Raw genomic sequence first — 144,179 nt, forward strand, 5'->3', positions numbered from 1 at the left:
TAGACCATGACAAGTTGCTTTGATCACAAAATAAAATACTAGATTGTTCATTGTTCTTCTGTTGTTTTGTGTCTCATTTTTGTAATATTTTGTCTTGTTGCTGTTGCTTTTTGTCATTTTTTGTCTGACTTTTGTCGTTTGTCTCCTGTTTTTGTTGTTTTGTGTTTCCTTTTTGTCTCCTTTGTGTATTTTGCTTTTTTTGTAATTTTGTGTTTCGCTTTATTAGTTGTTTTGTGTTGTTTTTTTCATTGTGTGTTTATTTGTCTCACTTGTGTTGTTTGTCTATTTTTTTGTCATTTTGTTTGTCATTTTTGTCATTTTTTTGTCTCATTTTTGTTTTGTTTCGTGTCATCTGTCTAATTTTTTGTCGTTTTGTTTGTTTTTGTAATATCATGTCTTGTTGTTTTTTGTCTTGTTTGTCTGACTTTTGTTGTTTATCTGATATTTTTGTCATTTTGTTTCTTGTTTTTGTCTCGCTTATGTTTCTTGTCTTATTTTTCTAATTTGTGTTTTGCTTTATTCGTTATTTTGACCATTGTTTTTGTAATTTTGTGTTTTTCTTGACTCGTTTTGTCGGTTTTTGGCGCTTTGTAACTTTTTTGTCTCTTTTTTGTTTTGTTTCGTGTTGTTTGTCTAATTTTTTGTCATTTTGTGTCTCGCTTTTGTCTGACCTTTGTCGTTTTGATCATAAAGTAAAATCCTCTATCATTCAGTTACAGATAGATGTGACTAAATGTGTTCGTTTGCAGAGACTCTGTGATCTGGAAGTTGTAATGTGGAAGTGATAAACTGAGGCATAATACTGCTGAAATTGAACTTTTTTTTATAAATAAACTCCAGGTTGTTCATGATGTTTTGTAAAAGATAATTCCTTGAATGTGAACATTTTCAGAATGTACTTTTTTTCACTAATACAAACATGTGGAGTTGTGGTTATTTATAGGTTATTATGCTGTGATTTTACTGATCATTGGAGGTCAGACTGGACTGAAAGTGGGTCTGAACTAAGAGGAGTTTGACACCCCTGGTCTACGTGATGAACCCCCTCGTCTAAACTAAGTCCCCTGACAGCACCTCTCTGGTCTTTGTTTGGGTTGTTGGCACCGACGGGTTCAGCTGTTTTGAGCCGTCTCACCTCTGCAGCCTGAAGCCCAGCGACATGCCAGGTTAGCCCCGCTGTCAGCAGCCGGCTTCACATGTTGGTGTCAGAGGGAGAGTAGCTGGATGCTGCAGCTGCCTGGAATCACAGCGAGGGCAGCATGAACTCTGGCTGCACCCGCCTCGCTCTCCTGGTTCCCTCTGAATGAATCCCATTATCAGCCGTCATAAAAACAAGCAGAAAACATCAAACCGTCCTGCAGACCGTCGCTCCTCCTCTGGAGCCAAGAATACGACCTGAACAAGCTCCACAAATCTGGATTTAGTCCACAATATCACACCTGGATCTGCTCCTCATCTTCCTCTGCAGGAAATAAATGATGCACAAAGTCTTCACTCTCCTCCACGGAGAACATCAAATTCTGCACTCACTATTTTCAGACATGTAGCAGATTAGTGCAGGAAGGTTTGGAGAAGATGAAGCGTCAAGATTCTGCAAATCTGTTATCTACAGACCACTAACCAATATTACATCTACCTGGTGGATTAAAACACCAACTGCAGGCCCAGTAAAGCAGAAAAATACCACAGTACATTTATTCTGAGATTTATGAATATAACATTCTAGTGTTAACATCATTAATTATATACTTTCTATTTTATAGCTGGAGATGACAGTGAGTCTCCACTGGACTGGCAGATTATCTGAACAATAAATTCATCAGTTCATTATTTCACTGATTGATTGTTTCAGTCATTTTTCAAGCAATAATGTAATATTTATACAGGCTATTGCCTATTAAATAGTGACAATTTGCTGATTTTTTAGAGATTTTTCTCATGTATGCTTGTAAACAAATTGCTTTATAACTCTGGATCAAGAGTTGGAAATTTTAGAATGAAATTGTCTGCAGATTAATCAATGATGCAATTATTTGGAAAATAACCACTATATTAATCAATAAGGACAGAAATCATTCATGAAACACAGAATGACCACAGAGAGAGACACAAAATAACCAAAATGAGACACAAAATGACCACAAAGTAACTGCAAAAAGACAAAAAATGAGATACAAAAAGACCAAAAAACACACAAAATGACCACAGAAAGTCATAACACAACTGAAATAAGACTAAAATGATCACAAAGTCACAAAATAACCAAAACAAAACACAAATTAATTACAAAAGGCCCAAAATAGCAAAAGGAAACATAAAATGACCACAGAAAAGTCATAAAACAACTGAAATATTACACAAAATGATCTCAGACACAAAATAACCAAAGCAACACAAAAAGTAACTACAAAAAGACACCAAATAACAAACAAAACATAAAATGACCACAAAGAGACAAATGAAAATCTAAATTAGCACAGAATAACCACAGAAAATCATAAAGCAACTGAAATTTAACATAAAATGACCACAAAAAGACACAAAATAACCCAAATTAATGCAAAAATAACCGCAGAAAATCATAAAACAACTGAAATGAAACACAAATTGACCACAAAGAGACACAAAACAACTGAAATAAAACACAAAATGACCAATGTGAAACTCAAAACAATCAAGAGACTAAAAACCCCAACAAAAACAGATGCATAATAAGACACACAAATTCCAAGAGAGATTATTTTATTTATATGCAGATTTTCGCTAATCTATTCTCACAAATTAAATATATTTTTGAATTTTTTTGAACCACCACATTTTTTCCAAACAAATCTATAAGGACAGTAATCATAAATGAGCCTGGTATTAATCAATGGAAACATACTGCCAATTAATTGAACCAATAAGCTGCAGGGAAAGAATCACATGACTCTCCGTGTTCGCTGAGAAGTAAATCAAACTACCTCCACGAATCAGGCGGGTTTTTTTTAAACTGACGTCTCCGCCCTTCTCCGGTTTGACTGTTTGTTCCGCTCCGGTGGGCCGCTGATGTTTATCCGGTAATACAGATCTCTTAAGTAGCTTTTTTACCGGTTAGTTAGCCGGTTATCTGCTAATTTTGTGCGTCTTTATGTCGGTTTTAGGGAGGAATTAAAGACGTTTGGAACATCCGGCCACCGCCATTACAGCCGTTGATTGATTCACCTGCTGGATTTCAATCAGGACGGTTTATGTTTTTTTCTGGAATTTATCTGCTTTCAGACGATTCGGAAATCACTTCAACAAGGTAAGAACTCACTGATGTAGCTGATGTAATGTGTCTGTGTTGATATTTTGGCTTTTATCCGTGTTTGGTTTGAGTTTTTTTGTCTTTTAAAGCTAGCTAAGAGAGGCTACTTGTGTTAGCCTGTGCTAGCTAACGGCTGCTACCTCTGCTGCAGCTACAATCCTTTACATTTATATTAATTCCATTTTGGCTGAGCTATTTTCTTCTGTTTCAATCACTAATATTATTTTTAACTACTGCTTTGCTGTTGAAATGTTGTTAGTATTGTGTGCATGTGGGTATTTTTTGAACATCCGGATTACTCGGTTCCTCACAGTAGTGAAACAAACCACTGAAGCTGGCCAAAAATGAAGGAAATATAACGTTTTTATGCTATTAAATTTGTCATCGTTGTGCCTCAAACTTGTTAACCTATATGCTAATGGTTACAGCAGTCACTGGAGCCCTAGTTTTATGTGGACTGCATTTGGTTTTATGCTGCCTTATTCCTTTGACCTAACATTTTATCTACATACTTGTACTATATTCACATATTATGTTTTAATATTACTCCTGTGTCACCAGTTATTGTGCCACATTCTATTATTATAATCCACACAGGCCTTACACTTAACATTCTGTTATCTGTAATATTTTAACCAGCTTTTGGACTTGTCAAATGCCAATTCGGATTGTTGTAAAATATTAAAATTTCAATTATATTCAGTTGCAAGTAGATGAAATTTGCCCGTACATGGGATTTTGTTTTCACTGTTGACAGACATTTATGATGTTTTTTTTAGTGCTTTGCTGTTGATATATTGTGCGTATTGTGGGGTGTGGTTGTTGTTGAAAGTACTTAGATCTTTTGCTCAAAGAAAGTTGGGAATATTGCACAGTTAAAATACTGAAGTATGACCTCCAACTGTACATGCAGATGGATGAAGCCTCCATGAAACCTCATTTCGTTGAAAACAAAACCACGTGTACAGGATGTTAAACTGTCAGCAGGTCAAACTCTGTCTTCTGACAGATGCATTTGACATATTTGATGTCTCAGATTTGTTTCTGTCTCTGTGGTTGTCTGGAATGTCTTCTAATTACATTGACATGCTGGATAATGGTTCCAGGAAACGTTATCAGTGCAAAGTGGATGTTGCAGGTTTAGATGTGTGTTAGTTCAGGTTCTTTGCTGATGCCTAGAAAGAGTTTGATATTTTTTGCTTGTTTTCCAGTCATATTAAACCATTATATGTGAATATATGCAGATAAAATGCTCCGTTTTGCTGCCCAGGAGAGTGGCATTTAGACGAGACACATGTGATTAGATTAACAAAAAGCAAAACTCAAAGACGTGCCCCCTATCATGGATGCACAATGATGTTTTAAATTATTATACTGGTATTGCTGGTTGGGGTGGAGCAAATTTATCAATTTTTTAAACATTTTTATTTTTTTTGCTGCAACTATCATCTTCTCAAAAGTAACACCATCATTAAAGAGCGTGTTTTATTAAACCAACAGTCCAAATATCTGAATCATTGACAATTAAAACTACTAAAGTAATCACAATTTAAGATTGTGAATTTTTACATTTGGTTTATTTTTGAGAGAAAAATCACCAGCATTACTGATTTATCAATCAAATCTTTAAGCATTAATCAAATATTTATGTGTATATTTATAGCGATGTATATTTCTGAGCACTTTGATTTGTAGACAAAAATTTACTTCTGTAAAATAACTAGACCTGTCTGATTAATGTAGTGGCGTACAAATATAAAGTGGTATGAGAATAAAAAGTCAAGCAAAGTAGAAGAAGCTCAAAATATTCCTGTCTTGATTAATGTCCGTAGTTATTTTCCACCACTGTTTTTGATTGTGTGTCAACTTTACTATTGCTTTAAAGCTCATTCATGTTCTTCTGTTCCTGTTGCTTTTAGCCTCACAAATGAACTCAGTCTTCTTTTTCTTACACAACATAAGTTTCCTCATTCACGTTTGTGTACTAGAGTTCCTTTGGATCACAGCAGTGACTCTTTCTGTTGCATAAACTGGGAAATTTAGAGGTTAGTCCACATATTGTGAACAAAGTGTACAAGTTTGTCATCAAAAGTGTTCTTATTACAACATTTTGCAGACATCTTCCCTTGCAGAGCGGTTTCCCGAATGACAGAAAAAATTTGAATTTATTTGAAAAGCTGTTCTGTTTAGATTCTTAAGTGGTGTAAGAAATGTTTCCATATAGGTATTGGACAAATTTGGTTTTTAGGATTGTAAAGAAATGTTTGTCATTGTGGAGTATTTAATGTAATTATTTGAAATGTACATAAGAGATTTTGATCTGCTATTTAAAGATATAGCTGAATAATGGCATCCTGCAGAGAACAAAGTCACGCTCTGTCTGTATGTGTTGTAGTTCAAGTTCCTCTGGATTATAATGGTTGTGGATGTGTGTGCATGTGAGTCCCTCCTGTTGAAACCCTCTCTACATTCATTAAAAGACTAATAGTGACCCTCACACCACAATGTTAATGTCAAAGTGCCCCAATATTCAGAACAAAATATTTTATTTATGACATTGACCAGTTTCTGTGCACTTGTTTTTAGTGTGTTTCTACTGTTTCGCTGCTCTGCTGTATCTTTCACCGTGTGTCTCTTCTGCTGTGTCATGATGAAACACACAGGTTGAGTGAAGATAATGTTAAATGACTTAACAGCTTGTTACAGCCATCCAGTGTATTTTACATTATTTATTGTGCCTGTCATGCACATAACATTTCTGGTTGTAAATGAAACATGAAGGGAGGAAGGGTTGTGGCCTGTTGTTTTGGTCTGACGTGCTGATGCTAATGTGAAAGCAGCATTTTTTAAGCCATATTCAGACAACTTTCAAAACCCTCCATCTATGTCTGTCTATATGTAATGGTACAAAGTCTTTGTATCATTCTTTTATTAATGCCAACCAGTCTGTTTATAGTTTGAGTCAAAGGAGCCTTCTTAGGCTTAATGTCTCCAGGTTATGCAGTGTTGTTGCATGTCACAAAGTATGTTGCTTTAAGTCATGCAATATGGTTTGTGTCATGCAATATGTTCCTTTTTGTTTGTGTAATATGCTCTACTTTGTCTAGTCTGGTTCAAGTCATGCAATATGTTGTATAACTCTGATGAGTGTACATTTAAGTGCTCTCATTCAAATGTCATTTGTAAAAGTGAACACAAGTATGTGGTTGGCTGTTGCATGTCTATGTGCTCTGTATGTGACGTGTGTGTTGAATACAGCAAAACTAGTGCAAGGAACATTTCCAAAGGAGACAATGATCTATATTGACTCTTAAGATGAACAACACTAGCTATAGATGAGATTTGCTCAGTGATAACGTGTCTTTTAATGCAGATTTCAAACTGCAACACTTTAAAGGAATGTTTATATGAATGGATGCATGGAGTTTAGGGATTTTTAGCAACCAGCCTGCATTTGTTTATCTTTCTGTTAAAAAAATATTGCCTCCAGGAATGTTGGAAGATACAAAAAATAAACTCTGCTCTGTGTAATAAATTGCTCCTAAAATGTCTTTTTCTTAAAAATGACAATGTTGGCCCTAATTCACACGACAAATCTACAACTCCATCCTCACTGAAAAATCCAAAATCTGAGTACAGGAGGTCCTTGACTTACGTCAGATTTCCGTTCCTATGGATTGACGTAAGTCGATTTTCGCCATAAGTCAGAACTCTGGCGAAAATGTAAACAAAGCCATTACATGAATCATGATGTCGATCAGTTCTTTGGAAAAGTCATGAATACCAACGACTTTCATGCATGTATGAATCATTTTATGAGAAGATAACAGACTATTGTAGCGGACTGATAATGTTGATGATGTTAAGGTTTCAATTTTTATTTTTCAGTTTGAGTGAACATGCCATGTTTAGTTAGCTCACCTCTGATTGGCTGAGAGTCAGCAGTAATGTGTGTGTGTTGCTCCGTGCCGGTGTGTGCGAGTGTGTGTCACGTAAAAGAGAGCTGAAAACAGCGGCTAATTCTGGAGCTAAGCTATCGAGTTTTTTGTAGTTATTCTGGCGTTGGCAACAGCCCACAGTAGCCTGTGTTAAGGTTCAGTAAACGACCAGAGAACCAAATAAAGTCTCATTCATTCATCACAGAGGGACACTACAACCTGTTGCACTGTTTTTACAACTTGACCAATGTTCATGGGTGTTTCGCCCTGCTCCAAGTGTTTTATTATATGTAATTTCACTTCCATGGAGACAGCTTTCCTTTTCTTCGAAGCATTGCCATCAGAAGAGTCTGACTTACGCTTGGGAGCCATAATAAAGGACAAAAAGTTAGTGAATGTAGCACAATCCAAGGTGGCGTACAGCCCGAGAATGTAAATAAAGCCGTCTTATAGCGCCACATGACGACGTATTCGTCATCTAGTTCCACGTAACCAGTTCCGACGAAATGATGAAGCGCCGTAGGTCGAGGACGTCGTAAACTGAGGACCCTGGTGTACAGTTATTTTTTAATTTCAAATGACTGGAAGCAAGGCGTTTCCTACTCGCAGCTTTTTAGTGTCAAACTCTATAAAACTAGCATAATACAGCTTACTGTTCATGTTATTTGGTTTAAAAGACTCAACGTAAACATGTTGTGAGGGGAATTTACTATATTTGAGCTCTGGTTGTTGTATAAATAGATGGTAAATATCAAATATGCACAAACTTTCTGTCACATAATAAATTCCTCCTCATGTGTTGGGTATCAGTGCTGTGTCTGAATATCACGGATGCTCTTTAATACGGTATAAGAGGTAAACAGCCTCCATCAGCGCTGACCTTCACACAGACCAGCGAGTGTGACCAACCTGATACCGTCCATTCCAAGGTCGTACCGGTTCAGGGCTGCCGCCGGAGGAACTGAGGATTAACTCCACCGTCCAGCAATTCGACACGATGCGGCCGAGCTATGTTTTGACTGAGAAACTCTACCCGGTAACAACATGGCATCTCCTTTCCCAGCGCCACAATGCAGAGGTCAGGCTGAGCGACCCGTCGAAGCTCCGTCGCTGCTTGAAGTGGGTCAGCGGCCCCAATAAACTGCTTCGGCTGTAAACTGTAAACAACTTATAGAGCGGTCGCGTGCTAACAGAGCATAAACAGGAGTCCCTTAAAGGCTTCATATAGAAACATGACCGTTAAGGGACCCCCTCCGACATACGGGAAGACCTAAACAGTGTTTATGTTTAGACTATGAGTTTAATTCTGGCAAAATTTAAACTCAAATCAAAGAGTAACAAAGAATAGCTGCTCATGTTAGGATATTTTTTAACTGTTACCCTCTAGGGTCAGTTGGGTGCAACAAAAAAATGCTGTTATTGGTTAGGTAAAGTAATTTATTGTTTAGTGACAAAATTAACACAGAAGACCAGCAAGACAACCAAGAAAACAGGGCTGGTGGATGTCGCTAAATCAAAGAACCAAAATAAAACCAAACGATGACTCACAGAGTTATGAAAAATAACGAAACAAAACTCCGTAGCCAAACTTAAACACAATAGCTCTACTCTATAATATAAAACATAGTCACAAATTCAGAGATTACATGTTCATGCTCAACAGAAAATAAATAACGCAACAGATTCCATCAATCTTTGTGAGTTATGAGAACTTCTAATGATTTTATGTACAACTAACAACATATATTTTGTTAGAAGAATTAGCTTTTCCTTTTCAATCAAGTTTTTTTTCAATTATTTAATAATTAGTAGCATAAACACAAGTTTTTAAGCTAATCAATCTTACAGATTGAGTTGTTCCAAGTGGTATTTCTATATTATTTACAGGGAATTAAGTTTTGTGTGCTTAATTACCACAATTATAAACACAAGTTAATAAGTTAGCAAATTAAAAACATTAAGTTTCTCCAGTGTTAAGTAAGTAGGGGAGGAGACTTGAAAACTTGACCTGAAGGTGAAGAAAAATGCAATTAAGCCAATTTCATGAAGTTACTTCAACTAAAATTTAGTTTTAAATCAGCTAATGCATAACGTATGAGTTTAAATGACTCACAGTAGTAAGTTGATTGAATTTTTATCTTGCAGCTCTGCATTTATTTTGTCTCATTACGAGGTTTGGTAGCTGCTCTGAAGTTTTTACTTCTGTCAAAGTAAAGAACTGGAAGTAATGTAAAGAAAAAAACATGAACAAAAAGGATAATCATTTGATAATTGAATGAATATTTATGGTTTAATTTCTCTTCTATGTCAGTAAACTAAATATATTTGTGATTTTTTTTGGCACTTTATAAACCAAACAACTAATTGATTAATACAGAAAATAATCAACGAGTTAATTAAAAGTGAAAATTAATTATTAGTTCCAGCAAATGAATAAACTACAGTGAGGTGTGACATCAAGTTTTAGTTTTTGCTACATGTGGATAATTGTTGATTGTAGTTTCTGGAAGCTCCTCTCCTGCCTTTAAGATCTCCATGCAGATTATTTACTGGGTGTTTTGTAAAGCGTGAGCTACGTGCTTGCTTACGAGTGTTGACATGTTCCATAAATGTTGACAAGTGAGAAGTGGGCTAACGGATAATGTTGCCTGTTTTCACTGTGGGACCTCCATGACTGTGTAACCGAGAGAAAACTGCTCCATAAGTCAGCTTCAGTACATCATAAATAGAGTTGTGCAGAAGGTTGAAGGGTAAACAGCTGTCAGGGGTGTTTGTAAATTTGTGTGTATATAATAGAAATTGGTAGTTTTAAATATCAATGCAGCTTATTTCAATCATGACTTCAATTACTGGCAATTAAATCTGTAAAAACATAAATATGACTTTTAGCTGCTTCATGCATCTGTAAAAGTAATTCATTGGACCTGTTTCCCTCCACATAAATAAATGCAAAATTCAGATTTATGGATTTTAAGTTACAAACATCAGTTTCACTTTACTGCTAACATCCATTTCGAGAATTTTAACCTAACGGTGACGAACCCAAAGATGTTCAGTTTAATGTCACAGAGGAGAAAAGAAACCAGAAAATATTCAAAATGAAGAAATTGTAATCACAGAATTTCCACTTATTTTGTTAAAATGTATTTATTTATTTAATAATCAGTGATGAAAATAGTTGATTATTTCAACAGGCGACACCGTTAAAAGAACTTTGCAACACTTTTTTTTAAAAACTATTTTTAACAATAGTAATCAGTTTGATCATTTTATCTGTGCTAATGTAAATATCTTCTATGTTGTTTTTCTTTTTCAGCTAACACAGATGAAACTAAAAGCTTCAGATATTCAGTTTACTGTCATAAAGGAGGAAAGAAACCATAAAACCATGTAATCAGAGAAGCAGGTCTTTGTTATTTCTTGAAGAAGATGATTCAAATGGATAAATCGACTATCTGTTAATTTAATGTAACAGTTGACAGCTAATCGTTAAATGGTTCCAGCTCTGTAACGGTGTCTCTCAGTGAATGTAGGCGGCTGTTGTTGTTGTCGTCTCTTTTTCCTCTGCTACTATGTTAAGTCTCGCTGCAGAACAAATTTCCTCCACTGGGACAATAAGAACAACCTTGAACCTTGGAGCTCGGCTAAATAACATTAACACCTGTCGCCTGTAATGGTAGTGATGAGTAAAATAATCATAAATAGCCGTCTGTTTATTTATCTTTCACGGCTGGTTGTGTCTTGACAGTTGCAATAGGTCAGATTTTTTTCCCCTCAAACATTTATTTGAAAGAAAAAATTCAAAGGTTGCAGTGACCTACGTACATATTTTTAAAAAGTGATGTATTTTAGCTGCATTAGGGAAGCACTGACTCTCTAAACATAAATTATTTATACTGTAGCTTGGCCAATAAAATTTAAATTTAATTCCATTGTTTTTAAAAAAAAAAAAAAAAACGTAATAAAACTAAAATTTGGCAGCAAGTGTGTATGAAAAAATACATAAAAATGGTAGAATACTGAAACCTATTTTGCTGATTTAAATACAATAAAAAAACCTCAGAAATCGTACAATCAAATGTTGTAGAAGAACATATCTTTTTTTCTGTTGTCTTTTTTTTGCACTTAACATGCAAATTAAAACCTTTTTTTTTCTCTGATTGACTGGGAATTAGCTGTAATTTACCAAAAGAGGGAAAATTTGTAAAATAACAATTTTTCAATCCTGAATATGCATAATTTTTCTATCAAAAAGGAGCAAATATCTGTAATATAATTACAGTGTTTCCTCTAGGATTTTTTTCACCAGCAGCGGCAGGCTCCCTGCTCCCTGACGTGACGTCACTTTCAAGGCCGCGCTCTCGCGAGTAATTAACGTCGTATTAACCCCTCAAAGAGTAGATACTGAGCAAGGTAGTTATCTGTAGTTTACCTCAGTACTCGTGAGTACCGGACACAGTGCAAGACTGCTGTGAAGGTGGAGACAAGCGACGGTGGAGTATTTGTGACGATTTGAAAAAAAAAAAAAAAAAAAAATAATTTGAGGGAGCGGCTGCTGGGAATGAATGTAGAGGAAACCCTGAATTATTATTATTTTTTTTTAAATTTAATACAATGAACTAGTGTAATTTTACAAAGTTGTACCTGAAAGATTGAACATTTTAACCATTTTTCAGTGCCTAATGTATACAATTTTCTTTCAAATAATAAGCATCTGTAAAAAATATATTTTTTTGCTAATTTAAATACAGTAAAAAACAAGAAAAGCACTCAGAGGGCGCAGTACGACTCAAGGCTGTTCATTCCCCCATATGGCATTGTCAGAAATGCAGCATTTGTTTGGTAGTTATTGATGATCAGAAATCATGGCACCATAGAATGTGTCCATTTAATATAGATGTACCCACATACAAAATGACCTTGCGATGAGCACAGGCGTGTGTTATGCATGTGTACTTTATGTACGGATACCAAATTGCATGACCTAAATATGTAGCGGGCGGCAAGGATTGATGGGACTCAGAAACACCTCCACAATTTAATCAACTGTTCCTTGTATGATTTCTGACAAGATATGATAAGTCTGCAGCGGTGGATTTTTTTTAGCAGGATCGCAATCATGTGATCGTCAGCAGGCAGCTGACGTAGTGTTCACTTGTCATAGTAACTGTGATGCCATGACGCTATCTCGTAATGATACAGAAATCTTTAAAAAATCCGTGGATCCAGACTATAAGCTGCATCACTGCCAAAATCTAGTGACTTGGTCCTTGTGTCATTTCTGACCTTCACTGAAAATTTCATTCAAATCCGTTGATCTGTTTTTGAGTAATGTTGCTAAGAGACAGACCAACCAACGTTGATCGTCACATAGCTCTGCCAAGACTCCGCCTCCTTGGCAGAGTAAAAATAGTGAAATTTCAAGTCAAAAGTTGCAAAGGAATAAATTACCTTTTTTGATAGCGGTTTCACTTTATTTGAAGTTTTTGTCTTTCTTTGTGGGGTTAACATGTAAATTAATATTTTTTTTCTGTGATTTACTAGTTATCTGCTATTCCACAAAACAGGGAAAACCAGAAAAGTAAATAAATTTAACCATTTTCAATCCTTAATATGCATACTTTTTCTTTCAAGTAACAGCAACTATCTGAAAAATAATAGGAGTGTTTGCTATATTAAAGTAAAAATATTGTAATTGTATGGCCAACAAAGTTACTGTTGTTGATTGTGTTTTTCAGAGTTAAAATGTAAATGAACACTTTGTTTTTCTGTGACTTTATTAGTTATTATTTGCGATTTAACAAGAAACGGAAAATCTGCAAAATAAAATCCAATTTATAGCCCACAATACTATGCAAAAATCACATACTATTTTCATCAGACCAAAGAGAGGATTTTCTTCCTGCAGGTTTCAGTCTGCTGTCAAACCTTCCCGTGAGTTTTTTTTTTTTTTTTAGAGCCTGAAGAGGGAAAGTAAAGCAACAGAGATGTTGGCAGCTTCACTCGGTTTCTCTCCCTCTTGAGCTACCATTGTATCGTATGTCTGCTGCCCTTCTTTCTTTCCACTCGCTCTTCCTCCCTGTAATTGAAGACCTCACAACACAACCAGTTAAACTGAAACATCAAAGAGGGGTTGTTGCTGAATGGATAAAAAGAGACGGTGTATTTTTTCCTCACGTTTTTTCCGTCTGAAAAGCCCCGGACCGATCAGGTTCCTTGATTGTTTCCCCTTCGAGCTTAAAGAGGAAACAGAAGCGGGTTAAATTTAGATTTACTGAATATCTGCTTCTCCTGTGCATCTGTGCTGCTGTTCCTGCAAATAGAAGTGAGGAGAGATGCGTTGATCTTGATTGATGGGTTTAATCCGTCGCTTTTAACCACAATATCATGGCACGATGTTTAATTGGAAGCTTCCAAACAGCTGGAGATATTAGCTGAGGATGGGTATCATCAACAAGATTTAGCAAAGTGGGTCATTAAATGGAAAACAGGTGTAAAAAAATCAGAGAATTATAGAGAGAAATTATGTTAAAACCTCTCTGTTGTGTGGACACATGGTGCAACTAATGATTATTTTCACTATTGATTAGTCTGTTATTCTTTTTGGATTATTTTATAATTTTGTTGGTCTGTTAAAGGTGAGAAAATGATACAAATGATCTTCAAATGCCGTGTTTTGTCCAAAGATATTCAGATTTCTGTCAGAGAAGAGGAAATAAACTTTAAAGTATTCACATTTAAGAAGCCTGAAACTAACTTTTGTTGCTAAAAAATTAAATGAATTAATTATTTAATCATTGTGGTTCTGTTCTAGACATCAATGTCTGCATTTTCGTTACATGTGAATCAAATTTAAACAAATCTAACGAAATCAAATCATATGAAACATGGAAATAGATTATAAAAATCCATCTTTCAGAACTCTAAAGTGTAAAATAAGCAGCTTATAGTTGCTTCTGTCATACAATTAAATGTTATTTCTTGCACATCTTTTGTTTTTATTACATTTGGATGCATCAAGTGTCAATGCTAAACTTGGAATTTTGCACAATTTGGGCACACATTTTTAAACCTGTGCATTTAACGGTGTATGTTTTTCATGGAGTTCAAGTTATTATTAGGGCTGTTGGTCGGTATGCACTGACCAGACTGAATTTTCGTTGGTCAGATAATCTCGTTTTACTTTAATATGCAAAACAAAACAAAAAACACTCCGTAGTTCTTGTGCCAGATCACTAGTTGATACAGTTTTATTTACAGAAATCATATAATATGTGCAAGTCTGCAAATGCTTTAATTTGCTGCAAATACGACCTTATTAGAATTGATTTAGCCTAATAAAGCTGCAGGTGTAAAGTCACTCAGTTGTCCGTGGAACCAACTGTCAGAGTTGAACTTTCAAGTAAACATTTCTTTAACTTGCATGGCAGATTGTCCCTTAAAAAATGAAGTAGTTCATATTTTATTACCCTGAAACAACATTTATGAAGATTTGGCCACATTTCTTTTTTTTTTTTTTTTTGTGATAATTGCAACTTGAATATCTTTGGTTTTAAACTGTTGATTTTGGGTTCACTGTGCATGAGTACATATAGTTTAAATAGTTTTTGCGTTTCTTGCTGCTTTGAGGAAACACAAACTTTCTGTGCAAACGTATGTTATTTATATTATTGTTATTTATTTAAAATTGAGATTATCTATCAAGGTTTTACCACATTTCTTGGTATTTTAAAATTTTATAAATAAATCTTAATTTATATAACAATAACTTAAATTTAATGGTTGCATTGTGCATTAGTACATATAGTTACCAGAAGACAGATTCTGGGCGTTTTTCGTTTTTGCTGCTTTGAGGAAACAGAAGCTTTCTGTCTGAAAATATGCTATTTATGTTATTGTTATTTATTTAAAATTGAGATTGTCTATCAGGATTTTGTGATGCTTCTTAGTCTTTTATAATAGCAACTTCAATATTTTTGGTTTTAAACTGTTGATTTGTGAAAACAGACCTTTTTAAATGCAATTTATCGAATAAATTGTATTTAAATATAATGGTTGCACTGTGCATGAGTACATATAGTTACAAAGAGACGCGTTTTAGGCATTTTGAGGAAACACAAACTTTCTGTGCAATCATATGTTGTTTATTCTGTCCAATAAAATCTAAATTAAAATAGAATTTCCGCTAAATCGCCCCGTATAAGTTACAAATTTGTCTTTTGTTATTTTAGTATTGAATGGTGGACATCATTAGATCTGAGAGGGGTGGATACAGGCCTCTGACTGATACTGAAAATAATTATTATTACCAGCCTGTGGAGCTTTTCCTGACACAGTCATGACTCGGCAGCGTTTTATTTGTGGCCGGACGGCTCACGGCTTAAGCTCTTGCTCATAATCGCCGCCGTGTGATTGACGAGGCATCCTGAGTCGTTTACCGCCCGGTGACAAACCTGACCTTCCCCTAATGTCCACCAATGACAGAGCGAGAGCTGGAAAATATCTGAACCGCTCTGCAATGATGAGTCTATTATTACAGTTGTGGAAAACTGTGCAAGTAGAGATGCAAATGTTTCATTATTCCCATCTGAGAGCCTCGATGGTAATCGGTCTGTTAATAGGAGGGAAACACCAGTAACCGAAGACGGGTATCTCCGGCACGTGTTGTTTTAACGGGACTATTTTTGAGTCGACCCTTTGAGGCGACACGCAGTATTTACCTGTCACAAAACGGGGACAGCTGCCGTCAACAAACCGCACAAACACGTACGAGTGGAGGTCAGGAGGGCAGCTATGAATCGTGGGAGATAAGAGGGCCGATGGTGGGTTCATGCAGAGATGTTTCTTCAACACTGCAGAGTCGACTCTTTCTGTTGCAACGATGGTTGGTTCGGCTAAACCGAAGTTGAGCAAGAAAAACGTTCTCTGTGGGAAAATTACCACAGCAGAAGAGCTCATGTGCCCTGAAGTCAGCGCTCAGTCTGCTGCTATTTTTAATTCAGAGTAAAATTAAATTTCCTGTGAAACGCAGATATGTTGTCGTTCAAACTGATGTCACGACTTAAGGAGAAGAGTCCACATGTTTGCAGATGTGAGATGTTCATCTGCACAAGCAGCAGGGGAGGCACAATTCTTTAAATTTATAAAGTGTACCCGAATCTTAAACACAAACATTAAGCAAAGATGATAATGGGTTAGTGTTTTATAAAATAACACTTTGTTGATTAAAAAACTGAACTAACGTTAGAGGCGACAACAACTACGTAAATGAAAATGTAAATTACACAATTATAGAATCATCTGGTTTAGAATATAGCTGTGACATTAACATATGTTCATGCATTTTAAATGACAGGACAGGTCTGCTGTAGTGCAGTAGTCACTTTATATCACAAATAGAAATGGAAATGTGTTTTATCAGTGTTACATTTATAAAATCAGACAGAACATACCATTTAACAGACAGAAACTGGTAAAACAGAAAAAATTCATAATATTTCAAACTGTGATATGCCTTTTTGTCAAAAAACTGAATCAAATTTAAACTTAGTATTGTGATATTTTATTAAAATCGCTTTATCCTACATTCTACATCACATTTAAATATTCACTAACAATAAAATGTTTGCTGTAAAAATCAAACAATCCTGCATTTGTGTGTGTAACTGTGAAGCATTTAGACTCATTTAACATTAATATGACAAAAAATTAGGGACTTTATGGCAAACAAATACAACAAATTAAGAATGTAAGCAGTAAAATATCTATGTATGTAGAGCCACTGTCCTTTTTTCAGTATTGGTACCAGTGAAAATGCAGAGCATGTTGATTTGCAGGTTCTTCACTTTTTGCATAATAAGTAATTGAAAAAATTGAACTGTTGTTTTTTCTTTATGTGATAGATGGCATTATAACAGTGTCATACTGCACCAAAAGACAGAAAAGTGCTCTTTTCGTAGAGGTGAAGATTTTATTTTCCAGTGAAAACTGACAGATGCAAATAAACACCCAGAAACTGCTGGGAGTTCAGAGGGTTCACAGACTTAATGACTCCGAATGAACTATTATAGTGGACAGATAATATCAGTATAGTTATGCCAGAATGAAGTAAATTTAGTTGTACTGAATAATGACTATCTTCAGCACAGAATACAAAAATATATGCAAAAAAAGACAAAAAATAAGAACACAGTAAGATGCTTTAGGCTAATTATAATTAATTTAGTACTAGTTTTTATTGTTCATTGCAACATTTCAGGATTTCCTTTAGTTTTTCAGTGATTGTTGATAATCTGCTCAAACCCGCTGAATACAATTACTTAATAATTCACTTTAGGTACAGATTATTTTTCAGTGTCATCACAAAATTTCATGTTTCCACTATTAGAAGGCACTAAGCTCAGTTTATAACACAACAAATGCTAGCCTGAAGTTACCTGGTATCTGATCTGTGTCTTCAAGGTGATTAAATTTGTAAAAAAAATTAGTTATTCTTTGCATATTTCATCTCTGCTATTTAAAAGAAGAGATTCAAGACTTTTATTTGCCATTTGTACACATAAACAGATGGTTAAAACACATAGGAATACTTGTGTGATGTTTTCTAAGAGGTTGAGTTAAAGAACAGACAACACAACTGTCAAAAAATAGAGTTAAAAAAGACACTCTACTAGAGTGATATAAAGGACAAATACAACAAAATGAGAGAACCAAATGCTTCAATTGTCAGTCGTCCATAAATACACACACACACACACACACACACACACACACACCTATACATAAATACCCATACAGTATGTAGGGAGTATTGCACATACATTACATGATGCACATAGCTGAGGTGAGGTAGTGAGGAATTATGGCACAGAAAATATTGTTTACATTTTTATTTTTGCCATCAGTCTCACTGTGGCAGGGATAAAACTGTTGTGGAAACGTGTTTTGTGTATGATGAGAGGGCATCAAGATATGAATTTAACAGGTTATCTATCTTGTGATTATGAAGCGACGGCTTCCTGCTCTACTCTGTGACTCTCGGGTTTAAAACTCTGCAGCTAAACTTCATTGTGTCGCGCTGAGACTTTGCAGCGCTGCAGACCTTGTGCTGAAGGCTGACTCTCTGCAGCTCTGCAGGGCCTCACTGCGATAAACTGTGGAGGAGCTGACGTAGGCCGGTGTCCGGCCCGAACGGAGCGGCCGGCAGCCTGTAAACAGCTCCTCCACTGTGTCACACCGACTCCCACAGCAGCTGGTTCCGCCTATTGTTCCCGCTCCCGGAGAAAGCGTCACCGGCCGCAGGGCGACACTTCTCAAGGGTGTCCCCGGGGCGACCCAGTGCACCTCGTTCACACAATTCATCTCAATCTGTCAGGAAGATGGAGGCCGAGCGTAATGGAGAACTGAAGTTCGTGTTGACTGGTCTGAGATCTTCAAACACCTCCAGTCAGATTTACATTTTCTGAAGAGAAGCATGAAACCTGTAGCTGTCTGCTGGGCAGTGTGACCTAGTTAGAAGGCCATAAATCATGAAGCAAAGAAAAACTTGGATTTCTTTTATTATTTATTAAGCAAACGTTGAGAAGAACCTGGAGTCAGCATGTGTAACACTTTTTCAAATGTTCACAAGTGTTGCCAACACTGATTGTAGGAGCCATAAATGAGTTGTTGTTTATTATATGGTTAAGGGACATATTGATTGTTGTTTGTGTTTGTTACTCCACCATGGAGTAATGTGATGATTGGTGTACGTGAATCCGTCTGTGCACAACATTACTCAGAAACAGATCAACGGATTTGGATGACATTTTCAGGGAAGGTCAGAAATGACACAAGGACCAAGTGATTAGATTTTGGCAGTGATGCAGCTTATAGTCTGGATCCATGGATTTGTTAAAGATTTCTGTATGATTGCCAGATAGCGGCACGGTGTCACTGTAACTGTGATCCTGCTACAAATGCACCGCTGCGGACCACGAATGTTTATAAAACTGTAACTGTGAATAATTCCTACTTTTTAAAGGAATTTTTTATAGTCTGAAGACATTTTAAAGTCATTTTGGACACATTTTTTTTTTAAAGTAATTTTTTTGGCCTGTTGTTGGCTTTGTTACTGTAGATAGCTCTATAGTTGAGAGGCAGACAGGAAAGTAGTGAGAAGAATGGGTGGAAGACCTGCAGTAAAGGGCTGTGAGCTGGAATCGAACCCAGGCCAGTGCATCTGGGACTATAGCCCGTGTTCATGGGTCGCCCACTCAACCAGTTGAGATATATGGGCGCCCATTTTAGACACATTTTTAGTATTTTTTTTTTTTAACCCTTCTAAGCCATCCTAGACAATTCACTCACTTTGGACAGATTGTGAACAGTAAAAGAGGATTTTTTGAGCACATTCTGGACAAATTTGAGTAATTTCGAGTCATTTTGCACATATTTAGTTTGTTTTTTGACAATTTTTAACAACATTTTGAGAACACACTTATTTCTGAGTGATTTTGGACATGTTTTATTGTTTTTAGTAATTTTTGGAACCCTTCTAAGAAATCCCAGATGTTTAACTCATTTTGGACAGAGTGTGAATAGTAAAAGAAGATTTTTTGAGCAAGTCCTGGACAAATTTCTAATCATTTTGGACAAATGTGGAGATATGTTTAAGATTTCCGTATCATTGCGAGATAGCGGCATGGCCTCACTGTAACTATGACAACAAGTGAACGCTACGTCAGCTGCTTGCTGATGATCACATGATTGTGATCCTACTACAAATCCACTGCTGAGGACTTATCAGGACTTAACCGTCGGAAATGAAACAAGGAACAATTGATTAAATTATGGGGGTGTTTCTGAGTCCCATCAATTCCCGCCGCCCGCTACACATTTAGGGCACGTGATTTGGTATCCATACATAACGTACACATGCATAACACACGCCTGTGCTCAGCGCAAGGTCTTTTTTTATTTAAGATTTCATCCGTTGGAAATGATACAACTTTTCTTGTTTTGTCACTGCACACAAAACAGCTACATATTGTCTCAAATATGAAGCTTTGACATCTATTGTAGATTCCAGATTTAAAAGATGAGACTGAGACTCTCTTAAAAACTATATTTGAGGCTGTTGAATATCTTAATGTCCCACAGATGTTTATCTTCTAATACAGAAACATGACGCTCAGCTTGTATTCGTTTCTATCCTGCAGCATTGAAATAGACGCCCTTTATCTGAGCTTATATAACGCCGCTGGCCGACACATTGACATGCATCTATTATTTTTATGTGCTGGTATATATATTTGTGTGTCCTATCAGCGCTGGCGGTGGTGAGATTCCCTCTGTGATCCACAGCAGTCTGTGGGTGAGTTAGAAATGTGACAGGTGTGCAGAACCTCGACAGCAGCTCGAAAACACGACGTCGCCGCGAAAAAAACAAAAAATCCAAAATAAAACCGAGGCGAGCGGCAGCCTCCGACCCGCTCCGTGTTTACTGTGTGTTTTTCTTTGGTCACCAAGGGACACGGTTGCAGGAAATTTGCAGGAGGATCTGAATCCGGCCCTTCCTTCTATCTTTTTCCTGAAGTTAGGAAGTCCTCCTGTATATTTAGACCACAGCTGTCTGCAATGGAAACATCCAAGGTCCCCGAATGGAGGCCTAGAGCAGCCGAACCCAGAGATAAACTCACGCCAGAGCCAAACGAGGTCGGAGGGGCGGCGTTAGTGCAAAAACAATGATGACACTGATCAGGTTCATTACCAGTCAGGTTTTTTCTGCTTTTTCTGTTAATTATGCAGCCTGAACCCTGATAACAGAAAAACTGCAGCCAGAGACTGACTGGTAATGAACCTGATTAGTGTCAAACGTGTTAGTAAACACATAAAACATGTTTATAAAAACATTATAATGTTTGATCATAAAGAGAGAACTTAAATCAACAAAATATGGTTATTTTACGGATATTTTCCACTATTAAACTGTTATTTTACATATTTTTTTCTAATTTGCAGATTATATTTTGTAAAATTACAGAAAAATAGCATGTTGACTGTAAAAAATGTAATTTTTTTTTAGAATTAAATCAGCTGGAAATGCTATTTTAAAAATATTTGCCTTTATTTAAAAGACAACTCTGTCTGTATAATGAGCACTAAAAAATGGTCAATAATTTTGTTATTAATCGTAATTAATATTATTATAAGTTATTGTCAATAACTGATATTTTACTGATTTACCTCAATTTTTTTGTAATAAATAACATCCGGTAAAATCACATCAAAATAGTGCATTGTTCTTTTACAATGTTTGTTTTTCTGCATTTAAATCAGCTGAAAATATTACTATTTTACAGATATTTACGATAGATTTCACTGTTTTTAGTGACTGTTTCGAGTTAACTTAAATTAGTCAAATGTAGTTATTTTATGGACATTTTCCGTTATTCGAAAGTTATGTATAGTAAGGACTGAAAATAGTAAATAATTTTTTTAAACTGTTATTTTACTGATTTTTTTTAAACTTACAGACCTTTGTAAAAATCTGTTTTAAAAAATCTGTTTTTTTTGCACATAAATCAGCTGTAAATGTTATTTAAGAAATATTTGCCATTATTTGAAAGACAACTCATGTATAAGAGCACTAGAAAATGGGCAATCATTTTATTATTAATCATCTTATTATTATTAATTACTTGTTAATAACTGATATTTTACTGATGTCTGTCCATTTTTTTTAGTTACAGATAATATCTGGTAAAGTCAAATCAAAATGGTGCATTGTTCTTTTACAATTAGTTTTTCTGCATTTAAATCAGCTGAAAAATGACTATTTTACCGATATTTCCAGGAGATTTCACAGTTTTTAGTGACTAAATTGAAGAACTTCTTGGCTGAACTGCAGTCTGTGTTTGATATAAGGGGAAAAAAAAACCTTATATATATTTTTTGTACAGTCAACATACTATTTTTCTGTAATTTTACAGGATATAATCTGTAAGTTAAAAAAAAGAATCTTTAAAATAAGTTTAAAATTTTTTAAACCATTTTCAGTCCTTACTGTACATAAATGTTTTGAATAACAAAAGATATCTGTAAAATAAATATATTTTGCTAATTTAAGTTCACTCAAAATAGTGTAATTTTATGATCAAACATTGTAAAAAAATTATTAAATTGTCAATTACGTGTTTTTGATGGGTTTTTTTATTGTTTAATAAAACATGTTTGACACAATGATGACACAAATTAGGATAATAACCAGCAGTTTTTTGCTGCTTTTTCTCTTAATTATCTGTTAATACTCACTCAGGTGGTGCAGCTTTGCATTCTTTTTTGGCAATTTGACCTCCGTTTCCTCACGCATAAGTGTCTTTGAGAAATAAAACTACAATAGTAAGTTATGATCAATCTGCGTACAGTAAAGGCAACATTTTCTGTAATCTTCTTGTAAAATGACTAATACATGCATGAAAGTTGTTAATTTTCATGACTTTTCTGAAGAACTGGTCAATATCGTGATACACGTAACGGCTTTGTTTACACTTTCGCCGGAGTTCCGACTTCCGGCGAAAATCGACTTACATCGATCCATAGGAGCGATATTTTGATGTAAATCAAGGACCCCCTGTAATCCATATTGTACCTGTGTTCCCTGCAGATGTGCAGCACCTGATGATTAAAGGAGGTTTCTCATGAACAGAGCTCCAGTTTGGACCAGCAGGATCCAGACTTCATCCCATAAAGGAGGAACAGGAGGAACTGTGGACCAGTCAAGACAGAGAGCAGTTAATGGGCAAGAAGAGACTATCAGCAGGTTTTAATTCACATCATTCCTATAAAAAGTGACAACAATGAAGATAAAATCTCAGTCCTCACGGCTTCATCAGAGCCAAATTAAAGAAAACAGAGAGGAAACGAACAGCTCAGCCAAACAGATGACAACAGACACTGATGGAGACGACTGTGGAGGACCAGAACCAGCCAGGAACCCAGATTCAAAGACTCATTTTCAACCAAATACTGATGGAAAGTCTTCAGACTCTTCAGAAACTGAAGACAGTGAAGATGAAGAGGAGGAGCAGGATGAGTGGCAGGAACCATTGTCAGATTCTGGACCTGAAACTGAAGACAGTGATGATGATTGGAAGGAGACCAGAGCAGCTAAGTCAGGTGGAAATAATAATGTGAGTTGTAACACCAAGAAAAAATCTTTTAGCTGCTCTGAGTGTGATAAACAGTTTACCAACAAGCAGTCTCTTTCTAAACACAAGGCATGTCATTCAGGGAAAAGCTCTTCCAACTGTTCAGCTGATGAGAAATGTTTTAGAGTGGAGCAAAGTGGGAACTCAAAGAAAAAGGGACGGGAAGTAAATGGCTGTAAAGAATGTGGTAAAACATTTGCATGTAGTTCTCATTTTAAGGTGCACCTGGCAGCTCATAGAGGAGAGAAACTATTTGGCTGCGATATTTGTGGTGCCAGATTTAGTCAGCATCCAACTCTGAAGAGACACATGATAGACCACACAGGAGAAAGACCGTTTGGCTGTGACGTTTGTGGTAAAAGGTTTTGCCAAAAAGCAACCCTAAAGACACACATGACTGTTCACACAGGAGAGAAACCATTCGGTTGTGATACATGCGGTAGAAAATTTAGACGTAAGCCTGATCTTACTGCACACATGAGAGGCCACACCGGCGAGAAACCATTTGGTTGTGGTGATTGTGGTGCCAGATTTTCTCGACAGGGATCTCTGAACAGACACATGACAATCCACTCAGGAGCAAAGCCATTCCGTTGTGCTGATTGTGGTAGAAGATTTAACGAAAGTACACATCTTATGCGCCACAAGAGAGTTCACACCAGAAATAAGAAAATAGAGAGACCGTTTGTTTGTGGTGAATGCGGTAAAATATTTAGTCAAAAGTGGAATCTTAAAAGACACATGAGAGTTCACACAGGAGAGAATCTATTTCAATGTGATGATTGTGGGAAAAAATTTCCATGGCGGAACAATCTACAGCGTCACATGAAGACAAAGCACAAAATAGAAACCGCATAGTTGCAGGGCTTGTAGTGAACGATTAATTATTGTATATTGGTAAGAACCACAGCTCTAACAATGCTTCAAAGCAGCAAACATTTAAACAAAGCTCACTGTAGTGACTCTACAACCTGCTCTACTCTACATCGTCCCCGCTGTTTAATTTACCTGCAGTAGACTGGACCCAACATGAACCCTGCTGCTGTCTTTGAATAAAATGGTTACATCAGTGTACTTACAGTACCCCTGCTTGTGCTTATGTGTAGTTTAATGATGTAGTTTTGGTTGTGGACGATGAGTAACTGCTGTGACCGGAGCTAATGGGGATCCTAATGAATAAGAAATACATTTTTGTTAGTGGTTATGTTGTTTGAAAACCTATGAGCTGTTCACATAGCACTGTTTGTTGTTGAGAATGTAAGTGCAACCTAAAAAAAATAATCAGTTCTGTTAAACCAAGCAAAGGATCAGTTTTATTAAACATGCTGCACTGTTAATTAGAAACTCTCCATAATGATTACAGTCACAAAGGTAGCGTATCATTAGCCCAGATTTTGGAGTTCTGAATGATAGAGTTTGGGACCGACCACTTTTATGGAACATTACATAGAGCAGCAAGCATCTGTTAAAGCAGCAAATCTCTAACTAAAGAGGTGGTAGAGTGTGCGGTTGCATTTGGTTCTTGAAGGTGTTGTATTATTGTTCTTTGGGACTTAACAGACTGGAAAATAAATAACTTTTGGGTCATTCCAGAATTGGAGGACGTTTGGGCTTCACATTTTTTGAAAAATAAACCTTCTCTTTTACAATTTTCTGCTCCATATTCATCAATAGTAGATAATAAACTATCAAAGACTGGATTGGCTCAGTTTACACATCAGTGGTACCATTTTTATGTTTTATTAGTGGTTTGCTAACCCTACTCTAATCACAGTAACAGGGTTGCTAACCCATGCTAATGTTAGCTTTTTCTCAGCAGTAGAAGCTAGATATTTAGCTAGCTGTTACTGCTGACCAAGAGGACAAACTGACTGATGGAAAACAGTCAAAAGAATGAGTCTGATCCTGATAATATGAGGTAGAGTGAGACATTCAATCAAAGCTGACAATGTTATGAAAATATGAAAAATAGAAGCGAGGACATAGCTTTGCTCTACCCATTCTTTAGGAAAACTGTTTGATGATGTAAACGATGAAAACAAGACACAAAACGCCAAAAACAACATAAAACGACAAAACAAGATGCAAAACAACAAAAACAAGACACAAAAAGACAAAAACAAGACAAAATGACAAAAACAGGACATAAAACGACAAAAACAAGACAAAATGACAAAAACAAGACAAACGACAAAAATGAGACATAAAACGACAAAAACAAGATACGAAAAGACAAAAACGACACAAAATGACAAAAACGAGACAAAACGACAAAAACAATACATAAAACGACAAGACAAAATGACAAAAACAAGACACAAAATGACAAAAACAAGATACCGAATGACAAAAACAAGACAAACGACAAAAATGAGACACAAAACGACAAAAATAAGACATAAAATGACCAAAACTAGACAAGACAACAACAAGACAAAACAAAAACAAGACACAAAATAACAAACGTCATCAACAGGGGTGTTGGACACACATTGCATGCATAATAATTATTTAAAATATGTTGATTAATAAAATGTTATTTTAGATTTTTCCTGTTTAAAAAAAAGTAAATATATATATATATATAAAAATATGTAAATTATTGCTTTCTATTCTATAATTTTCCTGTTTTCTGTAATTTCACAAAAATCAACAGTTAAAAATTGCTAAAAAAAAACCCCAAAAAAACAGTTCATTTCCTACAGCGTGTTTTCCGAGATTCCCCCTGAGAAATAAGAAGTGGAAAGAGAAACCAGTGGGGAGTAATCATTAACGGTTACTGTTTTAATCGCTGACAGATACTCTTGACTGTCAGCTCCCTCCCTGGGATTTCCCACAGTTCATTGTGGTTCCTCGCCACTCTGACCTCGGTATCGTGCACGTTCCCCGCAGCCAGCTGTCATTTTCCTCGTGTGAAACAGCTGTGCGAGGGGAAAAAGGGTGTGAGGGACGGGAGACAATGCCGTCGGTCCGTTTTTAGCCTTGGCCGACCCGTTTCCAGTGTCGTCCGCGGATTCCAGAGGAGCGCTCGGACCGCAGGAAGGGCAGGACAACTGGGCCGCAACCCGACCCCCCATCAAAGAGCCGTGGAAATAAAGATTTCATCCTCTGGTAATAGAGGTGTTTTCACGCCGAGGTCAGTGAGGCCGCCGCCCCCGTCTTCCTGTAATTGTCCCAGTCATGCTCCTGTTTTCATGACTGGGCAGAAATCAGCAGCATCAGGGTTTGATTTACAGCAGGTGATGGAGGGAGAATTAGTCCTGCACGTGCCACAGTTAGGTTATTATTCAGTCAGTCAGTTCTTCTGCATGCTTTAAAAACAAAACTTAGAAATCACAGAAAAAGACGATGGAAATTCGGCAGTGAAAGAGCCAAAATTATACGCAAAAAACCCAGAAAATAACTGCAAATATCTGTAAAATACTGCCATTTTTAGCCAATTCAAACAAACTACAAATATTGATAAGAAAATATGTGCTGGTTTGTCATGTTTTTTCTTGTGTCAAGACGTTAAATGAATGTTTTTTCACTAGATAGTATCTCTAAGAAAATCAGCGAAATAACAGATACAAAAATATTCAATAGTTTTTAGTTCTGAATATACACAGCTTTCCTTTAACCCTCCTGTTGTCCTCATTTACGAGCACCAAAAAATATTGTTTCCTTGTCTGAAAAAAATCCAAAAATTCAGCAAAAAAATTCCCCAAATTTCTGAAAATTTGCAAAACCTTCAGGAAGAAAATTCCAATAATTCCTTCAAAGTTTCCCTTCAAAGTTTCACTTAAAAATTTTTTTCCAAATTTGGCAAAAAAAAATTCTTGTAAATATTTTCAAAAAATGAGTAAAACTCTTCCAAAAAATCCTAAAAATATCCAAAGTGATTACATACATATCAGTAAAACTTGTAATGTTTTCTTTAAGAACATTCACAAAAAAAAAATAACTAAAATTCATTGAAATTCCCTGGATTTTGGTAGATTTTTTTTGTGAATGTTCTTAAGAAACATTTTTAACATTTCTTTTTTTTCCCACCAAAAAATGTTCAAAGATTTCCCAAAAATGTTGAAAATGTGGACAATCAGAAATTTCACTGTGAAAATATATTTTTTTCCCACATTTTTAAACTTTAAAACGGGTCAATTTTGACCAACAGGACGACATGAGGGTTAAAAAGAACTGATCGATATTGTGATGAACGTAACGGCTTTGTTTACGGCGAACAACCTCCTCTATGAAGAGTCCAAAGTAATGAAGAGCTGAAGACCATCACAAAGAGGAACTAAACCCCAGAAGAGACATGAAGAAAGACTGTTGGCTGCTCTGAGAACTGTGACGACAAAGTCTATAAGATCGATTACTGAGAGAGAAGGAATAATTTTAACTAAAAGTCTCGTTAAAATCAATCATTAGCATCTCTGACGCAGCATCTTATCATCTCTTGTTGCTTGTTTATGTCGTCTCCAGCCAAAAAATTCGCTATAAATCAACGTGTGCTGCGTCTCTGAATAATTTGGGACTCATTGGAAGCTCCCTGAGCAGCCCGTAGACTTTTTGTTTGTACAGATCTCTTAAAACAAATCGTGTTTACGTTTGGAGCTGAAGCAAAAAGAGTTTCCTGCGAGCGTCCTCATGGGGAAATGACAGCAGCTTCATATATGATTAGAAGTGATGTGAGTCAGCTGCTAGAAGCGGCTCTGATTATGAAAGGATGTTGTTTGTTGGGGGCGTTTATCTGGTTCCTGTTGAGGCCTTTTCTCTTTTTTATCTGGGGCATTGGGAGGAAATAGCAGGTTTATATTTGTCATAAAGATCAAAAGGAGCAAACTGAGAAACATCCTGCTGAATGCAGACAAAGCCGGTCTTTGAGTCCCACGATCACAGAAAACCCGCTTCACAGACCAGATCAGCAGGTCGCAGCAGGTGAAGCGTCACCGGGTCGGAGGTCAGGTGTCCTGAAGTTCAAAAGTACCTCAGAGGAACCAGGATCTGAGCAGCGGCGGCCAAATATGACAAAACAATCTACTTAAAATGGCAGCTTTAGAGCCAGATTCAGCTTTAACAGCCAACAGAAGTCATTAATGACACCAAAAGTTATTTCTAATTCACCTTCCAGATGTTTCAGAGGACATGAAGAGAGACAGACTGTCAAAATAAACGCATTTTAAACTGTTTAGACCTGTCATTTTTAAGCTATTTTACAGTTTTTGCCCATGTTTTGGGAAAATTTGGCTAATAACTGGTACAATCAGGTAAAAAAAGGACGAAAAAACATCAAAAATCTGTATTTTCAAATATAGTAATTATTTTTTAGAATGTTTGACTGAAATTTAACTATTTTACTGTATTTCAGTGCTTTTATTTGAAAGGTATTATGTGTAATGCAGCTAAAGTATTAAAAAAAGTTAAATCAATTGCTAAACAGTTAAAATATCCAGCAAAATCATGTTGACTGTAAAGAATAAAAAAAAATGCAAAAAAATTTACACGTCCAAATCAAAAATCAGTAATTTTAATAAATAGTATTTTGTTATTTTACAATGTTTGACTGTTAAATTACATTCTTTTTACAGCACTTTAGTTTTACTTAAAAATATTGATTATTTCACTGATATTTACAATAATTTTAATGAAAAATGTGTACTAAGTATAAAAATTTATCAAACAGTTACAATATCCAGCAAAATCATGTTGACTATGAATTTTTAAATTTTTTTTAAAAAGGCAAAAACTTTAGACGTCCACATCAAAAATCTGTAATTTTAATTAATGGTAGTTTGTTCTTCTACTATGTCTGACTGTTAAAGTACTTCTCTTTTCTACTGTATTTAAAATCAGCAAAAATGTTAATTATTTTATTAATTATTGCAGTAATTGTTAAGAAAAAAATGTATTAAAGATGTATGAATGTATTAACCTCTTATTTTAAATTACAAATAATAACTAATAAAATCACAGAAAAGGGTATTAATTTACATGGTGACTGTAAAAAAAAAAAAAAAAAAAAAATCCAAATGTCCACATCAAAAATCTACTTTTTCAAAAATAATTTTTTCTTTTACAGTTTGTGAAATGTAACTATTTAACTGCATTTTAATTAGCAAAAAATTTTGTTATTCTATAGATAATTGCTGCTATTTGAAAATAATTCTGTTTTAAGCAATAAAAAATTGAAATAATTTCTTATATGTACAAAATCACAAACTGTACACGTCCACATAAAAAAAAACAGTAATTTTTTTTTCTTTAGCAGCAGATATTTTGACTAACATCAGATATTTAAACAACTAATTTATCTTACTAGTAGTAAAAATGAAAATATTGGCTAACTATCCTGTCTGTGTCCTCACCAAATTATATTAATGTGGGAGTCATATTATTATAACCCTTTAAATAGCAAACTTGTGCATCCAAACTAGTTTCTGTAATCATTTATTGAATAGTTGAAACAAGCTGATATGGTCAGATTATATGGTTTTAATAACCTTAAGACCACTTAAAGGTGAACAAAAAGTAGAAAAATGCTTGTTAAAGGGTGAATTTGATTGATTAGTTTTATTTAAGGCTAGCTGTAGTGTAGTTTTACACTGTGCAGATGTATTATTTACAAAACAAACAGCAGGGAAATAAAAAAGTCAGATTTGTCAGCATCAGGAGGAAACGTTGTTGGTGTAAAGTGAGTGTTTTCCAGTAAACACTGTTTTATTCTGCCTATTCTTCTCTACATTTCATCTTCCTTAGTGCTGCTCTGTCAGCCTTCAGCTTCTACGTGACGCTACTACGTTTAAAATGATCCACAGAAACAGAAAGTCTCTGGATCCAGTAACTCCTCTTCAGGAATTTCCTCCTTTTAGTCCTTCAGTTTGGAGCTGAGACCCACAAATCCTCTCGGTTCTCTGAATATGAGCCTCATGTGCTATTTAGTATCGACGTTGTTTTAACCTGACCGGATCACGTGTGGGTTCTGAATTGTGTATCCCAGGTTACACACTGGTCTCAGTGGAAAAGTACAACCGGTACGTGTCCCACTGCTGGTTAATTTCCATAAACACCAAGAGGAACAGTGACACATCAGTGTGGAACCATGTTGACCATACGACGCCTGAACGCTAACATGAGGCAGGAAGAGTTCAGGGAGCATCCAGGGGCTGTAAGGTGGAGCTCAACTGGCTTTCTTTTAGCTCTTGGAGGAATGTGTAGGCCTCGTGTTTCTGCAGATGGTGAGTTACTAGAACCTGTCCTGGAAGGCTAGTGTATTTGCAATTGTGCTAATTATATTTCCCATCTTTTTTCCTTTTTCTGGTCCATTCAGTCTGTAGCACCGCAATCTTCTGGTCGATGAGTGATCGGTCGATATGGTCTGATCTGACCAAATTCTCACTGGTCCAACAATCTCCACTGTTACTTTCATAAGAAAAAAAAAGCTCAACATCAGCAGCCATCCAGGATTAATCCACTATTTTAAGCTGGAAGAGGAACAGACTATCTTTGAACACCTAGCTGTTACTGCTGACCAAGAGGACAAACTGACTGATGGAAAACAGTCAAAAGAATTAGTCTGATCCTGATAATATGAGGTAGAGTGAGACATTCAATCAAGGCTGACAATGTTATGAAAATATGTTCATTATTCAATTATTCAGTCAGCCAGTGAAACTCTACTCTTTATTTTAACCCCTATCTGCAGCTACTTCAAAGCTAAAAATGGGTGAAATCAAAAGTTTATAAATGTTCCTTTGTTATTTAAAAAGAAGTCTCTAGCAAAGTATCCTTGTTAAAATCTGTTGTAAAGGTAGTATAAACAATTTAAAGACATTTCCACAGCAAAAAAATCATTTACTAGAAGAACAAGTAAAACTGTTTTCTACCTGGATTTATACCAATAAGGTGTAGTTTTAAAATCTGTGTTCAAATCCCTGTATTTTCATAGATATTAATCAATAAATGAAGTAATTTATGCCTCCACAGTTAACCATTGAAGAGTTTTCTTGCTCTGTGAAGCCTCTTTCATGAGGAATACTTCAGCAAAAGTTAATAAAATCACCAGCATCCCTCTGAGCTGGTCTTTAAGAGACATTTAACAGATGATTTGATCTGTACAGAGACACCTGGGCGGAGGTAAGAGACAAACAGCTCTATTGATGATGGACAAACAGGAGCTTCTCTTTCCTCTTCCTTATCTCAGGATGCATCTCAGGCCTCTCCCGATACCTGCCATCCTGATTAGATGTGGAAACAAAGCTCAGGCCGTCCTTCCTCCTGCTAATTGCATCATTCGGATTGATCGTCCTGAGATTAAATTAGATTCTTTTTTTAATAGATCAACATTCAGACGCCCAAAGTCGGAGGAATTTTAATGAAGCCGAAGCAGAAGAGTTGAGGTTTGTTGGTTCGGATTCTTTTGTGATCGTAAATCTGCTTCTTACTTTTGGACCGTGTAGCTGCCATCCTGCACTTTTATTCAGTTTTTCTTTACATGAACCAAAGTGTTAAAACAAATGATTGTGGATCCAGACTAATTTTCAACCTTTTTGTTGTTTCTTTCTTGTCTAAATTTTTGTCATTTTCAATCTTTGTTGTTTTTTTGGGGAATTTTTTTGTCATTTTTAATCTTTTTTCATTGTTTTTGTCTCATTTTTTTCATTTTCAATCTCATTTTGTTGTTTCAGTCTAAATTTTTGCCATTTCAGTCTCTTTTTGTTTTTTTTTTCTCATTGTTTTTGTCATTTTCAATCTCTGTTGATTTTTTTTGTCTCACTTACGCCAAATTCTGACCATCTGAATGTCGCAGCTGAAATGGAGACTCATCAGATCAGGAAACGTTTTTCCAATCTTCTATTGTCCAGTTTTGGTGAGTTTGTGTGAATTGTAGCTTCAGTTTCCTGTTCTTAGCTGACAGGAGTGGAACCCGGTGTGGTCTTCTGTTGCTGTAGAACGTCTTCTTCAAGGTTGTTGTGGTTCAGAGATGGCATTCTGCATTCCTTAGTTGTAACCAGTGGTTCTTTGAGTTACTGTTGCCTTTCTGTCATCTCCAACTAGTCTGCCCTTTCTCCTCTGACCTCTCACATCAACATTTTCTCATTTTTGGACCATTCTCTGTAAGTGCTAGAGATGGTTGTGGTGAAAATCCCAGTAGATCAGCAGTTTGTGAAACACTCAGACCAACAATCATGCCATGTTCAAAGTCACTTAAATCCCTTTTCTTCTCCCTTCTGATGCTCGGCTTGAACTTCAAGGGGTTGTCTCGACCACATCTACATGAATATATAAGTTGAGTTGCAGCCATGTGATTGGTTGATTAGATATTTGTGTTACTGAGCAGTTGAACAGGTGTACCTAATAAAGTGGCTGGTGAGTTTATAGTTGCAGCTTTTATGCTAACCTTCAACCACAACTTAGTTTAGCAAATATATACATCGAATTTCCACCATTTCTGCGTTCCTAAAAGGCTCTGAGGAGTTGTAAATTTCTAACAAAGTGTCCTGGACAGTTCAACTCTTCATTTTAAGACGAAATGTTTCAAAAACTCCTGAAAATAAATGACACACTTTCCGTTCAACTAACTAGAAATGAACAACACTCCTATATTTACATAAAGTACACAAGATGAGGTTTATGGTGCGGACAGACCGTTAATGGTTCATTAAATTCTGATCATTTCTGAATCCTTATATAACAGAGATTCAGACTGAAAAACAGAAAAGCCCAACAGAAATGATCTGGTTAAAACCTAACAACAATGTAGAAGATGTGTTTACCTGATCCACCCGCCGCCGGTTTCCATGGAGATGCGAGGACCGAGGTGGCGGCGACAGCAGGGCATCAGGTCGGTTCACATACGTGTGCACACGAACACGCACACACACACGGCACCATTAGCACCGATAAAAAGCCGGCGCCTGTCAGCATTAATCAGCCCCGGCCTGTTATTGTGAACTCTTTAGCGGAGCTGTATCTGGACGTCCAGCAGCAGCTTTTTCCCCATCATCATGTGTGCACAGACCATGTGACAGAGAACACAGCAGGTCCTGAAACCTGTCGTCTGGTTTAACTTTAAACACCAGACCTCTGTCAAACTCAGAGAAGCAATTTATTTTGTAAGATGCATACGTTTTGTTGCCTCACAATCCGTCTGTCACTTACAAATCCTAAAATCGGTGCGATAAAACTAATATTTTTCTAGAAATACTTACACGGTACAATGACTTTGCTTGTATTTTACATGTTTCAGTAAAGTTTGTGGGACATGTCATCTGCAGATTTGTTAAAAAAGAATTAAAAGATACAAAAGTAGGTGTGTTTATTGGGTTGTTGGTTTTGGATGGACAGTTTAAAAAAAACCTTTGGATGTAGTTCCCTGTATTATGCTATTTCAGAAGGTTATGAAGCTCAGGAGGTTTGTGAAGCTGTGAAACAATCTGACAAACACTTTTGTATTTACTGAATACAGGGAGTCCTCGACTTACGTCGGAGTTCCATTCCTACGGATCGACATAAGTCATTTTTCGTCATAAGTCAGAACTCCGGCAAAAATGTAAACAAAGTCACGATGTCGGTCAGTTCTTCTGAAAAGTCATGAATACCAACAACTTTCATGCATTTTACAAGAAGATAACAGAATATGTTGCACTGTTTTTACAACTTGAGCGTTTTATTCTATCTAATTTCACTTCCATGGAGACGGCTTTCCTTTTCTTCGAAGCATCAGAAGAGTCTGACTTACACTTGGGAGCCATAATGAAAGGCAACAAGTTAGTGAATGTAGCACAATCCAAGGTGGCGTACAACTAGAGAATCTAAACAAAGCTGTCTTCGTATTCATCCGCTCTGCTCGCCAAGTAGTTCCACGTAGCCAGTTCTGATGTAACAATGAAACGCTGTAGGTCCAGGACGTCATAAACTGAGGACCCCCGTATCTTATTTTATTTTACCTTCGTTTTTTTACCCTAATATTCTGCATTGTCTTACTGTTTACCCCTTTATTGATTATCCATGCAATTGTCACAACTTAATTTCCCTCCGGGGTTTAATAAAATCATCTAAGTCTAAGATTGATTAATACCACAATGTACCAAAAAAAAGCTGTTAGGAGGTGTGACTAAATCATGTCCTGGTGTCACTAAATGAGAAAATCAGTTGAAGCAGTGATCAGTAAAAAACAACAACTGGAGCCCAAAAATATGTTAAGTACAACTCAAAAAATGTCATATTTTTCCTGCTTCACACAACAGACATGACTGACATTAGTAATGTTTGATTAATTTAAATTTAAGTTGTCCAGCCAGAGGAATGTGAACTGTGAAGGAGTGATTGTAAAAGACTATGTATACTAAATATGTTTGTTAGGAGCCGCTCAGGAAGGAGGTCGGGGTGGATGGATGAATCCACAAAGCCTCACAAACTGACATTTTTCCTTCTTCTACTTATATTGATTTCTTTAAACCTGGATTTTACAGTGTGGTTACTTTCACCTGAATCACAAACTATAATTTAGTTGAAGGGCTTCATTATGTGTAGCACTAATTAAGACCTTACAGTCTTACAGAACAGGTGACCTTATTTCCCCGTATTCCTGTTTCCTACCTAATTATGGGCTATTGAGGCTTTTAGAGAGATTGGTCTTTGACGGTAAATAAATGGTGTTTGTTGGTTGCCTAGGCGCTGCCAGGACTAAATTAAGCCTCTGATTAAAGACCGAGTCAGATCCTTCAGGTCAACAACAGGCTGCACGTTGCTCGTGCACACCTAGACTGTTAAGACTATTGATTTTCTCCTACTAATGCAATGTTTTGCTAGGTAACCTTGGGTCCTGGTAAACATCTGGATGTTATTCCACCAGGGAACATGGCGGAGTTATGTGACGATCGGCGTATGTCTGTCTGTCTGTCTGTCTATTAGCAGCATTACTCAAAAACAGTCTAACGGATTTGGATGAAGTTTTCAGGGAAGGTCAGAAATGACACAAAGACCAAGTGATTAGATTTAGGCAGTGATGCGGCTCATAGTCTGGATCCACAGATTTGTCAAAGATTTCTGTATCATTGCCAGATAGCGGCACAGCGTCACTGTATCCATGACAACAAGTGAACACTACGTCAGCTGCCTGATGACGATCACATGATTGTGATCCTACTAAAAATCCACCGCTGTGGACTTATCGCAACTTATCCACCAGAAATGATACAAGGAACAATTGATTAAATTGTGGGGGTGTTTCTGAGTCCCATTAGTTCCCGCCGCCTGCTACATATTTAGGTCACGTGCTTCGGTATCTGTACATAACGTATACATGCATAACACACGCCTGTGCTCAGCTCAAAGTCATTTTTTTATTAAAGATTTCATCCGTCAGAAATGATACAACTGAGCAGCCTTGGCGGAAAGTGCTGAGCTCTCTGAGGGCTTTTCTTGTTTTGTAATGTACCGCCTACCTAAACATTGTTCCAGACCAAGAACACTTCTCTATGGTAACAGCAGTCCCCCGGCTGGTCACTGTGCTCTATCTCAAAAACTACTGAAGAACAGCTCGAGGAGCACAACCAAGAGCTCAAGGGCCTAACCCAGCCTCCAAACTCCCTAGTCCCAAACCAGTGGATCATCAATGGGATGCTTCAGAACAAGTCAAATCCACCGAGGTCAAAGGTAAACCCTGAAACCCACAGGACCCAAAACATTGGCTAGCTTCCTGATGCCTACTGGACACCTCCAGACCTCCTGTGTCTTTGCCCCAACATGCCAGAACTGTTCTGGTTGCATGAAAAACACCTACACAAAAGTAAGGCCTTTTGGTTTTAATGTTGTGGCTGATCGGTGATTGCAGTGAAAATGTGACAGCAGCAAAAAAGAAGCTCCTTGGAGTTCAAAGGGTTAAAGAATTGAAAGTAATCATCCATCCATTATCTTTACCGCTTAGTCCTCATTAGAGTCGTGGAAGGCTGGAGTCTATCCCAGCTGACTCAGGTGAAGGCAGGGGACACCTGGACAGGTCGCCAGTCTGTCACAAGGCTACATACAGAGACAAACAATCACACTCACATTCACGCCTATAGATAATTTAGAGTCACCAGTTAACTTCAGCATGTTTCTGGACTGTGGGAGGAAGCCGGAGTTCCTGGAGAACACCCACTCATGCACAGGTAGAACATGCATACTCCATGCAGAAAGATCCCAGAAAGGCCAGGAAGCAAACCGGGGATCTTCTAGCTGCAAGGTGAAAGTGCTAATGCCTGCCAAGCCTGAAAGTAATCATTTTACATTTAGTTTCACATTAGTTAACCGACTTTGTGTTGTAATTGTGCTTTAAGTTAAGCAGAAAGCAAAGCAAGGAGACGTGTGCTGCAGTATTTGGACAAAATGAAACCAAAGAATTCCTAGAAGGTCATAAAATTTAAGCCCCACAGCAAAATACGTGAGAGATCTTTTGATCTGCAGCATATTTCAGTGGAAGTCAGCTGGTTTTCAGGTATAATTGGGATGACATAATCTGGTCCGGCAGCGGGCCAGTCCTGGCACAGCTGTGCAGCCAACTCTACCAAATCCTGCAGGAATCTCAGCTGGTTCTGCCCATTTCTAACCTGTTCTTTATTTTACTTTGAAACAGGCTAAATCCCTAGATTGTGCATACAGATCTAACTATTTATTCTACTCTTGTAGAATCTAAATCTCAGAATTCATTTGGTTTTGTGTTTATAACTGCATTGATCACAGTCGTCCAGGTGTTTCTGGTGGATGAGTTCTTTGATTCTGTTGCTGTAAACCTATGTACTCGTCTGCTACCTGCTGTTTCTTTTCCTCTTGGGAGCGTTGAAGCAGAGCTGATGTTGTTGGTTGTCAGCGTCCTCCCACTCCAGGCTCAGTGTGCCCATAGCAACAGCTGGGCACAGTGAGGAGGGCCCACATCTCTGGTGTATCCTGACATGAAGAAGAAAACTCATGATGTAGTGGTGTGCAGACACAGTAAATGAAGCAAGCTACTTTTAGGACAACCGAACACAACATGTGACTCATTGTGGGCCTTTGTAGAGAAGAGTCAGAAAATCCATTTTCTCTTCACCTTATAGTTGTCCAACCAGATAGATGCAGGTTTATCTACCCAGGTTTGCATAAAGTGCTGTTAATCAGAGTTTTTATTGGACAGCAGCAAAATTCTAAGTGTCCTGGGCAATAGTAGCAATTTAGATTCTGTCTGAATGTGTCAAATAACAATTTAGCATCAACTATTGAACATGCGGAACATAATTATGACTTCCGGTAGTTAACGCCTGTCATCTACCGTCACTATATTTTACTTCACGTCATTTTCACAGGACCTAGGTCTGTAATCTGAAGTTGTACCTGCTCTTTGACCATTTGATTTTAAATGTCCTCCCATTAAAAAACCTCTCCAAGCAGTTTCATAATGACTGCAGACTCTGCAGCAAGAGAAAAATCCAGGTGATATAGTTGTAGAGCCACCAAGGCCATATATGGAGGAGGTCAGGGTGGACGGATGGGTCAGCAAAACTCTGAGACAGTTTGTTACCTGTTTTAAACCATAAGTGTAGCAGTGAACCCATTGTACTCTACCTACTCTTCATCCAATAGATTTTATGTCCTTCACTAGAAATTTTATCGCAAATCATTCATGCAAGAAGTTCAAAGTTGTGTAAACGCAGGGGTCTAGAACATCATAATGTCTAGTTTGAATTAGTGTGATATATGTTGATGTAACCTGGCAGTTTTGTTCGTGTCTGCATGTAATCAATAACTGACCTTCAAATCAAATAAATTCAGTACGGTTCAGAAACGTTTTGACAACATTTATTAATAAATAACTTTTGAAATAACTACGTCTTAAAATAAAGCGCAGAACTTGAAAAAAATTATGACTGAACAACCTGAACCAGCTTATTTACATCTTTAACTATACCTGAATTTCAAAAAATGTAAACAATTAAACACTTTTACATTTTTTTCTTGTCTTATATCACCCCCTTATACCCCTGCTGCTTAATGGGAGAACTGATTCTGAATCGTGGTGTGAACGGTGTCAGGCTCCTTCTCAAACACATTTGGAGCTCATTGGTGAGTCTGGAGCCATATTTAGTTTTGATTACAATCACAGTTGAGAAAACTGCCTCTCAGCTGTATGTTGAGCCAAACATAGTCAACATGTACAGGGCTACTTTCTTCTTGGTGTCGCTTTATTTTATTTTTTTTTCTTTTTTGTCCATCCTCCTCTCGTCTGTCCCTCACCTCTCAAATGTTTTCTGAACTGAGCTGCAATGTTTAGCGGCTGCAATGCAGAGACTTCATTGGCTGAGTAGCATCACGTGGGATGACTGAACTCGTACGTAATTGGTCTGTGTGTTCCTGAGCTGATAACCAACGCCGTAAACACTGGAAAAGCTGTGCCGGTAAATTAGAAGCTACTCGTCAAATTTAAAATCCTGGTACAATTTACTGATTACAAGTCCGGGTCCGTATAGATGGCGTCTGGGCCAGTTAGCGACCCCTGAAGTAGAGCTTTTCTCCTTATAAAAGTATAACCAGGGATTGATCAATCATCACACTGCAGCCCAAATTCACAAAGGATCGATGCAGATTTACTTCACTGCTGAGAGGAAATTTGTAGGACCTCAGCCTCATTTTCTGTCATTATGATCCACATTTTTTTCTGTTTACACCTTTCATAGGAAGCTTTTCTGATAGAAACAGTCGACAGTGAGGCCTGTAGATTATGTAGAGAAGCTGGAAAAGTGTTGAAGATGATTTGTGTTGTTGCAGATGTCTCAAAACCTAAACTGTCTCTGGGGTTCCATACTTTACAGGTTGTATTTATGTACTTTGGGTTAGGTGTACATTGTTTGGATGCTCCGTCCTGACTGTTCTGGGGTCAGTCAGTAGGTGAAAGAAAAAGGTGCTAGAAGTGAAGTTCTTGCCAAACTTCTGTCAGTGTGAGTGTGAGTCTGAAACCGTCCCGTCCTGCCCTCAGCTGTTGTTTTCTCTCCCAGATTAACCACACTGACCAGTAGATCGCCGCCTCCCCTCCCAGCGTTAATCCCCCTCTCTGTTTGTCTGTAGATATCTGCGGCTCACAGCGATGCGGCCTTATCCCCAGCTTCTTTGGCGTCCATTTAATCATTGACAATGTCTTTGTGTGTCTTGCATCCTGTTGCGATAAAATCTGCACGTTAACAAAGCCAGCGGCCCTCCAGACAAGATGAAAATGAATGGACTGAACATGGAGCTCTGCAGTTACTGTTCTCAACGCTAATTGTTGACTTTGTGTTCCCGCAGCCGGGTGAATGTACCGAACACGTCATGCACGATGCGTTATCACAGTAAAGTTTGTTTTAATTAATATTTTAAACACGGTGACACAGTTTAGTCTGAGGCCGCAGCCCAGTGGGTTTCACAATTCTAGTATTTATAGGTCAAAGTTTAACCGATAGACCGGTCATTTAAATCATAAAAAGACTGTCAAATGCCTTGTTTAGTCTGATAGCAGTCTAAAAGGCTAAAAGAAATTCAATTTATGGTGAAATAAAACTGAGAAAATTAGCAAATGTTCATATTTAAGAAAAAATAAGTTTAAAAACTGTAGAATAAATAAAGCAAATATCTGTAAAAGGATTTTTTTTCTGGTTTAATTACAGTAAAGACACATTGTATAAAAAATGAATAACTATTTGTAAAATGCTGATTTTTGATGTAGACGTTATGTAAAGTTTTCTCCTGTTTTTATGTTTACAGTTAACATGCAAATCAATACTTTTTTCTGTCATTTTTCTAGACATGATCCAGATCTAGGAAGTCAATCTGTAAAACAATACAGTAAAAAAATTATTTAACACTTTTCAAATCCTTTATATATATATTTTCTTTCAATTAACACGTGTGTAAGATAACGTATATTTTTGTCATGTAAATACAGAAAAAAGACTTTTAATTTATGGTCAAGCGCTGTAAAAGAACAAATAACTATTTGTAAAATGTGATTTGCAGTTCTAACATCTTTTTTTGGGGGGGGTAATGTGTAAATAAATAGTTTTTATCTGTGATCTTATCTACAATTTAACAAAACTGGGTTAAAAAATAGCAGTAAATTGTTCAAAAAATTACAAGTAAAACCTGTTCATGTTCATTACATCCAGTGCAGACCCCATACTGTATACATTCCTTGATAATAAACGATCCTATATGACAGTTTGTCTCTGGGATTTAACGGCACAGCAGCATCAAGTATCCTGTAAAGTCAAAGAAGGCAACTGCAAACATTCCTTGAGACACAGAACATAACAGCTTTCCAGATAAGCCGTCAGAAAAGCTCCGGGATGAAGAGACCCTGAACCTCTTTACATTTCTGTTCCCGTAATAGCGCTCTGAAGTGTGCAGAAGTGACCTTTTCTCTCAGGGATAAACCCTTAAGAACTGGGTGAGCTGAGCGTGCAGCTCTGCAAAGTCATCGTAACACAGATCCCCAACAAACGTATTTTTAGCTCAACAGAGAACCGACCATCACCGTGACGTTAACGAGACTAAGAGGAGCACATGCTGTTGTCTAAAGCCCTTCCATATAGATGCTGCGCCCTGAACTTGACCACCCAGAGGAGGAAGAGTCATGTATCAGCCATTAAACTCTGAGTAAACAGTCAGGAGATTGTGGAGGGATGCGGCAGTGATCCCACTTATTAGTCAAACCGGAATCACTTCCAGCTCGGTGTGAAGGAGCCGCTGTGAAAGTGTGAAACACAATGATGTGGGCCAGCAGGTCGGCATGTGACGGCGTGACTCCACTCCGAGTCTGGTGGAAACACTGACTGGTCGAAGCTTCTTCTGCTTAAATATGTCGGATATCAACGGAGTCACGACATGGAGTCAAAAAATATCACCGTTAACAAGCCTTAAAGCTCATTACACATCGGAAAACTAACAGGTGATTGCTGGGAAAATGGAGAGAAATCACTGATTAACTACTATTAGATTGTTGTGAGTGGGTTAGCAAGAGTCTACAGCGAGCAGCTCTGTAAGGCTGGACTTACATATACACTGATCAGGCATAACAATATGAACACCTGCCTGATATTATGCTGGCCTCCCTTATGTGGTCAAAAGTGCTCTGAGCCATTGGGTCTGGACCAGAGGAGCTCTCAGGGTATCCTATGGGGTCTGGACCAGAGGACGTCTCAGGGCGTCCTATGGGGTCTGGACCAGAGGACCTGTCAGGGCGTCCTATTGGGTCTGGACCAGAGGACCTGTCAGGGCGTCCTATTGGGTCTGGACCAGAGGACATCTCAGGGTGTCACCAGAGGACTTCTCAGTGTGTCCTATGGGATCTGGACCAGAGGACCTCTCAGGGCGTCCCATTGGGTCTGGACCAGAGGAGCTCTCAGGGTATCCTATGGGGTCTGGACCAGAGGATGTCTCAGGGCGTCCTATTGGGTCTGGACCAGAGGACATCTCAGGGTGTCACCAGAGGACTTCTCAGGGTGTCCTATGGGATCTGGACCAGAGGACCTCTCAGGGCGTCCTATTAGGTCTGGACCAGAGGAGCTCTCAGGGTATCCTATGGGGTCTGGACCAGAGGACATCTCAGGGCGTCCTATGGGGTCTGGACCAGATGACCTGTCAGGGCATCCTATTTGGTCTGGACCAGAGGACCTCTCAGGGTGTCACCAGAGGACCTCTCAGGCTGTCCTACGGGGTCTGGACCAGAGGACCTCTCAGGCTGTCCTACGGGGTCTGGACCAGAGGATCTCTCAGGGTGTCCTAAGGGGTCTGGAACTGGGATGTTGGATCCTTTGGGTACTCTGGGTTGTGGAGTGGGGCCTCTGGGAATCAAACTTGTTTCACTGCTTCCTGTTGATGCTTGATCACAATGGGGTCTAGGAAATTTGGAGGTCAACAACTTGGGCGATTGTCACGTTACTCAAGATGTTCCTGACTGTTGTAGGATGTGGTGGTGTGCATTTAGGTGACATTTAGGATTTCCATTTGCATGAGGGAGTGTGCTTATTCTGGGACAACGTTTATTTGGGTGTCTGAGTCTCATCAACAAGGATGCCATAATCCAAGCTTATCCAGCAGAACACCACACAGGACCAATATGATCAATGTTATTCACTTCACCTGTCAGTGGTCATAATGTTGTTCTGATCAGTTTATATACGTAGAAACAGATAGGTTCCTAAATTGACTCCCAGCTGGACCTTTTTAGGATCTTCACCGTTCTTTTCCGCACATTTCACATCCTTCTCTGGTAGATCAGGGCTCCAAAATGTCCACATTTGCAACCTTTTTTTGAGAGTGTGTGAGTTAAAATTTCAACTGATGGCATAGTGTGAGGTCCTGATGATCATTAAGCTGTATTGGTGTTGCTCTAACCCGCACAGACAGCTACTGTGTTAACCTCAATATCCGATCTTCTCAGGAAATATGGAGCTGCTCATAGAAAATAGTTGTCGCCTTGTGTAGCTCTGGGACTTTGTAGCTTTGCATGTTCTGAAAATGCGGTTCAGATTTCATCTTTAACTCATGTTTGTTGAATTTGTCAGATGATTCGTGGTTATAGGTCAGGATTTTAGCTGTGCAGGTCGTCTCAGTGAGCTGGTTTCTGTCACTGTTTCATACCCATTTAGTCGTCCAGCGAAAATGTAAACAAAGCCATTACGTGATCATGATATCGATCAGTTTACATATTTGTACTGTGCAACTGTCATCAGAAGACTCTGACTTACGCTTGGGAGTCATCATGAAGGACAAAAAGTTAGTGAATGTAATACAATCCAAGGTGGCGTACAACCAGAGAATGTGAACAAAGCCATCTTATAGCGCCACGTGACGACGTATTCCTCCACTCCGCTCGCCAACTAGTTCAAACGTAACGACGAAATGCTGTAGGTCGAGGATGTCGTAACCCGGGGACCCCCAGTATATCAATTAAAAATATTGTTCTGGATGTTCGTTTCACCAAATTGATTCTGTTAACTGATCACAGCAGCTGTATAGTTTTATTACAAAGGTTGGTTTTATTTTTGTGCCTCTGGCCATCGTTTTTATGAACACTAACTGTGTTGTACCCAATAGATTTGTTGCTGAAATCTCTCTAACATGGTTCCAACTGCATGACTTGAGCATAGACGTTGAGCCAGATTATTACTCTGCCAAGGAACGGTGGAGTTATGTGGCGATCGGCGTATGTTTATCCGTCTGCCTGTCTGTCTGTTGGCAGCATTAATCCAAAACGGATTTGGATGAAATTTTCAGGGAAGGTCAGAAATGACTCATTAGATTTTGGCAGTGATGCAGCTTATAGTCTGGATCCACGGATTTATTAAAGATTTCTGTGTCATTGCGAGATAGCGGCACAACGTCACTGTAACTGTGACAACAAGTGAACAGTATGTCAGCTCCCTGCTGATGATCACATTATTGTGATCCTACTACAAATCCACCACTGAGGACTTATCAGGACTTATCCGTCAGAAATGATAGAAGGAACAACTGATAAAATTGTGGGGGTGTTTCCGGGTCTCATCAATTCCCGCCGCCCGCTACATATTTAAGTCACGTGATTCGGTATCTATACATAACGTACACATGTATAGCACATGCCTGTGCTCAGCACAAGGTCATTTTGTTTGTGGGTACATCTATATTAAATGGACACATTCTATGTTCTATGTAACTAAAAAATAAACAAATGGTGCATTTCTGACAATGCCATTTGGGGGAATGAACAGCCTTGGTGGAGTACTGATCTCTGTGTGCTTTTCTAGTCTTCATCTTCATCTAAAGCTGCGTTGTAGCTGCTAATCTTTGTATCTTTGCACAGAGAACCATTTGTTTTCCCACAGTCGATAGTCAGAGAAGCTGCTCCCCAGTCAGAGATCTCAGCAATTACTTAACAGAGTCGACGTCTGCAGCTACAGAAATAAACCAGCCTCGTTTGATTGTCCAACCCTGAAAGAAAAGCAGCACTAAGCTCCGCTCATGTCTAGCAGGTTGTTGCTGTCAGTGCTGCTGTAGAGTTTGACGTCACGGGTCCAACTCCGATCAACGGCTACGTTCCTGTGGCCGCCTCGGTTACGATGAGCTTCGGCCGTGCCAAGGCCTCCACCGGCTTCAGCAGATCTGCAGCCATCAAACATTACACAATGTGATTTAGCAGCACAGCAGCTGCCACACAGGATACACAGCGAGTTTAAATTTAGGACAATGAACAGTCTTTTACACACAAACCCTGAACAGTACATGACCTTAGATCGACTTCATGTAGGAGTCATTTGTACACCCCTGCTGAGTACTTTAACTTCAGTCAATGGGAGGACGGGTTCTTTGAGAGGTTTTATCCTCGAATATATCTGGATGATCAAACATTTTGTGTTTGTGAAGTTTATTTCATTTTCTTTTGCCCAAACCAGTGACCAGTGATCCTATCTACGCAATTTATGGTCAACATCAAACCTCAGTAATGTTACTTAGCAACCTTAGATATAAAGAAGTACCAGATTCCAGCTATACATCTCTGCAGCAGCTTATACTCAGTAGAAACAGCAGAAAATGTTTCCTTTAGATGTTCTAAAGAAAATAATACCACAACCAAACAGCAGATATGAGAGGTTATGTAACAATATTTCATTGATGGTCAGGTTGATGCTTCACAGGAAGTCGTTCCTCTCTTCGCCCTATAAAAACCAGCTTAGCGCCACTGTTACGACTGCATATTCATTTTTGATTGTCAGTAGATTTGAAACCAGATAAGATAGATCGATCATTCTTTTTGCATATAAAATGTGGCTGAGTTCTACTAATATTTCACACATTCACCAGGTCTCAGAGCGCTTTTTAGTTGCAGTGATGGGTTTTTAAAAATACACAGAGCACAGAACAAAAATCTTTTTGAACAAGACCACAGGATATTTTAAATTTTTTTTTTCCAAATTTGAGATACAGCTATGCAATTTCTGTATTTTGAAATGCATGTGAAAAAACTAAAAAGATTTTGTTTTTTTAAAAGTTTTTTTGCACTTTCAAGCAATTTACTGTCGTAGTTAAGACACAAGTCAATACATATAATTAAAACTTGGGATATAAAGCAAATAAAAAAAATTGCAGTACACCATGTAAAAATGTAAGAATATATCCTGGTAGACTTGCACAATGGTAGGTCTTAAAGGGTTAAGTTAAAAAATGAATGAAAGAGATGAATTGCAGGTTCTTGACTAAGTTAAGCTAAATAGCAGGAAATATCTTCCTTTATTTTCCTGCTGCTTTTATTTAGATTTTCAGTTGTGCAAAGCTGTAAAGTTGGTTTATCAGAATGTAGAACTGTTAGTGCAACTTGTCATTTGTTTATACTTCAGGCGTAAATCTTAATCTTTTGCGCTACAAGTGGTTTCTGGGTATTTCATTTTTACTCACTGTGAGTTCATTTTTCCCTGCATTATAAAGTCCTGCCCCACTATAGAAACAGAACAACCATGACTAGAAGGAGAGAAAACTAAGAAATGCTTTCTGTGCCGTACAACACAGTTAAACTGTCATAGAAACAACTAACCAAGTTCTTTGATTTTTTTATTCTACGGGAACTTTAAAAAACTCAGAATCAACAGGTGTCCACATGCCTACAGGTGTCACCACGACTGGAAAGAAATGGCGCTCTACAAATACTATAGATTTACGGGTTTTTTTTAACAAATTTTACAGTTTCTACAAACTTAGCATTGTTCAGGTTTGCATCATCTTGGACATTTTTTTTTTTCACTCTTTTAGACCAGCTTAAGTCACTTTGGACCAATTGTGAGTCACTTTTAATGAATATTTCCATGTTTCTGAGCCATGCTGCATTTTTTTATTGATCCAGTGAGTAAAACCATTTCGGACAATTTTGAGTCATTTTTGACTTTTTTTTTCCAAAGGTCATTTCAACCATTTTCTCAGTCATTGTTGGATATGTTTCTCAGTTTCCGTCAATTTGGACAAATTTTGAGCCTTTTTGAACAAATTTTGAGTTGTTTTGTGCCATTTTTGGGGCATTCAGACAAGTATAGGACATTTAGATGAATTTTGGGTCATTTTGGACAGTTTCTTTTCAGTGAGTCAGAAAAGTTTAAGTCACTTTGGACACATTTTGAAGACAATTTTCTCAATTATTTTGGAGAAGTTCCGAGGCTTCCATCATATTGGACATTTTTTTTCAGGCTTTTAGACAAGCTTAAGTAACTTGGGACCAAATTTGAATCATTTTGAATGAATATGTCTGTTTTTTCTCTACTCTGCTCATCATCAGTAGAAAGATGTTTCACCATGCTGAATGTATCTCCAACAACTTGCTCCTCTGTTCACTGTTTCTGAGCCATGCTGCATTTATTTTTTTGATCCGGGATGTTTGATTTTGCTCTCAGTGTCTCCATTTTGTCTTGTTTTGTGTCTCTTTGGGACAATTTTGTCTCCCTTTTGTCATTTAACGTCTTGTTTGTGTCTCATTTTTTGCTTTGTTTTTGTTTTTTCGTGTCTTGTTGTCATTTTATGTCTCTTTGTGGTTGTTGTGTCTCCACATAATACAGATATTTAACTATCTCCATGTTTCCATCCTCTCCAGACTTTTCTCTCTACTCTGCTCATCATCAGTAGAAAGATGTTTCACCATGCTGAATGTATCTCCAACAACTTCCTCCTCTGTTCACTGTTTCTGAGCCATGCTGCATTTATTTTGTTGGTCCAGTAGGTTTCTTTTTCATCACTCTCTGGGAAAACACAACAAGCTCTGTTATTTTTGCCATTTATTTTTTAAAATGAGACATTTAGAATGAAGTGATTTTGATGAAATGTCAAACTTGTAAGCATAGATTTGGTTAACGATTGTTTGTAATAATATATTTTTTATTAACAAGTGTTAAAAAAAAAAAACAAAAAAACTACATTTAATTGGCAAAATGCTGAAAATAGGATCTGATAACTGGTTGATCTCCACTTCAGATGTTTCTTTTTTTTTGTAACTTCAAAACTGCCAAAATATGCAGTTTATAGTGATGAGTAACAAAGAAAAGCAGCAAATCTTCATCTCTGGACACTGAAACCTGCAACTTTTTGGCACCTTTTCAGTGTTTTCACTTGAATAATGCTGATTATAAAATTAGTTGATGGACTCATTGCTTTATTTCTTACATTAAACAATCCTTCCAATAATTGTAAACCAGCCTGGACAATATTATTTTAATGATTTCAGTTGTTCTTCCTAATTAAGACTCTCCAGTAACTCCATCTCTGCATGTGATCCTGACGTCACACTCGTGCTGCAGATGTTCTGCAGCTGCAGACCAGAGAAGATTAGATTAGTCCCGACTGCTGCCTGTCTGTGTCATGCTCTATAAAAAGAACAAGTGAGGCCAGATTGAATTAACAAAACAATTTGGCCTCGTAATGATGATGGTGATGATGATGAGGACGCTTCCTGATTGGTTGGGTGTGTTTGTGTGTTTCAGAGGGACGGAGCTCAGATCTGCTTCATAGCACAAGGTGTTTTAACCCGTCCAGAGCTTTGTCACCCCGTTGTGATCCACCACAAAAGACTGAATGACTGCGGCGTTACGCAGCTACATCACATCACTCACATTCTTTGGCCTTTTTGCCAACCTGACATTCTCGTGGGCGTTTGATAGGCAGATAATAGGAGGATCACAATTGGAATTTGTTGAACAAACTGTGGCGCTTTGACTCGGAAACCTTTATTGTGGCTCCATACCGCTGCACTCTTCACTCAGGTGAAACAGGAGGGCTGATGCTCCTCTAACACGGTTATTATTACTGACATGATGTGGTGCTAAACTGTTTTTAAAGTTCACAAAACACCTTAAAAACAGAAAATGTGTAAAAAGTTGTCATTCTACTGCAAGTTTTCTCCTTAATCACTGAACTGTGGTCCGTTTAGTTTGGCTTGTTGGATGAGAATTTACAAAAAAAAAAGGCTCTTTCTTGTAATGTATTGTTAACTGATTAAAAATAGAAAATATAAAGGAAGTGATTTCAGAAGTATTCTCAAGTTTCAGCAGCTCAGATGGGCGAGACTGTCCAGCAACAACTTTTAGCCGTTCTTCACCAGTCAAACATTACTTTATTTCATTTCTACTAGTCAATAACTGAGAAGTTTTTCATGATTTACTTAAAAATTGTATTATCTGCGGTCCTTGTTGGTAGGTCAGCTTCATATTTTCCCAGCATCATTCAGACAATGTGTCTGGTAAACATAAACCATATCGCCTTTCTGAACTTAACAACAGTCCAAACAGTCCAGAACTGGATTCTGTGCAGCATCATCACCAAAATCAACTGTAAAGTTATCCAAAATTGTTGAAAAAATGTTCAAAATGGCTCAAAATTTGGCCAAAATGATAGTGAGAGTAAAACAAAGCAACCTGGATCAATAAAATAAATGCAGCATGGCGCATAAACAATGAACAGAGGAGCAATTTGTTGAAGATACATTCAGCATGGTGAAACATCTTGGCTCATATCTTCAAAATTAGTCCAAAATGGCTCCCCCAAAATTTAAAAATTTTCCAAAGTGACTTAAACTTGTTGAAATAATTAAAAGAACTGTCCAAAATAACTCCGAATTTGTTAAACATGACTGAAACTTGGAAACTTGTTCAAATTTATTGAGAAAATTGGTCAAAAACGGTTGTTGAAGATACATTCAGTGTGGTGAAACATCCACAGCTGATGAGCAGAGCAGAGGAAACAGAGGAAACATGGAAATATTCATTCCAAGTGAGTCCAAATCTGTCTAAAATGAGTCAAATTTGGTCCAAAGTGACTGAAGCTTGTCTAAAAGAGTGAAAAAAATGTCCAAGATGACTGAAACCTAGAAACTTCTCCAAAATAATTGAGAAAATTGTCTTCAAATGTGTCCAAAGTGACTTGAATTTTTCTGACTCACTGAAAAATAATGTCCAAAATGACCCCAAATTCCTCCAAATGTCTGAAACTTGTCTTCATGTCCAAAAATGGTCCATAATAACTCAAAATTTGTCCAAAGAAGCTCAAATCTGACTGAGAAAAATGGTCAAAAAAAACTTTCAAAAGTGTCCAAAATGATTTGAAATTTGTCCAAAATGATTTAAAATTGCCCTAAATGAGCAGAGTTTGTAGAGATTGTAAAAATGTAAATAGTCCACTGTGTGGAGTCACCATTTTTCCAGTTTTGGTGACACCTGTGTGCATCATTTAGAGAAGGAACTTTTTATTTATTTGCACAGCATGTTTATAATGTTTTCTTCCCTAAATCAGTGGGGACTTTATGGTGCTCTCCTTCACCAAGTTTTTACTTAAATTTATCTATTAACAAATTGTTCATGTGCCAAGTTAAGCTCTCTCTCTGTCTACTTCCAGGTGGACTTCTCCTCAGGTTGCAGCAGATCTCCAAGAGAGCAGAACAAAGAAATCCATCAAAAACTGCTGTACAAGGTCATGGATTTGGCGCAGGTCTGTTGGTGTCATTTCAGTAGAAAATGAACAGTTTAATGATTTAATATGCTGCAAATCCTATTTTTATGTTGATTTAGAATTCATTTAGGCTAATAATGCTGCAGATGGAATTAACTCTATTGATTCGCTACCATTTCAGTCAACCAAGGTTTTCTGTCACCCAGATTTTTGCTCATAGGTGATAAATACAGTTAACTCCTGTGTGAAGATCCAGTGTTTCGTTCACCTGTCCATCCACCCCGACCTCCTCCCTACATGGTCTTCCTCTCTAACTACATCACTTACATCTTTCCTTTTGCTTCGCTCATAATTTCAATCCCTAGAGTCTGAAACTGCTCACATCAACAACCTGTGGTGAAGTTTATTACAGTAAAACATTTAAACACAACATACTTTTCCCTTGTCTGACTGCATGTTGTCTTCTGGGACTGATCACAAATCTCATCTGACCGGCAGCTCTGAGACGTTCCTCATCTTCTCCTCGTCTGTCAGCACGTGTGAACACGTTAATCTCTCTGCACTACGCCGAGCTAAATACGACGACAACCCCATCCATCAAACAGTAAAGTCCTGCTGCTGGGCTCAGGTTGCTGCTAACGTTACCTTCCTAAAACAGCGCCAACAGCCCCGCTAACCTCCCTCCTGTTACCCCCTAAAACACCACCAACAGCCCCGCTAACCTCCCTCCTGTTACCCCCTAAAACACCACCAACAGCCCCGCTAACCTCCCTCCTGTTACCCCCTAAAACACCACCAACAGCCCCACTAACCTCCCTCCTGTTACCCCCTAAAACACCAACAGCCCCGCTAACCTCCCTCCTGTTACCCCCTAAAACACTGCCAACAGCCCCGCTAACCTCCCTCCTGTTACCCCCTAAAACACCACCAACAGCCCCACTAACCTCCCTCCTGTTACCCCCTAAAACACCACCAACAGCCCCATTAACCTCCCTCCTGTTACCCCCTAAAACACCACCAACAGCCCCATTAACCTCCCTCCTGTTACCCCCTAAAACACCACCAACAGCCCCATTAACCTCCCTCCTGTTACCCCCTAAAACACCACCAACAGCCCCGCTAACCTCCCTCCTGTTACCCCCTAAAACACCACCAACAGCCCCACTAACCTCCCTCCTGTTACCCCCTAAAACACCACCAACAGCCCCACTAACCTCCCTCCTGTTACCCCCTAAAACACCACCAACAGCCCCATTAACCTCCCTCCTGTTACCCCCTAAAACACCACCAACAGCCCCGCTAACCTCCCTCCTGTTACCCCCTAAAACACCACCAACAGCCCCACTAACCTCCCTCCTGTTACCCCCTAAAACACCACCAACAGCCCCACTAACCTCCCTCCTGTTACCCCCTAAAACACCACCAACAGCCCCACTAACCTCCCTCCTGTTACCCCCTAAAACACCACCAACATATATATATATACATATATATATGTATATGTATATATATGTATATATATATATATATATATATATATATATATATATATATATATATATATATATATACACATATATATATACAAATATATATATACAAATATACATATATATGTATATTTGTATATATATGTGTGTATATATATATATATATGTCTCTCTGTGTGTTTGTGTGTGTGTATATATATGTATATGTGTATATATGTGTATATATATATATATATATACACATATACATATATATACATCTTGCGTCCGTCTGTCAACTGTCATCATACTGTCAATGCTGCTCATATTGTATATATTTTAAAACATTCATACTGTTTCTAGTTTGTCGTTTTGTGTTTCCTTTTTGTCTTGCTTGTGGTGTTTGTCATTTTTTGTCACTTTGTAACTTTTTTGTGTAATTTTGTCTCTTTTCTGTTTTGTTTTGTGTCGTTTGTCTAATTTTTTGTCATTTTATTTCTTGCTTTTGTCATTTTGTCTCATTTTTGCTATATTTTTTCTTATTTTTGATGTTTTTGTCCCATTTTTGCTATATTTTTTCTTGTTTTTGTTATTTTTTTGTCTTTTTTTTGTCTGACTTTTGTCGTTTGTCTCATGTTTTTGTTGTTTTGCCTTTCCTTTTTGTCTCGCTTGTGTGTTTTGTCTTATTTTGTCATTGTGTGTTTTGCATTATTCGTTGATTTGTGTCTCATTTTTGTCATTTTGTGTTTTTTTGTCTTGCTTGTGTTTGTCTATTTTTTTGTAGTTTTGTTAATTTTTGTGTAATCTTTTGTCTTATTTCTGTCCATTTTTTGTTGTTTTGTACCTTTTGTCTCTTTTTTTAGTTTTTTTTCGTGTTATCTCATTTTTTGTCATTTTGTTTCTCGCTTTTGTCGTTTTTTTGTCTCATTTTTGTAACAAATGAGTTTGACGCCTCTGATTTAAGCGGAGCTGCTGAAGGAATATTCGATGCAGCTGCAGAGGAAGTACCAGTTTTCCTGCCACAGTCTTACCTGTGTTGTGTGAGATTCTCTGGCTTCTGAGCAGATGGAGGAAATGGAGGCACGTCTTTTGGGGATATGATTCATCGGTGAGATCTAACTTTACCTTCAAAGACGTCCGTAAATGAGGTAGAAGAGAATCGGGAAGGCTCATGAATTATTGAAGAGCAACATATTGTTTACTAGCCATCTGTTTAACCTGTTTGGAAGCAGAAATCTGCTCCTCAAATCGCTGTCTGCTCAGGTTTTACTTAATAAATCAGGACACAGGAGGACCGTGGTGTTGTGTTGTTGGTGGAGGGATCCTCAGGGAGCTTCCTTTGACATTGGCTGTGACCTGTTTGTTGACGCCATTGACAAGAGCCGTAACAAAGCACCGACCTGTCAACCCCGCCGCTCCGGATTTTGCAAAGTAATGCCACCAATGCAGCTGGACCTCGACGGAACGCCAGTAACCCAGAAACAGGGCGGGGGCCTCCTGACGAAAATTTCAGCAATGAGGAGAAAAGTTCAGAGGATGCCGAGCATGTTACAATTCAGGGGAAAACGATTACGAGTCGGATGACGGCAGACAGTTCGGTTTCTGACGGGGACCGTGGTTGGCGTCCATTCAAAGACTGCAGCTGGCAGGTCTTCAAAGTGAAGCTCCGGTGAAGGGCAGCGAAGCGTTTTCTGGACGGTCAGCTCCTCGGAAAATTCCACGGAGTGTCCGCAGGCTGGGAATTACCGTTATCTGCTGCATTATTGTTATTATCAGCCCTCTGAGCCTCTTTTGTTGTTATTGTCACATTTTTCCCCAGTATGGGCTCATTTTTCACTGGAATAGAAAGTCCTGAATCTCTATGGAAACAGAACAACCATGAAGAAGGCAAGAGAACTCAGAACATGACACATTTATAGTGGCATAAATCAGAAAAATGCAAAATAAGTTGAATTTCTTGAGCTATTTATTTGACAAAAACTGTAACAAACCTGAAAGCAACATGTAGAAAAAAATTCTCAAGTGCCAACAGGTGTTATCAATACTGGAAAACATGGAGACGTAACATACGATAGATATTTTACTAAATACGTTTTTACTGTATATCCACACTGCCTGCAGTTCAACCAAAAACTGTCCCAGCTTGTGAGTGGTGCCGAGGAGCTTTTTTCAGGGCTCATACAAATCATAAAGTAACACTTTTTTTTTTAAATTCAGAAATGCAAAAGATGTTTTTTTTAAAAAAAAAAAAAAAAACATATACTGGGGGGTCATGACTTACGTCGGAATTCCGTTGCTACAGCACGACGTAACAAGATTTTCACCCCAAGTTGGAACTCATATATGTACATATGTAGCGTAAAACTAGCGAATGTAAACAAAGCCGTCTTCCTGATGATGTATTCGTCCGCTCTGCTTGCCAACTAGTTCAAAATTAGTTTTAACATTGCAAACGCCGTATGTACCAAATGATGCAACAAGACTTTCTTAATAAATTTATGGGTGATGGCGACGTAACCATGAAACGCCGTAAGTTGAGGACGTTGTAAACCAAGGACCTCCTGTAATTGTTAATTTTGTTGTTTCTTTGTAATTAATGCATTTCATAAGTTCAAAATATTGAGTTTTCAATGACACGTAACAAAGAAAAGCAGCAAATCCTCATCTTTGGACACTGAGATCTGGAGACTTGGGTTAAGTTTTTCCAAATTTGTAAATGAAACATGTAGAATGAAGTGGTTTTGATGAAACGTCTGGTTTTCAGATGTATTTGGTCGACTTATAATGGATCTGCACATCACAGCTGTCTAGTTTAAGGACTGGTGAAAAGTTGGAACTCAGCTACAGAAACGTAATCTGTCCCATTTATTCCATCAGTTATGACTCTGGCTGATGTTTGAACTCGTTGTTCTGCTGCAGATTTCATTTTCAGACTGATCAGTTTCCTTTCTGGCGATTAATAAGAATCAAAAGTTCCTCAAACTTTAGCACAAAGTGATTCATAAACGTTAGTTAATTCCACGGTGAACTCTGGGATGTTGTCGTCTCGGAGCGTTTCTTAGAAAGAGGAACATTTTTTTCTCATGCTTGTATCACTTTGACTTTCCTTAACTGCACAGAAAAAAAAAGCAGCAGAACTGGACGTCAGCTCGACTCAGTGGAAAATTCTGGGGTTTGTCGTAAAGGAAGATTGACACTAAAGTCAACTTGTGGAGTCGGCTTTGAACATGATGCTGCTGCTTAGTGTGTGTGTGTGTTTCTGTGTGTGGTTCTGTGTGTGTTTGTGTGTGTGTGTGTTTGTGTGTGTGTGTGTGTGTGTGTTTGTGTGTATGTGTGTGTGTTTCTGTGTTTCTGTGTGTGTGTGTGTTTCTGTGTGTGTGTTTCTGTGTTTCTGTGTGTGTGTGTGTGTGTGTGTGTGTGTGTGTGTGTGTGTTTCTCTGTGTGTGTGTGTTTGTGTGTGTGTGTGTGTGTGTGTTTCTGTGTGTGTGTGTGTGTGTGTGTTTCTGTGTGTGTGTGTGTGTGTGTGTGTGTGTGTGTGTGTGTTTCTGTGTGTGTTTGTGTGTGTGTTTCTGTGTGTGTGTGTGTTTCTGTGTGTGTGTGTGTGTGTGTTTGTGTGTGTGTTTCTGTGTGTGTGTTTCTATGTGTTTCTGTGTGTGTGTGTGTGTGTGTGTGTTTCTATGTGTTTCTGTGTGTGTGTGTGTGTTTCTGTGTGTGTGTGTGTTTCTGTGTGTGTGTGTGTGTGTGTGTGTTTGTGTGTGTGTTTCTGTGTGTGTGTTTCTATGTGTTTCTGTGTGTGTGTGTGTGTGTGTGTGTGTGTTTCTATGTGTTTCTGTGTGTGTGTGTGTGTGTGTTTCTGTGTGTGTGTGTTTCTGTGTGTGTGTGTGTGTGTGTTTCTATGTGTTTCTGTGTGTGTGTGTGTGTGTGTGTGTGTGAGAGAGAGAGAGAGATTCGTTCATCTGACGTAAAGCAGTTACAGTATCTGATTCATCTCGATCATGTTGAAAAGAGGGTAAGAGACAGAAGATGACTCACATTTCTTGCTTATTATAATCAGGATCTGTGTTTCATTTTTCCTCCCAGACATAATTTCAAATCACATCTCAGGCTTTGATCCACGACGCCGTATAGAAGCTCGGAAAAATACAGGAGAAATCCACCTGATTTGTTGATTTTTTTTTTTTTTTGGTAAACAAAAGCCTTTTTTTTCTGGCGGCATTCGGTCCCTGCAGGGTGGGAAAGTAAGGAGGGACTTTCCGGTCACACCATTTAATTTAGCATTTATTTATTGGATTATTAATTTAAAGTTGTGACCAGGAAAGGCACATTGAAGCTCAGTTCCTGTGCCAGAGGAAGAGTAGCGCTGCTGCAGCTCTTTCTGCCGAAGGTGGACGTCTGCTTCTATTGTGCTGCTCCATCGCTGCCTGTTTATGAAAACAATAACTCTGTATATCAGGGGAGTAAACATCCAAAGGTAAATGTTAGGCCAACTTCCATTATTTCTGTGTAAACGCCTGAGATATCAAGTATCCAAACAGTTTACTTTTTATCACTATTTATTTGTGTTTTATACGTCGCGCTGCACAGCTCGTTGAGCTCTCAGAGCGACGGCCGCGATCTGGAAACAACAACAACGCCGGAGTAGAAAGCTTGGACCCGCAACACAAACACAATCCCGGCTCCTGAACTATAACCGGAACCCCTGGCTTTCATCGAGGCTTCTGGGAACCCGGCGTTCAAACGGACCCAGCTCTCGCCCAGACCTGTGATCCTCGCTGTGTTTTGTCTTGAGCCGAGGCAGAGTCTTCCTGCTTCACACGGACCCCCGCCTGGCCGGACCAGACTGTCCACGGAGTGAAGCTTCGCCGCGGCAACCGACGGATTAAGACGACTCTGCTCGGTTGTGACCCATTTGGACCAAGTGGAAATTCTGACTTCCCGTTGCACAACTTACTGCTCATGACGGCATGTTCGGTGCCAGCTTGAAAAATCACTTTCCTCCCGCGTACGCAACTCTTTCCATAACAAAGGCAGCGAGAGTTGAAACAGTGGTGACGGAGCTCAGATATGATCAGCTGGAGGCTGGAAACAAACGTTCAGGCTCAGAAACAGGAGTTAAACAGTCTGCTTCAGGCTTTTTAAAATGGAATGATGTTCAATCAACCAACCAGTTAGTCCTTAATTAACCCCTTGATGCCTGAATTTATTTACAATTAAATGAAAAACTTTTTTGTGTGTGTTTTTGCTTTCCAGCTGACGCTAAAATAAGTGGAGATTGTTAATTTATCTATTCCACATAGAACATAGATACATAAATATATAATAATAATAACAGATACATAATAATTAGGTCCCACTCCGACCGGTCCTAAGAGAAACCAGTGCTTGCTAAAGGTTCCGAGGTACGTATTGAATATGCACAAACCAGCATTGGGGGAATAGATATGCTATCTAAATACTCACGTCATTTATATTTAGCTGTGTCGTCAACAGCAGCATTCTCAAAAATAAGAACAACTGAGGCTGTAAATCAGTTGAATTTAAATGCCGAAAGTGCACCAAATGTGGGAAATGACTGGACAATTCTTGGACGGACTGTCCTGACAACCACTACATGATTTGTTTTTTACAGTTATGCTACTGTAGCTGAGAATGAGAAAGATAAATGTGTTAGTTTTCAGACATCTTGCAGATAATATAGTTGAGGATTCCTCCGTTGTGGTAATACACCAGCTCCCTGTCGGTGTTGAATCTGTAACTATGACAACATGTGAACACTACGTCAGCTGCCTGTTAACGATCACGTGATTGTAATCCTACTACAAATCCACCGCTGAGGACTTATCGAGACTTATCCGTCGGAAATAATACGAGGAACGATTGATTAAATTGTGGGGTTGTTTCTGAGTCCCATCAGTGCTTTTCTTGTATGTTATATATTTTCATGTTACAGTCGTCCCTTCACTTTTTGTGATCTCACTGTATTGCAGATTTTTAGATTGTCTGTATTTAAATTTGTATCGTGGATTTTTCGCTATACCGCAGGATTTTGTCGTGTATAGATATTTTTATATGTTTATTATTTTAAGTATTTTTGTGGTAAAATAAGCAGTTTCTACCCTAACAAACTGAAAACAACATCAAAAAAATTTTTTAAAAATGATAATTAAAACATATTAAAAGAATATTTAATGGAACTAAAATACGTAGAACGCTGGGCTCTGATTGGCTCAGTAATCATAGCATCAGTCTCCTCAGACTCCCGTCTATAGCAGCATTCAGCATCTGGCCTTCTCCGTTTCACATCGACATCTGATTGCTGACTATAGTGTTGCTATGCGGTGTTGTGTTTTTGTGACATTTTTTTTTAAAAAAATTTAATTTATTTCAAGCCCTACGATGTTGATCAAACGTTCTGCTCCTTCTAAGGCTGCTGGCACCAAATCCAAGCGCCAGAGGAAGATACTTGTCATCACAGAAAATTAGAAAATTACATCGGTCTACCAGTGTAGAAAGTGTTTCAGAGCACAGGAAGTGTTTATAAGAGTGGGAGGAGGGTTTATAAAGCCTTAAAATATATATAAATAATGACATAAATATAAGATCACCACTTCGCAGATTTTTGTCCATCCCACGATAGACGAGGGACCGCTGTATTCCATTTTATTTTACCTTCACTTTATTCCATAATAATCTCTTCTTGTTTACTCCTTTATTGAATATCCATGCTCCTATAACAACTTAATTTCCCTCTAGGGATTAATAAAGTCATCGAAGTCTCATCTTTGCTTGTTATGCATTTTATATTTTTAATTTTTTGTATGTAAAAACTTACAAAGCAATAATCCTCAGTCTGCAAAGTGGGAGTTTTTCTGTCACTATTCATCTTCAGAATCGGTTTCTGGTTCCAACACATGACTAAATTACTTAATTTTACAACTTGGCAGCAGAGTAATTTTGCAGCGTTTGAGCAGGTTTGTAGGTGAGCTGGTGTGCCAGAGCTGCAGTGAGTGTTACCCCTAAACCATTTCTAGGGCAGGAAATGATTATTTTTATGGATAAATGTTCAACTTTGATACTCAAAGATGAGTTTTTATGGGTTTAATTGATGACTAGAGATGGATTGATCTGTTAAAAGTCCAGAGTCATCGGGTTCTGTTGGCAGAAATGGAAAATAACAGTCCTAATTATGTGTTTACTAGTGTTTAATTGCCTTAAAATAAGACTTTTCATTAGTTTAGAATGAGCTTTTTATATCCAAACAGGGAGTGGCACCTGTTTTATGAAGTCAGTGAATCCAGAAAACCAAACACCGGCCGAAGAAGGTTTGTTTTTAGCCTTTTAGATGATGCTGCTAAGTCCTAGTATCACATTGCTCCTTTAGATTTTGACCGATGCAAGAAAAAAATTAGAAATGACAGTTATAGAATTCACTGAGGTGGCAGTTAGGAAGAGCAGAACTGGGATGCTAAATGTTGACATCAGCATTGCTAAAGCGTTTACAATGAAAATGAACTTCTCTTTAAAATAAGTCCAGCTGATTTCTGCTGAAGCTCTTAGTAAAATATGCTGATGTTTAGCAGACATAGTGCCTACCAGCTTATTTCAATTTGTCTTGTTAGCATGCTAATATCACGGACATACGGATACAAAATCACATGACCTAAACCTAAATATGTAGTGGGTGGTGGGAATTGATGGGACTCAGAAACACCCCCACAATTTAATCAGTTGTTGCTTGTACCATTTCTGACGGATAAGTCCTGATAAGTCCGCAGTGGTGGATTTGTAGTAGGATCACAATCATAGCGTTCACTTGTTGTCATAGTTACAGTGATGCTGTGCCGCTATCTTGCAATGATACAGAAATCTTGAACAAATCCATCGATCCAGACTATAAGCTGCATCACTGCCAATTTCATCCAAATCCATTAGTCCTTTATTGAGTAATGTTGCTAACAGAGCGACAGTCAAACAGACTAACGTACGCCGATTGTCACATAACTCTGCTGTTCCTTGGCAGAGTAAAAAACAAAAAAGACGACACTAAGAAACAAGCAGTCCAATGGATAGTGCAATAATGTAGTAAAATACTGCCTGGCTGCTGTTCTAGTAGATGGATATTAACAGATGTGAAAGCAGTGAACTATTTTATAATTGGTGCAAAATAAGACATAGTGATAAAACAGTCCAGTCTGATTGTTTTCATCCATAAGATGAATAGTAGAACCAGCAGATGTGTTTGCTGTAAAAAGACAAAGTCAACATCTTACCAAGAAAAACATTCTTCTCTCGGCCAGCAAAAACTTCATTCAGACCAGATAACATTAAAATCGAATGTTTTCTCGTTATCGCCTGATCTGATCTCACTGGATGGATTCATACCTGAGAAATGACCAGATGTTATGTAAGAGGAATGGTGGAGGACAGGATGAGGGATGAGGAGAAGGTGTTAATCCGTCCAGCGCAGAATGAGGCGGCTGGTTAACATCAGAGCTCTCTGCTGCTTAGACAGTGATCCTCCAACACTCTGACCGATGGTGGGAAACAACTACGTAGTGTTTAATATACAAGTAACGGAGCTTCACTTCTGGAGGAAAACTTTTTGTTCCATTTGTTTGATGAGTTTATGTCATAAAGCTTGAAGCAAATGTTCAATCTCCAAAAAGTTGCCCTGTAAGCTTCAAAACTCAGATCTGAAAGAGATGTTTGTTTAAAAAAATGTTTACATCAGCAGGAAAAAGGAAGCATCATCAGATTTTCAACTTTCTTCTGAAAATGAACCAAATCTAAGCTTACAATTGCAATATTTCATCAACAACTGATTCTCTCTGAGTGACTCCTGGATCAATAAAATAAATGCAGCATGGCTCAAAAGCATTCACAGATGATATTCCACCAAAAGAAATGTTGTTAAAACTATTTATGTAAGGGTCTGAACTCCAAAACCTACCAATAAGTTTGAAATGCATGTTTTCATTTTTTTTAAATGTTAAAATTATACCATTTGTCAGGGACGAAGCATGTGATTTTCAACTTTCAGCTTGTTGAACCAATCAGGTCAATAAAATTACCCAAATCCCAGTCTAATCTACAGATCTTGTTTTTAAAAAATCCACCCAAATGTAAAGCATTTGCACCAGATCCTGTTTAAAAAAAAAAAAAAAAAATTTTATATATATATCTGAGAATTTAAGTTTTCGGGTTGCACTGCAGGCAGTGTTTCCACAGAGCAACTGAGTGGAAAATCCTTCCTACTGGATCAATAAAATAAATGCAGCATGGCTCAGAAACAATGAACAGAGCAGCAAGTTGTTGGAGATACATTCAGCATGGTGAAACATCTTTCTACAGATGATGAGCAGAGTAGAGAGGAAAAGTCCATAGAGGCTGGAAACATGGAAATATTTGAATATATCATGTAATATGTGGAGACAAAATGACCAAAACGAGCAAAAAAACAAGGTGGAAAATGATGGGATATAAAACGAAACAACATACAAATGACAAGAAAGAGACACAAAGTGACTAAAATGAGACATGACATGACAGAAATAAGAAACAACCACAAACATGGCGCAAAATGAGCAAAATAAAACACACAAGTTGTTGGAAGTACATGAGTAAATATACCAAGTTATTGCACGAACTTCTTCCTTGTTAATGAGCTTGTGTTGTTTCTAGTGAAAGATGCTGTAAAAAATGTATGTAAAACTTTATTAATCTCAACAGGAAACACTCTGTTCCCCCTATTTTTTTTGTGTGCTGTTTCACTCTTATTAGCAATACCACGCTATAAAAATACTCCATTACATGTAAAAGTCCTGATTTTACTTTGGCAGAAGTACAAAATGTAGTGAAAGTTCTCATTAGGTGGGTCCTCTTAAAGGTTTATAATATATTATTGGAATGTTATTTACATACAATCAGCATTTTTAGGGTGAAGTGCAGCTAATTCAGGTATAAATCTTTAAAAATGCATTGAATTATAGTTGATTGTATGCTTTGTATGTAAAAACTTCATCTTTAAAGTAACTTTAAGGTGTCAAGTTGTGTACAATGACAGTAAAGTATCTGAAAATTGCACAATAAATGAGTAAATATACCAAGTGATGGTACATGTTAGTGAGCTTGTGTTGATTCCAGTGCAAAATACTGTAAGAAATATATGTAAAACTTTATTCATCTCAACAGGGAACACTCTGTTGCCTCTATTTTTTTGTGCTGTTTCCCTCATATTACTCAATTAAGGCCTCAAAATTAGCAATATAACGCTATAAAAAATAATCCGTTCCATGTAAAGATTTTATTTTCTAGGGTAACTATAGTTGTCAAATAAATATAGATGAGTCTAGTACTATAAAATGGCAGTTAAATATCTCAAAGTTGTGCAAAAAGTGCTGTACCTGAGCAAATATAACAAGTTATTATGTTTTTTCCATTATTGGTTAGCTTGTGTTGTTTCCAGTGCAACATATTGTAAGAAAATATATGTAAAACTTTATTTATCCCAAAGATAAATAGTCTAAAACTTTGTTCTTTGTTTTTGCATTAAAAAGTGAGATTTATAAAAATTAAATCATGTGTTAAAACTAAATGCAAATTCATGACAAGCAACTCGTCCTGGTTCTGATTGTCCACTGACATTTTATTGAAAAAGAACAATATAATATCATGTACAATAATAATAATAATAATATTAATACAAAAATCTGTACATTCCGTGGTTTTGCAGTACATTTGGAAGACTGATACAAAATTTACTGCAACAGGGAGGGAGGGAGGTATTTACAGGAGTAGGATCTATGGAGCCGAGCGGCTTTACGTCTGCAGGTTTTTAAAACAAAAAGATACAGAATATATTGATGCAAACCGTTGTGCCTTCGTATGCCGGGGTTACAGTACATTTGGCTTTTTGAATTCTTACATTCTCAGGTAAAAAACAAAAGCAGAGGATGAAAACTCAGAGCAAAAGGAGCGTGGCTTTACTTTGATATACGTTTAAAACCTTTAAAACCAGCGTCCGAAATCTTTTTGGTTCAAGCTAGTCATCAAACGCCACAGAAGTCGTGATTTCTGTTTGATTTCTTTACACTTTTGAGCGTCCAGATTAAGGCTTGATGAAGTGGCTCGAGATAAAAATGATTAAAAAAAAAAAACAAAACAAAAAGAAGAAGATAAACTGTACACATGCTCTTGAAAAACAAACCTTATTAAAACGTTCTACTTCTCTGTACCAAATCTAATCAGGTGTTGTTTTTAAGGAACACATAACTATGATAATAATACTCTTTGGCATTTTTTATCAACCGTAAAGAAAACAAAAAAAAGGAAAAGAAGGAGCAACATCATAGCAGCACTTTTAAGAACATTAAGATCGCCTGTTTTGGATGTCATCAGCGTTATTTTCACAAATCGTTCCGTTAGATATATTTGAATCAGCAGGGAGTTTCTAGTCGCCTCGTGTAGGGATGATGAAACCTTAAAGAGGAACAAAGTCGAGATTTTCTGCAGACTTTCAGTTTGAGTCGCATCTCAGACCACAACTATAGTTTCATTTTCTCACTTGAATCTCATTATGACACTCACATTTTCAGTTGCTGTTTGGTAGGACTGCACATAACCATCATTTTCTCAATTAACTGATTGTTTGGTCCAACTAATGGCCCAAGCTAGCCAATGTCTTGTCCACAACCCAAAGATATTCAGTTTACTGTCACTGAGTTGGAGCAAAACCAGAAAAAATATTCACATTTAACAAGCTGGAACCAAAGATAAAACCACACAAACCCACTATCGATGATAAAATAGTTGCCGATTTAATGAATAGTTGAAGATGTAGAACGTCCCATATGTAAAGGAACGATGTGTGACGATAACGTCCGAATCAGGCGCTCAGATTCTCATCTCACCCCGGTCTCGGTTTAAATGAGTGATTTCTGTCAGTTTGATGTCATTAGTACTACCCTGCTCCGACCCCTCGACCTGAGCAGGCATGTTTCCATCAGTCTGACCAGCTTCGACTAGAGGATAAAGCTCAGGGAATCAGTGCTGTCAAGGCAAAGTAATGTTTCTCTATCGGTTATTGCATGACGTCTGCGATGAGACCAGCTCATGAACAAATACTCTACTTGTACCTTCTTTGTTCCAGACACCTGCGTTTTTTACTCTTTGGTTCTACATGAAAAACTAAAGCGTCTTTATTTAAAGGCTTTTCCACTATTTACTAGCAGCACTATAAAAGCATCTTGTTCCAGCTGGACAGAGCAACTGAGACATGCCTGCAGTTTTCAAGTCAGCAACAACCTCCTTCCTCTTTGCAGTCGTCAGACACTGAGCACACATTCATGGGGACTTCATGGAGAATTCAATCTGCAAATATGCATGTGGTTCATAGTGCTGTGTTTTGTCATACTGTATGTAGTCAAAGTTCAAGCAGACTCTTACATACAAAGTTTTAAACCTCGCCGCTTCCCACAGCAGTACCGTTCGGCTTGTCCTCTGCCCGAGGCCCAGCTCGGCTCGCTGAGCCTCTCAGAACAGAGAGGCGATTCTTAGGAAATCTCTCACGTGAGGTCTGAGGTCTCAACAGTCATATTTCTGACTCTCGTCTCAGCGGCCGAGGCTCCAGCGGCACCGTGGCCTGGCTGTGTTCGGTCTCTGAGATGTTGTCCGTCTGGGTGCCGTCGGGCCCAACGCTGCCCCCGTTCCCCTCGTCCGTGTCCTCCTTGTTCTCCAGCGCCATCTCGTTTTCGTAGCAGAAGGAGTTGGAGTTGGAGAGGATGTATTTTTTCTCTGCGAGGTCTCTGGCGCTGCACAGAGGAGTGCTGGGAACCTCGTATGTCTTATGGAAGCGGGAGTAGTCCACCTTGTAGTAGTTCTTCTCCTCGAAGAGCACCGGCTCGAACCGGTGGCCCCAGAGGATCTCGCTGGCGACGTAGGAGCTGCGGCACTGCGTGGTCATGGCCGTCGCCTCCACCATGCCCTCCAGGATCACCACGATTTCAAACTCTGAGCTCTCCAGGTCCTGCTTGCTCATGTTGTAGAAGGGACTGTCCACGTCGATCTCGTGGACGATGGTGATCGGGGAGACGAGGAAGATACGGTCGACTCCGCTGTCGAAGCCGACGTCGATGTCCATCTGGTCGAGGGGGATGTACTCCCCCTCCGGCGTCGTTCTGGATTTCAGCAGCTGAGCTCGTACATGAGCCTCCACCAGGTGGCTCTTCCTTAAGTTACCAACTCGCCACATCAGGCACAGCTTGTTGTCCCTCATGGCCACTGTGGCGTTGTGGCTGAAAAGCAGAGTTTCATTCCTCTTCTTGGGCTTCGCCATTTTCGCCATGACGGCACCAATGATGAAGGCATCAATGATGCAGCCGACGATGCTTTGGAAAACCACCATGAAGACGGCGACGGGGCACTCGTCTGTCACGTATCTGTAGCCGTAACCGATAGTAGTTTGAGTCTCAATGGAGAAGAGGAAGGCAGCGGTGAAGCTGCTGACATTGGAGACGCACTTCTGGGCGTTGTTCTCTAAATCCCCGTGAAAGATGGCGACCAGCCAGAAGACGCAGCCAAAGAACAGCCACGACAGCAAGAAGGCGAGGCAGAAGATGATGAACATCCACCTCCAGCGGATGTCCACACAGGTGGTGAAGATGTCAGCCAGGTACCGCTGACCTCTCTCGCTCACGTTGATGAACTGCACGTTGCAGTGACCGTCCTTCTTTACGAATCTGCTCGGCGGCTGGTGCCTTGTGTGCACTTTGCCCTTGCCGTTGCCGTAGCCGTTGGGTACTGCCATAGTGGCAAGCTTCATGCCGTCCTCCTCTGATGACACAATGCTGTAGCGGCTGGCTCGCACGCTTCCCATCACCTCAGTCTGGGAGGGCTGTGCTGCTTCTGCTGCGGAAAACAGTCCGAGTTTCTGGAAGAAGCGTTGGAGAAACAGTTTTGAAACGCTTTCGGGGACCAACTCAGAGAGGAATCGGTGACAAAGTGAGGCGGGCCGAGTGGACGCCTCTTCAGACGAGTGCAACGAGAGGAGGTGAAGCTTTCACTCCTCTTTCATCAGGCGGCTGGACCTCATCAACGTCATCTGCTGCAGGAAAACAGAAACAGAACAAGTCTGTTAGAGAAAGCAGCTTCCACATAAATCACACAATAACTGAGCTGAATCAAAAACTTCCCCACTGTTCAGTCAGCTGTGCGTGCAGCCTGAGAAAAACCATCCGAACTTTCTACCAGAATCAGAGCAGCTTGTCTCCCTCTGCCAACTATATTTCATCCAGTTATGACAAACAACAACAGTGATATTTAACCATCTAACATTTCAGCTCTCACTGAGAGAGGCCACGCAGTAATTGCTCTCAGGTCCCGTTATTGGACGTTTTCAAAGTCGGCTTGTTTTCTTTGGCTGCACTGCAGTGACCCGATCGTTTCTAGCTGGATTGTGGGTTACAGCGTTTCTATGGGATCTCATGGACCGCTGGTTTTGCACCACTGATGGATTATGTAAACAGTTGACACTGAGAAAGCTTAGAGTAGACACACAGGTCAGTTTCTTCGCTGTAAAATCCACAGAAAGTTACAATTTCAACTGGAGCTGCTGCAATTCATTTAATTAGTAAAATCAGCTGTCAAGTTAAACTTTGATAATCAGTTTAAGCAACTTCTTAAGGGAAAAAGTCTAAATTTCTCTGATTGCAGCCTCTGAAATGTGACAATTTTCTGTTTTTTTCCTGTTCTGCGACGGTAAACTGAATATCTTTGAACAAAATGAGACATTTGACCAATCATATAATCCAGAAAACAATGACACTGAAAATAACCTCAAGCTGCAGCACTGATTTAAACATGCAGGATTTGTTGTTGTTCCTCAGCGGTGCGTCATTAATGCACAGCTTCATGTTTTTGCTTTTCTAAATCAAGAAATGCAAAAGATGTTTTAAACGTACGACTACTGGTACATTATCTACCCGATCACAAGCACTTTTAGGAGTTTTATCGGCCGTCTGCGTGCACAACTGCAGTTTTTCTGTGAACTTTCCTCTTTGCAGAGCTGCAGAAGGTAAACATGACATCATGTCAGCTCAGCATTTGTGTACCGGCTCTGTTATCCTACAGAATCTTTAGGGGAAAGTGTGAGCATCGCGCTCGGATCTGCAGAAGAGATGCACAGCTTGTTGACTCTCACAGAGCCCTCCGGGACTCGTGCTCGCTGCTGCAATAACGGCCGCCCCGCGAGGATTCACAGCTCCAACACCTCTCATTAGGCTCGGCTGTCCTGGCAACAAAATGTACAGTGACCTGCCACAGCGTTGTGTTCTTTTCTCTTTGGATGGATTTCTATTTGTGGCACGAGAGTTAAAGATGAGGAGGAGGCCAGGAGGGAAAAGCAAGAATGACCACTCAGTGTCACCTTAGATCCAGCAGATGCAGCCACAGCTGACTCATAATGTAGTTTCACACCTACACAAAGTAAAAGCGGCTGATGCAACCCGTCTGCAGGGTTTTATGTACTTGGAGGGGAAAAGTTCAGCCAGTATCACATGCACTGCTGGTCCTGAGTACAAAGGAAGCTGCACTGTTAATTAATCTTTATTCAGATGATGGCTGGAATGTAAATATATATAAATATGATCTATAAACACTGCAGCAGGCTTTTTTACAGTTTGTTAAGATTCATTTTTAGCTGCCAAATCTGAACTTTTTTCTTTCATAATGAGCAGAAAAAAGATGGAATAACCTCCTAAATAGCCACATACCACATTAATAATGATAGAAAATTGTCTTTCTGTGATTCGTACCTCTGTTCCTGCGCCTGTACAGTGTTTTAAAGAGTGTAACTGAAGCCTGTCTGACTGTACAGAGGCGCACAGAGCTGCCCGAAGAATGCACCAAATGCCAGCGACAAATGTTAACAGGTGCGGGCTGGAAAAAACGGCTTCTGATGCAATCATACACACGCATACACACCCGGACACCGACACACGCACGCTCAGCTCACAGCTCGCACTCGTCAGGAGTCACAACTTGTTGTGAAATGCAGAAAAATCTGAAGCGAGACCGGACTGAGTGGAACTTTTTTGGCGGTTCGCGGGACACAAGTCGTGCGTAAAAAATCAGGAAGTTTGCGCGTCATGGAGCATAAAAACCTGGCCAGGAGAGTTTAATAAGAGCAGCTGTTGGACTTAAAACACTTCATATGAGGGCAGAGTTCAGCAAAAGAGCAGAAAAGTGATGTTTCTCTACCTGTTGCTCATCTGTGCGCCGGTCTGGAGTCAGCTCTCTGAAATATAATCCAGGCGTCTCTCGGTGTTTCGGCCTCCGTTTATCCTTCAGGCTCGCTGCCGTGCGCTCCTTGTTTATTTTGGCTTGAACAAGATGAAGTGAGAAACTCCCCTCATGTCTCTGGAGGACCGGTCCCGGTAATGTGCTTCGCTGTGAGTCCCCCCGCAACGTTTTAAACAGCATGCACCGGCGCGGCCCCTCCTCCGCTCCCCGCCCGGCCAATGAGACCGAGGCGGCCGGCGCGCACACACTGCGGAACAGGCGCAATTAGGCGGCTTTTTTGGGTCTGATTTTGCAAGTTGGAGATGCGAACATGGAAGCAATGGAGAGAAATGTGACACTAATTGGTTGAGGACACGTTTAGGCTCAATGAGGGGTTAAAAACCAGAGAGAAAAGGCGAAAAAAACGAAAAATGAGACAGAATTAATGCCAGAAAAAGCATCGCCTTCTTATCTGGACAGTATTACAACCTTATAATATATTTATAGCAAACACCAAGCCGAAAAAAATGCATGAAAGTTGGTGCAGCTCTGCAAAAAAAAAAAAAAAAAAAAGTTTTCACCAAAAGGGAACAAACATGCAGCTACTTTTAACACTGGTGGCAACGTAAATCTCAACCAGAAGTTAATAAAACGGACAAGAGATGAGTTAAAAACTGAAATACGAACCAAACAAATATCAGAAAATCATCTGTTGAAATTAATACATAAATCCAGATGATATTACTACCATGTAGTATGTTTATAAGAAGCACACAACTGAAAGAAATCCAGAAAAACTTGGTCCAGCTCTGCAGAAAAGTTCAATACCAGAAGATTTTTACCATAAAACAACACATAAAATGCAACTTTCAACTCTGGTAACACGATAAATGTCAATGATTGTTTATAAAAATGACAGAAAGAGAGTTTAATGCTTGAAATATGAGTCAAAATTATTATCAGAGAAGCATACATTTAGGCTTTTGCCTCATTTTACTGCTTCCTCTAGACAATATTACTGCTGTGTAGAAGCATATGCTTTAAAAAAAAATGTGTAAAATTAGGTCCAGCTCTCCAAAACAGTTCAAATTACCAGTATTTTTAACGATCAGAGGTTAGTAAAATGTGAACCCAAGTTTAGGTTAATACTTGAATCTAAACCCCTTTACTACCATGTAATGTACGTAAAATAAACTGGCCAGTGAAATAAATGTAAGAAAGTTGCAATAAAGTGTAATAAACCACAAAGTTTTTCTTTAGATCTCAATCAGAGGTCAATAAAATGAGAGGAGAGGAGTTAAAACTGGAATATGAACCCCAAATAATATAATTATCGCAAACATACGGTTGAAAGGAAGGCAAAAAATGTACAGAAAAGTTAAATTAATCACAAAATAGGAGACAAACCACAACTTTAAACACCGTTGACACCTTCAATCTCCACCAGAGGTCAATAAAATAAGAATAGAGAGGTTTAAAACTGGAATATGAACCAAAATAACCACCAGAAAAGCGTCTAGCGGGGTTAAAACTTAAATAGAGACGTCTTTGCTACCACATAATATACTTATTGCAAACCTATGATTGAAAGGAAGCACAAAATGTGCCAAAAAAGTTCAATTAACTACAAAGTAGGAGACAAAATCCAACTTTAAACACTGTTGACGCCTTCAATCTCCATCAAACATTAAAAAAATGAGAACAGAGCAGTTTAAAACTGGAATATTAACCAAAATAACCACCAGAGAAGCATTAATTTGGAGTAAAACTTAAATCTTGACCTGTTTACAACTGTATAACATACTTATTGCATACATATGATTGAAAGGAATGCAATAAATATGCAAAAAATCTTATTAACCACAAAGTAGGAGACAAACTACAACTTTAAACAGCATTGACACCTTCAGTCTCAATCAGAGGTCAAAAAAATGAGAGTTGAGCAGTTTAAAACTGAAATATAACCACCAGAGAAGCATCAGTTTGGATTGAAACTTAAATCTAGACATCTTTACGACCACATAATATGCTTATTTCATGTATTCGGTTGACAAGACTGCAAAAAAGTTAAATTAACCACAAATTTAGAGACAAGCTACAACTTTAAACACTGTTGACACCTTTAGTCTCAATCAGAGGTCAATATGAACCAAAATAACCACCAGAGAAGCATCAGTTTGGGTTAAAACTTAAATCTACGCATCTTTACGACCACATAATATACTCATTGCATACATACGGTTGAAAGGAGTGCAAAAAAAAGTTAAATTTACCCCAAATTTGGAGACAAATTCCAACTTTAAACACCATTGACACCTTCAGTCTCAATCAGAGGTCATTAAAATGAGAGTAGAGCAGTTAAAAACTGAAATATAACCACCAGAAAAGCATCTAATTGGGTTAAAGCTTGAATCTAGACGTCTTTGCTACCACATTATATACTTATTGCATACATATGGTTGAAAGGAATGCAAAAAATGTGCAAAAAAAGTTCAATTAACCACAAAGTAGGAGACAAACTCCAACTTTAAACACCACTGACACCTTCAATCTCCATCAGAGGTCAATAAAAGAGTAGATGAGTTAAAACTAAAATATGAACCAAAATAACCACCAGAGAAGCATCTAATTGGGTTAAAGCTTAAATCTAGACGTCTTTAAGTTAAATTAACCACAAAATAGGAGACGAACTACAACTTTAAACACCATTGACACCTTCAATCTTTCAATCAAGGGTCAATAAAATGAGATTAGAGCAGTTTAAAACTGAAATATGAACCAAAATAACTGCCAGACAAGCATCAATTTGGGTTAAAACTTAAATCTCGATATATTTAGGACCTTATAGTATACTTATTGCATACATGTGGTTCAAAGGAATGCAAAAACTGTGCAAAAAAAGTTAAATTAACCACAATGTAGGAGCAACACTACAGCTTCAAACATCATTGACACCTTTAATCTCAATCAGAGGTCGATATGAACCAAAATAACAACCAGAGAACCATCAATTTGGATTAAAACTTAAATCTAGATGTCTTAAATACTGCATAATCTACTTATTGCAAACATATGGTTGAAAGGAATGCAAAAAAGTTAAATACAAATTTGGACACAAACTACACTTTAAATGCTGTTGACACCTTCAATCTCAATCAGAGATTAATATGAGCCAAAATAACCACCAGAGAAGTGTCTAATTAAATCTAGGCATCTTTACGACCACATAATATACATATTTCATACATACGGTTCAAAGGAAAGCAACAAACTGTGCCGAAAAAGTTAAATGAACTACAAATTAGGAGACAAAGTACACCTTTAAACCTTCGACCGCTCAATCAGAGGTCAGTATGAACCAAAATAACCACCAGAGAAGCATCAATTTTGATTAATATTTACATTTAGACAACATTCCTGCTGTGTAATATACTTCTAAGAAATGCACAGAAGAAAAGAAATGCATCAGAGGTGCAAGTTTTAGTCCAAAGGCAACAAATAATCAGCCACTTTGGACCCAGATTAGAAGAGAATCCAGTGAAACCATTACAGTGCTGCAGAATTCTTCCTGGATCTTCCCACCTGCTCCCTCATCCTGGTCTCGGTGATATTCGTTGTTCTCATAGATCTTATTTTTTAATGTGGGTATGGAAAATGTGTTCTGTCGGAAAGAATGACTCACTCAATAAAGGCCTACATGCCTGTATTATGATATGACTGTCTTTCTCCACTCAGCTATCGAGTTGCTTGGGATGTTTAGACTATGCATCTGTTGCTCTATAATTTTAGGTCAGGCTGCAGCCGTGTTGTCCTGCAGCCGTCGACTAAATCACTCTTCCTGCTCGCTAATTCAACGTGAACCCGCGGCCGCATGTTTTTCCCTTTGAACCGCTGCTTTTTCCCCCCGTGAGGCTTATTTTTAGCGCGGGTTATTTATAGCGCCACGTATATTTAGCCCGGACCACCTGTGGCAGTGAACTGTTGCATGTTGTGTGTGTCTGTTTGCTTTCCATGCCCAATTTCCATCAATAACGAGAGCAACGCATGCAGCGGCTCAGTGCTGCCACCGGACCACAAGGTGGAGAGCTGGAGGCTGGAAATAAGCGGAGACTCATACACAGACACACAACGACGACAACTACACACCGCAGAGCAGAGCAGGAACTCAGTCTGACCTGCAGCAGCATCTAGAGGACTCAGAGGAAACATGGAAACACAACAACAAGCTGGATTTTACACGTTTAGAGCAGCAGTGGCTCCGTTACGAAGCAGATAGATGAAAGAATGAAGCAGGAGGAGCCGGGATTTGTAGTTCCTTCTGTTTCAGACCACAGGTTTTGTTTGTGTTGGTATCACAGCAGCTTTCTGCTGCATAAAATCAGGTGTTTATTGCATCATTTAACTCCAGTCGTGTGCAGGTTGTTGTAATAAGGAGCTATGAAGAATGTAAATATTTATTAGAGTATAAAGTGCTGCTACTGAAAATTATACAAGAGACTAGTGAAGGGAGAAAACTGTTAAAACTGTGAGTTAATATCTTTATTTTCCCGCTCTGTGATACTGAATGCAGCTTATTCCTGACACATTAGAGCTCTGAAACTTCAAACTTTACTTTAGGGCTGCAGCTATTGATTATTTTAGTAATCCAGTATTCTATATTATTCTGGCGATTAATCGAGTAATCAGATTACAGCAGCAAAAGAGGAAGAGAGCGTTGTGCAACAGAAATAACTATACTATAGAAATACTATAATATACAGTATAGTACAGGGGTATAGCACATATATAATATAGTACAATTGTATTATACATATATAGTATGGAAGATAGAACACAAATAAGAAAACTGATCAGTTTATTAGTATTTATTATAGAGATTATTCAATCAGTAGCTCTAGTTGGACTTTGATTTGGCCACAAATTAAAGTGATTTCCTTCACTATGAGACAGTGTCAGACCTACACGCACTTCAATACAACATCATGTTTGAATATATGAAGTTTAACAGTTTTATTGTGCTGCTGTGTGTTATCAATAATCAGCTGCATTAATTGGTAAAATAAATAGATAAATATATGTTTTTGTTCCTCATTGTTCTCCATTCAAACAACCTGTTGACTGAAGCAGCTAAACACCAGTTCTTGAACTAATCATGTGTGACATATAGTTTAATCTGAAACTGTAGCCAAATCTAAGTGTAAAATTGTGATATTTCTGAAATGAAATTGTTTAAAAATTCACCAAAAATGAAAAAAAAATTGCCCCAGATTATATGAAACCAAGAAAAACACTCAGAGCGCGCAGTACTCCTCCAAGGCTGCTCAGTCGTTGTATCATTTCCGACGGGTGAAATCTTGAACAAATTTGTGGCAGAAATCATGGCAACATAGAATGTGGCAGTTTAATATAGCTGTACCTACAAACAAAATGACCTTGTACTGAGCACAAGCACGTGTTATGCATGTGTACATTATACAATACAATACAATACAATAACCTTATTTATCCCTGAAGGGAAATTCAATCATCTGGGGTCTTATCTGTTTACTTTAGAATTAAATAGTCCAATTGCTGATGGTATGAAAGATTTTGTAAATCTTTCTGTCCTGTAGTGCAGGGATAAGAGCCGACTGCCACCGACGTATCGTTGCTCACTGAGGCAGATATGAAGTGGATGATCCATGTTTCTCATAATGGCCTCCATCTTGCTCAGTACACATCTCATATATGTATGGATACCAAATCATGTGACCTAAATATGTAGCAGGTGGCGGGAATTGATGGGACTCAGAAACGACCCCACAATTTAATCGATTGTTCCGTGTATCATTTCCGACAGATAAGTCCTGGTAAGTCCTCAGCAGTGGATTTGTAGTAGGATCACAATCATATGACCGTCAGTAGGCAGCTGACATAGTGTTCACTTGTTGTCATGGTTACAGTGATGCCGTGCCGCTATCTCGCAATGATATGGAAATCTTTAATAAATCTGTGTATCCAGACTATAAGTCGCATCACTGACATAATCTAATCACTTGGTCCTTGTGTCATTTCTGACCTTGCCTGAAAATTTTATCCAAATCCGTTAGTCTGTTTTTGAGTAATGTTGCAAACAGACCGACAGACAGACGGATGCCGATCATCACATAATTCTGCAATGTTCCTTGGCGTAGTAAATATATGAAATATGAAATATGAATATGAAATCAAAAATAGCTAATCAAATTTAACTTGTACAATGACATCAGAGCAAAACCATATAACAGAGACCCATTTGGCAGACATCCTGAACAATGGCCGCCAAGGTCGATGCTAGCAGTTTTTCCTGAGAAGGTGACCTGCAAGAAGCACTCGTGCCAAATTTCATGTTGTATCACAATCTGCACCATGGTTTCTGAGCACAACGACACAACAGAGACCCCGTAATACCTCAAAAACGTTCATCATGTCTTCTTGTTGATACAGTAGTTTTGAGTTCTTTTGTTCAGACATAAGGTGCATAGATAGACATTGATTACTTTCACAATTTCGGCAAAAGCTCTCGCCTTCTTAAGAAGCGTCGCACTGACAGCGTGTGACGTGTCAACCGGCAGATTTTGACAGCCGGCATATGCGACACGCCCAGTAGAGCCGCCAGATTCGCCGGGCCAACCACGCCCACGCTGTAATGGCATGTCATGGTGAGCCCAATGGACCCGACCACCCCACCAGGCATGCCGCATCCCCCACCATGGAGGCCATGGAGATCCGGAGGCGTGCGAAGAGGGTCATGAACAGGGATGAGGGGGGCTTCATGCTCTCCCACACCTGGGACACCCTACTCCAGAAGAGAATCTGGTGGCTCTACAGGGCGTGCCACATATGCCGGCTGTCAAAATCTGCCGGTTGACACGTCATACGCTGTCAGTGCGACGCTTCTGAAGAAGGCGATAGCTTTTGTCAAAACTGTCAAGGTAATCAATATCTATCTATTCACTTTATGTCTGAACAAAGGAACTCAAAACTACAACAAAGACCCATCTGATGGCCATCTTGAAAAGTGGCCACCATATTGAATGTTTTTCATGGCTAGCACTTTTTCTGAATAGCTGACCAATGAGGAACACTCACGGCAGATTTCTTGCTTATATCACAAAGTGCACGACTCAACCCCAAACTCACATTTACCTGCTCCACTATCTGAACCCCCAAAACCCCAACAATAGGTTTTAAAACCACGTTATTTTTTTTTAAATCACCAGAATTAAATCACTTATCACAGCCTGCAAAATCAGAAAGAATCATCCCATTTTCAACTTTTTTCAACAGTTCTTGAACTAATCATGTGTGGTGTGTAGTTTGATCTGAAAACCTAGCCAAATCTAAGTGTAAAATTGTGGTATTTCTGAAATTAAATAGTTTAAAAATTCCCCCCAAATTAAAAAGTTTGCCCCAGATTATGTAATAATAACCTAAAATTCTAAACTCTTCAACTGAGAAGACACGAGTGACTCAGCTGTGACCAACAGTCATGTGACAAATATTCAGGGAATTTTTGGGTTTGTTTACACAGAACACTTAGAAGAAAAATAGGAAAACAAATCAAAAATGTAGTGAAACATCTGTACCATGTAGAAGCATCTTTTTTTCAAGTATTGGTAACACCCATTTTAATTCTTTTTCCTGCACAGAGGACATTTCTGAGTTATTTCTCCTCCTAGCCATGGCTGTGTTGCTGTTAATGCTGCGAGTATAAATCCATGTTAGAGGTAAACACTGACAGATCTGCTGCCCTGATTTCTGTGAAGGTATTTGTTGACATTTGTTCCATTACCAGCAGCTGGGTGGACTTCAGTGAACAAGTCGCTCCATCGTGTAGATCCGTTACGAGGCCTGAAGTCTGTTCTGGTGACTAAAGAGGAAGCTGTGGTTGTAGAAATCCTGCTGTAGCTTCTGTGGTTTGGAGTTTAGTTTCTGCTCATACTTCCAGGCGTTGTTTTCTTTCCTGCAGTTACTGCATAGGACAAACAGCTATTATTACCTCTATATAACACCTTTAAACCATCATATATTGAACACACACAGTACATGTGCAATTCATTCACCAAATATGATGTGTTGTGATGTAATAATGTGATTTTTAAAGCCACGATGTCTATTTTTTTTGCATGTTTTTGCACTATTTAGATTTTCTCTAATATCATTTCAATTTATTGTTACATCTCGTTTGAAAATTCACCAACAACAGAAAAGGTTGCACGAGATTGTGTAAAAATAACCCCAAAAATTCTGAGAAGTCACGAGTGACTCAGCTGTGACCAACAGTCATGTGACAAATATTCAGGGAATTTTTGGGTTTGGTTACACAGAACAGAGTGGAGACAAGTATAATAAGTCTGGGTTTATAAACCACAGTGTGAAGCCTGAACTGCTTAGTACACAGAGATCAATGGGCTGCATAAACAACTACAGGAAATTTAATAATACCAGTCGTGTCATTATTTAACAGCCATAAACACGCTATTTTGCTTTTGCTTTAAAATGAGCCACATGATTTCTATCATTGGTGTCTCAATGAAATCTAAAAAATGTTCTGAGCATTCAGCATGCATCAAGAAATGTTAGCTAATAACTTAAACCAATGAGCAAAGTTTATTTGTGCAAATATGAAAAATATCAAAGAAACAAATGCATTGTCCAAAAAAAAGTAAAATTAAAAATGGATTCTGCTGATTCAAAATGACCCAAAAAAATGAATTAACTTTGACAAATTATAAAATAAAAACTTTCAGATGTGATCATACTGTAAAATAGGAATATAATATTATATTAGGTGGACAGATTAGCGAGAAGAAGGCTACGTTTTGCGAGCATGTTAAGATTATTGTGTCTACTTTGCCATAAAATAATCAACATAATTTAAGCTGCAAGCAGCGTTGAACGGGTCCTCGCGTCCTTGCTGGCCAGCGAATCCCAGCACGTCCACCAGGTGGCGCTGTGACTGAGAGTGTATTTTGGTTTATGGATGTGATGAAGGCCAGAGTCTGAGAACACATGTAAAGTTTCAGGCTGATTGGAGCATGTACAAGTTATTTAGACAGTACTTCCTGTATCATGACAAAATGTCGAAATTCCTCCAGCCACCATTTCCACGGCCTCAGACTTTTTGTTTTGATAACTTTTGATCACCCATAACTGGTGTACACCCTTTCTTGAGCTCTGTCGGGGTTACCCCGTTTCAGTCTATAGCGCTTGAAAATGTTCAAAAATGACCCAAATCATCCAAAATATGACACATACTTCAAAATGGCCGACTTCCTGTTGTGTTTTGGGTGTTGGTTGCCATAGACTTTTTGGCTCACACCTATGCAATTCCCCTGAAATATAAAATTTTTTGCCGATCATGATGTGTGTGTAAACTATTTTTAGGCCTTCAAACGTCCAAATGAAAAGTCCGCCAAAGAAAGAATAATAATAGTGAAGAAAAAAAACATGGGTTTCAATAGGGTCCTAAGCATCATTCAGTGCTCGGACCCTAATTAAAGCTGCAAGCAACGTTGAACGGGTCCTCGCATCCTTGCTGGTCAGCATTTCCAAGCATGTCCACCAGATAGCGCTGGTTTGAGGCAGATTGGAGCATGTCCAGGCGAGTTACAAGGCATTTTCTGTGTCATGGCGAATTGTTAAAATTTCTCTGGCCGCCATTTCCACGCCCTCAGACTTTTGACAACTTTTAATCACCCATGCCTGGTGTACATCCTGGCCAAATTTGAGCTCTGTCGGAGTTACCCTGTTTGAGTTTATAGCTTTTGAAAATGTGCAAAAATTGGTCCAAAATCGTCCAAAATATGACACATAATTCAAACTGGCCGACTTCCTGTTGACTTTTCGGGTATTGGTTGCCATGGACTTTTTTGTGCGTCTTGATGGGTTACATCTGTGTACCAAATTTCATAGCTGTAGGTGACACGTAGTGGCTGTAGTTCCTGTTTGAAATTTTCTCTGTGCCGCTTTTGAGCCATTTTGGCTCAAACCTATGCAGTTCCCCTAAAATATCAAATTTTTGCCGGTCCTGATGTATATGCCAATTTTCATGCGTTTTTGAGTATTTTTAGGCCTTCTAAATTAGGATTTTAAATGTGCAATGCTAATAAGATTTTTACAGCTCTGATTATTAAAGTAATTTCTATTGTTTCCTCCCTTTGTACTGTTGGACATCATACAGTTTGGATTGCTCTTGATTTGGCTTTTTATTTAAAAAATCTTGAAAACATTGAACATCGTAAAGGTTGAAGATGGTTTAAACCTTTTGTTTGTGCTGCTGTAGCATTTATTTTATCTAATAAACAGGTTTTACACAGTTAAATACAGACTTATTGGTGTTGTTTGTTGAGAAGATCAGTTGAATTAAATAAAAATTAGACCGTCATTGTTGTAATCTCGTGCCTGAGTAACGTCATGATCTGCGGATTGATCTATTTTGGACAGATGACAGAAAGAATACGTGCTTTAATAGAATTAAACAGCAAATCAAAGCAGCGTCTGGTTGCTTTTGTCTGTCTGGTTACTGGGCATCAAAGGTCAGAGCTCTTCTCGGACAGAAAACATGATCATCTGAGACGTGAAGATACAAACCACACATTTAAACATCACTTTATTTAAATCCTTGACACTGATAGTCACTTAAAAGCAGTACTTTATTTCATATTTTAAAAAAAAAACTGTTGGTCTCTATGTGCCACCAGATCCTCAAAATGTAAAATCTTTCACAAAGAAATCAAACATACCTCCTCCAGAATCTGTCATTTGTGTGTGAGATGTTGTGTTAAACTGGTTTTTGAAACAAGAGAGTCCACCACCACAAACATAAAGACAAAAAATTCCATGTGTGTCTTATAAACTACGCCGAATTGACTCATAATATGGGACGTTTATTTACTATCAGCAGTGGCTAGACGTTAAACTTTACATAAAAATCCGACCCATGGAGTCAAAGTAATGTAGCAGAAAAGATAAAATATTTAGTCCACCAATTGTTTTGCAGTGTGTCACATATTGCAGATACACTTGTTAAAGGAACTCTAGATGTTTAAATCTCTCTTTTTACAGACTTTTCGTTTTTCTTGACTTAAAACTTGAAATAAAAACGTGATTATTTTGACCCAAACAACCTCACATCTTCTTTCAGTGTATTAACATTAACAACCACACAAACATAGGATTGCAAATTGAAAAACGATGCACAGAGCTGCTGTAATTTTTCCTAGAGTGACATCTGCCAAACCCATACCAGTCAACGGTAGTTACCGATCAGTTACGTGTTGTGTTCATTGCACAAACCTACACCTCACTGCTGTTTCGTGGTTGAATGTTGATGGACAGACGAGGCATTGTCAGTTTTATTTTGCATTTAACAGCTGAAGGTTCTGACTCTGAACAAACTGAAGACTCTGGTTCTGCTGTAAAATAATTAATTTTGTCCGCATCAGGTTCATCTTCATCTGCAGAGTTGTTGTCATCGTATATATATTTATAAATCTATGTATATTTATATATGTATAGATCCTATACCCTTCAGCACAGTAGACTGTGTCGTGATTTTTAGGTGTAAATTAAAAACCTTCATGCAAAAAACCCCCCAAAAATTCTGTAATGTTTTGTTTTGAAACCCACAACTTCAGTAACTTTAACAGGAACAACTGAGTTCTTCTTTCTAGCCTGCAAAGGTTGAGTCTTAGGAGCCCAAAAAGACATTTTGGTCGAGTATCAAATCACAGTAACAATCTCGAAACTTTCATCACTCTTTCAGTAAATGACATTCAGTTCTTGATGTTTCTCTTTAGCAAAGATCTCTGAAGGATCTCTGAAGAACCTCAAATCTCACAGCTCTGCTTTTACATTTCTGCCCTTGAGAGGTCATTCGGTAAAGTCAAAGCATCTCGACTGTCTGCTTGAGATGTTGAAACAGTTGGCCTGAGGCGGCCGTCGCTCACATGTTCCACCATCACCGTTGGAGGCTTCAGGAGGTTTTCCTCATGGTGTTGCTGCTGTGTGTGTGGAGAAGGCCGCGGGGAACATCTGGGTGAAAGTCGAGGCGAGTGTCGAGGCGATGGCCGCAGCTGCTTCTTGAGCTCGTACTCCTCAGCGCTGACCTCAGGAACCAGAACCTTGGCAGTGTGATGAAACATGGTGTAATCTACTCGGTAGTTCCTCCTGGTGACCCGGATCATCTCCTGGAACAGCTGACCCCACAGGATCTCAGCTGGAGTGTACGAGGTTCTGGTCTGGTGCAGCATTCCGGTTTGGTCGTCCGTGTAGGTGAACGACACCACCAGCTCGAAGTCGGCTTTCCTCAGATCCACCAGACTCATCTTGTACAGCGGGCTGCTGGGCTCTATCCGGTGGAAGATGGTGGTCGGCGTGACCAGGACCAAGTCCCTCTGCTGGATGACCAGGTCCTCATAGGTTACGTCGACCTTCCCGGTGGCGTGCATTGTAGAGCAGACTATCTGAGCGCGAGCCGACCCCTCCACCAGATGGTTCCGGCGGAAATCCCCGACCCTCCAGGAGAGGCAAAGGTAACCATTGTGAAGGTTGATGACGGCACAGTTGCTGAAGCCCACCGTCTGTGCCCTCTTTCTTGCCGAAGCCATTTTAGCGACAACGATTCCAATGACGAAGGTGTCGATGAAACAGCTGATGACGTCCTGTATGGTGACGATGATGATGGCGATCATGCAGTTCTCCGACATTCCTCTGAAACCGTAGCCGATCGTGGTTTGAGTTTCGAGCGAGAAGAGGAAAGCCGCCGTGAAGCTGCGCACCTCATAGACACAAGGATCGTTGGTGTGATCTCTGACATCTCCGTTAGCGAGAGCGATGACCCAGAAGAGGACACCGAAGAAGAGCCAGGACAGGATGTAGGACAAGGCAAAGATCAGGAACATCACCCTCCACCGGATCTCCACCAGGGTGGTGAAGATGTCGGTCACAAACAGAAGCCATTCCTCGGGGACGTGGCGGAAAACAACGTTACAGTTGCCTTCTTTACGGACGTAGCGGTGTTTCTTTGGCTGAGGCCCGTTTTCAGTCTTCACACTGAGTTCATCAGCGGGACTCACGGACGTATACTGTTTATGCATCTTCCAGAGTCTGTGGGGAACATTGGAAAAGATGTTTTATTCAACTGAGTGACAGTAAATATCAAATAGCTCACATTTTTAGTGTTCATGTGCAAGCTACTGTGTAGAATATCTTACGAGTATCTTTAGATTTTTGAAGTCTCTTTTCACTTGTTGATTAAACCCCTAAAAACTCACCTGTATGAATCAAATTTATAGTGGTGTAATTGTTACCAGGGATGTTCCGATCAAGGATTTAGTTTTTCTCCCAATCTGGTGATATCCTTTAATTTTTACTATTTGGTAATTCCCAAACCATTTCCCTTGATAATACACACTTGAAGTATTGTAGATTAGCTGCAGTACCTGGTTGCGCCACCAAGTACTGAGGTCTTACTGTGTAATATTACAGGCAGAGGAAATGGGCAAGCAGAGAGCATTGTGGGGGGTTTACTAGTAAAGAGGCACCAAGACAAAGACTTTTGTGGGGCCTAATGACCTTAAGTCAGTGCTCATGTTTGAATTCTAACTTGACTTAAATACAGTAACGTTCTTACATGTTGAAACAGCAATATTAGCATTGGATAAAAGTCTATTGTGCTCAATTTATATTATAAATTATTCAATTATTGACTGATAATTCTGTACTTTAAACGTTTCAATGGAGAATTAAATTACTTATTAGGAGCCTGAAAGTATACAGGTCTTTTCCTGACTTGTAGCTACGTTTTTTATTTTGCAACTTAAACATTTTTGTTTGGACGTGTGTATATTCGAGACTACCTGGAAATATTTCATGAAATGACATGGGAAGAACTTGGGACCTAAAAATAAAGGCAAGTCTTCTTCAGTTAAAGGCCTATTGCTTTTCGTACTTGAGGTAAATAAAGCCTTCAATCCTTTTTTGAGGTAATTGGGTACTTATCATATTCAGCATCCAGATTTTTTGTTTCTTGTTTCTGTATAATTAACTATGTGTAATCTGCAGTCAGAGTCCCAACTTGTCGCCTCTCCAACATTTGTCCGTTTGAACTAAGCGTTTGTTGTTTTGACCCCAAACTCTGCCTGAGCTCAGATCATTAGACTTAATGCAGGTCATCGCAGCAGACCAAACAGCTACTAAACCTGTCTGATCTCTGACCCAGATCAGGATGTCAGTGATCCACAAATGTGACACAGAAATCCAGATTTTTGTCCCGAATTTAACTCTGCACCTGAAGCACTAATTTTGCCAGTTGTTTTTGAAATGTTGAAGCTAAAATGACGCCTAAGATCTCCGAAGTGTTGCAGCATTACAGTGCATTACAGTACATCTATTGACTATTGTTACAGCTGTTTTATTGATTCTACAACTGATGGAATGATTGTGTTTCCACAGTTGTTGACTCTCTGAACCCTTAAACATGCTATCAGCTTTTAAAGGCATGCTAATTTTAAAAAGAAAAATGCCAATATGACACTATTTATCAGAGATACAAACTGTAAGGACAGAACAAGTTAACAATCTGTGAACTGTGACATTCTGTTCCTTTTGGAAATTTTACCAAATATAAGGTTGAAATCAAGATATTCCATCAAAAAACACTTTATTCTCTTTTTCTCGTTTAAAAATTTGTAAAAAATAAAAAATAAATCCTGCCTTCCTCTGCAGGACTAAGAGACAGAACTGACTCAGCTGTGACCAGCAATTATACACTAAAAATAGACAAATATGGAAGCAAATTAGAAAAATTGAGAAGAAAATATAACAAAGTAAATACAGTGTACAGAGGGGCCTTTTTTGGAAGATACATTCAGCATGGTGAAATGTCTTTCTAGAGCTGATTGAGTTTGTAGAAGCTGCAAAAATGTAAATATAAAAATCAGTGGTGGGACGCGATTAAAAAAATTAATCTACTTAGAGGCTTTGTAATTATTAATTGCGATTAATCACATTTTTGCCAAAAAGCAATATTTGACACAATAAGTTTTTCAGTTCAAATAAGAATCAATCAATAGACATATACGTGAACTTAAACAACAAAAATGTTTGTTTCATTTCTATTTATCTACATTTTTCATCTGTCTACTACATTCACAGATTACTGCAAACTCAAAGTGTAATTATAGCGATTATACTCAACATTTGAAGACTTTGTAAACTCAAGCACTTTTAGTGTCTTGAAAAGTGGTCTACTATGGGATGGCTACACTGTTAGCTGGTACCAGGACTGTCGTAGCTAATGTGTCCACAGGATCGTCAGTTTCTAGCGTCCTATTCATTGTCTATGTGAAACGCACCACATTTCATGCTGGTTGTGTCCCCGGAGCTCATTTCCATAAAGTAGACTTCTCTTCTACTTTATGCAAATTCGGTGCGGGCAGCAGAGGTCCGACGCATCGTAAAGCTATTTATTAAACGTCTAAACTAGCTGTCGTTGGACTAAAACAAGGACAGATTCAGCAGCTTCTTTCTCGCCTCAAATGCTTTCAGAAATGCTTTTTGCTGAAGTGTTCGTGTAATAAAAGAGAACTTTTGCAGCCCAGCGGCCATGTTGGTCTGATGTTTCTACTGGACTGAAGTTAAAGCGCCGTCATGTGACCAGCCAGCGGCCCACTATAGTGCTTCCTGTGTATCTTCTTCATGGCTGATAAACAGGCTTTAGGTGCATTACCGCCACCTACTGGGCTGGAGTGTTCATCAGTGTTACCAGCATGCCAGAAATTAGGGAACTGAGAAAGGTGCGATTAAATGTGTTATTTTTTTAAAGCGTTATTTTATCTGTGATTAATTAATTGAAATTAACGCGTTCAAGTCCCAGCCCTAATGAAAATATTAATAACATGTTGAGCTGAATTTTTTTTTCCAGTGTTGGTAACACCTTTGGACAATTAGAAAAATGTTAATGCTGATTCCAATTTTTTTTAAATATCAGTAAAATATTCTAAATGTATAATTTATTGCATTATAACCATGTTAAACTGCAGAAAAGACATTTCTGAGTTCTCTCTGCTTCTAGTCATTGTTGTTGTGTTGCCATAGAGGTGCAGGACTTTATACTGCAATGAAAAATGAACCAACAGTGAGGAAAAATGTAACTGAAGACAAAAAAAAAGAACACCCACAAACTGCAAAAAGTTCAGACAGTTCAAAGAAATTTGTGAATAAACACGCAACAAAATTTGTACAAATCTTGATTTTTGTGCAAATGCGTGTTTTGTAAACAACAAACAGTTGAAATATGTTGTGACGCTGCACCTTCTGCATTCAGAAAATCCTTCAAGGGCTTTTCCTGTTGCTCCGACGCAGAAAAACATCCATTTACCTAAACCAGCTGTGCCCATTTTCCAGCTTTCTTCTTTCCAGCTGCTGTTGTTTGAGGAAACAATTAAAGGATGGAGTCTTCCATGTTTCAGAAACTGGAAATCTCTGACCTCCTACTCCTGTAACATCTAATATAAATACATAATGAACGGCATTCTGCTAAAAACAAGAACAACCTCTTTGTTCTTTATAGTGCCGCTCACATGTTTTCTTTCATATTTCGTGTCCTGTTTTCATCAGATTGTTCTGGAGGTCTATTTTTAAGATCTGGGAATGTTTACCATGTATGATTCTCCTTTTCCTGCCTCCTTTGTACTGTGTCAATACCTTTAATCTTAATGGGGCAGTTGCCTGGAGATGCAAACCCAACGCAACAGTCCTCGCTGGGGCAGTTGGGTTTCTTTCCTCACACAATAAATCACTGATGCTTCAACTGATGCATTTACTGCATCTTCAGATTCTGTTTAGGCAGCAACTGCAGAGAAATAAACTCATTAAACTTTGATTTTCTACGTTTTTTTTATCAGCATAAGTAAAAACAAACTCTTTTAGGTAGCACCAGAATGTCAAATTATGTTGTTCTCTGCTTTATGGATTAGCAGCTAATTTTCTACACACATTCATAGTCCTCAGAGGATAAACCCTACATCTATTTTGATAATCCCCTGACTTTATGTGATGATCACCGTTGGTTTGTTCATCTGTCTGTTAGTAACATTACTCAAAAATGGACTTGTAGCTGGGAATCTAGACCAGCAGTCTCCAGCCTTTTTTGCGCCATGGACCGGTTTCAAGCAAGACAATTTTCTGTGGACTGGTCATCGCACACATAACAAATAATACATATATATTTTTAGTATTATTTATGTGACAATCAGCATTGGTTTGTCTGTCTGTCTGTCTGTTAGCAACATAACTCATAAATGGACAAACAGATTGGGATGAAATTTTCAGGGAAGGTCAGAAATGACACAAGAACCCAGATGCCCAAGATGCTTCAAAAATGATTCAAAATGTGTCCAAAATGACTTGAAAATTATCCAGAATTACAGAAAATTTTCCATAAATGATCTAAAACAATGAATATTTTTTAGAATGACATGAAAATAGTATAAAATGACTGGAAAATGATCCAAAGTCAGTCAAAATTTCTCTCCAGTGATTAAAAATGATCCAGTATGACTGAAAATTTGCAGAATGCCACTAAATTTGTCCAAGATGTTTTAAAACTCATCCAAAATGACTCAAAATGTGTCCAAAATGACTTAAAAATGATCCAGAATAAAGAAAATCTGTCCAGAATCACACAAAAGTTCTCAGAAATGACAAAAATCTTCCCACATTGACCAAAACTTATTTTAAAATGTACAAAAATTGCTCAAAAATTGTCCAAAATTACTTAAATCTACTCAGAATGAACGGAAAATAATTAAAAATGACTGAAAACTCGCAGAATAACATGAGAAGCTTAGAAGCAGAGTGGTCTAACTCACAAAAAATCCTAAGTTTTATATCATTTCTGTAATATTTTGTGGTCTAACCCTCAACTCAAATATAGCGTTACAGTGGAGCTTCAGTGTTAGACCATTCTTGAAAACACAAAACTTTGAACCCATTTTTCTCACTCTGCTTCCAAACCCTTCATTTCGAGCTACAAGTCACATTTTCATTGTCAATTATTCTGGTAATTTTCTTCCTTCATTGATTGATATGAGTTGAATAAAAACAGCAGCAACAGTTCAGGTAAACTTCAGTTCTGTTTTAAAAGTTTCAGGGCATGTCATGCCACAGTCAGATGTCTTTTGCCCCAGAAACATCGAACGCTCTGTAAACACACAATAATATTTCCATGCAGAAGCCTGATGTTGTCCAACAGCGATGGCCCAAGACCTTTTTTTCTGGGTGGAGGTCAGAAAACTGTCAGAGATCCAGTGAAGGAAGCGCCACGGGACCGAGCTGGTCTGAGTCAGCAGGGGAAAAATGAATGTGGAAACTGGAATGGTGTCATGGTGCGATCACGGGCAGAGGAAGGATCAATCACAGCCAAACCACTGAGTGCATCCTCTACGCCCAAAACAAATGGGGTTTGAATCACCGCTATCTGACTGAGGGAACTGGGCTCCAGTCTCAGACTCCACTTTCTCCTGGCCACAGCCAGTCCCACCACTGCCAGAGCATGGAGCTCACTCCATGAGGTCATAGGAATAGCGTCCTGTTAGCTTCCCATAATCCCCTCCTAAGTGCTCTGATATGTAGGAAGGCAGGAAAACGCAGCGTCCTGCTTTAAAACCAGCAGTTAGAGCTGCATTCATACTGAAGCTATCAAACCTGCAGCTGTCGTTGTTTTTAATGCGGATATCTGAAAAAACCCAGTGTGGTTCTGTCCACGTATGCTAACAAGGTGCAGTCCTTTAACTTATTTCTGCTTTCTATATCAAAAAACTGCAATGATTGAGAGAGGAATGATAAAATAAGGTGCTGCTGGTACATTCATTGAAGTTTGGCTACACCTGTGGATGTTGGATTAATAATCCACTGGATGGTTTCAATGGTTCTGTTTTTTAGGAAACTGGTGAACTTTCCATTATTATTCAAGATGGGATGCAAACTGAAAACAGTTGTCTACTTAATTTACAATTTAAAGTTCAATTGGCGCTTTAAAAGCATGAGTTAATGTAACTTGAAAAGGCAATTGTTAGTTAAATTAAGCTAATAATTTACAATTTTTGTATGCAGTGATAATAAAGCTATTCTATTCTATGTTCTGCTGACGTTCTGCTTCTCTATTAAAATACAGCTTTGATTTAAAAAAAAAAAAAAAAACCTGCAAATATTACTCGATTTACAGTAAAAGCACTGGCAGCCACTTTCATTGTCGATGGCTTATTTTGTTAATATTTAGCCCAACCAGATCTTAGCGACTACTGGATTAACTACAGTAAAGTTTTTACAGGCATTACAGTACATCTGTTGACTACAGTTACAGCTGTTTTATTGATTCTACAACTGATTGAGTGATTGTGTTTCCATAGTTGTTGACTCTCTGAACCCTTAAACATGCCGGCAACTTTAACCCCTTAATGCCTGTTGTCGCAAATACGCATCATACCACTTTCATTCAGACCGCCGCCAAGATAGCGTATCCATTCCCCCAATGCCGGTTTGTGCATATTCAATACGCACCTTGGAACCTTTAGCAAGGACTGGTTTCTGGTAGGACCGATCAGAGTGGGACCTAATTATTATTTATCTGTTTTTATTATTATATATCTGTTCTATGTGTAATAGATAAATTAACAATCTCCACTTATTTTAGCATCAGCTGGAAAGCAAAAACACAGAAAAAATGTTTTTTATTTAATTGTAAATAAATTCAGGTGTCAAGGGGTTAAAAGGCATATTCTTTTTTAAAAAATCTCCAAAATGACACCATTCATCAGAGATAGAAACTGTAAAAACGGAACAACTTCACGATCTGCTAACTGTGACGTTCTGGAAAATTTACCAAATACAAGGTTAAAATCAAGATATTCCATCAAAAAACACTTTATTCTCTACGTCTCATTTAAAAATTCCTAAAAAAAAAAAAATCCTGCCTTCCTCAGCAGGACTAAGAGGAAGAATTGACTCAGCTGAACAAAAAATAGGCAAATATGGACGCAAATTAGTAAGATTGAGAAGAAAATAAAACGAAATAAATACAGTGTTCATGGGAGCCATTTCTGGAAGATACATTCAGCATGGTGAAACATCTTTCTACAGCTGATTGAGTTTGTAGAAGCAACAAAAATGTAAATATAAATAAATTAATAACATGTTGAGCTGCCATTTATTTGCCATTTATATTGTCTGTTATTTGAGTGATTCTGACTCAAACAGCATTTTTAATCTAAAAACTGAGCTGCGGTTTCCACCACAGTCGCTCTACTTCTTATAGCGTTCCCTTCTGTAACATAAGAGATTCCTGCGTTCCTGGTAAAGCTGAACAATCATCAATCTGAGCTCAGTCTCCTGCACAGTAAATCACTGTGCAAATGCAGTCGTTTGCATTTGAGTGCAGTGAACCCTCCTGGTTCCCGGTGAGCTGCTGACCCACCAGGTCGAGCTGTTTTCTCCACATCCACTCATGACCTGAAACGAGCCGCTCTGTGTACAAAACAAGACATCACTCAGATGGAGCAACCAAAACACCCCCCGACCTTTGGCACCAAGTTCCCACTGCACTCAGAGCTCCGACACTCTATATTTCTGAGGTTTTTCTTGATGTTTTCCGCAGCCACGCTTCCTCACCGCGTCCTTTTGTCTTGTGGAGTCGGACAATAGAAGTCGAGGGATGAACTCTGGAAACAACTTAGGCAATTGGCTGGTTTCCTCCGCCGCTCGGGGCACTTACAACTCCATTACATGCTCACTTACTGCAAATGACAGAGTGCCACCCATCTGTGGTTCACTGGAACAGAACCGTGGACACGAGTGGCTGGTCTCAGCTCGGCCCGGGGCTTTCTGCCGCCTCTAATGACCTTCACAACCTCCACGCTGCACAACGTTTCCGTCTCAGCCGGTCACTTTGACGCACCGCTTCAGATCACGTTTTATACTAAATCTGGTGACATTGATCTGCGTTGGAGGTTTCCCAAAAAAGTTTTTAAATGAGACGTCGCTGGTGACACATCTGAACTCCAAGCAGTTTCCAGACGTTTTTAGCTCCTGTAACATTTTCTGCACTGTGGGTTCATTTTTCAATATAAAGTCCTGCACCTCTATGGAAACAGAACAACATGAAGAAGTCCTGAAGCGTCACAACATATTTCAACTGTTTTTGTTTAAAACACAAACATTTGCACAAAAATCAAGACTTGTACAAATTTTGGTGCTCGTTTAGTCACAAATTTCCTTGAACCCTCTGAACCCCACATGGTTTCTGGGTGCTTTTTTTTTTGTCTTCAGTTACATTTTTCCTCACTGTAGGTTCATTTTTCACTGCAATATAAAGTCCTGCACCTCTATGGAAACAGAAGAACCATGAAGAAGGAAAAAGAAGTGCAGTTTTACATAGTTAGAATGCCATGAATCATGAAAAACACTAAATGCAAGTGGAATTTTTTTGATAATTTATTGTGCAAAAATTGAAAAAAGAACTGGTGCAACATTTTTCCAAGTGCCCACAGATACAAAAAATGTGACTTCACATACTGTACATATTCTGCTATTTACATTTTTCATTAGTTTTACATACTTGTTTCCCCTTTGCTTGTGTAAACACTGCCTGCAGTTCAGTCAAAAATATTTTTGTCGCACAACTGTTGGTCACAGCTGAGTCACTAATGGCTAAAGTTTTTATTTTCTACACAATCTACCAGGTGTCCCTGAAGTCTGGAAATCTCATTAACTATCTTTTTTTTTTGCCTTCATAGATTAAATATAGCTATCATATTAAATATACACTATTTTTCAAAAGTTTGGGATCACTTAGAAATGTCCTTATTTTTAAAAAGAAAAGCAGTTTTCTTCAATGAAGATAATATTAAATGAATGATAAATCCAGTCTAGACATTATTAATGTGGTAAATGACTATTCTGGCTGGAAACAGCTGATTTTTAATGGAATATCTACATAGAGGTACAGAGGAACATTTCCAGCAACCATCACTCCTGTGTTCTAATGCTACATTATGTTAGCTAATGGTGTTGAAAGGCTCATTGATGATTAGAAAACCCTTGTGCAGTTATGTTAGCACATGAATAAAAGTGTGAGTTTTCATGGAAAACATGAAATTGTCTGGGTGACCTCAAAGTTTGGAACAGTAGTGTATTCTTGTTTCCGCTTTGCTCTGTGTAAACACTGCCTGCAGTTCAGTCGAAAACGTTTTAGTCGCATGAGTGTTGGCCACAGCTGAATCACTAATGGCAAAAGCGGAGTTTTTGGATGGCTGTTTAAATGTAGTTTAAAGGCCGGGAGGCTTCATAATGTGTTTTTACATGATTCTGTTTTGGCTGCTCCACACGGTTAATGTTTTATCTAAACTTTAAACTAGCAGCTGAACCGGAGCACGTGCTGGGATTTGTTTTGCATCATCAGAAAGAGATTAACTTTGCTTTTGTAGATGCAGAATTTAACCTCTTCACTGCAGATTTTCATCAAGTATCAAAAAACATCTTTGTCTGTGTTTGATTTTAGAGTCTGGTCACACATATGAAAGGAGTCATTTCTTTATATATTCTACATATTATTGCTCATATAACTGTTTAATGCTGGTTTTCGTGACTCCAACTGCAGGATCTTTCTTCAGAGCCATCATGACCTTTACAATCTTGCACGATTCACTGTTTAAAAGATCAATAGACGCTTATTTATGAAACACAGTCGGTTCTGTTGTGTCAGCAGTGAAGTCGCCTCACACCCACATCTTCTGCACTTCTTATGAATCAAACCTAATTAGCTGTACTTAAAGAAATAACCTTCAAATTCCATTTTAAATACATGCAACCTGAAGTAAAACTAACACTTTCTCAGACCTGGTCGGGTTTCATAGTGAAAAATGATCTTTACTTATCGACCAAGATCTTGCGTTGTGTTTTGTTTTTTAACCGTTCAGGCGTTCATTGTGTTTCTGCTGTTAATACTGGAGCTCAGATTACCGATTGTTCTGCTGCAGATTATCTTCACCTCCTTCTGAGGATTATATATACATATGCACTATTTTAAGCAGCCCAAAAGGTTTAGAATTATTTTCTTTTATCACATTTTAAAACCTTAATTAACATTTTCCAGATCTTTTATTCTGCTCAGTGTCTAAATACAGAAGCTCCTCTGTGTTTTCATGTTTCATATCCTGTCTCAGGTCATTCCCAGGATTGACATTGAACTCTGACACTGCATTAAACTGATCTGTAGAAGTGGAATCAAACAGCAGATTTCTGAGCTCCTACCTTGTTTCTGTCCAGGTGAAGCGGCTGCAGGTCTGTGGTCGGTCACCTGCTGGAGTGAAGCAGCCCACTCCTCCCTGCTGAAACTAAACATTAACACCTCCCTTCAGCATCACATGGTGTCGCACCAACAGGTGAGCGTTTGGAAATCTGACTGTGCAGCTTAAATCTGGATAATATGTGCAGGCGTTGCTTGGGTTTCAGTACTTTGTGACACCTTTGTCTTAAGTTTTTGCTTATATTTACCTTAATGCTGATTAATTATGTGTCTGACAGTGAAATAAGAAGCAAAGCCTCATAAACAAACCTCCCAAATACAGATTCAAAACCATGAATCCCAAAATAAGAGCTTAGTGAAATTCTGTTGCTGCATTTTTAATGGCATCAACCTCAAATGAGGGGGTTAGAAGAAGAGTGGTCTAACCCACAAAACATCTAAAGTGAGTTTTATTACTCCGCCAAGGAACGGTTATGGTTATGTGATGATTGGCGTTGGTTTGATTGTGATGATTGTGATCCTCCTACAAATCCACTGCTGTGGACCATGAATGTTTATAAAACTGTAACTGTGAGTAATTCCTACTTTTTAATTAAAATTTTTATAATTTTAAGACATTATAAAGTCATTTTGGACTCATTTTTAGTAATTTTTTTTAACCTTTCTAAGCCGTCCTAGACAATTAACTCATTTTGGACAGACTGTGAAAAGTAAAAGAGGATTCTGAAGTTCTGGACAAATTTGAGTAATTTCTACTCATTTTGCACACATTTAGGGTGATTTTTGACAAATTTTAACAACATTTTGAGAACACTCTTATTATGTGAGTCATTTTAGACATGTTTTTATTGTTTTTAGTAATTTTTGGAACCCTCCAAGACATACTAGATGTTTAATTCATTTTGGACGGACTGTGAACCGTAAAAGAGGATTTTTTTTAAAGCAAGTTCTGGACAGATTTCTAGTAATTTTGGACAAATGTGGAGATTTGCTAAAGATTTCTGCATCATTGCGAGATAGCGGCAAGACATCACTGTAACCATGACAACAAGTGAACACTACGTCAGCTGCTTGCTGACGATCACATGATTGTAATCCTACTACAAATCCACCACTGAGGACTTATCAGGACTTATCCGTTGGAAATCATACAAGGAACAACTGATTAAATTGTAGGGGTGTTTCTGAGTCCCATCAATTCCCGCTACATATTTAGGTCTCATGATTCGGTATCAGTACATAATGTACACATGCATAACACACACCTGTGCTCAGTGCAAAGTCATTTTGTTTGTGAGTACATCTATATTAAATGGACACATTCTACGGTGCTGTGATTTCTGATCATCAATAACTAATAAACAAATGCTGCATTTCTGACATTGCCGTATGAGGGAATGAGCAGCCTTGGAGGAGTACTGTGCTCTCTGAGTGCTCTTCTCGTTCCATATGTGTTCATTCATAGTTTTAAAACCTTCAGTGAGAATCTACAATGTAAACAGTCATGAAAATAAAGAAAAACCATTAAATGAGAACGTGTGTCCAAACTTTTGAGTGCTAGCGTGTATTGCAGCTACATAAAACCACATTTTTACACAATGAGGTTTCAGTGTTTTAATTTCAAAAAGGCGAAAAGAAACAGAGCACCTTGTGTCAGATACTCCAACAAAATTCTCATCTTTGTACATCACATTAAAAAAATAAAACTATTTGGCTGTCAATAAAAATTCGATCTCCTCTTCACACCTTGATCTGTATTCACAACAGCGGATTACAAATTGTTGAACACTGTCGCTCCTTTGTGCCTGTTTTTTCATAATATATCCCTCATTCCCAGGCTGAGACTCCTTAGAGAGCTCAACTCGTACTTAATACCCGCTCTGCAACCAAAACTCTCCTCTTTGTCTGCAGCAGAAACTCGGGTTTCAAACATGAAATCTGTTGACCGTCAGCCTGTGAGGAGCTGCAGAAAAGCCTCATGGGTCTCACATATTGTGATAACATGTCTGTCTTTCTTATGCAGCTACAAACAATCTGGGACGACGGAAACGAGACGCTGCTGCTGGGTCAGTGTCACGTTTCCATCTCAGTGGTGTTAATGTTTACTGCCTGAATAGAGAAGAAGTTAGAGGAAACAGCAGCTGAGTTATGTGTCTGTAAATACAGCAAACTTGCCATTAGAGAACTCTGTCTGCAGATCCTGATTGTCAGTAAAAGCTGCAGAAGAGTGTTGCTCGTGAGGCTGAAAACACAGAATAACTATTTATAGACTGTTAAACTGCTAATCTAAAGCCATAAAGCTTTATCTAGTGAGGGAAGTATAAAAGGCCGTGTTGTTATATAAATCATAAGGTTTTGTCTAGTACACCAGATTACATTAGCCTCGGCTGTATTTTATCCCGCTATGACCGAGTGCCTCTTGTTTTTCTTTATTATTGCAAATTGTAGGGCTGTATTCAACCAAAGAAAATCTTGGTGGGCTGAAGTCGTAACTCTGCACATTAACTCTGCATGAACTAAATGTTCCAAAGTGCACTGAGTTCATTCTGTCTGCAGCCTTCTGAGCCTGAACGACTTCTAAATCAGCAGAAAAATCAGCATTTACATCATATTTAATCATTTTAACCTGCTGTTAAAATTAATATTAAACCAAATATGCTGAGTTATACTAGTTTTGATGTGTCCACACAAGCTGCTTAACTGTTAATCAGCATCAATCAATAGCTTGTCTATAATCGATAACACAAGATGGCATCATTCTGTGTCACTTTAAATGCAGTCACATGACATAAGCTACTCTGGTGGTGTGGATCCGCGGTCTCCAACCACCGGGCAGCACACAAAGAAGAAAAACGTTATAAAAATTGTCTTTCCTTCACTTCCATCTGTGCTTGTTTCCTCTTCACTCTGTCGGTTTTCATTTAACGATAAAGCTGTCAGTCTAACCCCTGCCAAAATGAATTAAGACAAGAGAACATCAACGTCTCTTGACAGCTTCTTTGAAACAATGGAAAGGCTCGATGCTAAAACAGAAGAAAAAGTAAATACATATTCAGCAGTAAAAAATTATTTTATTCATTAAGGACATTTTTTAAAAGCACTCAGAGAGATCAGTACTCCACCAAGGCTGTTCATTCCCCCATATAGCATTGTCAGAAATGCAGCATTTTTTTTTTTTAGAAATGCAGCATTTGTTTATTAATTATTGATATTGTACCCACAAACAAAATGGCCTTGTGCTGAGCACAGGTGTGTGTTATGCATGTGTACGTTATGTACGGATACCGAATCGCGTGACCTAAATATGTAGCGGGTGGCAGGAATTAGTCGGACTCGGAAACACCCCCACAATTTAATCAGCTGTTCCTTGTATCATTTCCAATGTATAAGCGGTAAGTCCTCAGCGATGGATTTGTAGTAGGATCACAATCATGTGATCATCAGCAGGCAGCTGACGTAGTGTTCACTTGTTGTCATAGTTACAGTGACGCCGTGCCGCTATCTCGCAATGATAAAGAAATCTTTAACAAATCCACGGATCCAGACTATAAGCCACATCACTGCCAAAATCTAATCACTTGGTCCTTGTATCATTTCTGACCTTCCCTGAAAATTTCATCCAAATCTGTTTGTCCGTTTATGAGTAATGTTGCTAACAGACAGACAGACAAACCAACGCTGATTGTCACATAAATAATACTAAAAATATATACGTATTATTTGTTATGTGTGCCATGACCGGTCCACAGAAAATTGTCTTGCTTGAAACCGGTCCGTGGTGCAAAAAAGGCTGGAGACTGCTGGTCTAGATTCCCAGCTACAAGTCCACAAAAACAAGAGCTCTGGTCAGCGGACATTAATTGTAACAGAAGACGTTCTCATGGTGGCCCTTCACTAGATAAACCCCCCAATGCTCTCTGCTTGTCAACATGAGCTGACTGTAGTCTGAGTAACCGCCTTCTCTTGCCTCTGCAGTATGAAATAGTAAGAACAACCAGGTACTACAGCTAATCTACAATACATTTTCTGACAAGCACATCCTTTGTCTTCTGCCTTATCTGTTCACTGATGTTGTTGGAGGTCAGCGAGGTTGACAGAGTGTGAGGAGACAGACAGAGACACACAACGGAGACTCAGATGATTTAGGTTGCGAGTAATGTTTAGTGATATATCAGAAGACGTGACACCAACAGAGCAGCTGTTCATGCCAGCATCAGTTCTGAGGATTCTCTCTGATCTTTGGGTTTATATTGTAGTTGGGAGAAGGTCAGATTTAGATTACAGATCAATATGGAGACAACTCATCTGCTTAGTTACATCAGAATAGACAATATCTAACCTTGATCATAACAGAGAGTCCTGGCATATCTTCCTCTTACAGCATCTGCCTGTCGGAAGATAATTTGGGATAATGTCAGTTAACAGCTGCAAGGAAATACCTTAGAAAGGGGAAAGAATAAATTTTCCTTCATAACTCACAAATAAGCCTGGCTACATTGGCCATTTGACTATATAAGGTTATCCTGATAAACTTTTGCTGGCCTTCAATAAATGGGCTCTGGCAGGAAGTCTTTGTCATGGTGCCCCTTTACTATCTAAACCCCTACAATGCTCTCTGTTTGCCAGTCGGCCTGTAAACTACACCTCAAGTAAATTCAGCTGCAAGAAAATACATTTCCATACGTTTTACAAGCTCTTATTTACTGGAGGACACCAGTACTGCAGCCTTTAAGCTAACATTTAGCATGTGACTGGGTGAATTTCAGTGTTGAACCTCTGGGGACAATAAATCTATACTCTGTAGTTTTAGCTGCTGCAGAGTTTTTCTTGTGCTAATGTGACTAAAAACAGCCAAATATTCAAACAGTCTGAAAGCTTGATGAGATTTTGTGGTTCGTTAAGTCGTGAACTAAATGTTCATTGGCTCCTGCTGCAGGAAAACAAAGTCATGCAAGCGATTTGACACCTTTACAAAATCTGCAGAGTAAGAGGGCAAAGCACACGCAATGACTCAATGGTTTTATTTTTCTAGTCGGAGCATAGTGAGGGGGTCCTCACAGTAAATTCCTCTGGGTGTCTCGGAGTATGTCTGTGAAACAACGCCAGCTTTTATGTTTATGAACCTGACTGCATTTTTTAAAAGTGAACACATTTCAGAGTGTGTGTGTGCATGTAAATGTTAACAGGGGTCTCAGAAAAAAAAAGTAGACCCATAACAAATCACCTCATTTCCAGGAAAAAGAAAAAATTTGTTCCCAATAAAAATGATCCACAAAAATACACGAGCACAGAGTGAGCACAGCTCTGATCAAACGTCCGCTCGCCAAGCCAAAGCACAAAATTAAAGAGGCCAGAAAGATTTCGGGGTGTGAAATGCAGACACTGGCTGCTTTCTAACCACAGATTCGTCCAGAAATTTCAGCAAAATAGGAAGATATTTTTAAAAAACAACGGATCAGCCAGGGTCTTTGCATGCAGACGGACAAGCTGCATCACAGCAAAGGTGAACTGAGGTAGAGATCATTTTCAGTGGAAGTAAATCTGTGTGGCCAGAAAAATGTTGCATGTGCTTACAATTTAACTTTAACCTTCACTTTCACTTATCTTAGAATTGTACAGATTCATGTTATGACTCAGATATCTGCTCCTGAAGCCGTCTGCACATTGTTAGGATCTAAAATGTCTCAGTCCGAGAGCATTTCAGGTCACATTCGTGGTGGAAAGAGCTGAAGCTGCAGGTTCACATCAGATACCGTCCTTGGTTTATTCTCTCGGAGAAGATTATCAACAATTGTTTTGCTGTTTGTCTAAGTGAGGCGATAAATAAGTGCTTTCACATGAATTATCTGGTTTTGTTCATATTTAGAAATCTGGTTCTGCATATATCTGTACACTACAGTTCCAAAGTTTGGAGTCACTTAGAAATGTCCTTATTTTTGGAAGAAAAGCAGTTTTTTTTCAGTGAACATGACCTGAAATGAATCAAAAATCCAGTGTAGACATTGTTAATGTGGTAAATGACTATTGTAGCTGGAAACGGCTGATTTTTAATGGAATATCTACATAGGGGTACAGAGGAACATTTCCAGCAACCATCACTACTGTGTTCTAATTAGAGATCGACCGATATGAGTTTGTCAGGACCGATATCGATTATTAGTAGTTAGAGGAGGTCAATAACCGATATTTTGAGCCGATATTCATTTGCAGTAAAAATGTAAAAATTGGCGTTAATAATTTTGAATAATGCAAACACTGAACTTCATTTAAATGCCTAAAGCATGTTTATGTAATCAAACAAATAGAAAATAATAGCTCCAGAAGTGCATGGATTTCCTAGACTCAGAAGCATCTCATAAAGTTGAATAAAAGCTTAAATAAATCGCTCTCTGAAATTTTTCCACAGTAAATTAAGTAAAATTCTTTGTTTTAAGTTCAAACACAACAAAAATACAGGGAGTTAACAAGCTCAGCAGCAAATCTTGTAAAGTTATTGCAGCATTTGGGAAGCCTTAAGTTGATTAAATTATTAAATTTTATATTTTACCATGCAATAGCAGGGACCCTGTCATTTAAAACTATGTTGCTGCATTATTAATGATTAATATGACAAAAGCTACATAAAAAAGTATAATAGTTGCTATGAGTGCACTTAAACTCCTGACAGAACAGAAACAGCCTTTAGGGCTTTAATGAGCCCACACAGTATTTAAAATGTTCCACCATTTTGTTCAGATAAATCACTTCTGAATTTTACTCTCTCATCTTCACTTTAATTTTGAGACCATAGTACCAGAAAGCTCACAGCAACATTAGTAGTCATGAGTTGTAGAGTTTTTCATGTAACTTTAATGCAAACACACACTATTCTCCACATTACATACATTTTCCCCATTGCTAATACATAGCCTGCAGAGTGTTTAGAGCCAGATTGACGAACTAATGTTAGGGTAAAAGCTAATCAGACTCCACCTTAGCGTTCTCCCTAAAACAAGTGAACTGAGTTTTTTACGCGCTCTCTCTTAATCACACACACATGCTTTTCTATCACAGACTGTTTCCATGTCGATATTATCATGTCACGATGCGTGGGGAATTTGAACCCAAAGTGAGAGAGAACAGAGCAGTCGGCAGGCAGGTCGCTATTAAACTGGTTTATTACAAAATACTAACTAAAAAACCAAGGCAACCACTCACTACAGGAGAGGGAGAGGGAGAGGCAGGCTCCAGGGGAGATGCCAAGTCCTCCTCTGGGAGCACAGCCAGGTTACGGGAGCAGTCGGGGGTCCACATGTGGACGGCTTCCAATCCTCTCAGGAGGCCTTCTAGGGGGGAGTCCAGGTCATCTATCCGGAGGATCTTCTGGAGGGGAAAGGGCAGGCTGCTCCGAAGTTGCACCGTGTCTGAGCAGTTGAAACCAACAATAGGAGGACAGGAATGATCCAGTGCTGCACTGCACGCAGCACCGGTCTTTATTGCTGGGGATGATTGGACCAACTGCAGGTGTGCATCTGATGCAGCTGCTCTGCATCCGCGCTGATCGGGGCGCCGTGACATAGCAGTCTTCCTTTAAGTAATTCACAGACATGTCGGGAGGTAATGGGAGTTAGCAGAGCTGCCGCTGATGTTTACTCCGCTCTTACGTTATTCTGCTGCTCACTGTAACGTTAGTAGTAGTTGTGAGATCTAGAGCACTGGGATGTTTATTACAATTTCGGAAGAGTTTTCTGCGTTTACCTTCGACACGTGTTTTCTCTCTGGAGCTTCTCACACAAGAAAACTTTCTCTCTGCAGTGTGTGTGTGTGTGTGTGTGTGTGTGTGTGTGTGTGTGTGTGTGTGTGTGTGTGTGTGTGTGTGTGTGTGTGTGTGTGTGTGTGTGTGTGTGTGTGTGTGTGTGTGAGGACAGCTTCTGCTTCAGAGGCTCTGCCTCTGCAGCTTAACCAATCAGAGGGCGTGGGGTGGATAGTGCTGGAGACAGAAGGCAGGAGAGAGAGAGGCGTGGCTGCATCTGAGCCGAAATAACCCAGTTATGAATTGATTTCTTGAGATTGGCCCATCGGAATAAAAAAAGGCCGATGCCGCTATACGTCAAATTTCCAAATATCGGCACCGATAATTGGCCCGACTGATAATCGGTCGACCTCTAGTTCTAATGCTACATTGTGTTAGCTAATGGTATTCAAAGGCTAATTGATGATTAGAAAACCCTTGTGCAGTTATGCTAGCACATGAATAAAAGTGTGACTTTTTGTGGAAAACATGAAATTGTCTGGATGACCCTACACTTTCGAACAGTAGTGTATGTATGAGAACATATGTAAGGCAGAATAGGCCTCATTTGGTGTCATATTTCAACATGAAGACAACAAAGAATGGAGCACAAAGTTTTTCTATGTGATTTTTAGGTGTAACTAAGTAAAAATTCAAGCATTCAGACAAGGACTGTCATTTCCAGACTGATTCTCTTTGGTTGGACAATCATCTGTGTTCATTTCATCAGGAAAAAAAAGTCCACATCAACAACCTTCCATGATTGATTCAGTTTATTTGTTGGTGGGAGAAACAGACGACCTGTGAACATCCTTTTTTTTTTTTTGCTGGCCCAACCCACGTAGATATTCCATTAAAAATCAGCCGTTTCCAGCTAGAATAGTCATTTACCACATTAACAATGTCTAGACTGGATTTATCATTCATTTAATGTTATCTTCACTGAAAAAAAATGCTTTTCTTTCAAAAATAAAGACATTTCTAGGTGATGCCAAACTTTTGAACAGTAGTGTACTTGGAACACTAATAGAGAAATCAATGATTATTCAACATACATCACATTACATCTCTTGTTCTCAGGTCTGAAAATGTATGAAATTCTCAATATTCAGCCAAAACATTGTACAGATGGTACTTAGGTTTTGGTCCCAACTAACGATGCTGTCTAAAATGAAACAGATCCATTTAATTGTTCTATTTTTGGAAGATTTGTGTTTACTTTCATTCTAAAATGGACTCCATGGAGAGCAGGTGTTGCCTAAAGAGCAGCTGACACAAAGTTTTTAAACATTTTGCTTGATGTACATCTAAAATGTGTATTAAGAGGCCAATCTTCACAGCTGAATTGTCAGTTTTACTCGTTCTTGTTGGAGCCCCGCCTCCTCTTCACCTATTTTTAGACCTCAGTGTTTGTGGTGGGGTTTGCCGAGACCTTCTGCCATGCGGGGCCCTTGGGTGTCCACTCAGGAAGTCCTGGTTGGTAAATCTGGCCCAATCCAATCCTACATTTGTTTCCTGGGTGTGTGTGTGTGTGTGTGTGTGTGTGTGTGTGTGTGTGTGTGTGTGTGTGTGTGTGTGTGTGTGTGTGTGTGTGTGTGTGTGTGTGTGTGTGTCTGGACCATCTGTGCAGCGTGTGTGTGTGCGTGTGTGTGAGCGATTGCATGCATGTAGCATGTATATCTGCATTAGTGGGACTGTGTGGTTGGCATGAAAGCATCCAGTGTATCTTCTCCTAAAAGGCAGAACAAGCAAACAAACAGCTTTGCAGTAGGAAGCAGGTCGGCTGTTTAACAGCTGCTGAGCTTCGGTTCACTGCAGTTCAGCCGCCTGGTAATGAGTCTTACAGCAGAGAGCGCCGCTGTACATCCTGGTTCTGGTTTCACCTGCATCTCACCGGATCCACTCGCATGTTTACACACAGCTGACATTCTCCTGCTCAGCTCAAACATTTCTGAAGGAATTTCTCAATTTGTTCTGAACCGTAGACTCTATTTTAAGTTTTTGGACTCCTCACAGCGAGAGCCTTTGCTTTTAAATCAGCATGTAGTTATATAACTTATTTGAAACAATCAAAATCACCAAAGCTGAAGGAGATGACAGATTGTTGCGCCGCCAAAATCAACTCCTATGAAAGCCTGGACATCTTTGAAAGTTGGACCCCGGAAATGTTTTTGCTGCTCCGTCTCAGATTTTGTTTAGTCTTCGTAAATTTGTTCATTATGGCCAAAAACTAAGTTCTGTAAAATATTTTGGCTGGATTTTTGAGGAATTCTTGTTTTCGTCTTCAAAAAAAACATCCAAAAACCATCTCACCAGTCATTTTAGGGGTTTGATATCTCCAGAAATATAACTTCCACAGCCGTGAAATTTGGTGAGGACACAGACAGAATGGGTTCCAGAAGATCTAAGTGATTGATGACAAATTATTGACCATCGAAAACAGAAAAATGTGCCCAGATATTGTCTCTACGTGTATATATATGGATGGATCCATATTTCCTCCTATAAATAGTCTTTGGTCGACATTTCACCAACTTTTGAGGCTCTAACATCAGTAGAAATTAATGTTTGGCAAGTATGGCAAGACCAGATTCCAGTTTTTGTGTTTTTTTTAATAAAACGGTGATGTGGACTCATTCGTAGGTCCGCAAAAACTGGTGTGCACGGGGTTCTAGCAAATTTGTAAGTTGCTTCCATGTTGTCTTCATGTTGAAACTGAACAAATTACTTAAAAAAAATAGGTAAACTGTTTCTCAACTAGTTCAGAAACTTAGACTGTATTTAAAAATTTGTACTTAAAATGAATACAAAGGATTTTAAATCAGCGTTAAGCTATTTAGCCTGACACCATCAAAATATCCAAAGCTTAAGTAGATGTGAGGCCTTTGCAATGCCAAATTCAATGGCTATGAAAACTTTATTTTTTCCAATAACTACACTACTGTTCAAAAGTTTGAGGTCACGTAGAAATTTCCTTATTTTTGAAAGAAAAGCAGTTTTTTCAATGAAGATAACTTTAAATCAATCATAAATCCAGTCTAGACATTGTTAATGTGGTAAATGACTATTCTAGCTGGAAACAGCTGATTTTTAATGGAATATCTCCATAGGGGTACAGAGGAACATTTCCAGCAACCATCACTCCTGTGTTCTAATGCTACATTGTGTTAGCTAATGGTGTTGAAAGGCTAATTGATAATTAGAAAACCCTTGTGCAGTTATGTTAGCACATGAATAAAAATGTGAGTTTTCATGGAAAACATGAAATTGTCTGGGTGATCCCAAACTTTTGAATGGTAGTGTACGTTTAGATATTTCAGAACATTTTATTTGTCTTGAAAGCAGGATTTGCAGTCAAGTATATTGACACTAGCTACATGAAAATTTTAAGCAAACTTTTGAAATGTTGCCAAAAAAATCAAAAGAATTATTAATTATATTAGGCTTGTTTCCATTAACTGATTTGGAGTAAATAAACTAGGCTGGGTTATGTCTTCAGAAGGTGGCGCTATTGCATGTCAAAATCAGTTGTTTGCCATCCATCCATCCATTCATTCATATTCTTCCACTTATCCGGGGCCAGGTCCCAGAGCAGTGTTTCCTCTAGGACTTTTTTCAGCAGCGACGGCAGGCTCTCTGCGAGCTGTGACAGTGCAAACAAGTGACACTTGACTGCAAATTTTACTTGTACTATCTATTTATTGAATGACCAGTTGAAAATGGCTTTTTAAAGGCTGAATGTAAAAATAAAAAAAAAAACAACATTAAACAAGCTCATCTGAAAATGCAGGCAGCAGTTACATCATGGTGTGTAGATATTAGCTTAATGCTATTAATTAGTTTACTCACGTTAGCGACACTGAGTTGGCACCGGGCCCAATTAACTTAAGCTACCGATATGTTACGTAATATTAGCTGGCCATCAATATTTTGCGAGTGTCTATTTGTAAAATCTATTATGAGTTATCTGAAGCTAATGACGTGATGTCACTTTCAAGGCTGCGCTCTCGTGAGTCATTAATGTTGTATTAATCCGACATATCAAAGAGTAGATACTGAGTGAGATAGTTATCTGTAGTTTACCTGAGTACTCGTGAGTACCAGACACAGTGCAGGACTCTGCTGTGAAGGTGGAGTCATGCAGCGGTGGTGTATTTGCGACAATAAAAAAAATAATATTTTAAGGAGCGGCGGCTAGGATTTAGGAATGGCGGCCCGCCACTCCTAAATGAATGCAGAGGAAACACGGCAGAGGCAGCAGAAAAAGCAGGTCATTCCAGATGTCTCTTCCCTTAGCAAGACTTTCCAGCTCTTCCTGAGGGATCCCGAGGCATTCCCAGGCCAGATGAGATACATAATCCCTCTAGCGGGTTCTAGGTCTGCCTGGGGTCTCCCTCCAGGCAGACGTGTTCAGAAAACCTCCAAAGGAAGCCTCCCTGGAGGCATCCAAATCAGACGTCCAAACCACCTCAACTGGCTCCTTTCAATGCGAAGGAGCAGCAGTTCTACTCTGAGGTCCCTCTGGATATCTGAGCTTCTCACCCTATCTCTAAGGCTGAGCCCAGCCACCCTACGGAGGAAGGTATCCACGATCTTGTTCTTTTGGTCACTACCCAGAGCTCATGAGCAGATGAGTGTTGGAACGTAGATGGACTGGTAAATTGAGAGCTTGGCCTTGTGGCTCAGCTCCCTCTTCACCACGATGGTTTGGTACAACACCTGCATTACCCACCAATCCGCCTGTCCATCTCGCGCTCTATTTTCCCATCACTAGTGAACAAGATCCTGAGATACTTGAACTCCCTCTCTTGGGGAAGCAACTTCCCCCCAGCCCAACTCTGATATCCATGTTCTTGTTTCTATGTCTTACTGATTCAGAGATTTTTAACTGGTGAAATTTATACTTGAAATGAATTGAATATGTGAATCTGAACACATTTTCATCGTCACAATAAAAGGCACCGAACAGCAGTCAATTTGAGCAGCTCTTCACCAAAGTGTATCATCCCACATTGCAGCCACAAGACTAATTGACGCCCTGTTCTGTCTTTGATCGCTTCATTCCAATCATCAGTTTCTCAAACAGCCCCGAATTAGTTCATCTGTGTCTGTCCAGGCCTTCTCTGGATTACAGAAGATTTAGGTTAGCCCTTGTTACTCAACTGTATAGGAAACAGCTGAAATTTCAAAACGCCGTAGATAAGCACACACACTCATACAGACCAAGAAAAGCGCTAAATCGGTCAGGAGGGAATTTTGGGCTCAGAGCTCTGGCTGCAGCTCCGTGAGGTTCCAGTAATTTCACTGTGTCTCCTGTTTCATTCAGAAGCAACTGCTATGTGCTGCATGTGTGAGTTTCATAAGCATTCTTATGTCATGGCTCATGAGGCTGTGATGTGACGCTAATCTAGCCCAGCACCACCGGGGGAAACAGCTACTTTATACTGGCTGTCTACCACCACGGACCATTTGGCGAACACTGCGGGTTTCCATCTTCACTTTTTCTTCTTCTCTCATTGTTTTGCTGCTCCGTCTTGTCTCTCTAATTTCTGTAAACCAAAGGAGAAATCATAATCGTGACCTCCTTTAGGACATTACTGAAACCTCCTTGACCCCAACTGCAAGTGGGACTCCACTGGTGCTACATTTCATCACATGTATGCACATTATTTTTAAAATCATCTCAACCACAAGCACAATGTGGTAATCACAGAACCCAAAAAGATGTTTGTACACTCAGCCAAGAAGGAATATAAGAAATGTTGTACTTTTGATTAGTCATAGTGAGGGTTGTAGGGTTCAATAAACTGAACAAAGTGAAGAGACTGTGTGCTCATAAGTAATTTAGAATTTGAATTATCTGACTTCCAGGTAAATTTCACTACACAACAGAAGTGAGTACGCCCTTGTGCAATAAATGACTCTAAACTGAATGTTACCTCACAATCCTTGCATTACCTTTAGCATGAATAGTAGGGTATTAGGTCTTCTGTAAAGTTAAAAACCAACAATTTACAACCAGTATATTAAAACAAGAAAAGCACTCAGAGAGCACAGTACTCTGCCAAGGCTGCTCAGTCATTGTATCTTTTCCAAAATGATAATCTTGAAAGAATTGGTGGCAGAAATCAATAGAATGTGACCATTTAATATAGATGTAACCACAAACAAAATGACCTTGCACTGAGCACTGGTGTGTGTTATGCATGTGTACATTGTGTACGGATACCGATTCGCATGACCTAAATATGTAGCGGGCGTCGGGAATTGATGGGACTCAAAAGCGCCCTGTCAGTTTAATCAGTTGTTCCGTGTATCATTTCCAGTGCATGAGTCCTGATAAGTCCTCAGCGGTGGATTTGTAGTTGGATCACAATCATGTGATCATCAGCAGGCAGCTGATGTAGTGTTCACTTGTTGTCATGGTTACAGTGACGCCGTGCTGCTATCTGGCAGTGATACAGAAATCTTTAACAAATCTGTGGCTCCACACTATAAGCCACATCACTGCCAAAATCTAATCACTTGGTCCTTGTGTCATTTCTGACCTTCCTTGAACATTTCATCCAAATGTGTTAGTCTGTTTATGAGTAATGTTGCTAACAGACAGACAGACAGACGTATGCCGATTGTCACATAACTCCACCGTTCCTTAGTGTAAAAAAGGTTTAAAAAAAAAAAAAAAAGGTCCAAAATAAGAACTAAATGCAACAAAAGTTGGTGCTTCCTGTGTCCACTTTTTTTTCTTGACAGACTCCTTAAAATGGAGGAAATTACATTTCTAGTTGTTCTGTTATTATTTAGATGCTACTGTTTTTACTCGCTCTTTGCTTGAGGGGTTGTTTTGCTCTACTTTTTCCTTTAAAATACCACAAAGGTGTTCTTTTGGATTCAAATCAGGTGACTCATGTGACCCGGTCGTATGATATCACCTCTACAAAACCTTTTGTACTCATGCAGCTCCATGTCATCACACTTCCATCTCTGTTCTTCACTGTCAGGACTATGCATTCACTGTGGTCGTCCTCATCAGGTTCACACCAAACATGCTGGACTCCATCTGAGTCCAACAAAATCATCTTCATCTGACCAAAGAATGTTCTCCAAATATTGTTTCCCAATACTTCTTTTCATGTTCTTTAGTGTCATCTGGAAGGTTTGTACCAAAAAGCAAGCTAGAATTTTTTTTCTTGTCCTCCATTCACAGAAATTGACATTATTGACATTATATTGACATTACAGTACAGAAACTCTTATTTCCACTGATAACTTCTGTGCCAAGTCTGAATTAGCTGGCATCTGTTCACAGCTAGATTGTAAAAGTAGTTCACTGTCTGTGGAGTCACTTTAGAAGGACGACCATTGCAGCTCTGATTAGTGGGACTATGAATTCTTTCCTTTCTACAGTTAAATCAGGAACTGAACTGAACAGTTCAATGGTATGGTTTATGCCTCCCTTGGTTTAAATACAGTATAATGACTTTGACTCCCTCCCAGACAACCCTGTAATCACCATTTTTCTTAGAATATGCAGCCCGAGCCTCATGATACACGTCTTTGATCAAGCAAGCTCGTAAAAGATACAAATCTCCATTATCCTGTTTGGTTTTAATCACAGATTAAATGGTTTATAAAATGCTGTTTTACTGTGCCATGTTTAGAGTTTGGATCTATAAAATAAAGGTGTCTGAAACTGACAAAAAAGCAATTTCCTTCATCTATTTGTGCTGTTTACTGGCTGTTATACAGGCAGTGTAAACAGCCTCAATAAAAGCAGGCCTGTGTTCACTCAGCTCGTACTGTACTGTGTAGAAACGCTGCTTCGGGATTGACCGCCACACCGTCCTGTCCTCACCGCTGTTTCTTTTGTAACCTATCTGTTCCCTCTCTTGCACAATTATGTCACTTCTTTTTAAGTTCAAGAAACATCCAGTCTTTGATCTGCCAAACTCCGAGTCTCTGTCTGTGCCGGCCCAAATGATTCAACCTCTCAGGATCTCTTGGAAATACTTTTGTTGAAACTTTCTCATTCCAGCTGCACTAAAAATATCGACGTCAAGCGTTGTCTTGCGGTCTCGGCCTACACGAGTTCGGTTTGAACATCAACTCCAAAGTTTCCAATCAGATTGACAGTGTTCTGTAGGGCGAGTGTTCAGATCTTAGCATGAGGTCGAAATTCAATGATATGACTGCAGCTCGCTTATTTAGCCCCGAATTCAACCACAGTCTGCATCAAGAAAGCTTTGGCTCCGTCTCACTTCAAACTCTGCACTGAGGTAAAAATAGTCTTTTAACACAGCCAAAGAATTTAGAGTCAGTTCAGGAAGCTTAATGAGACCTGAAGCTCATTCACAAACTGATGCTCAGAGAGGAAAAACAGCAAACCGCTAATGGATTTCTTTATGTTTTAGAGTCAGCATCGCATATTTGTACAACAATGTGTGAGTCTCTTACATTCGCTGACGTGGTCGACTCTGAGAGCTGCAAAAATGGGCACTGGACACAGAGATGAAGCATAAATAGCAACAAGAAAATTATTGGATCATTTCATTTAAATGCATAGAAGCCAATTCAAGACAAATACTCCAATACAATTGGCAAACATTGGTCTGCTGCACATGGTTGCATTGCCCTTCAGTGAACAGACATAGCACGGGCTTTCTGGAGATTTTAGAACTTGTCACTGTGTTTGGGCTCCATTGGTAGGAAGCATGTACAAATCAAAGCGTATCCAAGGTCTGGCAGTAACTACTTCAGTTGTAAATCTTTAAATGATGAATTATAAAGGTTTAGATGATGGAAAATCTTCTTTTACAGTCTAAGTCAGTTTGTTTTCAGCACTTTGCCTTCTTGTCATGCAGACAGTCAGTGCAATCACAAATTTTGGGCTGCATGCTTTCATTCCCAGGCGGTCCATGCAAACCCTCAAGAACTTGGGTAGCCAACGAATTCTTGACAAATGCAGAGTTTGATAGCATACAATTCTATTTATACAATTGGCACACATTGGGATGCTGCAGATAGTTGCATTGCCCTTCAGTGGACAGATGTAGCATGGGCTTTCTGGAGATTTTTAGAACTTCCCATTGTGTTTGGCTTCATCGGTGGAAAGCATCTACAAATCAAACCACCTCCAAAGTCCTGCGATGATGATTTCAATTACAACTCCTTAAATGAGGAATTATAAAGGTTAAAGGATATGATAAATTATTAAGGTGTAGATGATGGTGAATCTCATCATACAGACTCAGTCAGTATGTTTAAAGCACTTTGTTTTCCTGACACATGTTCGGTCAGTATGCTTGCAGTCGGTCAGTGCGGCCACAATTTTTGGGCTCTGCACGGTCATTTGCAGAGGGTCCATGCAGACCTTCATGGACTTGGGTAGATGACACATTCATGTTGAATGCAGACTTTGATAGCAGACAGTTATATTTATACTACAATTGGTACACATCGGGATGCTGCAGACGGTTGCATTGCCCTCCAGTGGATGGACATAGAATGGGCTTTCTGGAGATTTTAGAGCTTCCCGGTGTATTTGGTTTCTTGTCATACAGTTTCTGTTAACTGGTTTTAAGCACCATTTGTTTCTTTTGCGCATATGGAGCCAGTGTGCTCGCAGTGCAGTTAGTGCAATCAATTTTGGGCTGCATGCTGTCATTTGTATTATCCATGCAGACCTTCGTGGACGTGGGTAGATGATGAATTCATGCCGAATGCAGGCTTTGATGGCAGACAGTTCTAGTCATACTGCAAAAGATACACTTTGGTCTACTGTAAATGGCTGTATATCTTCAGTGGCTGATAAGAGCACAGGCTTTCTGGAGATTTTACAACTTCCGACTGTGTTTAGTTTCATCGGTGGGAAGCATCTACAAATCAAATCCAAAGTTCTGTGATGATGACTTCAATCAGAACTCTTTAAACGATAAATTATAAAGGTGTACATGATGGTGAATCTCGTCATACAGTCTCAGTCCTTGTATACTTGGTTGGATGACAACATTTTTGTCAAGCGTAGCCTTGGGAACCCCTTGCAGAGATGGGAAGCATAAATTGGCCTTTCGAAGCTAACTGCTGTGAAAGAACCTAATGAAAATAGAGTTCAGCAGCCTGACGGACTTGATATGGGGGTCCGTCCAGGTCAACCTCGAGCAACTTTAATCTTAGCCTTCAGGGACTTCACCATGGTCCCTCTATGCACCTGTGGGAACTCAAACTTTAAGAATTTCCTTAATATTTGCTGATTTATTGTGTCTTTGCATTGTTGCAGTCACTTTACCTCAAAGCTTTATTTAGTTTTTATTTAGAGCCTTTCTTAATCTTTATTTGTTGTCCTTTATTTGTGTAAATTTGTTATTTATTGTTGTGTCAGTATTAAAAAAGGTTACTTGGATCATAACGCAGTGTTTGTATTTAAAACAAACCTTGTTTCTGCTCCTGTTTTATTAAAAATAGGTAATCAAAAATGATTAATATTTATCAACATCGACTGAAATTAAGCCTTTCCTTGTAATGAAGTTTTCAGCTGTATCGTCCAACCTTACACTTAAATTAGAATTTAAGTCCTTCTGATAAACAGTTTTGTTCTTGACTTAGAGTTCACTTGTGGTTGTTTGTGAACTTGGACTCTCTCATTGTACATTAATCACGTCTTCAGGAATCACTGACCTGATGGCATGTTGGGGAGCAAAGTCCCAACGACCACATAGCACTTAGTGTTTATGTAATCCGTAAGCTGGTTCAACTTTGTACCGGAGTCTGAGGCTGAATGATGGGAACTGAACATGAAAAGTTAAATTAAAGAGTTGCAACTTTCCTGACCAATAATACATTTTAAAATTTACTGCAAAATTCCAAAGTTGGTAGAAGCAGAGGTCTCCACAGGTACACTTGTTTCAAGTCCAGATTTTGTTTGGTTGAGGTGTTGAGGATCCTGCTGCTTTTTCCTACTGCAGCTGATTGTTAACTGGTTAAATTAACCTGTAGTTCAAGTGTTTGTGTTGACTACCTCTCAGGATCAGGTCTAATTATCCTTAGGTAGAAGCACAGGTTTTAAAGTAGCATTAAAAAACAACATAAAAACTGACCAGCGTGACTGCTTTGTATCTGTGGATTCCACTTTTGGGTCTTGATATACATTTATTTGCCACTAGCTACCTGCTTTTTGGTAACTTTTTCTTTTATGTAGTCTACTGTAGTTGGTAGATATTAACTTACCCACATTACACAAAGTCTAACATATATCTTAACAGTCCGCCCATTCTTGTATTCATACTTTTTACTTGCATTGTTTAAATGTGAAGGTATATAGACTCTCGTTCAAAAGTTTGGAGTCACCCAGACAATTCCATGTTTTCCACAAAAACTCACACTTTTATTCATGTGCTATCATAACTGCACAAGGGTTTTCTAATCATCAATTAGCCTTATGTGACTAAGCAGACTAGTTGTCTTCATACTGGTCTGTAATCTAAATCTGACCTTCTCTCAACTACAATATAAACCCAAAGATCAGAGAGAATCCTCAGAACTGATGCTGGCATGAACTGCTGCTCTGACGGTGTCACTTCTCCTCATATCAGGAAAAATTACTCTCAACCTACACTACCATTCAAAGGTTTGGGGTCGCCCTGACAATTTCATGTTTTCCATAAAAACTCCCACTTTTATCCATGTGCTAACATAACTGCACAAGGGTTTTGTAATCATCAATTAGCCTTTCAACACCATCAGCTAACACAATGTAGCATTAGAACACAGGAGTGATGGTTGCTGGAAATGTTCCTCTGTACCTCTATGGAGATATTCCATTAAAAATCAGCTGTTTCCAGCTAGAATAGTCATTTACCACATTAATAATGTCTGCACTGGATTTATCATGCATTTAATGTTATCATCATTGAAAAAAATAAGGACATTTCTAAGTGACCCCAAACTTTGGAACGGTAGTTGAAACCTATTAGAAGAAAGAAAGTTTAGTTTCACTGCAACTTGTAAGGATCACCAAATTTTCAGTTGAATTTGGCATTGTAAAAAGCCTCACATCTTCTTAAGCTTTGGATATTTTGATGGTGTCAGATACATTAAACATCTTCATGCTGATTTAAAATCCATAGTACTCATTTTAAGAAGCACAAAAACTTTAAATACAATCTATGTTCCTAAACAAGTTGAGAAACTTATTTTTTAGACTTTCAACATGAAGACAACATGGAAACAACTTACAAATTTGCTCATATATTAATAATTTATCGAAGCCTGTGCACAACACTTTTTGTGGTCATATGAATGAGTCCACATCACCATTTTGTAAAAAAAAAAAAAGCCAAAAAATTGCAACCTTGTCTTGCCATACTTGCTAGATATTAAATTCTACTGATGTTAGAGCCTTAAAAGTTGGTGAAATGTTGACCAAAGACTGTATTTGTAGTAGGAAGTATGGATCCATCCATAGATATACAACAACAGACAATATCTGGGGCACATTTTTCTATTTTCAGTGGTCAATAATTTGTCGTCAATCGTTCGATCTTCTGTAACCTACAGCCATTATTAGACCACCCTTGTCATCAAATATAATGGTTATGCAATCAAGTACTAACGCCTGTGTGTATCATGTGACTAAAACAGACAGAAAAGAAAACATGAAATTCCTAAAAGCAGCACTTTTTGGCAGTACAGTACCGTAGCTATTGATAGAAGAACTGAAGTGATTTTGGTTCTTATCAAGAAAACCGTGGAAAATGTCTGATATCGGCTCTTAAATTAAACTCTTATGAGCTATTTATGTTGTTATCATTATATTTGTCCAAACAAATGTACCTTTAATGGTACCAGGCATTAAAATGAACAAAATGAACATCAAAACAAGGGTGGTCTCATAATTTTTTCCATGACTATATTTTGAAAAAAATGCTTTTCTTTCAAAAATAAGGACATTTCTAAGTGAGCCCAAACTTTTGAACGGTCGTGTATCCCAGCTTCGTGACTCACTAGCACTGGACATCGACGACTAACAGTATGTTTTATTGTTTTGCCAGCTCTAAATTAAAGCTAATGGACTGTAGCTGATGGAATCAGTGTTTGCAAAATTAATCACTAAAACTGTGTCTCTTTACAGTTTGAAAATTCAGCTCTTTGTCATCAAGAACAAGCTGATTTTGATGTAGATTTGCTTTCTTAGTTTGTCACTCCCAGCACTCGTGAGCTGAATCCTCACATAAACTCATCACTGGGCAACAAACACTTCTCTGCAAGTCAACTTTTCCTAATGGCCGTTTTTCTGTCCCGGTTGTGTTTGTCCACAGATCCAGTCCTGCATCTCTGCAGCGATCAGACCGTCGGAGGCTGAACATCCTGAGAACATAAATGCACATAGCATGAGAAGGACAAATTAAAGGTCAGGTTTTCTTTCCTCCCATCTCGTTCTCTTTTCTCTCCTCGCTTTGGAAAATTCTCTGGAGTTTATTTGTAGATTGAAACAGTGGAGGAGAATGGCTTGTAAGTGTTTCCAGCCACTTGGGTTTTTCCACGGTTTCCACTGGCTTTTCGGTCGAGTCAGCACCTTAAGGACATATACCTTCTTTTAGTTGTCAACTGCAGATCGGCTTGGTGCTCGGTCCTCTTCTTTTGCTAGGAGAGTGTTAAAGTGTGGGAAAATGTGTGTTTTAAGTGGCTGTGGGATGTCATGAGTGAGCAGAAATAGAAGGATCAGAAACAGATAATGGTTATTTGTTCAAATGCCGGATTAAGAGCTGCAGTAAGATGAGAGGCATCGTGGGACCGAAGGCAGCTGGATAACAGGCAAGAGAAACTCTGTGAACTCACACACTTCAGAGGCTCAGTCAAGTTAAAACAGAAATAAAGGGAATATATCTTCCCCTGCTGGAAGCTCTGAAGTGGGTGTTGAGTCGTTTGAGTGAAGAGAGGATGAGGAAACGTCGAGGAGCTGTGTGGGGAACAGAAATAAAGGCTTTGCTGAAAGGCCTCCAGATTTATGGGCTCTGGACATAGAGATGTTCAGCTGGAGGGAAGCGAGGGATGAGAAGTGGAAAGCGTCCCGGAGGATAAAACCACTGCAGTCCCGTCGCTGGGTCCAGTGTTTGGTGGTCTGGAAAGACTCGGCGGGTCTCGACCTGGACCAAGAAACCCAATGAGGATGGTCGCTTCCCCTCATGTCAGAGTTGAACTCTAGTCCTGGCAGTTATTTTCTGTTTCTGCAGCCAGAGGTAACGCCGTGTGTGGTTTGTAGCTGGACTTATTTTAGGACCACGGTTCTTTGACCTACATGGCTCCTGGAGGCGATGAAAGGTCGCAGCGGAGATAGTTATGACGTTCAAACAAGTCTGTTTTCATTCCAGAACCTGAGCTGCAGTTAATTATTCTTCAATCAGAGCAGAGCTGACAACTTTCTGCTCACAGATGGAGAGAGAATCTGTAGAAAAGAGTTCTTATTTAGGATTTACTAAACCAGGAGTGTCAAACTCATTTTAGTTCAGGTTCCACATTCAGCCCAATTTGATCTCAAGTGACCAGTAAAATCACAGCATAATATCCTATAAATAACCACACCTCCACATTTTTCCTTCGTTTCAGTGCAAAAAAGTTCATATTTAGGGAATTATCTTTGTACAAAATATTATGAACAACCTGAAGTTTCTTAAGAAAAATAAATTCAATTTCAGCAACATTCAGCCTCAGTTTATCATTTACACATTACAACTTCCAGATCACAGTTTATCTGCAAAGGAACAAAACATTTAGTCACAGGTATCTGGAACTGAACAATAGAGTGTTTTACTTTATGATCAAAGCAAAAAAAGTCAGACAAAAACAAAAATATTACAAAAACGACACACAAAACAAAAGTGCGAAAAAAGAACAAAAAATGAGACAAACAAGAAACAAAACAAAAAAGAGACAAAAAATTAGACAAAAAAGTGACCAAGCGACAAAATAATGGACAAATGACAAAAATGAGAAAAAAAAATGATAAAAGCGAAACACAAAACGACAAAAATAAGAAAAAACACAAGTGAGACAAAAAGGAAACAAAATGACAAAAACATGAGACAAATTACAAAAGTCAGACAAAAAACAACAAAAAGATGAAATACTACAAAAATGAGACAAACAACCCAAACCAGAGACAAAAATTAGACAAAGAAGTTACAAAGCGACAAAAAAAATCGATGAATGACACAAACAAGACAAAAAATGACAAAAGCGAGTAACAAAATGACAAAAAATAGACAAACACAAGCAAGAAAAAAAACCCACAAAACGACAAAAACAATTCTCAAAAAACGAATAAAGCAAAACACAAAATGATAAAAATAAGATAAAAAAAAACTAAGAGGCAAAAAGGAAACACAAAACAACAAAAATCTGAGACAAATGACAAAAGTCAGTCAAAAAACAACAAAAAAACTCCAAAACAAGACAAAATATTACAAAACTGAGACATAAAATTACAAAAGTGAGAAAAAAATGAGACAAGCGACAAAAAATGACAAATGTGAGAAACAAAATGACAAAAAATAGACAAACAACAGAAGTGAAACACAAAAACACAAAATGACAAAAATGATGCTCAAAACAACGAATAAAGCAAAACACAAAAGACAAAAATGAAAAAACAAAATGACAAACAACAAAAGTCAGACAAAAAAATGATAAAAAAACAACAAAAACAAGACAAAATATTACAAAACTGACACACAAAATGACAAAAGAACAATGAGCAATCTAGTATTTTACTTTGTGATCAAAACAACTTGTCATGGTTAAATTTGTAGTTTTACTAATTTGCAATCTGCAGTTAATGTCTTCTCTGTAATTTTTACAAAATCATCCTGTGGGCCGGATTGGACCCTCTAGAGGGCCGCTTTTGGCCCGCAGGCTGCATTTTTTACACTCCTGTACTAAACACTGACAGTCCTGTACGTGTTTAATGTGGATTTTTTAGCAACTAATCGTATCAAAAACTAGTTACTACATTCATTTGGTCGTTCGTTTGACCCTCTGAACTCCAAGCTGTTTTTTTATTTGCTCCTGTCACATTTTTACTCACTGTAGGTTCATTTTTCACTGCAATATGAAGTCCTGCACCTCTATAAAAACAGAACAAACATGAAGGAGACAGAACCCAGAAATGTCTTATGTAAGACACAGTTGGAATTTTGGAGTATTTATTTAGTTTTATGGTTCTTATCCAGGTTGTTTTCTCCTGACTAGATCCTTCCTTGTGTTGTATCTACTCTCAGGTGTACGTTATTTGGTATCAGGTATACACAATATGTGTCTACAGGTGTTAACAACACTCGGTAAAACTGGTAACTGCACATACTAGGTGTACTTTGCTTTTTATATTTTTATCACCTATGAAAACTTGCCATTTGTACTCTGCTCATCATCTGTAGAAAGATGTTTCACCATGCTGAATGTATCTTCAACAACTTGCTCCTCTGTTCACTGTTTCTGAGCCATGCTGCATTTATTTTACTGATCCAGTAGGTTTGATTTTCCTCTCAGTCTCTCCCAAAGTAACATAAAATTGCAAAAATTGACTCAAAATTGATCCAAGGTAACAAAAAATGATTGAAAAACTGTTGAAAATTACTTGAAACATGTTCAAAATGGCCCAAAATTGGTTCAAAATGACGATTTTTAAGTCCTAATGGAAAATTTGAGTCATTTTGGACAATTTTGAGTGCAATTTTAACTCTGCATATCATCGGTAGAAAGATGTTTCACCATGCTGAATGTATCTTCCAACTACTTGCTCCTCTGTTCACTGTTCCTGAGCCATGCTGCATTTATTTTATTGATCCAGTAGGTTTGATTTTCCTTTTAATTTTTGCTAATTTGTTTCTTTCCATACTAAAGCACAGAATTTTTGACGTGGTCACAGTCAGTCGTGGCTTCTCAGTTGCATCAAAAACACAGAAGTTTTAGTTGTTTTTTTAATAGGATCTGGTGCAAATAATTTATTTTTGAATGAGACATGTATAATTAAGTAATTTAGATGAAATATGCCATTTCAAAGCTTAGATTTGATGCATTTGTGGACAGTCTGAAAGGTCTAAATGTTGAAAATCTTTCAATTTTTCCAGTTTCTGTCTGATAAATGATGTCATTATGGTAATTTTTAAAAAGAAAACACCTGTCAGACCTGCTGCCAGGTTTCGAGGTTAACAGGACACAAATATAGAGTTTCTGTTTTATTCTGTGTCATTAAAAAAACGTCCAGTAAACTCCTTAAAAAAAAGAAGAAACAGCAAAATTCATCATGCTGAGTTTATCTTATTGATTCGGTTTGTTCAATGCTTCACCTCTGTCCAGGTGTTCTGAACTATTTGGGGTTTTTATATTGACGAGGGAGGAGTTTGATCGTTTGTGAAAGTGGAGTAGTTACCCTTAAACCGTTCATTGGAGTCCCAGGCTGCAGTCACATGTCGGGTCGGTCATGTAGAAGCCCCGAGGCCTGGTCCGGATGGGGCTTCATTCTCAACACTGCTGGTTCCTCCAGCTGGGCCTACAACCTCTGAAGCATCTCTCTCTCTGCCCCACCTGTGACAATAAACAGCTTCATTACCTCCTCCCGTCCGCTGAGGCCATTTAATGCTCAGTCAGGGATCATCCTGGGGACACGTCGACCAGAGATGTGCTGCTCTCCCATGCATTTACTGCCACCCCCTGCAGCTGACCTCGGACAGACGCTATACGTTCTTATGCAAACATGAAACGCTTTCAGCAAAGCTTTCTCTGTTTAATGTGCTTATTAGGTCACTGAGTGAGAGTTTTAATTGATCGTTTGCTGTGAGATTATTATTTTACTTGATTTAGTTCCAGTTTAAAAGGCATTTCAAATTCCTCTGCTGAATCAGGTCCTAGAAATTCTGTTTCTATACAATTAAATTGTTTTCTTTACTACATTTATATGTCACAACATCACATGAGTGGTTTACATTCAGAGGTAACATTTTATAATGAATGAACTGCATAACATTGGGCTGGAGGATGTGGGAGTGGAGGATGGGTCCACAAAACACCAGACTCTTTTAACCAAAAACCGAGGTTCCACTCCAGATTCTGGTCTCTGATTGGATTTAGACTTAAAACAACTTTGTTAAGGTTCAGGAAAGACAATAAACAAAGATTAAATATAAGTTCTCGAGTCACCGTGGACTTTTTTTTAATATTAAACCAAACCGCTATCTTTTCTCACCTTAAACAAGAGCTGTGAATCGCTACGACTGCATTTTGGACTGTCAGATGGGATATTTTGGCAGAAGAACCTCATATCAAAGTGTTTGTTTCTCACCACATGAATGGTTTACATTCAGAGGCGACATTTTTATAATGAATGAACTGCATAACATTGGGCTGGAGGATGTTGGTGTGGAGGATGGGTCCACAAAACACCAGACTCTTTCACTAAAGATAGACTCCAGATTCTTGTCTGTGGTTAGATTTAGACCCTATTGGAGCTTTGTTAAGGTTCAGGAAAGACAAAAAGAAGATTAAACTCTCAAATCACCATGGAAATTTTTTGTATTAACCAAATCACCATCTTTTTCTCACCTTAAACAACAGTTATGAGTCGCTACGAGTAAATTTTGTACTGTCAGGTTGGATATTTTGGAGGAAGAACCTCTTATCAAAGGGTTTGTTACTCATTATATGAATGCTTTATGTTCAGAGGCAATATTTTTTAACAAGAAACTGCATAACATTGGGCTGGAGGATGTGGGGGTGGAGGGTGGGTCCACAAAACACCAGCCTCTTTTCCAAAAACTGGGGTTCAAGTCCAGATTCTTTTCTGTGGTTGGATTTAGACTCTGGCTGTTTGGTTCAGGTTCAGGAAAAGTAGTTCTACAGAAAATTCTTTAACATAGTTGAGCTATTTCACTGATAGAAACTGCGTCAAGGGGAGAAGCTTTGATTCAACTTTTTATTCTAATAATGCAACCCTGACAACCTGCTGATGCAATTGTGTTCACAGTTGATAAGTTGTTTTGTTTCCAAAATCTCAAAAAGTCCAAGATGATGAATGTCTTGTTAGCCCTGTTTTATGAAATTACAGATAACTGGTAAAATCACGGAAGAAAAAATATCAATGTGTGTGTAAACCAAAAAAGATCAGGCCAAAACTGCTTAATGTCTACATCACAAATATTTGCAATTAATTATTTTACAGTGTGTGAGATTGCACAGTTTTACTGTATTTAATTCAGATGAAAATATAATTATTTTACAGATATTTGCCGTTATTTTTTACCATTCTAAATATCACATTTCTACATGTTTCTGCTTTTTTAAAGAGGTGGTTTGATACAGTACTTTTATCCCAGACTGTATATAAAGATGCTCATAGCAAACGAAGAAGTCACTGCTAACACCTACAGCATCTTCGCTATGTTAGCTAACGGGTGAGGTACACATTCTATGTAGCACTAAAACTGCATTAAATGTGCATTGAATGGAACACCACTAAACAGTAGACATTTCTTTACTGAAATAAACTGGATATCCACATCCTTCGAGTGTCTTTTAGTGGAATTATCCAAAGAACAAGCTGCAGTTACAGTGAAACCTGATTAAAACAAACCAATGGACATGAATGCTATCTGTGGAGAACGTATCACCTCCTCCACCTGTAAATTAACAGCTAACTGAATCAAAGCCAGCCACAAACTTACCTTACTTTTAGGCCTCATATTTTCTTACTGATGGAGTCGTTTTCAGTAGAACCACCTATTAGTCAATGACGTCATAGTGACTTTGGGATACATGTAGCGACTTTCTGGGAGAATCTGATGCTTTTTGAGCTTCGGTTTCAAGTTGTGGATGTTTCTGCTTGACTCTTATTTGGATTTTTACTGTGATTTGTTGCTTGTAACTTTATCTTCGTCTGGATTCAGCAAACATGGCATTAGCTTTTTAACCAGTTTCTTTGGCTCATGATGATGGATAAAGCCATGAAATTGTCAATAATTCAAATATGGTTGTAAGTTTTATCCAGATACACAACTGTTCGAAAGTTTGGGGTCACCCAGACAATTTCATGTTTTCCATGAAAACTCACACTTTTATTCATGTGCTGACAGAACTGCACAAGGGTTTTCTAATCATCAATGAGCCTTTCAACACCATTAGCTAACACAATGTAGCATTAGAACACAGGAGTGATGGTTGCTTGAAATGTTCCTCTGTACCCCTATGTAGATATTCCATTAAAAATCAGCCATTTCCAGCTAGAATAGTCATTTACAACAATGACCCCAAACTTTTGAACGGTATCTGTTAGAAGGTTATTGGGAACCAATGTTTTAAGTCTTTATTCCGGCTCTAGAAGCTCCAAGTTCGTGGTCCGATCTCTCTTCGCCTCATCATCCATTGAGGAGCAGCTGACTGGTCAGACAGATTAATTGATCTCAGATGTGTGAATGGTTCCAGTCCTGGTGAGAGACTTAATTCTCGCTCTCTCTTTTACGACCTCTGGCTTCTCCACGCATTTTCTATATTTGTATTTTTATTTATTTATTTCTTTATTTTTTGTGGGGGCCGTGTTCTGCCCAGTCCTCATAACTCCTCTAAGTCCTCCGGACTCATTAAAATGATTGATTGGCTGCTTTTTCCATCAGTTTATTTACCTGTTTTGGAGCCTGGTTTGCTCTCGTACCATGACCTCAGCATTTCTTTTCCTCGCCGCTCTGTCGAAGCGTACACGATGTATGTCACCACGTTGTGTAGCTGGGAGTCGGAGGCTGCGATTGGCCGGCGGCTTTTTTCCGAGGCGGTGTTCGAGTTCTCTCTGTAGGTTAAGGAGTGTTAAAGAGCCACACGCATGGTTTTCCTAAGCTGTAAATTTTATGGATAATTTCTGATGTGGTTACAGATTTATACCCCCCAACTAAGCACAGCAGCTGCAGGTAATTTACTCACTCCGCCGCCTCGCTCGGCTTTATGCCTCTGGTCCACTCTGAAGAACGTTTATCTACTGACGTGGAGACACTAAAAACAGCCGAAAACACAACAGCGAGGTTGACGTTTAGCTCCGACGCAGCATTTAAGGACAGCCAGCAACCTTTGACTCGTAGCTGGAGTAATGTGCAATTACTAAAGCAGTTGAAGTGCATAAATCCATGAATATAACTGTTGAGTAAGAATCACGTATCCCCAAATGCCTTTTCAGGAGTTTAAACCAGAACAGTTGTGTTGATTTGATAGCGTGTTCAAAGTACGGCGGTTTTCAGAGTGACACGGTAAAATTGTGGCTAATGTTTGCTGTATTTATTAATTCATACTTAAAAGATGTTGTTGACACACCTGTATCCAGACAGATACTTAAGAGAAACTATAAAATTCAACACTGGTTCATTATCCTCCATTTCAAGCGCTTGTGTTGCTTGTAGCTAGAATATACTGAATTAAACTTAAATTTAACTGTTGCCCTCAATGTGGACCAGCAAAGCTAAAACTACTGTACTTGTTTCCTTATCAACAGTTAGAATACAACACTTCTAATCCGGTAGTTTTATGTTGCACTTTTGATACGTAGAGTTTGATATATTAACAATAACCAGCCAGACTGATCGTCGGTTGAGTCCTAGTTTTGTGTCTTTTTGTCCCATTGCATCTCCTTGTGGTGCTTTAGCATTTCTTCATGGTAGTTTTGTGTCTCTTTGTGATAGTTTTGTGTCTTTTTGTGGTAGTTTTGTATCTCCTTGTACGGGTTTTTCATCTCTTTGTGGTAGTTTTATGTCTTTTTTTTGGCTGTTTCAGCTCGTATTGGTTGTTTTGCATCTCTTTGTGGTAGTTTTCCATCTTTCTGTGATATTTTTGTGTTTTTGTGGTAGTTTTGTGTCTCTTTACGGTGGTTTTCTGTCTACTTGTTATGGTTTTGCATATTTCTGGTGGTTTTGTATCTTTTTGTGGTTGTTTTGTCTCTGTGGTATTTTTTTCATGTCTTTATGGTAGTGTTGCATCTCTTTGTGGTTGGGTTGTGTCTTTTTGTGGTCATTTTGTGTCTCTTTGTGGTAGTTTTGCATCATTGTGTGCTTGTGTTGCATCTATTTGTGGTAGGTTCGTGTCCTTTTGTTTCGGTGTTGCCTCTCTTTGTGGTAGTTTTAAGTTAACTTGTGGTGGTTTTGTATTTTTGTTTCGTTTTTGTTTTAGCTCTTTCTGATGCTTTTCCATCTTTGTGGTACTTTTGTGTCCCTACTGTGGAAGTTTAGTGTCGTTTTGTGGTAGTTTTGTGTCTTTTTTGGCTGTTTTGACTCTTATTGGTGGTTTTGCATCTCTTTGTGGGTGTTTTGTGTCTTTTTGTGGTCATTTTGTGCCTCTTTGTGGTAGTTTTGCATTTTTGTGTGCTTGTGTTGCATCTCTGTGGTAGTTTTGTGTCCCTCTGTGGCAGTTTTGCTACTCTTTGTGGTAGTTTTATGTCTTTTCTGCTTGTTTTGTGTCCCTTTGTGGCGGTTTTGCTTCTCTTTGTGGTAGTTATATGTTCATTTGTGGTGGTTTTGTATTTTTGTCGTTTTTTTTTCTCTTTCTGACGCTTTTCCATCTTTGTGGTAGTTTTTTGTCCCTATTACGGTCGTTCAGTGTCCCTTTGTGGTAGTTTTGTCTCTTTGTGGTAGTTTTTTCATGTCTTTATGGGGGTGTTGCATATGTTTGTGGTGGGTTGAGTGGGTTCTCCTAAATGAATGTTGTAAAGGTGCAGACGCTTTGACCTGTTGGTGACTGGAGAAATGTCTCCTTCTATCAGTGCCTGTAGGATGTAGAATATGAGGGTTTTACAGCTGCAGCAGCTCTAGTCATAGGAAACATCCACTCAGGAGCTTGTTTATATGTTTCTATTTTTACTGTAGTATCTTTACAGTTCAGCAACAGAGAAGGTGAGCAGACGTCTGACTTTAGTTGAGCTTTAAGTGATGGATGTCTCCTGTTTCCATGTCGTGTCACTTGGGCCTCATCAGCGGACGGTTGGCGGCTGATGAATCAGCTGAACAGGACCTTGGCAGCGGCCGGCGTTAGGTGCACTCAGTACACTCTCCCTCTGCACTGGGGTGAGGTCCCACCATGCACTCATGCCCATAACTCAGCTGCAGCCAAACCAGCTCATTAGTGAAACAATCCTCACCACGCACTGGTGTGTGTGTGAGAGTGAGGGTGAGATTTCATGTTGTTCTGGAAGATTTGTCATCACAGGCTCAGAATTCATTATATTGTTACAATATCTCTTGTATTCCAACTACCTGTAACATTTTCCGATTTGCTAATATTTTCCATGATATTTTCCCACATTCGCTCGATCACTCCCAACACATTATCCACACATTATCCAGTCTCCGCTTGCACAATATTTATTCATGTTACACAATATTCCAAATGAGTGCCCCCATTTAATGTGCTTATTAACCTTTATAAAAACAGACATGTTGTGAATGTGTGTGTACAAGCAACACCTTTCGGGCTTTAATGAGCAGCGTTAGCGTTGCAGTGGGGCTCTGGCAGCACAGTAATCCATTAATCCACACCTCGCCTCTCTGTCAGATGCAGCGGTTCAATCGTTGAAACGTGGATGCTGCAGCTGCGACAAGGAGCTCATTAGCATCCGTGTGGTCGCACAAGAAAAAGATACGAAGAAACAGAGTTTAACCTTCTCTATATCAGACAGAGTTTAACCTCCTCTATATCAGATTGACAGAGTTTAACCTCCTCTATATCAGACTGGCAGAGTTTAACCTCCTCTATATCAGACTGACAGACTTTAACCTTCTCTATATCAGACTGACAGACTTTAACCTCCTCTATACCAGACTGGCAGAGTTTAACCTCCTCTATATCAGACTGACAGACTTTAACCTCCTCTATATCAGACTGACAGAGTTTAACCTCCTCTATATCAGACTGGCAGAGTTTAACCTCCTCTATATCAGACTGACAGAGTTTAACCTCCTCTATATCAGACTGACAGAGTTTAACCTCCTCTATATCAGACTGACAGACTTTAACCTCCTCTATATCAGACTGGCAGAGTTTAACCTCCTCTATATCAGACTGACAGAGTTTAACCTCCTCTATATCAGACTGACAGACTTTAACCTCCTCTATACCAGACTGGCAGAGTTTAACCTCCTCTATATCAGACTGACAGACTTTAACCTCCTCTATATCAGACTGACAGAGTTTAACCTCCTCTATATCAGACTGACAGACTTTAACCTCCTCTATATCAGACTGACAGACTTTAACCTCCTCTATATCAGACTGACAGACTTTAACCTCCTCTATATCAGACTGACAGACTTTAACCTCCTCTATATCAGACAGAGTTTAACCTCCTCTATATCAGACTGACAGACTTTAACCTCCTCTATATCAGACTGACAGAGTTTGCAGTCAGGAAACTGTCCTTGGTTTGAACAAGATTCAGCCTCAGATGATCTCTGACCTGGTGTCAGTTAGATTGGAGTCGATTGTTTCTGTCTCCCTCTATTTGTTTTTGCTTTATTTGTCTCTGATTTGAGTATCTTTGTGTCTTTGTTGTAGTTTTGTGTCTCTCTGTGGTGCTTTTGTCTCTTTGTGGTGGTTTTGCATCACTTTGTGGTGGTTTTGTGTGTCTGTCGTAATTTGGTGTCTCTTCGTGGTGGTTTTGTGTCTATTTCTTGTCGGATTGTGTCTCTTTGTGGTAGTTTTGTGTGTCTGTGTTCTTTGTTGTTACTTTAAAGTATCTTTGTGGAGGTTTTGTGTGCCTTTGTGGTTGTTTTGTGTCATTTTTGTGGTTGTTTTGTGTCATTTTGTGATTGTTCTGTATCTTTGTGGTGATGTAGTGTTTCTTTGTGGTTGTTTTATGTCTCTTTGTGGTTATTTTATGTGTTTTTATGGTGGTTTAGTGTGATTTTGTGGTTGTTTTGTGTTTCTTTGTGGCGACTTTGTGTCTTTCTGTTGTGCTTTTGTGGCTCTTTGTGGTGATTTTGTCTTTTTGTGATGGTTTTGTGTCTTTGTGGTGGTTTTACGTTTCCTGGTTGTGGTTTACTGTTTCTTTGTGGTGGTGTAGCATCTCTTTGTGGTGGTTTAGTGTCATTTTGTGGTAGTTTTGTGTCTCTGTGGTTACTTTAAGGTATCGTTGTAGTAATTTTTTTCTTTGTGGTAGTTTTGTGTCTCTTTGCATTCTTTGTGGTTACTTTAAAATATCTTTGTGGTCATTTTGTTTTTCTTTTGATTGTTCTTGTGTCTCTCTTTGGTTGTTTTGTGTCTCTTTGTTGTTGGATTGTGTCTATTTGTGGTTGTTTAAAGTATCTTTGTGGTGACTTAGGGCTATTTTGTGGTGATTTTGTGTCTCTTTGCGCTCTGTGTGGTTACTTTAAAGTATGTTTGTGGTCATTTTGTTTTTCTTTGTGGCTGTTTTTGAGTGTAATTGTTTTACGTGTCTTTATGGTTGTTTTGAGCCTTATTGTGGTGTTGTTGTGTATTAGTATATCTTTGTGGTTGTTTTGTGTCTTTCTCTTTTAGTTTGTCGTTGCTTTGTGATAGTTTTATCTCTTTGTTGTCGGATTGTGTTTCTGTGTGGTGGTTTAGTGTCACTTTATGGTGGATTTGTGTGTCTGTGATGGTGGAGTGTCTTTTTTTGATGGTTGTGTCTCTCTTAGTGATGTTTAGTGTCTTTTTGTGGCGTTCTTTTGTCTCTTTGTGGTTGTTTTGTGTACCCGTGTGCTTCCATTTGCATCTTGTTCTTTTGTGTATCTAAGAGGTGGTTTTATCACTGAGTTCATTTTAATTGTGCGTCTTTTCTGGTCTTTTATGTGTCTCTTTGTAATTGTTGGTCTGTTTTGTCGGTATTTTGTGGTTTTTGGTGATTGTTTTGCGTGGTTTTGTGTATCTTTCATGTTTTGTTTCATTTTTTATCTGTACTTGATGTCAGGTTTCTGACCCTTACTAGAGTGTTTTTACTGGGATTAAACCATCACTGTGTGCTTTGTGAAGCAGGTCTGGTGATGTTTGTAGGTCGTATCCTTCCTCTTGGGCAGTGCATGCTGGGATTTTAGCTCCTTACCACTATGATGAAGATTAGTGAGGAGAAAATAGTCCGTTTTACCTGCGCAAACTAGGGATTCTATCAGAAAAGGAACTTGAGTTTCCCAGTCCTTTAAATTTTCCTGCTTTTGTATTATAAATGTCACATCCTGATTTCAGAAATCTGAATCATAATTTCTGCAATACGTCCAGTTTTAAGCCATTGCGGTCTTGTTGCACTGTTGTAGATTAATTTTATCTGTTGGTATTGAAATCGTGGATGTTGAACTACTCAGGCCAGCACAGTTCTGTCGCTTTAAACTCAACTGCTGCATGAAAGTGAAATTTACTGTTTAAAACTGCAGCTTTGTGTTTGGAAACTTCACATGTAGTATGTATTTATCATGTATAAGTGGAAATAAAGAACCAGATCTGTGTGTTTATAACCTAAATATGATCAAAACAGCATCATAACCAGGTTAATTATGTTTACCAGATATTTTCTACATGTCCTGGTTCTGAATCTGAACACAGCAGTTTATCAAATGTTGGAAACTTCCCTTTTAACTAAGCATTTAAAACATAAAGACAAGCATTTTAACATTTGTTTGTGCCATTTTAAGTTTTGGCGCTAGGATTTTCAGCTATTACCGTCCACTTATACACTACTGTTCAAAAGTTTGGGGTCATCCAGACAATTTCATGTTTTCCATGAAAACTCACACTTTTATTCATGTGCTAACATAATTGCACAAGGATTTTCTAATCATCAATTATCCTTTCAGCACCATTAGCTAACACAATGTAGCATTAGAATACAGGAGTGATGGTTGCTGGAAATGTTCCTCTGTACCTCTATGGAGATATTCCATTAAATATCAGCTGTTTCCAGCTAGAATAGTCATTTACCACATTAACAATGTCTAGACTGGATTTATCATTCATTTAATGTTACCTTCATTTAAAAAAAATGCTTTTCTTTCAAACATAAGGACATTTCTAAGTGACCCCAAACTTTTGAATGGTAGTGTACATGAATTAAAGTTGCTCTACATTAGTTAAAGTTGCTCTAAAGGAGTTAAAGTTACTCAGTTAATGGTCTTCTTGATTCCTAATAATCTGTATTGGTTTTAGTCTGAAAATGTCTGATTTTCGATCAGAAGAATATGATATGAACGTTTTTCATGTGAAACTGAGCTGGAAATGCAGATACAGGTGGCTTTATGGTAACACATGGGCTCACAGTTGAAAAATAACCAGAAATACTAGTTGATTAAACAAACTATTAACATTTTATTAACTCCCAGCAGACTGTAGCTCAACTCTTACAACACTGAAGTCCAAATGTTGTAAAGCAGCGAGGTGAAAGTGGGACAGATCACATCTGGCTCACTCAGTGCGGTTTGTCACCATTTTAATCTCAAAAAATAATAAAAAACAGGTTTCATGTAGGCTGTGTCACAGTAAACAGTCATATAATCACTGAACTGGAGCAACGTTTTAACCACATTCAGCACAGACATGTGGATGTTACCCTGCAAGGTATTTACTTTAAATGTTGTTTACTGACTGTTATCTAAAGTGTTGATGTAGGACATTGTGCAGTATTCAGAAGGCCACACATTTACATAGGGTTTGCTTATTGAAGAATGTGAAAGTCATAGTCATTAACCTTAGTGTTTAATTGTGCTTGATTCTGACTCTTCTCTCTGTGTTTTCATACTTCATGTCATTGCAGTTTGTGGTCATTTTACATCACTTTTACCGTCCACTTACACACTGTTCCAAAGTTTGGGGTCACCCAGACAATTTCATGTTTTCCATGAAAACTCACTTTCATTCATGTGCTAACATAATTGCACAAGGGTTTTCTAATCATCAATTAGCCTTTCAACAGCATTAGCTAACACAATGTAGCATTAGAACACAGGAGTGATGGTTGCTGGAAATGTTCCTCTGTACCTCTATGGAGATATTCCATTAAACATCAGCTGTTTCCTGCTAGAATAGTTATTTACCACATTAACAATGTCTACACTGGATTTATCATTCATTTACTGTTATCTTCATTGAAAAAAAATGCTTTTCTTTCAAAAATAAGGACATTTCTGACCCCAAACTTTTGAACAGTAGTGTATAAGTGGACGGTAAAAGCTGAAAATCCGAGCACCAAAACTTAAAATGGCACAAACAAATGTTAAAATGCTTGTCTTTATGTCTTAAATGCTTAATTAAAAGAGAAGTTTCCAACATTTGATAAACTGCTGTGTTCCGATCTGATAATCAGTCAAAACTTAATAAAAACAGGTGGTGAAAAATACAGAACTGGAGCAACATGTGGCTTCACAGGGCTGCAAACTGCCACCAAAATGGACTTTTACTGAGAGTGTGCCATTTAAAATTCCAACTGGTCACATCGTGCTAGAACATAATGATCATTCAGCTGTATCAGTGTCATTCTAACTGGTTTAGACAGATACCGTGTTAACCACAGTGGTGGAACATAGTACTTATATAACTTTGGTGTACTGCAATATTTACACAGAGGGAACCTACAGGGGCTGTTTTTTCCACCCATAGAAACCAGGACATGTAGAAAATATCTGGTAAACATAATTAACCTGGTTATGATGCTGTTTTGATTATATTTAGGTTATAAACACACAGATCTGGTTCTTTATGTCCACTTATATCAGAACATCAAATCCTGTGGTTCATTTAAAGTCCTGCAGCTCTCTGGAAACAGAACAACCATGAAGAAGGAGACAGAACTCAGAAATGTCTGCCGAGCTGTTTAACAACATTTTATTGCAATAAATCATTAAAAAAAAATGAAAAAGTTGATTTTTCTTTGAATTTAATTGTACAACATTTGGAAAAACATGGAAACGTGAACAACTTCTATTTTGCACCTTGTGGTCATTTTGTGTCTCTTTATGGTCATTTCGAATCACTTTATGGTCATTTTGCATCATTTTATGGTCATTTTGCATCATTTTATGGTCATTTTACATCATTTTGTGGTTGCTTTTTGTCTTCTCTTGATTATTGTGTATCTCTATATGGTAATTTTAGATCACTTTATGGTCTTTTTGCATCACTTTATGGTTATTTTTTGTATTTAGTGATCATTTTGTGTGTCTTTATGGTCCTTTTGCATCACTTTATGGTCATTTTGCATCATATAGTGGTCACTTTGCATTACTTTGCGGTTGTTTTTTGTTTTCTATTGACAATTGTGTGTCTGTATGGTAATTCTGAATCACTTTATGGTAATTTTGCATAATTTTATGGTAATTTTGCATCACTTTATGGTTGTTTTTTGTCTTCTATTGACCATTGAGTGTCTATATGGTCATTTTACATCACTTTATGGTCATTTTGCATCACTTTATGGGGTTTTTTGTATTTAGTGATCATTTTGTGTGTGTTTATGGTCCTTTTGCATCACTTTGTGGTCATTTTGCATCACTTTATGGTTATTTTTTGTCTTCTAGTGGTCATTTTACATCAGTTTATGGTCATTTTGCATCACTTTGCAGTTGTTTTTTTGTCTTTTAGTGGTCATTGTGTGTCTCTTTAGGGTAGTTTTGCATAATTTTGTGGTCATTTAGCATCACATTGTGGTGTTTTTTTGTCTTTTGCTGGTCATTTTACCTCACTTTGTGGTTTTTTTTTCTGTTAGTGGTCATTTTGCATCACTTTATGGTAACTGTTCATCACTTTATGGTCATCTTGCATTACACAGTAGTTAATTTTGTCTTCTAGTGGTCATTTTGTATCACTTTATGGTCATTTTGCATCACTTTGCGGTTGTTTTTTCTCTTAGTTGTCATTGGGGGTCTTTATATGATCGTGTTGCATCACTTCATGGTCATTTTGCATCACTTTGTGGATGTTTTTTCTCTTTTAGTGGTCATTGAGTGTCTTTATATGATCGTGTTGCATCACTTTATGGTCATTTTGCATCAGTTTGTGGCAATTTTGCCTCAGTTTGTGGTTGTTTTTTGTATTTAGTGATCGTTTTGTGTCTCTTTATGGTAATTTTGCATCACTTTGTGGTCATTTTGCATCACTTTGTGGCAATATTTGTCTCTTTGTGTGTCTCAGTCTATCTTGCCATCTCTTCTCCTCTGTGTAAACATAACCTGCAGTTCTGCTGACAAGTCGTTATCCCTTTATTTTTACCTATAAGCCATTTTAGAGAGCAGCCTGCTGTCCAGGTTTTATCCTTGTACAACCTTCAATTAAAGGGCTTATCATCAGACGCCAGTGTCCAGCATGCCTTCAGAGACCTACTACCTCTGAGAAACCCGACTTATCATCTTTAATTTCTTCTGTTAGTTTCATGGATGTGAGGTGCAGAACAGTCCGGGTGTTTCAGCTCTTCTCTTATTAACCGGCAGCTATAAAGGCAGCAGCAGAGAAAATGAAGTCATAACGAGGCCACACTTTACTTTTCCTGTCCTGTCCACATGAAGCATTTACTGCCATGACTTTGAACTAACAACCAAACAGTAAATCTTAACCTCCAGAACGAAGCCGAGCCGAGCCAGAAAGCAAGTGTTCATCTCATTATAAAGAGCTTAATGTGCTGCGTTTCTTGTTGGGCCGCAGACACATTATTGTGTGGAGTAATACTTCACACTGGTGCATTTTAATTGAATCCTTGCCTTCTGTTGAAGCCCAATAGCGTCTATTCAATGATTATAGATGTTTCAGTGTATAAATCAATTCAGCTTTCCTTGCCTCCCTCACACACTCAGGGCTGGACTCAATTATTTGGCCCAGTTGGGTTGATTTTGATTGTTGAACGAGCAAATGAGACATGACATGGAAAAACATATCCCTTTTTATATAAACCTGAAACTCCTTTAAGTGTGAGCCGAGCCTGCCCATTTGACTTGATGTATTTTTTGGGAAATTGATACAACCTTTTTATTCTCTTAAAAGTCATTCGAGCCTCCGCTTTCGCCCCCCTCTTTATTCATTGTTATGTATTTCTTGGCATGAACGGAGCTGAGCAGCAAATACCTAGTTGATACAGTCACCGGACAAATAAAAGCTCACCAACAGAATAATGAAAACTTTTCTACTCGTGGTGAAAGTCTGCGTTGGACGGATTCATCGATCCAATGAGACACTGAGCGTCATTCACCATGTAAGACATTAAAGTAATCTGCAGCTGTCTGTCAAACACACACAATTTCATGAACTGTATGTCCATTATATTCTATAATCGAAGAGGAGTGTTGGAGGGATGAAAAGCACACTGTGGGATCTGCTCGTCAGCCAATAGAAACTCCAGTTAGATGTAAAAATGACCACAAAGAGACGTAAAATAATAATTAACAGACACAAATGGCCATAATGAGAGACAAAATACTATGAATAGACACAAAATGACAACAAAAAGATGCAAAATAACCACGACAACATGCAAAATGACCATTAAGACAAGCAAAAGACCACAAAGAGAGACAAAATACTGTGAAAAGACATAATTGACCAAAAGAAGACAAAAACAACCCCTAAGAGACACATAAATGGCCACGAACAGAGAAAAGTGACCACCAAGGGAGACAAAGACAACTAAATAGAGACACAAAAACGACCATCAAGAGCCAACCAGCCACCTCAAAGACATAGAAACAGACCACAGAGGTAAAAAATTACCAAAAATGCACACAAATCAGGAACAAAAAGACCCAAAATGAGAAACAAAGTACTACAAATAGACACAAAATGACCACAAAGAGTCAAAATTGTTTGCAAAGAGAAGGAAACAAGCACAAAGCGACACAACATGACCACAAAAAGAGGAAAATGACCACCAAGGGAGACAAAAACAACTAAAAAGAGACACAGAAACGATCATCAAGAGCTAACCGCCTCAAACAGATACAAAAAGACTAGACATACAAAATTACCAAAAATTTGCACAAATTGACCATAAAAAAGGCCCAAAATGAGAAACAAAATGCTACAAAGAGATACAAAGTGACCACAAAGAGGCACAACATGACAACAAATGGAGGAAATGACAGAGGAAACAAAAACAACTAATAAGAGACATAAAAATGACCACAAGGAGCTAATCAACTGTCTCAAACAGATAGAAAAAGACTAGACATACAGAATTACCAAAAATACTGACGAATCAGCCACAAAATGACATAATTTTACCAAAATGAGAAACAAAATACTACAAAAAGACACAAAACAACAACAAAGAGATACAAAACGACCACAAAGAGATGCAGATGACCACAAAAAGAGGAAAATGACTGCCCAGGGAGACAAACAATTTAAGAGACACAAATATGACCATCAGCAGCCAGCGAACCACCTCAAAGAGATGGAAAATGACCACAGAGGTACAAATTTACCAAAAATACACACAAGTTGACCATAAAATTACCCAAAATGAGAAACAAAATACTACAAAAAGACACACAACTATCACAAACGGACAAAAAGAGGAAAATGGCCGCCAAGGGAGACAAAAACAACTTAAGAAACACAAACACGACCACAAAGAGCCAACTAACAACAGACATACAAAATTTGCCAAAAATCCACACAAAACTACCAAAAAATGACCCAAAATGACCACACTGTGAAACAAAATTCTACAAATAGACACAAAACAAGCACAAAGAGACACAACATGACCACAAAAACAGGAAAATGACAGCCAAGGAACAGAAAAACAACTAAAAAAAGACCAAAAAAATGACCATTAAGAGCCAACCAGCCACCTCAACGAGATAGAAAAAGACCACAGAGGTAAAAAACTACCAAAAATACACACATTGGCCACAAAAAGACCCAAAATGACCACAACAAGAAACAAAATTCTACAAATAGACACGAAGGAAAATGGCCACAAGGGAGACAGAAACAACTTGAAAGACACAAAAATGATCATCAAGACCCAACCAACCACCTCAAAGACATAGAAAAACACCAGAGAGGTACAAAACTAGCACAAATACACAAAAAGAGACCCAAAACGACCACAATGAGAAACAAAATACAACAGAAAGGCACAAAACGACTACAAAGAGACACAAAACAACCCCGAAAAGACTAAATTGGGCTACATATTGTCCATAAAGACGCAGTACACCTACAACTGCAGAAAAACTACTGTGACGTTGACACAAACTGACTTGCAGTTTATCAGGCAGCAGCAGTTTGAATCACCGTAATAACATTCAGGAAACGTCCAGCTGAGCATAAATCTTTATTCTCTGAAGTGAATTACAGTTTGCTGAGGAAACAATGGCTGCAGCCGACCTCCCAAACAAAGCCGGTTTCCTTTCAGCGATTCGGCCGAACAAACGGGTCGCTGTGACGGGAGGCGGTGGCTTCAGGACTCCATCAGCTCTCTGGACTCATGATTCAGTAACCCGGTGACGTAAATCTGCTGGGAGAAAGTTACAGCTCTGGTCACTGCTGAGGCTTCTTGGCGAGTGTTGGCAGGAAGCTCGTGATGTGATGGAAGTGTGCCAGCATCCTGAGAGATTTGTTTTTTTCTTTCCCATCTCACTTATCGGGGCGTGTTGAGATGGATGGATTTTAAATTTATGATTTTACAAAATTCATCGCCTCTCACTTCCGCCCTGGGTTTGTTGTTCGGCTTGCCAGTTTGTCCGGAGATGCTGGTGATCGGGCTGAAGCTGCTCTTCAGTCTGGGCTCCGTCCAGCCTCAGCACAACTTGTGGTTTTCTGTTCGCATGAAGTGGAGCTGGTCCACATTCTGGTGGGTAGAAATAATGAGCGGCTGACCGGGACAGAGTGTGCGGTGAAGATGCTGAGGTGAGGAAGGCAGGAAAAGGGAGTGGCCGAAAGAAAAGGACAGAAGGTGATGAACGGGCCACACACTCACCAGGATATGAGGAGGGAAGGTGTGGAAACGGGAACAGCTGGAGGTTTCACAGGATTATAGATCGATCGTGAAAACTCAACAAGCACCAAAACAGTTAGTAAACAGAGAAACGCTGGTTCAGTCTGTGGTTTATATGGACTGGAGTCTCCGTATGAAGTCACTTAATATTTACTGTTGGAAAGTGGAGCTGAAAGAGTTCAAAGACACAAAACAACCACAAAACGACCACAATGAGGCACTTCAAAAATGCACATGACACCCACAAAGAAATGGAAATTGAAAATAAAAAAATAACAAAGAGAAACAAAACAACCACAGGGACAGAAAACTACAAACGGACACCAAACAAATCTATAAAGAGATGAAAACAGCTGAAGAGATGCAAAACAAACAGCCTCAATGAGACACAATATGACATAAAAGTGACATAAAATGACAAGAAATGCAAAACAACTCCAAAAATGTGCACAACAACTACAAAGAGACATGAAAATGACCACAACAAAATGCACAACCACCTTAAGGAGACAAAACAAGACCACAGAGATACAAAATGATTGAAAAGAGACACAAAACTACCACCATTAGATACAAAACGATGATAAAAAAGACAATAACAACCACAAAAGGACACAAAATGACCACAAAATGAGTAAAAAATGGAGAGACAGAAAAATGAGACAAAAATAACTTAAAAGAGATGTGAAAATGACCATAAAGAGTAAAACAGCCACCCCAAAGTGACAGAAAAAGACCTCAGAGGTACAAAATGACCAAAATTGCATAAATCGACCGCAACAAAGACACAAAGTGACAATAAAGTCATAGAAAATGACCACAGAGAAAAAATTACCAAAAATACACAGAAATCAACCATAAAAAGACCCAAAATGACCAAAAAGAGAAACAAAATACAACAAAAAGACACAAAACAAACACAAAGAGAGAGAATTGTTTGCAAAAAGATGGAAACAAGCACAAAGAGGCATATAATGACCACAAAAAGAGGAAAATGACCGCCAAGGGAGACAAAAACAACTAAAAAGAGTCACAAAAACGACCACGAAGAGACAACCAGCAACCTCAAAGACACAGAAAAACACCACAGAGGTAAAAAATTACCAAAAATGCACACAAATCAGAAAATGACCCAAAATGACCACAGTGAGAATCAAAGTTGTACAAATAGACACAAAATGGCCACAAAGAGACACAAAACAAGCACAAAGTGACACAACATGACCACAAAAGGAGGAAAATGATCTCCAAGGAAGATCAAAACAGCTAAAAAGAGACACAAAACTACCACCAATAGGCACAAAATGATGATAGAAAGACAATAAAAACCACAAAAGGACACAAAATGACCACAAAATGAGTAAAAAATGGAGAGACAACCATAAAGAGTAAAACAGCCACCCCAAAGTGACAGAAACAACTTTAAAAAGACAACAAACTGCAGCAACGAGACAAAAATGATGACAATGAGACAAAACACCTTCGAAAGATGAAGCCTCAGGGACTCTGGACTGGAGTCTCCGTATGAAATCACTTAATATTTACTGTTGGAAAGTGGAGCTGAAAGAGTTCAAAGACACAAAACGACCACAAAACAACCACAATGAGGCATTAAACAACTACAAAAATGCACATGACACCCACAAAGAAATAAAAATTGAAAATAAAAAACTAACAAAGAGAAACAAAACAACCACAGAGACATAAAACTACAGACACTAAACAAATCTATAAAGAGATGAAAACAGCTGCAGAGACACAAAACACACAGCCTCAATGAGACTCAAAACAGCTCCAAAGAGATGCAAAACATCCACAAAGAGAGACAATATGGCATAAAAGCGACAAAAAATGACAAAAAAATGCATAACAACAACAAAGAAAGACAAAACAACTATAAAAGATGCAAAGCAGCTTCAAAAAGCCAGCAAAACTACAGCAATGAGACAAAAACCGCTACAGTGAGACACAAAACACCTTCAAAATGGCATAAAAGCAACACAAAATGACTACATAGAGGCACAAAACAACCACAAAGAGACACAATATGGCATAAAAGCGACAAAAAATGACAAAAGAGATGCATAACAACAACAAAGAAGGACCAAACAACCATAAAAGATGCAAAGCAGCTTCAAAAAGCCAGCAAAACTACAGCAATGAGACAAAAACCGCTACAATGAGACACAAAACACCTTCAAAATGGCTTAAAAGCAACACAAAATGACTACATAACAACTCCAAAGAGATGTAAAACAATCATAAAGAAACAACATACAACAGAGATGCAACACACACAGAAAAAAAGCTGCATATAGACACAAAACAACTCCAAAAGGATGCAAAACATCCACAGAGACACAATATGACATCAAAGCAACACAAAATAACAACAAAGATGCAAAACAACCACAAAGAGATGCAGTACAACTGCAGAGACAAAACTACAAAGAGATATAATACAGCCACAAAGAGACAAAAATGACCACAAAAGATGCCAGACAACTGCAAAGAGACACAAAAATGACCTTAATTAAACACAATACAATTCCGAAAAGACACAAGACACCAGCAGAAGGACACAAAATGACCATAAAGAGACAAATTGACAACAGAGATGCAAAACAACCACAAAAAGATGCAAAACAACTGCAAAGAGACAAAAAACCTACGACCACAAAGAGACGCAAAACAAATACAAAGAGATAATTGAAACTACAGATAAACAAAATGACAACAGAGATGCAAAACAACCACACAAAGATGTAAAACACCTGCAAAGACACACAACACTACTACAGAGAGACAAAAAATACCACAATTTAGACACAAAACAGCTCTGAAAAGACACAAGACACCAAGAGAAAGACATGAAATGACCTCACAGCAGTGTAAAGCATGAATGTAAATGATGACTGAATGTATTTATGACCTATAGAAAACGTGGGGCCGAGGTGTGGACCGGAACACGTTTGTCTAAACCTGCTGCCCTCCTGGTCTGAACCTCCATCTTCAGGCCTGCAGCGGGAGGCCCGACTCTGCATAGTTTCCACTCACTTGTTCACTTCCACTTAGAAAAACAATTAAAGGGCCTGTTTTTGAGGGGCTCCGCAGTGGTCCTGGTGTCTGATCTCAGCTGGGCTCCAATCAGGGGGACACCGAGCCGGGTCACTAGCCGCCAAAGGAACAAACAGTGCCGACCCGGAGGCCACCGGTTCGGACCGGACCCCCTTTTCGAGGGAAGAGGCGCTGAATTCCGAGATGCTCCGAGCAGGAAGACTCTGTCAGATATTGTTTCAAGATGATGGGAAAGTAATTCTCTTTGTTTTCGTTTGGCATTTTTTTTCATTAGTGTGGAATTGCGATCGCGGGGCCAAGTGTTTACAAACCGCTGTTATGTCTCCGTGCAGATGTCACGGCGGAGGGAGGGTCCGTCCGCCGAGCATCATGGCCTAGTTTAAGGACCAATTACGCCGCAGATCACTGACTCCCTCACAAATACCTGCACCCATTGGGAACGCATTAGGAAGCAATGTGTTCATTCTTTCCGAACAGGGGTGATGCACTCGTCTGGTATGGGCGGTTGTGTTGGGTGGGCGGCCTCAGCCAAACCCTTCCAGAAGGGGAGAGACAGAGAGAGAGCTGGGGTGGGGGGGAGAGCTCTGCTACTAGTTAGCATACATCTGTAGCTCCAGTGGACGAGAGCCGGACCTCAAAGGCCGCACATAAAATGTTGAGAAATGAAACGCAGAGGAAGCTGCCCGGCATCCGTTTGCGTGTCGGCCGCCTCCGACTTTCATAAACCAGAGGAGCGAGCCAGGGTGCGTCGCCGCCATGTGTTTTCATCCCGTCATGCCACACATTAGCGAGCGCAGCTATCAGTCACGGGAGCGGCTGTTTACATGCGCTCCCGCTGATTCAATTTGACTCTCCGCTTCGGCGCACGAGGATCAGGCGGCTACTTTACCCGCAACTATTCCTGTGTTGTTTTGCAGCGGGACCGTTTTCAATTTGAGCTTGTTTTCGCTCCTCTCACGCCTCCGTTGTTCTTCTCACCTTGTGTTTTCGTAGCTTCGGGGTGTTATATAAGTGCAGCCTACAGATGTGTCCGTGTCCGCGGACCGAGCCGACACATTGTGCACGACCCAACGCCGTATGCGACCACACAGCCGGGCTGATCAAAACCAGATGCTCGTGCACAGACGCTCTATCTCATTCTGCCTTTCTCCCTCTCACGTACGCTCCCTCACACATCTGTAATAATGTACAGTGGTGCCTTTTTCCATTTTGGTGGCTCTTTAGTGCATTCTGTTTTTTTCCAGGGTCATATTGCTTTGAACCCCAAAACCAGCAGCTTCAAAACACATGTTCCCTTTAGTTTTTTTTTTAAAAAAATCACCAAATTACATCATTTATCAGTCGGAAACTGTAAAAACGTTCAATTTCATCTGAAAAATGACCCAAATCTACACCTAAAATTGTCATACTTCATCTAAATCACCTTATTTGCATCAGATTCTGTAGAAAAACAAGAAAATCGTTGCTCCTCATGCAAATGAGAGACTGACTCAGCTGTGATAAACAGTCATGTGACTGGGGTTTTTTTCTCTGTTTACACAGAGCAGAGGGGAGACAAGGATGGAAACAAATTCAGAATGTAAGTTGTAAAATATCTGGAGTATGTAGGGCCGCAAAGTTTTTCCACTATTGGTAACACCTGTGGACACTTGGAAAACAACCACAAGGAGCCACAAAAGACACACAAAAAGACATGAAGCAGCTAAAAAGACACAAAAAACAGCCACCAAGACCTTCAAAATGTCACAAAGAGACACAAAATGACCACAAAAATACAACAAAAAGCACCACAGGGATGCAACATGAATACAAAGAGAAAAAAATGACCACAAAAAGACAACAAATGTACCACATGGATGCATAACAACCACAAAGAGACACAAAATGACTACAATGAGGGCAAAAATGACCACCAAAAGACAATAAAAGTACCACATGGATGCAAAACAACCACAAAGAGACAAAATTACCATAAAAAGACAACAAATAGTACCACATGGATGCAAAATGACCACAAAGAAAAAAAAATGACTACAAAAAGACAACAAAGGTACCACATGGATGCAAAAAAATCACAGACACAAAATGACCACTGAAAGATGATGCAAAAGAACTACAAAGACACACAAAATGACTACAGAGGGCATAAAACAATACAGAGACACAAAATGAGCACAAAGAGTCCAAAACAGCTGCAAACAGAGTAAACAATGACGACAAAGACACAAAGCAGCCAGAGAAAGATGCAAAGCAACCACAAAATGAGACAAAGCTACTGCACAGAGACAAAATGGCCACCAAGACCTGCAACAGAACTACTAAGAGACACAAAATGACCACAAAAAGATAAAAACTACCACAAAAGAAACACAAAATAACTGCAAAGAGGTTAAAACAACTACAGTGAGACATAACACAACCTCAAAGAGGAAGAAAATAACCACAAAAAGACGTTAAACAACTGCAAAAAGACAGAAGTTCACCATTAAGACATGTATAACAACCAGCAAAGACACAAAATGCACACAAAGAGGCGAAAACAGTTAAAGAGAGGAAACAAACCAACAGGAAGACAAAGTGACTACAGATTGACATAAAGCAACCACAAAAAGATGCTAAACAACAGCAAATCGACATAAAACAACCACGGAGACACAAAAACGACGACCAAGAGATGTAAGATAGCAGTAGAGACACTAACAACTGCACAAAAAAAGCAAAACAACTGCAAAGAGACACAAAATGAGAGATGCAAAACAAAACATTGGTGAAAACCTGTAGACGCTGGGAAAAATGTTGTACATGCGTACTTTTGCTATTTGTATTTTTGTGATTTATTGCATTCTAATGTTGACATTTCTGAGTTGTCTCTACGTCTCCATGGTTGTTCTGTTCCCAAAGAGCTGCAGGACTTTATACTGCAGAGAACAGTGAGTAAAAATGACAGATTGAAGCAACAAATACCCAAAAAATTAGTCTTTTAAGGAATTTAACTTGAGATTTCTGATGCCAGCAGTTTGGTTATGTCCACCTGTGATTTGCATTTCAGCTTCAGATTCTGTACGTTGCTTTGTTTTTCTTGCTCCATCAGTAGTTTTCCTTTTATTTCCTTACAAGTGCTCATTGGCCCATGAGGTGTGCAGCCATGGAAAGTGTTTAAAAGTGCCTGCTGGGAGCTCGTTAGCCACAGACACTAATTACATGGCAGACAGCACGTTAAAAGCCCTGAGAAGTCTCGTTAAAACTCTCTGAAACAAAGCAGCCGCGCTCACAGCAGCCAGAGTCTTGTTCACGTCCGATTACAAGGAAAAAAAAGTAACAAAAAGGATTGAAAATAGAGTCTATCTCGGCAGCTGGAGCTCTGTTTCGATTGGCAGCAGAGTCTGTTTTCCCTTTTATTGTGAAGGGGCTTATTTTGAGAATTTCTCAGGAAAGAAAATTAGCCGCTAACTCGCACAGGTTCCTTTAAATAAATCGAATTTGTGGGATAAATTGAAAAGCACAAGGCTGTAAAATGCAGAATCTACTGGCTCAGAAATCAGCGAATACACAACAGGGACGCAGAAGACAAAGAAGATGGTCTTCCTGCCATCCCAGACCAGTGTTTCTGCGGTGTCCAGGTATCGACGGTCTCAGTGCTGCTCATCCTCTCAGGTTGGACTGCAGGAGTCTCTGGTGTTTACACAGCTGTCTGACTTACAACTACACATGCAGACAACACACAACCACACACAGCAGAGATCTCAGTTTTCCAGCAGCAGATGAAGAGTCGGATCAGCTGCAGGTTTAATAAGACGTGGAGATTATCTGACGAGGAAATCATCGCATTGAGGTGGAAGATGAGCTTTGAATCTTGTCATTTAGATAAAAACACAACACCGTAGGGCTGTAGCTATCGATTATTTTAGTAATCGAATATTCTATCGATTATTCTGGCGATTAATCGAGTACTCGGATTCCGTGCTTGGCGTTACCTGTCAAAAGAGGAAGTGAGCGCTATGCAATGGAAATAACTATAACTAAGGATGGACATGTGAAAAGATAGGGTTTGGGCTCTTGGGGTTAGGCTTGGATTGGGATTGAAGTTGGGGTTGGGGCGAGGTTTAGGGAAGGGATTTTTTGGTGCCAGCATGAATTTTAGCCGTGACCAGTTCTTTAGTTTCGGCTGATACATTTGGTCGTCCAGAACGAGGTTTGTCCATGACACTGCCCATTTCTTTAAACTCTTTAACCACCTTCGCCACCGTGGAAAAGCCAAGTGGAATCCTCCTTGGATGACGTTCATTAAATTTATCTGCTGTCTTTTCATATGTCCTTCACGTCCACTGAGAAGTACCAGTTCAACTCTTTTTTCTTTCAACAAAGCCATTTTTAATTTGTGGAGTAAAATAATATTTAGTTAATGAGATTTCCTATGTGTCCAGACTTTAGGGACATCCTGTACAAACCTGTGATTTAGACTTCTAAGCAGAAACAGCCTAATTCTACATAGGTTGCTGTTTTTCTTTGCATGTTTAATATGAACCTGCAGAATTCTACATGCAGGACCTCACTGGGACTCTTGTTCTATTGATTAAATGAACCCCAAACTTCACCACCATGAAGGGTGACTGGTTGGATTAAACTGTCATTTAACTCCAAATTTTAATTAGTTTGTCCATTTTGTAAAATTTCATCACGATATGAGTTCCTTGTCCAACCTCCGACATCACTCAGGTGCTTTCTGACTAATCAGAGCAGCTTTTTAAACCTTTATTTTGATTTATTTGCCGTCTTGAACAGTTATGTAACCTCCATCCTTCACATGCTCTGAATGATGCTGAGGAATAGTGGTGCTCTTGGTGCGAAGTGTGTGTTTGTGTGGAGCTCCATGGAAGCGCGAAGCCACATTCCAGGGAGCGGCCGGGTTTAATTTTGGACGTCTATAAGCGAATGATTGGGAACAGAATGTGAGCGGATGCAGGACGTCGCATCCTGCCATGCGACTTGTGTTTGTCACAGTGTCATTTCATGCTCCTGACTGCAGGAATCTCTGAAGGAGGCTTTGAAGTCTTCACCCGGCCTTTTCACGGCCTGTTGGGGGCCGGGTGGCCAAAACCGCTGCCACTGTAAACACGGTGAATCACAACCACACACCAGCAGGGAAACGATCCCCGGAAAAGTCCTCCAAGATAAAAGTCCAGGTTGTCACGGTTACAGCTTCCTGACGTTTATATCCGAGAGCCACATGCATCTGTTGTCAGGTGTGTTTGTACCTGATGACAGAATAAAGAGAATCCAGTGAGTCCAGTAACAACTCTGGAATTCAAAGCTCCCTCAGGAATGTGGCTTCAATTATACTGTAAAAAACTCTCTGTTAAAAACAACAATAAAAAACCTGGTTAAAAAAAAACAGGAAATGTCTGTAAAATCTATTTTAAGCTGATATACGATAAAACTGCTTAATTTTATGGTCACATTTTGTAAAAGGATGAGTTACTATTTATAAATATTCACATTTTTGAACATTATTTACAGTTTTGGTTTGTTTTTGTACAGTCAGCCTTCACTGTAAATTAATAAATTTTTCTGCCATTTTACTAGATATTATCTATATTTAAACAAAAGTGGGAAAAGCAGTAAAGTTACAGTTACAAATAAGCATGAATTTTCCTTAAAAATGGCAAATATCTGTAAAGTAACAATATGTTGTACTTACTTAAATACAGCAAAAAATAGTGTAAATTTATGGTCAAATTTTGTATAAAAATTAATTAAACAAAACTGGGAAAAGCAGTGAAATTACAGTTAAAAATAGGCACAATTTTTCATTCAAAAATGGTAAATATGTTTAAATTTTTTTTGCTTTATTTAAATCTAGTAAAATCAGTCTAACTTTAGGGTCAAATTTTGTAATTTTTTTGTAATTTTACTAGATGTCTAGTTTTCACAAAACAAGTAAAAACACGTAAAATAACAGTCAAAAAATTCTTTACAATTTTTCAGTTCTTAATGTATATAATTCTTACTTCCAGATAATGGCAAATATCTGTAAAATACCATTTTTTCTGGTGCAAATGCAATAAAAATCGTGTAAATTTACTGTCAAATTTTGTAAAAGAAAGAACTACCATTTGTGATGTGGGCATTTACAGTTTTGGTCCGTTTTATACAGTTTACATGTAAATTAATATAAAGTACATATTTCTAAAAAAATATATTTACCATCTTTAGGTCCTTAAAATGTATATTTTTTCTTTCAAACAATAGCAAATGTCCAAAAAAAATTTTTTTTTTGCTGATTTAACCACAGTAATAGTGTAGTTTTACGTTCACATATTGTAAAAGAATGAATTATGTTTGTAAAAATGTATTATAGATTATTGAACACATACAGTTTTGGCTTTTTTATACAGTCAACGTGTAAATTGATACAATTTTCTGTCATTTTACTAGATATTATCTATAATTAAACAAAACTGGGGAAAGCTGTAAAATTACTGTTAAAATGTGACGTTTAATATTTGCAAATGTCTGTAAAAGAACAATATTTTTTGCTTTATTTAAGTACCGTAAAAATTGTGTAATTTTATGGTCAAATATTGTAAAAGAACTACCTTTTTTTAGAAATACTTATTTTTGATGCAGATGTTATTTACAGTTTTGGTCTTTTTTACAGTCTAATAATTCTTATCAGTCCTCTGTAATTTTACAAAACAAGTAAAAATACATTTAAAAAAACTGTCAAAAATATATTTTCAATTTTCCAGTTCATAATGTACTTAATTCCTGTATTCAAATAATGGTAAATATCTGTAAAACACCATTTTTTTTCTGATTTAAATGCGATAATAATTGCATAAATTTGTGGTCAGATTTTGTGAAAGAATGAATTACCATTTATACTGACACAGAATTTTTTTATTTACAGTTTTTTTTACTGCTAACAAGTAAATTAATTCTCTATGAAACACATACAAAACTAAATAATTCTAAAAAATAATTTGCCATCTTTCAGTGTTTAATATACATGTTTTTTTTAAATAACTGCAAATATTTCTAGAAAAATGATACTTTTTGCACATTTAAATACTATTAAAAATAGTGTAGTAAAGAACGACATTTTTTACAGTTTTCACCAGTTTTTGAACAGTAAACATATAAATTAATACTTTTTACCCATAATTCAACAAAATAGGGTAAAGTATGTAGAATAACAGTAATTTTTAAAAAAAATTTCAGTTAAACCTGTCAAAAAAAAGATTTTTTCTTTTTTTTTTTTACAGTGTAAGTTTATCCTATTTAGTCCACGGAGCTGCATGAGTCAGGAGCTTCCCATCTCTTCAGCCTCACGTTTCCTGTGTTCACTGTTAAATCTGTAAAGTGTCGTTCCACAAACCGGTCTTCAGTTGGGTTCCCACCAGTTCCAGAGCTGAGCGACTGCAGAACCATGTGAGTTTACGGAGCTGAACAAACCACAGACCTTCTGACTGTTGTGTGGAATTCATTCATACTGCAAACAAATCCGCTTTGTCACTTGGATCGACATGAAGACTCTGAGTTTCTTCTTAATGCCCTTGACGTTTCAGCAGCGGTTGTACTGTCAACAGGAGACGTGCCTCCAAACAATTGCGGCTCTTGTTTTGTATACGAAGCTGTAAACTGCCGCAGGTTGACGCGTGTTGTTGCGTCAACATACCTGCTGCGATGCCCAGTGATGACATGTGTTGATGCTGCAGAGGAACAACAGTTTTGTTACATCTGCTTCCTGGACTCTCAGATTCCAGCTACTGTAGCTGCTGCTTCTGTGTTTACGGTCAGCTTTGTGTGCGAAGGAAACGAAATGATTCACCGTGTTCAAGTGAAAGTCGCTCTACACTTAATTTAACACATAAAAACTGAACTTTTAGGCTGTTTTTCAGTGGAATTAGATTAAAGTTGAGATGCCATGACAGCTTCTGAGGATTTAAAATGGAAATGTGATACTAAAATGACACTAAAAAGTTCAAAAGTTTAGGGTCATCCAGACATTTTCATGTTTTCCATGAAAACTCCCACTTTTATTCATGTGCCAACATAATTGCACAAGGGTTTTCTAATCATCAATTAGCCTTTCAGCACCATTAGCTAACTCAATGTAGCATTTCACTGCTTTTCTTTTAAAAATAAGGGCATTTCTAAGTGACCCCAAACTTTTGAATGGTAGTGCAAGTTCATCCCAGGTTAAAGACCAAAAATGCTCTTTTAAATGCTTCATTGTTTTTGACATTTCAAGTTAAGATCGTTAAACAGGAAGTTAGATTTTTACTAATTTCGACTTAGTACCCTCATTTTACCTCATGGCTTTTAGTCAAAAGTTATAAAAACTCAAATTTCTGACCTGGGATAGATACCCAATCACTACAGATTACCAGAATCTCGTCAAACTCAGATGACTTACATTGAGAGTAAGGTTTACTGATATCAGGAAAAGTGATAGCGACAGAGCAGCAGTACA

The 144,179-nt window shown here is 38.5% G+C and overlaps 3 protein-coding genes across 5 annotated transcripts; 1 reads left to right on the plus strand and 2 right to left on the minus strand.

Annotated features, from left to right (window-relative positions):
* Positions 1–2,649: 2,649 nt before the first annotated feature.
* On the plus strand, positions 2,650–112,102 carry LOC111585478 (oocyte zinc finger protein XlCOF6.1-like). 3 transcript variants are annotated; one of them, XR_008599459.1, is made up of 5 exons: positions 2,650–3,059; positions 3,144–3,286; positions 49,788–49,880; positions 90,935–91,050; positions 111,999–112,102. XR_008599459.1 is itself a non-coding variant. In XM_023294995.2 (3 exons), exon 3 carries the CDS (start codon positions 23,067–23,069, stop codon positions 24,273–24,275), a length of 1,209 nt encoding a protein of 402 aa, XP_023150763.2. In that variant the 5' UTR covers positions 2,950–3,059; positions 3,144–3,286; positions 22,874–23,066; the 3' UTR covers positions 24,276–25,021. The 3 variants fall into 3 exon arrangements, 2 of the variants coding, with proteins under 2 accessions (XP_023150763.2, XP_054860404.1); XM_023294995.2 differs by lacking the exons at positions 49,788–49,880; positions 90,935–91,050; positions 111,999–112,102 and adding an exon at positions 22,874–25,021 and having other exon boundaries at positions 2,950–3,059; XM_055004429.1 differs by lacking the exons at positions 2,650–3,059; positions 49,788–49,880; positions 90,935–91,050; positions 111,999–112,102 and adding an exon at positions 22,874–25,021 and having other exon boundaries at positions 3,070–3,286.
* On the minus strand, positions 62,798–67,752 carry kcnj2a (potassium inwardly rectifying channel subfamily J member 2a). Its single transcript, XM_023296266.3, has 2 exons — positions 67,565–67,752; positions 62,798–65,411 (listed from the first exon to the last, which is right to left on the minus strand). The coding sequence occupies exon 2, from the start codon at positions 65,181–65,183 to the stop codon at positions 63,900–63,902; it is 1,284 nt and encodes a 427-aa protein (XP_023152034.1). The 5' UTR covers positions 65,184–65,411; positions 67,565–67,752; the 3' UTR covers positions 62,798–63,899.
* Positions 78,202–91,038, minus strand: kcnj16a (potassium inwardly rectifying channel subfamily J member 16a). Its single transcript, XM_023296269.3, has 2 exons — positions 90,920–91,038; positions 78,202–80,716 (listed from the first exon to the last, which is right to left on the minus strand). Exon 2 carries the CDS (start codon positions 80,704–80,706, stop codon positions 79,459–79,461), a length of 1,248 nt encoding a protein of 415 aa, XP_023152037.2. The 5' UTR covers positions 80,707–80,716; positions 90,920–91,038; the 3' UTR covers positions 78,202–79,458.
* Positions 112,103–144,179: the final 32,077 nt, after the last annotated feature.

This window comes from Amphiprion ocellaris, chromosome 18 (assembly GCF_022539595.1).
Source record: "Amphiprion ocellaris isolate individual 3 ecotype Okinawa chromosome 18, ASM2253959v1, whole genome shotgun sequence".
Classification (NCBI taxonomy): Eukaryota; Metazoa; Chordata; class Actinopteri; family Pomacentridae; genus Amphiprion; species Amphiprion ocellaris.

Excerpts from the sequence above, each read along its gene's own strand:
- kcnj16a (XM_023296269.3), bottom strand. The coding sequence starts at position 80,706 with ATGCATAAACAGTATACGTCCGTGAGTCCCGCTGATGAACTCAGTGTG.
- LOC111585478 (XM_023294995.2), top strand. The coding sequence starts at position 23,067 with ATGAAGATAAAATCTCAGTCCTCACGGCTTCATCAGAGCCAAATTAAA.
- kcnj2a (XM_023296266.3), bottom strand. The coding sequence starts at position 65,183 with ATGGGAAGCGTGCGAGCCAGCCGCTACAGCATTGTGTCATCAGAGGAG.